The sequence below is a fragment of the Mugil cephalus genome, chromosome 15 (genome assembly GCF_022458985.1).
Source record: "Mugil cephalus isolate CIBA_MC_2020 chromosome 15, CIBA_Mcephalus_1.1, whole genome shotgun sequence".
NCBI classification, from domain to species: Eukaryota; Metazoa; Chordata; class Actinopteri; order Mugiliformes; family Mugilidae; genus Mugil; species Mugil cephalus.
Window position 1 is genome coordinate 16,057,602 of NC_061784.1, and position 143,655 is coordinate 16,201,256.

The 143,655-nt window shown below is 42.1% G+C and overlaps 6 protein-coding genes across 13 annotated transcripts; 4 read left to right on the top strand and 2 right to left on the bottom strand.

Moving 5' to 3' along the window:
* The first annotated feature begins 3,342 nt into the window (after window positions 1-3,342).
* On the top strand, window positions 3,343-9,451 carry LOC125021312 (glucose-dependent insulinotropic receptor). The gene is made up of 2 exons (XM_047607322.1): window positions 3,343-4,352; window positions 6,493-9,451. Exons 1-2 carry the CDS (start codon window positions 3,806-3,808, stop codon window positions 7,176-7,178), a joined length of 1,233 nt encoding a protein of 410 aa, XP_047463278.1. The 5' UTR covers window positions 3,343-3,805; the 3' UTR covers window positions 7,179-9,451.
* Window positions 9,452-10,344: 893 nt separating this feature from the next.
* On the bottom strand, window positions 10,345-22,704 carry LOC125020712 (dual specificity protein kinase CLK4-like). Of its 3 annotated transcripts, none has more exons than XM_047606174.1 (13): window positions 22,596-22,704; window positions 17,458-17,516; window positions 17,268-17,350; window positions 16,562-16,727; window positions 15,350-15,416; window positions 15,151-15,264; window positions 14,874-15,040; window positions 14,576-14,670; window positions 14,346-14,475; window positions 14,168-14,250; window positions 14,006-14,085; window positions 12,266-12,356; window positions 10,345-11,825 (listed from the first exon to the last, which is right to left on the bottom strand). In XM_047606174.1, the coding sequence occupies exons 2-13, from the start codon at window positions 17,492-17,494 to the stop codon at window positions 11,676-11,678; spliced, it is 1,263 nt and encodes a 420-aa protein (XP_047462130.1). In that variant the 5' UTR covers window positions 17,495-17,516; window positions 22,596-22,704; the 3' UTR covers window positions 10,345-11,675. The 3 variants fall into 3 exon arrangements, with proteins under 3 accessions (XP_047462130.1, XP_047462128.1, XP_047462129.1); XM_047606172.1 differs by having other exon boundaries at window positions 10,345-11,828; XM_047606173.1 differs by lacking the exon at window positions 22,596-22,704 and adding an exon at window positions 18,464-18,772 and having other exon boundaries at window positions 10,345-11,828.
* Window positions 22,705-27,738: 5,034 nt separating this feature from the next.
* On the top strand, window positions 27,739-37,425 carry LOC125021134 (rho GTPase-activating protein 24-like). 2 transcript variants are annotated; one of them, XM_047607040.1, is made up of 9 exons: window positions 27,739-29,618; window positions 31,636-31,749; window positions 32,304-32,511; window positions 32,587-32,719; window positions 32,811-32,884; window positions 32,970-33,091; window positions 33,230-33,464; window positions 34,728-35,684; window positions 35,786-37,425. In XM_047607040.1, the coding sequence occupies exons 1-9, from the start codon at window positions 29,567-29,569 to the stop codon at window positions 36,024-36,026; spliced, it is 2,136 nt and encodes a 711-aa protein (XP_047462996.1). In that variant the 5' UTR covers window positions 27,739-29,566; the 3' UTR covers window positions 36,027-37,425. The 2 variants fall into 2 exon arrangements, with proteins under 2 accessions (XP_047462996.1, XP_047462997.1); XM_047607041.1 differs by having other exon boundaries at window positions 32,590-32,719.
* On the bottom strand, window positions 36,613-45,973 carry LOC125021135 (putative monooxygenase p33MONOX). Of its 3 annotated transcripts, none has more exons than XM_047607042.1 (9): window positions 45,814-45,973; window positions 44,308-44,431; window positions 44,088-44,154; window positions 43,827-44,002; window positions 43,358-43,472; window positions 43,007-43,134; window positions 41,490-41,599; window positions 40,237-40,421; window positions 36,613-38,849 (listed from the first exon to the last, which is right to left on the bottom strand). In XM_047607042.1, exons 3-9 carry the CDS (start codon window positions 44,110-44,112, stop codon window positions 38,638-38,640), a joined length of 951 nt encoding a protein of 316 aa, XP_047462998.1. In that variant the 5' UTR covers window positions 44,113-44,154; window positions 44,308-44,431; window positions 45,814-45,973; the 3' UTR covers window positions 36,613-38,637. The 3 variants fall into 3 exon arrangements, with proteins under 3 accessions (XP_047462998.1, XP_047462999.1, XP_047463000.1); XM_047607043.1 differs by having other exon boundaries at window positions 44,308-44,464; window positions 45,814-45,963; XM_047607044.1 differs by having other exon boundaries at window positions 44,308-44,460; window positions 45,814-45,954.
* Window positions 45,974-47,451: 1,478 nt separating this feature from the next.
* Window positions 47,452-76,345, top strand: pof1b (POF1B actin binding protein). 3 transcript variants are annotated; one of them, XM_047607290.1, is made up of 13 exons: window positions 47,452-48,116; window positions 51,480-51,563; window positions 66,299-66,546; window positions 68,679-68,709; window positions 68,861-68,941; window positions 69,231-69,323; window positions 70,869-70,982; window positions 72,046-72,198; window positions 72,303-72,425; window positions 72,669-72,800; window positions 73,964-74,034; window positions 74,226-74,340; window positions 75,822-76,345. In XM_047607290.1, exons 1-13 carry the CDS (start codon window positions 47,721-47,723, stop codon window positions 75,840-75,842), a joined length of 1,662 nt encoding a protein of 553 aa, XP_047463246.1. In that variant the 5' UTR covers window positions 47,452-47,720; the 3' UTR covers window positions 75,843-76,345. The 3 variants fall into 3 exon arrangements, with proteins under 3 accessions (XP_047463246.1, XP_047463247.1, XP_047463245.1); XM_047607291.1 differs by having other exon boundaries at window positions 47,453-48,116; window positions 75,867-76,345; XM_047607289.1 differs by lacking the exon at window positions 75,822-76,345 and having other exon boundaries at window positions 47,453-48,116; window positions 74,226-75,443.
* A 16,674-nt stretch (window positions 76,346-93,019) lies between these two features.
* Window positions 93,020-109,296, top strand: LOC125021739 (protein sprouty homolog 3). Its single transcript, XM_047607902.1, has 2 exons — window positions 93,020-93,898; window positions 103,393-109,296. Exon 2 carries the CDS (start codon window positions 103,461-103,463, stop codon window positions 104,352-104,354), a length of 894 nt encoding a protein of 297 aa, XP_047463858.1. The 5' UTR covers window positions 93,020-93,898; window positions 103,393-103,460; the 3' UTR covers window positions 104,355-109,296.
* Window positions 109,297-143,655: the final 34,359 nt, after the last annotated feature.

Genomic DNA, 143,655 nt, shown 5'->3' on the forward strand with positions numbered 1-143,655 from the left:
GTATTTTTGCATACTAATGTTTGCTAATTAGTGCAAATGACATTAGGGTGAAGGTAGTATTCATAGTACAGTCTGACAGGAGAGAAAGTGAGCAGACCGCCAAGTTTTTTATGACTGATTCCCTATGGATTATGCGTATCAGTACCAAATGTTAAGGCAATTCATCCAATAGATATACAGTATACAGTTTTTTCACACACCGTTGTTTGTCCCCTAATACATATAACCCACTTACAGTCTAAGTAAGTCTATATGATACCTTCATATAGACTTACTTAGACTGTAAGTAAATAAGTACCATATAAATGGAGGGTATGCATTGATGTCACCGCCGGCTGGGGCCATGCCCCCTGAGTGGCAAAAACATGGTGAAGCGTAACAGTAAACACAGCGAGACTGGGAAAAAAATGTGGATTATTGAATCAAATTAAGGACAATTGGACTTGACAACGATCCATACGATGTATTGATGTAGAAAAGTGAATTAGCCTCAGTTTCAGTTAGTTTACGTTAGTTTTAGGTAATTTCAGCTAGGATAAATATAGCTAAGTAAAAGATGCTAACAACTTTACTGAGAAGTAACGTTAGCCATACGCAAATGTTCCGTTTATTGTTTTATTGTTATTTATTGCTGGAACTGAAACAGTTACTGTCGGCCGTAACTACGCCAAAACAACAACACGGACAAACGTATCTGGCAGCCCGACAGGGCGTAACTTAAAAAGTAACTTAAGGTCTGACTTCATCAAAAAATACAGCATAAATGAATGTCACCTGATACTTAATGTGAACCACAACACCAGGTTTCAGTGCCTGGACTCTAGTTGTTTCTTCTAATGCAGCGATCCATTTACTTCTCTTTTTTTCAACAGGTATCTGTAAAATTATATCTCCGACTGCTTTTCAGATCTGTTGGTACAGCTCTTCCCCATTTTTTAAAGTAATTTTACAATTTAGATGCTATTAAAGCCTGTGATTTAAAATAATGTGGCTAATCTCCATGCTTAACTCTCACATTTTGCCACGCATTGGCTGTAACCACGGAGACTTAGCTTGCTGTGACTCTGTACAGTCTGTGAAGCAGAGTCTGTGAGCCATAGATTCACCAAAAAGCTAACGTTAGCTTGTCAGCACTACATACAAATTAAGCTAACATGGCAAGAGTTTTGTCAGAATTACGTAAAAAGTTCAAACTAAAACAGCTCAGCAGGAAAAAAAACAACTCAGTTAACCAACATAGTCTTTAAGATTCACTCTCTGGGGAGTATGGATATCTGTACCAAATCAAATGGAGGTCAATGGAGGAGTTTTTTATTTATTTATTTGACCGACTGATCTACATTCCCACAGTCTCCGTCCCTGGAAGCAGGGCAATAGAATGACGTTCAGTACAGTGGTTTATCTTTGTCCATTGTTTAGTCAGACCTGTATATATTCCTGAATACATACAGCTTATAGCAGGTAGAGTATATAAGCCACAGATGCACCAATACTTTCTTTAGTTACTTTCAGTCAAATATAGTAATAGCTAAACCAGCCTATCAGAAAAAAACTCACCAAATCAAGGATTTGCTCTCTGTGGACAATGAATACTGGTTTCTAATTTGAGGTTATTTATGTCATTTACAGACAAATATAATAAACTTTATACTGTACTGAGTATTTGTTTTATATAATAAAGAATGCACACATTTAAACCATAAAAGGCATTTATTGCTTCCTATTTATAGCTAGTGGTTAATGGACTGTTGCTTATCAAGAGGTGTAATAAAAAAAATAAATCATTGAATGAATTTAAATGTTCCCTTCAGTATCTGCAGGTTAAATAATAATAAAAAGAAAAAAACAGTTCTGAAGCTCTGATCAGTGAACAGTCCATCCTGTTGCTATAACCCTCATGTTCAAAGAAGCTAATACCTGTACAACACTCTCTTCAACACATGTAATCAAAACTGTATTTGCAAACCAGATTTTTTTTTTCTTCTCTTGCTTGTCATATGTCTGCAGGATATCACTGCTGCTTGCTGGATTGAGGATCTGGAAGTGTGACGCCAGATAATGCTTGAAGCCAGTGACGAGAAGCAGCACCATTAGCCAGATCTATTTGTGTGTGAATCCTTGTGGAAAATGGTCCTATCATGCCAGATGTCTCTCCTGGGGACACTTGGGCCAAAACATGACGGTAGCCAACGGGGTTAGAGTTTAACCAAACCCATTCAGCTCTGCAGAGTGGTTTGTATTACTTAATCATTTTCAGTGAAAACAGACCGGTCTGTTTCTTTTTTTTAATGCAACTTTTTAAATGCTAATTATCGACGCTGCTATAGATCCTCTGTAGGCGAACGATTTTTCGAGAGGTGTACAAGTGGAAACTCAAAATGTATTTCTCCTGAGCTTGAGTGTCACATGTTACTGTTGGACACTCATTTACTGTAAAGCTGCAACCTGCAGAGCACACAGTTTGCTTCAGTGCACACAGTGAATGTACAGTGAAAGTGTTTTTCTGGCTTATTAATGAAGGACAAAGTTTGCCTGGCTTATAATGTAAATAAAAATAAATTTAAATGAAAATAAAAAACAGAACATGTAGAGAAATAAGTCATTATTTCTCTATAAAAGTTTAAAGTTTAATTTTAATGTAATTTCTCAATTCATGTTTAATCCAAATTTTTCCTCCTGTATCCTAGTAGTTTGGCACATCTGGTTTCTACCTGCTTCTCTTCTTCTCTGTCTCTACAATGTACACAAGCCATGAACTTGAGCAGAACTTACAAAATGTCACCAAATAGCAATTTAATGGGAACACGCTGATGTTCACTTAAATCAACCACCATTCTCAAAGCCTGTCCTGAGCAGCAGTAGCAGTGATGAATCAATCGGTCTTCTGCACAGAAACATCTAATTTATGTTTTCCACCATGAGCTGTAGCCTCGCTTTAATGCTGCTGGAGTCTCCTGGGTGACATTCAAGTGTCCCATTAATACATGACAGTGAGGGCAGCATGCGCGACAGCAGGATCCGAAAACTGACGCACACTTTTATTATTTCCACCTGTCCTCTTAAATGTCTGTTCAGCTTGTAACACTGATTCATGGTCATTTGTTTATTTGTTTATTATGGAAGGTTTAATAATATGTAAAGCCCTAATCAGCATTAGATTTTAGATTTAAATCAGATTATAAAAGCAGAGCCCAGAAGGCAGGAGGCAAGGACAACGGTCAAATATAGAGGCGATATGAGCAAGCGTACGTACAAATGTGTTTTCTGTTATTGTGTGTGCGTCTACATGCTCTGTATCTGTGTGTGGGTGTGTGTACATGTGTTTGTGTGCGAGGGGAGGGGATTAGAGAGACCGGCTGATAACGCTGTGAGGGTTTCTGTCCTTCTGGCATTTGCTGAAGAGGTTTTAAGGACAATGGTGAAGACGCTGAGAATGAATAGAAGATCTAAGAACAAATGAACTTTCTGAAACCTTGGGATCCACCAGCGTGAAAACTGCAACACAACACTGGATTAACCTACTAACAACGATTCTTTGTTTTGCTTTTTTTTTTTTTACTTTTTACCACATGAGTTCAGTCATGTGTTAGCTACCGGAGACAGATCTTTGATACTTTCTGTGCAGTCTAAACCTAAGTTTGAGCATCTGTGCAAATCTATTCTTTGTAGGGGAAAAAAATTACATATTTTTTGTTGAGAATGGCTGGAACGCATGACTTAACACGTGGATTGCACTCAGCCCATCTCAGCCGTACTCTGCCTCTCTGAGATTGACTTGAACGCCATTGTTTTAATCTTCATCAACATGGCATACTTGATTGGACAATCAAGCACTGAGCCGTCGGTGACAATGCTATCTGCAGCTCCTTCCACCATGGACACGATGACCGAAGTCGACATGAGGCCTCGGGCGATGGGCGTGATCCTGAGCATCGCCTCCTGCCTCATCATCTCCACCAACTTAGTGGTGGCGGCCGCTTTACTCAAGCTTCTCCTGAAGAAGAGCAGCCAGAGCTGGTGCTTCGTCCTCAACCTGGCTCTGGCCGACGCTTTGGTGGGTGTGGCAATCACCGGCCTGGCCGTAGAGGACTTCACCAACCACCCCATCGCTCCCGATCTTAACACCAACGCCACGCCTCCAGCCGCTCACGGCAAGTCGCGGTGTTTGATGCGCATGGCCTTCGTGATCTCACCTTGCACAGCTTCCATCATGTCCATGTTCTTGATCTCGCTTGACCGCTACGCAGCCATCAAGATTCCCCTGAGGTACTCCCTGCTGTCTCGGAAAGGGACTGCATTTGGGTCCTTGCTTGCTCTGTGGATCAGCGCCGCCACTATAGGATTTTTGCCAGGTGAGACCTCAAAATGATTAATTAATTCAGGTGCATGTGAGAGCTTTATTTGTATTCGCAAATGTGAACCATGTCCAGATCGTCCATTGGAGGCCGAATCATAGGACAGAAGTTTCAGCTAGCCACAGTGTTGTCTCATATTAGCAGGTGGCTAAGCTTAAAGATAACATGATCTGGGTGTCACGCTCACCTCGGATTCTATAATTCTCCAAACAAGAAATAGACAGATTGTGTCTATGTCGCCAAGTCAGAACTGAACTCCAAATGTAAATGTGCAGCAAAACACTGTGAAGTAGGTAGCGCGAGATTTTTTACCCTCTGTTTGTTCTCTTGTTGGAGGAATTGCCTCACTGTTTTGGACATTACCTACAGGATTCCTGATAAGTGGTTCTGGAGCTCAGTGTGGTGACTCTGGACTTTGCCATCTTGGCATTGTCTGACTGTACCAAACTACCAGATAATTCAAGTGTGGATAAAAAGTTGAAGTAGTAAGTGGAGCCACGGTAGACGGACAACACCTAGGTAGATGCCTATCACTCAATATAACTTGACCAGGCGAGTCATAACTTGGAGATTTTTGGACGTCTGGAAATGACATTTGAAGAACTGCAGTTTTTGGTACCTCAGTGTTAATTAGATTTTTCAACCCCAGAGGTTTATCCAAAAATAAGCTGAAATGTTTGTTTAAGACTTTTGCCATTCATTGAAGTAGTTTCTTCAATTTGAAAACCCTTGAAGTCCAGTTGCCCTTATTTGAGCTAGTTTCACCTTGGTTCTGGGTGACATGCTGTTTGGATAAAAGTAAAATGCAGAATGAATATGCATAGAGGCACCAGTTAAGAACAAATAAGGAAATAACAGTGAGTTGCTGTGAGTGTAGTATAGCATTTGCTTGATAAAGAAACTAAGCTGTGTAAAGCAACGGGGGATTCTTCAGGAGCACAGAGAGATTGAATTTAGAGATAGAGTCAACATTGAAGAGGTCATCCGAGTTGCCAGAAGTGTAGAGGGTATGCACGTGACGTCACGGCAAGCGGAAGTTTCCGTGGTTACGGCCACTGAGCGGCAAAAAGTGACAGATGAGCATGGAGATTAGCCGCATTAGTTTGAATTATAAGCTTCATCAGGCTTTAACGCCGTCTAAACTGTAAAACCAAATAGAGAAAGAAAAATGGCTAAGAGCTGTTGTGCGACTGACTGTATCAAGAGATTTGAAAAGCAGAGATATGTTTTTACAGGCTCCTGAAATCCAAAGAAAAGAGAAGTGCATTATGAGGAAACAACTTGAACCCAGGCACAGAAACCTGATGTTGTGGTTCACATTTAGTGTCAGGTAACATTAATTTATGCTGTATTTTTCATTCTAGAGAGCTGTCAGATAAATTAGGGTTAGGGTTAAGAACCAGATCAACATCTGGTCGGATGGCTAACGTTACTTCTCAGTAATGCTCTTAATGGTCGCATCTTTTATTTAGCTGCATTTATCATACCTGAAATGACTTAAAACTAACTTAAACTAACTGAAAATGAGGCTAACTCGCTTTTTCAAATAAGGAGGTACTTTAGTACAAAGCCGTTGGAGCTGTGTTGTATAAAGTACCAAAAGGTCATACGTTAGTATAAGTATAGTATTTTCCCGGCATTGAAATCAGGCACATATGAATATAATTGATTTCAATGCATACCATCTATATCACAGACACACTTCTGTCTTTAGAAGAGAAGTAATGCTCAACATAAAATCACTGTCATCATCAACTCGACACCTGTCAGAGCACAGCAAAATCTGCAGTACAGAGAAGAGTGCACTTCCAGCTTGTAAAAATTGATTCAAAGTAGTTAGGTTTGATTTGCATGCGTTGTCTTGTGTAGCTTTTGTTTATATGGTCCAGGCAAAATACTGTCATACACGTCAGCTGTCCTACAGGTGCTGGTAGTGCAACAATTTGCTCTGGGAGGAAGTGAAGGAGACTAAACGTGGAAGGAAACAATGTTATGCAGCCACGGAGTATTTGCATACCTGAATGACTGCCTCTTCGCTAAATGTTGCCTTGCAAATACTGTTAAAGTTTGAGTGACATCTCTGTTGTCATCATGTAGCAGCAGTGTCATGTGTGAAATCTCCTCTCCTCCTCCTCAGTCATGGTGCGGCAGCTGCAGGCGGACAAACACTACGACGGCTTATGTGCCTTCTTCTCCGTCATTCAGGAAGTGGGCATCATCATTTTATTCAGCGTGTGCTTTTTCCCTCTGCTCTCTGTGTTCATCTACATCTACCTGGACATCCTGAAGATCGCCTGCGGCCACCAGAAGCAGATTTCCAGAGTTCGGCAAGTGAGCTGCAGGACCCCCGACAACCACACCCACCAACACTTCCAGAACAATGGCCAGCATCAGCATCTGAGGAGCTGGTACTGGAGTCACGTCAAGGCCCTGAGGACCGTAGCGGTGCTTGTGGGCTGCTTCTTAATGCTGTGGTGTCCCTTCTTTGTGGTGTGCATAGTCCATATTGTATGCACAAACTGTGGACTCAAACGCATACTGGAGAGTTATCTGTTCCTCCTGGGACTGTGCAACTCACTCATCAACCCTCTGGTGTACGCTTTCTGGCAAAGAGAGGTGCGGCAGCAGCTAGTCGCTATGTTTTCCTGCATTACAGGCAGGTCACCAGCTGCCGGACCACCAGGTGTCATAGAAAGGTGTGGCCCACTTCCGCCTGTGCAGACTCAAACCTGTGTTTCAGGAGGAGATATTCTCAGCCCTACACTGCTGCAGCCGGTTACCCACGAGGCTCATTTACCACTGTCTGCTACAAGTAGCTTGTAGAGAGCAAAGACTCTTAAAGAGATCAGATCGGAAAATACCATTAAAGATGTTTAAAGTGACATGTGTGTAGCCTACAGAGATAAATCAGTCTAGTTCAGTCCAACATGTTTGGTTTTTCCAAAAAATGTGAAGCATTTTCACATCAATTACAGTCCACTTACGCACAAACACAAGCAATCAGGGAATCACTTTTAAGGACATGCCAATCCGACGTCAAAGAATTCCTGCCTACAAACGCCTGCGTCCAAACCAAAACGTAGCACTCCCGACACAACACAAAGACCACAGCCAACGACCAGCCGGCCTTCGCGTCCCGCTTCTGCGTTAAAGGAAAGATTTTGCATTCCAGCAGGTGGCAGTAGCGCTTATGTGATCAGCCGGTCAAACTCATCTAGCTCACTGACTTGTTTCGCTGCAGAGTTCTGACTAGTGCCAAACGGTGCACAAAAACTGGGGCCACAGGCCACAATGACGTCTGGACACTAGCAAACGGCCAACCGTCGGATTGGGGTTTCACAACCGTAAGATTTCATTTTAATTTTATTTAATTTTAGTGCAGGACAGCTTGCATTTACACTGTAGCTTTTTATGTATTATATATTAGTAATGGTATATCTTTCAGGCATAGGTCTTGAACAGGGGGTCCGCGGAGGTTTTGGTTGATTAGACATTTTTCATATACTTTTCTTTAAATTTCTCCTCACAAATTTACATTTCTTTAAAATATACATTAACATGAATCCAACATATTTTAGTAAAGGCATAAGGAATAGCTTAATATTGAATGCAAAATGATAATAATCATGTATATTTATATACAGCACTTGGCCGAGTTTAAAATCCACAGTGCAAAGGCCCAGAGTATTCAAAAAACGCAAGAGTAACGAGACAGATTCCACCATGAACAGATTATAAAAATGGATTGTGTTCCCTGCGCTGACTAACAGTAGCAAGAGGAAGGATTCTCATGAAAGAGACAAACACTGCAGTATAATTTAGTTCCTCTTGAAACCAGAGGTCACTGGTAACAAGGGGCAGGAAGTTCAGCGGCCCAGTTTCACAGACTATGACATGCCCTTCTCTATAATTACTCAGGGCCTTCGGGACTGCCCCAGTGTGGAATCCCTGACTTTTTGAGCCCCTTATGCTCATTTACTGTAAGTCTCTCAGAGAGCTGTCTGTCTGTGTGCAGTGAAAAGTGAACTGTGATTTAAAATTAATCTTTGTCAAATAATATCTGCAAACAAATCGGTTGTTTTGACTTGTGTACGGTTTGCCGTGATTGATTGAGTACTACACTTTTTCCAGTCCAAGCACTGTGTTAAGACTTGGCCACTTAGAAGTGGTTTATCAAGTCTGGAGGATATTTCTTTCCCTTTTTTTGTTTTTTTTGTTTATGACTCTTTTGTGCCGAGTAAACTGAAGCAGAACAAATCACAAATAACTGCAGCAGAGATAGCGAGACAGGTTGGAACCAATGACATTAAACATCAACTTTGTTTTGTCCTGCTTTATTACACGCATGCAATTCAGACTAATGGCTCACAGATAGCAGAGGACACGGCTGTTTATCTGTGTCGTATGTAATGTTTCATACCTGGATAGTTATCCAGTCATGGAAACTTCCCTCGAATCTCGATGACTGCCATCTGCTTTGCGTGACAGCAGTCTGGAACAACAGGGCAGACTTGCTGGTGTCGGGAGGCAGGGAGCCTCGAGTCGTTTGCTCACGACCGACAGACTGCAGACGAGGGTACACGAAGTCCACTCTGCTCGCCTGGAAATAGAGCTAATTTACCTCCGGTTGTTTCCTCGTGCGCCGTGTCGCGCTGCTACATTGTACTGTATAGACGTTCAGCAGAACGCACAGCGTGTTCATTCGCTTCACTTTACTTGTGTGCGCAATCAAAAAAGCCCGTGGTGATGGGAACAGCACACACTGGAGGGGTCGTTCAGGTGTGTATGAGGCGTATTTCCTGTGGTAGATGAAGGTCGCTGTATATTATATTGTGTATTAGCAAAGTGATGCTGAAAAACTACTTTTCACATTTGTTTCTGTAATGCTGGATTGTTGTGCTCGTTATTATTATTATCACATTTGTCCGAATGTCTCAATGCTGCAGCGAGAGAGATTAACACTGTTTATTGGCTCCCTGTTAATCCTTTCGTACAAGACCCTCAAACATCACACTGCGTCATCTCAAAGGCTCAGTCACTTCTGTTAAGGCTGGGATCATAACTTTCCTTCATAATAAAGCATGTTGTTAATGCTGCCTCAGACATCATTGTATCATCACTTGCTTGTGTAGCTATAGACCTGGGTTCAGTAAAGCGTTTGGATTGCTACTGACTGCAATGTAAATAAGTAAAACTTAATTAAATTTATCTTGTAGTAGGACACACTTTTTGAACGGAGAGCTGAAGCCATTAAATCTATCCATGCTCATTTCAAAGCTGCCAGACTCCGTTGACAAAAAGAGTGATTTTACCTTACAGAAATCTGCAACTATGAGAAAAAGGCATCACTTAAACTTAATAATAAAGGAAGGCGTTCTCTAAATTGTAAAAGATAAATACACACATGTATACTGTCTGCCATCTCGCACTTGTCACCACAGGGTCAAATTATTTTCCTGCACACTTGTTGCTAATTACACCAACCTCATTAACAGTACACATACCTGCCTGCTTGCTCTCTGGCCTCTTCATCAGTCTGTTACTGGTGTTATGACATTCACTCCTTTTTTCCTTATCCTTATGTCTTTTTTACAACTAATTGTGACTTGGTCCACATTCTTGTCTCCTACATATACGCCGTGACTACAAAAAAAAAAGTTTTGAATGCGCAAATTCCAGCTTCAGTTAATCACCTTTGTCCAAACAGACTCAGATCATCTAAATGAAACACTTTAAGAGCTGATTAACTCTGAAAGACTCAATGCAAACCTGCTTGAAAATGTAAATATAAAGACTACAACCCATAATTCAATACTCTGTAGGATGGTGCAGGATCAAGTGAATGATTAAATCTCATCGTTGCTGCCCCCCAAATCAAATGAATGACTTTACTTGTGAATTCAGTGTCATTATAAGTCATGGAAATGATATAAGGGCATTTTTTTTCCCAGGAGGAGTAACTGATTACATAAAACAGAAGGAAGACACATTAAAATTAAAAATATTTATTGACAAACTGCTGAAAGATAAAATGTAAAACTCATAATAATCATGCAGACTCTAGGATCACGGTTCAGTGTCGACTAAATGATTTCAAACAAACAGGAATGCTCTATGGAACTGAAAATCCCACTCAGTATTAAAAAACTATTGCAATTTAGGGTTAAATTACAGTTTGAGGTAGAAATACACAAGTGCACAAGTGATACTAGAGTCTATAGTGGCCAAAGGCAAAAATGTACAATCAACAGTTACCCCTTGTGTCCCATAAAATGACAGTAAAACTTTAGAAATGATCATGTGTACGCTGGAAAACAGTGCATAAGGGAAAAGTTGACAGATTGTAACAGATCGACGTGTGTCAGCTTAAGTAAAAATACACTAAATGAGCTCAGCAACAGGGAGTTTGTTGGATCAATTAAAAGTCTGGACGAAAAGTGTGTGAAATTTAACATTTAAAATGAAACAGATTTTTAAAATACTGTTTCTTTTTGCTCATATTCCAAACAACAGATGAATTACTTATGTTCTAAGAAATGTTTCAATCCAAACTTTGGGGCAATTAGACAAAAAAAAAAAAAAAAGCCAGTTAACGGTAAATAACATTATAGGAAACTCGTTATTTCCCATCAAACAGCCTGTAAAACTTCAGAAATGACCGTGTGTATGGTGGTTGGTGTGGGTCAGCATGTTGTATTACCACAAAACACATAAAAACACACACTGTAACTGTGTTTGTTGCAGTCTGGTTTAAAAAATAATTAAAAAACATGAAATCTTACAAGTTAAGATAAAATACTTTAAAAAAATATAACTTCTTTTTGCTCATACTCCAAACAGGCATTTAATTGTTGTGATGTTTTGGGAAATTTCAGTACAAACTGTTGACAAAAGCTCAACCTGACTGGGACCATAGGGTAAAAAATTACACTCAACTAATGTTACAAAAAAAAAATGTAAAAAGTTATTCATTCATTTTCCTTAACAATCAGCCATTCGCACTCACACGCACACTTACAGTCTATTTAGAATCACATAAAAACCAAACAAACAAGTCTCTGGACTGTGGGATTAAAACAGCATTACCCAAATTAACTTATACCCTCCTCTCTAGTGTCATATAAAACCACAAGTGAATATCTGTAACAGCACCTAAACTCACTGGTTACTAAGTGTTAATATTTCAACTTCTAGCTCATTCATGTTCTTTCAGCCTCCCTACTGTAGTTTAAAGAGTCAGCCCTTGGGGGCCCCCTACTGGCCTAGGCCATGCCCTGCATGTTCACAAAAATGCGTGTGTAGTGTGTGTGCATGTGTGTGTTAGCTGCGCTGCTTCTGCACCCTCATCGGGCTGAAGAACGGGTGCCACAGCGCCTCCTCCAGGCTGATCCGTCTGCAGACGTCGTACTCCAGCATGCAGCCGAGCAGGTCGAACAGCTGCCTCTCGTCTTCGCTCTTCCTGTGCATGTACTGCTGTGGAGACAGTGTTTACTCTAATGTCTTAAGTTCCTGCTGCTGCTGTTGCCATGTTTACGCATAGACTGTATAAAGATGGGCAGTGGAACTGCTTCTCAAAAGTGAAATCAAAGCAAGTAGAGCTCCCCCTGGTGTCTGGCTGCAGTATAGGTCTTAAGCTCCACCTCTTCCACGGGACTTGGGCCAAACTTTTCAAGGATTGTTTCAGTCATTTTACGTAGTTAATACAATGTGAGTGAGTCTGGAGGAAGTGTTTGCAGATAATCGACTGTACTGGTCAGATTCTGGCTCCAAACTCACAAGATGGCGCCACCCGTGTTCATGTTCCCCATTAAGCTAGTGTCATTTTGACCAATGCAAGGAAGTTGGGACACGCCGTCCATATTTATACAGTCTATACATTTATATGACTAGCTGATGTGAGAGTTGTGTACCTTGAGAGGCCGACAGTGTTTCCTGATGTAGTCGTCTGAGGAGTTCTGGTCGTTCCAGTTCAGACACTCGTTGTGCACATAATGCTGCTTCCTGGCACACAGGACACACACGTGGCTTATGGTTAGTTGGAGAAACACCCACTCGCTTACTCCGCTGGTGGTGCATTATATGAAGTCACACCTGCAGCTCTGTGGTGCTCTTTAAGAAGCGAGCATAAATAGGAAACCTGTGGCGCTTATTGCTTTTCGTCAGGAGCAGGAAGCAGCTGTCACCATGGAAACTGATGGACACAGTACTCACCCCTGCTGTCTAAAAGCTTCCCTGGAGGTGCACAATGCTGATTTCACATCTACAATTTAAAATGTTCGCATTTCTTATTTGCGTCTGCACAAAAATAACATCCGCCAATTTTTATGTGCATTCTGAAGCAAAAACAAGTACACGTGAAAGACATTACAAAAATTGGCTGAGTTGGAAAAGTTGGTCATAAAAAGTAAATATGACGCATGTAGTGAATTGATTGATTTTTGCTGTATGTGAAGGAAAAAAAAAATGAAATAAACTAACACCATGTTGCCTCTACATTTTCTTTTCTTCTTCTGCAGTGAAAAAAAAAAAAAAAAACAGCTCAGTGGCAGATGACATGTGCACCAGGCAGTTTAGGCTAGGTGACAGCCCAGACCCTAACGGCGTAGCCTGATGTGAACCTCCCCAGAAATGTAACTAAATGTCACGGCAACGCAGACCTCAAAAGTCGCGAGTGGTTTACTTTGTAATAGCGTGTGTTTGCTTTAGTATTTCCGGCTGCTTCTCCAGCTCCACAATTTTCGAATTGACTGTTTTGGATCAATAAAGATGAAACACACTGAGGAAAACGTTAACTGAGGAGGTTTGGAGATGCAAACATTTGTCGCCATTGTTGAAAGTGAAGATGAAGGTAGAAACAAAATGAACCCCACTGGCAAAAAAAAAAAAAAAACACAGCACAGACTAGTGTTTGAATGGCTCTTGTAGGTAGGTTACCGTGTCTATGCCCCAAAGTACTCTAAAAGAGCCTTCACCCTCCTCTCTATCACAGCATAAATCCCCACTCAAAACAATGTGATTGGCCCAGCATGTCTTTGCAGGAGCATAAACAGTTCCCAATGGAGGGATTCCCGACTTTCAAACTTTCCATCACAAAAACTTTTGAAGGGTGGAGGAAGTTTGTCAAATATTTACAGCTGATTGACATTAATTTGCATTTTGTTTTGTAGAGCTGAACATGGAATAGAAAGTTTGCTTATGACTGGTAGCACCATTACTTTAATGTTAAGGTGCTGGGGATGGAGTCCAGTTCCAGTGCAATGAGCAGGATTTAGACTGACATCCTAACAGCCAGGATGAACTTTGAGCTTTCAGGAAGGTGGGAAAACAGATGCTACTTTGTTAGGCCTTCTGTCTGCCATGGCCCCTAACCTCAAAGAAGCAGAGCTGTTCCAAGATCATAAGAGCTAATGGTCAAAGCTCAAAGCAGTATTTTACTTCTGTCTTTTTTGCTTCGAGCCCAAATCGAAGTCATCTATGCAGGAAAAATCCATTTTCCAAATTTTATGCACCACAAATGGCCCTGCAACCTAACACGGAGCAGACTGATCCATCAAACCGAACTGCGTACCGCATAATCTAAATTTGTCATGGACGTGCAGTGTCATCCTAATGCAGCAAAGCCTCATTCCACGTGATCAAAATCCAGATACCTGGTCCGTTTCAGCAGATGCGACGGGATCGGTCCCAGAACTTTCTCCATCATCGCCAGGTGTTCTTTGCTGTCGTGGGTCTGAAACACAGACACACGGGATAAAATAATTTACAACTGTTTTTGTGTGTGTGCGTGAGACAGAAAGAGACGATGCTTGTACCTGGAAGAGCGCACGTCCCAGGTAAAATTCCATGAGAACGCAGCCGAGACTCCAAACGTCACACGACTGGTTCCAGCCCAGATCTGAGCATGAGCACACACAGTTGAAGATAAAAAAAGACGAACTAACTTGCTGCAGGGGATGGTTTGGGGTTTGTGTAACAGGATGGTGTATGTACCCAGTATGACCTCCGGAGCTCGGTAGTGGCGCGTCGACACCAGGGATTCATGGTGTTCGTGGTCGAACGTGGCGGTGCCAAAATCCACCACCTTCACATCCAGACTCCTCAGCTTCCTCTCCTCACACTTCTGACACACAAACAGACACACAAACACACACTGTCTTAAACATCCAACGCCTCTTGGGGAAGTTTGAAATAACAGCCGGGTTGTGTTTTATATCCTCTACCCTTTCGTCATTGTAGTCGAGGTCAAAGTCAGAGCAGACGAACAGGATGTTCTCGGGCTTCAGGTCGGTGTGGGTCAGCTTGTTGCGATGCAAGACTGTAAATACACAAGCTGTGTGTAAGTCTGGCAAAACACAAAATGAGTGGAGCAGCAGGTAGTTTGTTGAATTGTGCGTTAAGATACAACAGTAATCAGCCACAAAATTAAAACTGCACTCAAGATGTTCTAAAATCGCTGACATGACAAATCTAGGTCAGAGGTCACAGATTTCTTGGAAAACACACAAACACTCGACTCACAGCAGACTGCCCTGAAGATCTGGAAGGCCATGTGCCTGATCTGCTCCACGCTGAACGGCAGGAACTTGTTCTGTCGGAGGAACTCGTAGATGCTGAGGCCGAGCAGCTCGAACACAATGCAGATGTGGCCCTCGTGCTCGAACCAGTCCAGCATCCGCACACAGGCGCTGGCGGGAGAGAGCAGGACGTCAAACAAGCACGAATGCCTAGCATTGGACCCCCTAAGGAAGAAAAATTAAAAAAAAAATAAAATGACTGAGAGTTTTTAAAAGCTCACAATCTCTGGTCATCATCCAGGCTGTTAATCTCCTCCAGCACAGCGATCTCAGACTTGGCCACTTCTCGGAAACAGTCGATGTTCCTCACAATCTTCACGGCCACGCGCTCGTCTCTGTTGAACAGAAACAGAAAACGTTTCTGGATGTGCTGTGAGTAAGATCTTCCCGACACCGAATAAAGCTCAGAGAACTGCTCACTTGTCTCTGTCGATACACTCCACCACCTTTCCGAAGGCCCCCTCTCCCAGTGTGGACACCACTTCGTCTGAGGAGGACGGACAGATTCGCAGATGTTTATTTCAGTCAGATGTTGTTAGTGGCAAAGTCTCAGAAAGCTCGTGCAAAACACATAAAGCACACACAAACACAAAGGAGGCCTTTTTCCAGCAGAAATGACCGTGTTCAGCACATCGGTTTTATTTTACTGTTCTACTGCAGGCGACTCTGTGATGCTTTCAAATTAATTACCTAATTTACATTTACATAATTTTATGATGCATCAAACCTGGTTACAGATTCAGTAGCTCAGAGACCTGAGCTTTTATTTCATCTGCGTTTTTAATTTCTCCATGGTATTTGGGCTTAGCAGAACCTAAGATGTACAAAAACTAAGTATCATCTTTCATCAGAAAAAACAAACAAACTTGTCCTCATATGTGGACCCTGGGATTATTTCATTATTTATCCATGTGTCATCCATCCATGTGTGACAGAATATAAAACTGTTTTGTCCTGTGATCTTCTGTAGAATGAATCCGCCCGCTATCACGTCTTTTACACCAACTAGTGAATTGACCCCTAGATGGCAGACTAAAGAGTCCAATAATGAGAACAACAGGTTTAAATGAAGCAAAATAAGCTGCCATAAAACCTAAAATCTAATGTCCCCATATGAGGACGTGGGGTCTCAGGAGGATATAGAACACATATAGTAGGTAGAGGGTCCCTACTTAAGCTCTCATCATTTTGTGGCCTTGCTCTAGTGGACAAGCGGTTACAGAAAATGAATGAAGGAATGAATATAGTTTCTGGACCCAAGAGCAAACTTTTGTGCTGAGTTTCACTCAATTTTAAGCCATCACCTTTCCAGTTTGTGGTGGATGAATTTCCTTACATGGCTGCTCTGCGCTTACAAGTGAATGCACAAAAACTCAAACTAGCTCCACGTCCACGCCACCATCAACCTCACCGGAGCTCATCACTGACCAATTTATGTGCTACAACTGGACAAACTGCCTCTATTGACCTCCACTCGACTTTTCTGCACCAAGGAAAGCCTCTGAGATGAACAACAGAAGACTATTTCTGTAGCTACTGGTGGTGCTAAGCCTTCAGGAACTCAACACGGACACTAACAAAGCCGCAACAAGGACAGAAAAGACACCGGCGCCAGTGGCTGGCGTTGAGTACATCGTTCTTTCATCACGAGGCCGACGTGATAGAGCAGGTGTCCTTCTTCATCGTCCTCGCAGGTCTCGCCCTCCCGACTCTTCTTCACTCCGTCATCTTCAGCAGCCGCACTGACAGCGTTGTCACCGGGGGGAGCGGGTTCAGGCCGCAGCGAGGTGTCATCGGCCTGTGTCCAGTGGTGGACATGGGCGACAAATGGAAGACGGGGAGACAAAGGTCAACAGGCCGATGTGGAAAAGACAAGAAGGGAAAGACAAGACGGCAGTTTGCATATCGTTTCTATATCAGGAGCAGGGAATTATATCCAAACAATAAGACAGATTGAAGTCTGGAAAGCAATAAGAAAAGAAAAAACAAGAAAAGAAAAAAAATCAGATCAGAACAAATTAAAAGTTGATTATTCTGAGAAAAGTTTCAACCCACAGTGACAAAAGTTCACTCTGAACTAAAAATATATTTTATGCATAGATCATATTTTATTGAGAAATAGATAGTGGGTGGTGGTTTGGTAATCGTGTTACATGAGACGATGTCATTAATGTATTATGTAACACCCCTGGGTGTAAATAAGCATCAAACTCTGACTGAAATAGCTTCAAATGCTACACGTACAATGATGAAATTAATAATTATTTTAAGTGAAGAACTACTCTCTCTGAACCCTCTGATCATCCAGTCTCAGGGAGGAGAGGAGGACTTGTCTTACCGAGTCATAAATTTCCACCATGCTCTGGCTGCAGCTTCCAGTCTTTGCATGGGCGCTCAGGTCGGCTTTGAGATCGTTGCCGTCTACCAGAGCAGAAAGTGACAGAGATTTCCTGAATTCAGTGAAAGCTGCACTAGATCACATGCAAAACTACCACAATAATAATAAAAAAATAAGAAGAAGATTTTACATTTCCAGGTATTACAGTCGCCGTCATTCCTGCCCATATCTTTGGAGATGTGGTGATAACTGGGAATGAGAGATGGAAAAACAAATATACAAGCATGTGAGATTTAGAATCATGTATGTATCAAATTAGACCCTTATAAAAAAAAAAAGAACACACCTTCAGTCAAGGAAAATATCAAATGAAACTGGTTTACCCTGTGCAAGTTATAATTTTGGGATCTCAGACACACTAGTTATCTGATAACTAAATATATAAAGTATTTTACCTGTTTTTCTTTATCTTGCACAGAATTACATTTTAACGTGTCTATATAAATGTAGTTAAGCAAATTCTGTACAGTCAGACATTTAAGTTGTGCATGAGATCAATTTTTTTTTTTTTTTTTTTTTTTTTTTTTTTTTTTACATTTTGTTTGTTTTAAATGTTGGGGCATCGGAATTTGGTCTTCAAGTTCAAAAATACGAATCCAGTATCAACACCCCCTGAGCCCATGCATGTATTCAATCAATCAATCATTAATTTATTTCGGACACAGGGGCGGTCCATATAACAATAAAAAAGAAAAACACAATATTATTAAAGAACAAGTTATTATGCATATATATATGTGTGTGTGTGTGTGTGTTAACATATATATAAGCAGTAGCATGCAAAACCTGTGCAGAGCCTTTACTTCTACTTTCATTCCTTTGCATCTGTATGGATATTTTGGTTTAAATAATTATAATAATACATCTAATACATAACACTCTTTAACAGAAATAAAATAAAAGAGAAGAACAGCGCGATATATTGTATTTACAGTAGAAAAATTGGGTTAACTAGACAATATGTTTTGGACGTTTTTGTTGGAAATGTTTTTTTTCTTTTTTCTTTTTCCACAATAAATAAATAAAATAAATATTAAGCTCTTTCAACATTTTTTTTAACCACATCTAGGTTACCAGACTAAAAAGATTAAACCCCCGGCACAAATGAAGTGCTTCTGAAAATTGTTGTAACTTACGAGAATTGTTGTCACACCTCAATGAAGAACCTGGTTCCTCAGAGCAAAAAGAAAAAAATGTCCACCGGGTCTTGCTTTTATTTCACGTTCAACGTTGCAAAGGTCAAAATATTTAATTGGAGCAAAACAGATTCCTCTGAAAAGTCACGTTAGGCTGAGGAGCGAGGTGTGCAGGAATCTTCCCTCTCACAGCTTGAGATCTACCTTTCCCCTCAGACCCCTGATACCCTCTTCTCTGTTTCCAAAGCTATACATAGCGTCACTTCGCACCAGCCCACAGACCTAGCCCTGCTGTTTCCAGGGCTTTCCCTTTATTTACGACTTGCTGTGCAGCACAGCAGCAGACCTCCCATTGGGGTCGAGGAGATAACATGACACTATACTGGTTCCTGCGGGGAAATTAGGTTTATGGAGCAGTCACGAGTTATAGCCAAGAGAAAACAGAACATATAGAGGGTTTTATATCAAATTGAAGTTATCTGTTGCATTTTCTCTGGAATTATTGATTTGAGGATAAATTATTCATCAAAAATTTTAGAACACTTCAATATTTATTTATTTATTTATTTACTGAAGTGTATTCAATTTAATGTCTCATTTACTGTGAAATGAAAGCATAGACCAAATAAATAACATATATATATAACAGAAATATATTCTAAACTTTGGACTCGTCAAAGTAGCCATCTTCGCTGATTTAACATGTGAACACACTTGTGACATTTTTTCTTTCTAAGATGGAAATCAAATATTCTTCACAATTTTGTTGCAGTAGTTCCCAGAAATGTGTGGCACTTGTAGGGTGCTTTGCTTTCACTCTTCTGTCCGGTTCATCAAAAACCAGCCCCATGGGGTTAAGGTCTAGAGACTCCACTCCATGTTTTCAAGCTTTCCATCTTGTTTTTATCCTGAGGTAGTTCTGGTTTAGCTTGGCCTAAAGTTTTGGGTCATTATCTTGCTGTCGGATGAAGCCCTGACCAACTATACCAGAGAATACTGCATGCTATTCTAAAACATTTGAGCGGTAGTGTACATTAACAAAAAGAAAAAGTTTAATTTAAAAAAGACTAAAATACAGGCTTATCAAAAAAACAAACAAACAAAAAAAATTCAGTTAAACTGACAACATCTTTGAAAAACCTTTTAATTTTGGTTTGACATTGAAAAAAGAAACAGTTGCTTTTAATAATTCAAATTTTCCATGGCTGCTTTTAACAACAGCTTGTCCTCAAGCTCACAGTTTGTGGAGCCACATGTGATGGCATGCAGATTCGTCGCATTCATTGCAGCACAAGCATGCACTTGTCAATACTCCTACTGTATCTATATGCAACAAAAACCTCTCTCTGCCCGTCTTCCACAAATAGCAGGCATACCTTTTGCCGTCTCTCCATGTTGCATGCTTTCCCTTATTCATCTGTTCATCCCCTCCTCCTCCACCCCTCCATCTATCTAAGCTATCGCTAAGCCTTTTCACCTTCGCAGCAGGAGTCAGAGTAACCTCCATTTGTCAGTTTTGAAATATTCACATTTGTTCACGGGTACATTTTCCATCCTGTATCTTTTACCGCGCTCCTATATATATACTTAAGTATTTGCATGTTTTGCTTGACCGGCACACGAGATTCCGGAGGGGTTTGCTTTTTATACTCAACAATGTGAAGGAGTGTTAGTTATTCCCTCGCAGGGTTCTCCTCTCCCTCTCTGAGAAATAGATCTGTCTCTCCATGCCGCCTGGCTCAGCTGTCTGTGGCCGGCCATAAATCATCAGGGAGGAGGACGACTCTCTCCTGCTGACAACATGCAGGACCGTTGTCACTCACTTAAGACCCTTCCAACACTCACTACTCACCAGTCTCCGCCGGGAGAGCATAGGGTGTCACCCTGCTTGCAGCTTGATAGGCAGAGCAAGGCGTTAATGCAGCTGGAGAAAGGAGTCTAGTCTAACTGTATCCAGCAAGGCTTTCAACACTGGGATAAAGACTCAAGTCTATGCTGGATAATAGACTTTTATCGGTAAATCTTCTGACCGGTGTGCCTCAGGGAGTGATTCTCGCCCCATTAACTTTTCAATGACTTTGAAAGAATCCAAATTGCAGATTCTCACAATGAGCTTGATGATAAGCTGTGTTATGAAAGGTCATTGCCAAAAAACAAATAACATAATGGCATAACAAAGGTTGTCTCCTGCATCACTGTTTAATTGACCCATCCCTGGTCAACTGTGTGCAGACCATTACTTTTTGACTCCCTCCTCATTTATTAATGACTATTAGAAGAAGAAGAAGAAGAAGAAGAAGAAGAAGAAGAAGAACGCTACAATAGTGGCCTGTAATACAACTTAATGCATCTGTCCTACCTCTTAAACCAGCACAGAAACACGCATATTCAGCACCACATTACACGTGGTGTTCCTCAGAGCTCAAGTCTAGGTCCACTGCTTTTTTGACATACAAATGCTTGTTTTGCAGCCTTTCACAGTAGGCAATGACAGACTAAAATGATTTCAAAGAACTGCCAGCACCACACACTGACCTCACATCTCCAGCATTAAATGACAAATATGTGTCAGTTGAACAATTTGTCAACAATTACAGCTTATTGTTTGCCATGCTAGGTGCAGTGACTAGACAAAAAATAAAAGCTAATCACTTCTAAACAGACACAAATATCATAATGACAAAGAATTACTGGCAACAAAGGCTGATTGTGATCTAACCTCAGGCCTCCTGTGCCTGAACCTAGAATTTTCACTTCTACACACCACAAAGAAGTTCTGCGTCTGTGCGAAAGGAAATGACTCCTCCAGGAAAACAAAAGAGCTGCTATTAGCAGGGAAGCCAGGAAGAGCTACAAACCATCGATGACCTCTCCTGAATGTCATGTTGTTGTGGAAATATCTGTAGATTTAAATGTTCAGATGAGGTAAAGAATGAGGAGTGCGTGCTTCTCTTCCATTTTTCTTCTCATGTTCAAGTTCTCAAAGCTGATCAACCAGTCAGGTTGTCTTCTCTCGATTCAACATGTTGAACTGGGTACAAAGCTGATGTCCAGACAGTGATAATACTAAAATATGGTGTGTCACTGTCCTTAGAGATGCCTAACTGACCAGTCATTTTCTGTGTAACCTTTTCTGTTTTCATAGCATCAAGATGCTTATTTAAAGACTGCATAGTGCATAGTAAAACATTATACTGTATGTCTCCACTCACTGTCGTCACTGCCTTCACCACTCAAACCAGTCCCAAAAAACTGTCAGTCTGTTCCTAAGACCTGACGAAAGGAGGTTCAAGCTCTTTTCTTCCACTGTTTGAAACGCAGTCGGGTCAGTTTCAGTCAGGATGCTTGTCTTAGGTGGCTAATAGCTTTTAATTAAAGGGGATTATTCACATGTTCATCTGATATGGCTGGAAATAACAACAGTCTGAAGTCGGAAAGCTAACCGACTGCCACAGCTCCAACAATGAGCACTATGCCGGCTAACCACACCACTGCCTTAGGGGGCAACATCTATCCATGTGGAATACTAAGGACACTGAAAGACATGATGATTTTGTGCAAAACTAAATTTACTGCTGCATACCACAAAGCATAATAGGCATAGTCCTAACTAATCTATAGAAATATAGATAAATACATTCAAATTTAAACATAACTTCTTGTTTTCTTTTTAGTGCAGATATTAGAACTTGAATCACTTACAAATTATAACTATATAAAAAAACTTTTGAGGGCCTTCAGAAAACACCTTATGCAGTATCTTGAAATGACTTGTTATCTTGAATCGTTTTAGTCAGTCTGTACGAAGAAGAAGCCCCAACACCTTTAATAGAGCTGTCAGATTAATGTGTTGCAGTACATAAAAGTCAATATAAAAAAAATCAAATACAGATTTTTATATGATTCAGACTTAAGTTTTTGGTTTGGGTTTCACTGGAGTTATTTTAGCATATTTTGAAAGGTCATGAAATACTAAGCTTTTTGTTTATTTTGTGTTTTTTATATATATATATTAAAAAAAGTCTAAGCTTATAGCTTGAAATATTTTGCAGAATACAAATTTAAAGCAAGGTCACCCAGGGGCACTCTCGCTCACACTTAGAGTCAATGCTTTAGCGATTCTTTAGCTTACCTGTCTTCTACGCTGACCTGTGGTGTGATGTCTTCTGTGTCTCCCTGCTGTTTGGACTCCTGCAGCTTTGTTTGAGTAACTTAGCCTCCTTCGGTTTCCTCCTACCAGGCGTAATGCAAACACTTGATGCCAAGTCGCATATCTGCCAAACAAGGAGAGGCAGAAACTGTGTCCGAGGTGCAATAAAATATTATGTCCTTCAGAAAACCAAGCCGTGGACATTCCTGCTGCAGTGAAAAGGGACACGGGGAGCTGGTCCTGCCTCGACCCTTGGCCTGCCCCTGCATAGGCTCTTCTTTCATTCTACAGGAGAAAACATAGTGTACTATATCCCATCTGGAACTGTTGATGCGGGATGTTGCGGTTGATTACATGATGTAAGAATGACACAGGACTCTAAATACAAGCCCAAGCCTCACTTTATGCATAACAGTTAGGTCAAAGTGACAAGGTGTTACACAAGACTTTGGTCCCTAATTAGAGATTCTTAGAAACTAGTGCTTTTTCTGATACACAAACACTGATTCCGGTCTTAGAAAAAGGTCTTAAAACCCAAAAACCCAAATTTACTAATTACTATATATTCTGCTATACAGCCACCAGAATACAGTAGTACATACAATAGTAGTTACTTGCTAACATGATTGATTGTGCTTTCAGGCTTAAATGTGCTAATGTTTCCACTGTTACGGTTTTCAACTTTTTTTCCAAAGAAGAAGCAGGCTTATGTATAGTTAATTTTACATACTGTATATTCATACCATAGTGGCCTCTAATACTGCTTAATGTGTTAACCCTACCTCTGAAACAAGCACCACATTACACATGGTGTTCCTCAGAGCTCAAGTCTAGGCCCACTGTTTTTTCTTTGCTTATATAATTTGACTTGGATATAAAATAGTCTTCCTCGTCATCTTTTTTTTACTCCTGACTCCTGTAAAAGCTTATCACGTTAACAAATGTTTCATAACGGACCATGTGTCAGCTTCCCTTTTTAAAATATCTAAAGGTCATGATTTCACTGTAAAACTTCCAAACAAACTATGTTTAGATTTACAGCCTGGAGCAGAACTCCATGTACAACAACATCATTAAAGTCTATATCGACATGCCGGGGCTGAGTGAAATGGCACCATAGACGCAACAGACAGGCGGGCAGCCAGACCCCTTGTAGAACTTCACCTTAAATACTGTATGTCGTGGTGTTTTCCTTTAACTGCCAACATGGGTGGAGTGAAATTCAGCGCTAGGTGTGACCAGAAGTACAGCAGAAGACAAAGCAAAATTATCTGACATCACAAAATCCACATCAGACTCTCCTTCTGAGAATGTTTCTCTTTCCTCTGTGAATTCTGACCCTTTTCCACGGAGCAGAACACCTTCATATTGCTCCTTAGTTGTCAACGGAATGAAATGATCAGACAATGTTATAATGGAAGCCAAAGGGACATTTTTGTCCACTAAGGCTATAAGAAGGTAGTAAATTTTAAGCTCCAAACTGTTTGTGACAGGACTCCAGCCAGATGCATAAACTAACCAACTGCTGGGTTTTCTTCACAGTGAAGTGCATTTTTTTAGGCCCTGTAATTTGGAAATGGCTAATTTTAGTGTTGAACACTAAAAACGAAACTAAAAAAAAAAAATCTCATAAATTAAACCCTAATATTGCAGAATGAATGATTTTTGGAAGTCAATGGGACATTTTTGTCAACTAAAGTTATAAGAAGGTAGTAAATTTTAAATCTGATGCTACACAAAAAAATATGAATGCAATCAAGTCAATATTTTAGATAATCTTGGTCATACCCAAGACTGATTTGAAAAAAGAAAAGAAAAATGCCCCAGCCACCCAACATTATTATTATTATTTTTTCTTAAAAACAACCGCAACATCAAGTAATGAAGCTGGCATTTAAAGGGTTAAAATTCCTCAAAATGATTGAATTTGAATTAAATCTGTTAAGATTTTTGAACATGAAGTTTTTTGCCCGCATAGGTTACAAGAGGGTAATGAATTAAAAGGATGCCTGAGAGTTAAAATGATTAAAATCTACCTGAAAACAGCTGCACATTATTTTATGTGTATATGAATTTAAGGATTAAAAAACAAAACAAAATGAAACTAATAATCAGCAAAGTTTAAAGTTCTTTAAAGTAAAGAAATGTGGTGATCGTTATTCATATATTTAAACATAATTTACCTAAAAAACAGGAACAGTACAGTAAAACATCAGCTTTTAGTTTCCCTTCTGCATCTTTTACTTGAAGTTATGAAGTTAGACAAGGTAATTTAAAGTGAAATGAAATAATAAAAGAGCATGTCACAATCTATGTGATCCCGCGGCCAGATGTGTGACCGCAGGTTTGTTGCGAGGAAACGTGACAGATCCTATGTTTACCACGGCTTTGACGCAAATTCGCCTCCAACAACGCTGCAGGCTTGAATTTCTTTCCTCAACATAAAAAACAAAAATATCTTCACCTTTAACGACTAGCATAGTTCAAATTCTCACTCCAGAACATGATCCCATCACGAGCACAAGTGGGCCTCTCCTCTGACAAAGTGATTGCTTCCTCTGACTATTTATTCTGACGTTTTCCTGAGGTTATGAATATTTTTGTGTTTTAGATTTTTTTTTCTTCCCCCTTATGCATTTCTTACTTATTTCAACTGACAGTCCAAATTGTACTTTCAGAGCTTGATCACTTGGGGGTGCTGCTGTTGGATGTTGTGAAATGATTCAGACATGGAGGTAATTAATTTTGTTCTTTCCTTTAGTTCCCTGACAGAGAGGCTCTTGCTCTGCAATGTTTTCCATGCACATGTGATTAATTACAGACATGCAGTCAGAGTGAGGAGGAGAGGAGGTGACACATTTCATTTAGTGGAGAGCACACAATTCACACGCAGCACTTTGTGATGAAGAGCATGCTTGTCCGTTGTATTGACAGATGTGAAAAGCTCTCAGCTGGGATTAGAAATCAATCAATCAGACTCAGAAGACTTACAGTATAGAAAACAACTTATAAGGGGTTGTGAGTGTGTCGCACTATAAACCACCTGTTTTTTTGTTTGATTAATAAAGACATCTCACTGTCTGGCGTACACAACACATTTATGTGGAGTGGTGGAATAACATGCTTTGGCCCCATTTTCCTGTTTGATACAGTCCCTCATTCTGTGTCTGTCAGCTTCACTTCACTGCACTTGATTTTGTTCCTGCCTATGTGCTTGTTTGCTCTTGCCTCATTAGTTTCACGTTAGTATATATAGTCCAGATTTTTTCCAGTCATTTGTCAAGTTGTCTGTTGAGTTTTACATGATGTACCTGTTGTGTCTCCCAAATGCTTTTGACTCCTTTGCCTTTATGTGTCACTTTGTTGCTCGGACGTTGTTTGTATCATTCTAGCTCTGCAGCGCATTTAGATCTTGTAAGTTGGATTTCACTCCGTCTCATTCCCTTGTTTTGGTCCTACATCCTTTTGTGAAAACCTAAAATGTGCCAACCTGTCTGTTGAGTTGCATTATTTTCTTGTTGTTCTTCGTTGTTCATCCGAAAATTAGGCACCATGTTCCTTGAAAGTGTGACTCGCCTGTCTGCACTAGGCTGTCACATATTCCCAACCAAACATAGTGCAGGAAATGCTGCAAACCCCACAGGTGGAGTGTGGCAAACAATGTTCATGTGTCATACAAGCAGAAAATTAAATTCTTTGACCTCATCTAACATCGATACCGGGTCACATCGATATGGAACCTCAGTCGTGCCACAAGCAGAAGTGCAGACTGTATATAAAGATGGAGTTGTTCTGCATAACGTCACCCATAGTTTAAGTGAAGAGTGGTGCTGTGTCTCTGGCCGTTGCCATCTTGGTGTTTCCTGTTTCCACTTACACCGATCAGGCGTAACATTTTGACCACCTTCTTAATGTTGTGTAGGTCTCACTTGTGCCTCCAAAACGATTGTGAGACATCAGACATTGGACATGGGCCTTCTGTGGGTGTCCTGTGGTGTCTGATCAACAGGATGTAGTTGGTGGGGGGCCTTCGGGTGCTGTGGGTTGAGGGGAGGGTCCTCTGTGGATCTTCCCACAGATACTTGATCAGTTTGGGATCTCGTGAATTTGGAGGCCAGGTCAACACCTTTTCCAGGGTGTCAGGTCCAAACGTTTCTCAGCATAACACTGAATTGTCACGAGATGCTCGATGCCATTTACTTCTCCCACCATGTTCTCGTGGCTGATTAGTATTATTCTTTCTATTCTTTTGCATTCTGCTGCCTCCTGCTTCTGCTTGCGTTTCCTATAAAGTCTACCGAGACCATTTTTCTTCCAGCACGTTCATTTTCTGCCGTAAAGTTTCAACATCTATGGGGACTGATTTTCTGAGCCCAGCCTTGAGTCGCAGTTCGAGGAGCTGCAGTCTTTGGCTCTCGCATTTTTCAGCCCTGGAGGAGTCCGCTTGCCAAAAAACGTCCAGCCAGGCTCCAGACTCTCACGGAGAGCCTGAAGAGCGGAGGCTCTGTTAGAATATTACGTGAGGCTTTAAAGTCCACGCGTATACACATACTTTGGATACATATTTCACCTGGAGGAAGAACAACTGTCGATACAGTGTATACTGTACTTCAGCCCAATGAGACGTATTGAATTGGATCCCATTGAGAGAGGGAGGGGAGGGGGGGCTCCTCATACTTTAATTGAGTTCAAAAGTTGACTGGGCCGACCAGCCTTTCTCTCTTTCATGTCCACTTGAATCATGGCGGCGACGTGTGTGTGTGTGTGTTGCAGCAGACTATACTTCAGCAGCAGCAGAATTTGAGCCAGATCATCTCCCCTGTTCCCTCTGAGTCTCTCTCCCTTTCTCTCTCTCGCCATCAGCTGTGATTACTTTGGTAAAACAGCACTGCGTCGCAGAGAACCAATTTTCCTAATGCACCGTCTTCACACACAGACACAAGCACGCACACACACACACAGCATGGTTATTGATGAGGTAAATGGGGAGGGGGGCAACTGGGGGCGCACGCACTGCTGGGAAATGGAGAGAGAGAGAGGGAGACAGAAAGAGAGAGAGAGGGGGAGAGGGAGACAGAAGGACAAGCAAGACAGGGACAAAGAGAGGGACAAAGAGAGAGACGGACAGAGAGGGAAAAAGGGGATGGAGTGAAGGAGTGGGAGAGGGAGAAGAGGGATGGCGAAGACGTGGACGCTCAGATGTTCTGGGAATGGAGCAGGACGTCCAGTTAAAGAGCTAATAAAGCAAAGGACATAGAGACGGGGGAGACAAGGGAGGAGGAGGAGGAGGAGGAGAAGGAGGGAGGATGCAGGAAGGAATACTAAGATTGTGTCTTTGGTCATGGAGGATGGTCTGATTCCCCGGCTGGATAAAGAGACGAGGAAAAAAAAACATATGAAAGGAGACAAGTTCACGTTCTTCCGGGATGATTTTACTTTTTGATGTATTACAGACAGAGACAGGTGGGAAAATGCAGAATCCGCAGCCCCGGACAGTGACACAGACATCATGAGATACTCCAGAGTCGGTCTCACGAGGCTTTAGCAGGACACGTTTGAGTTCGCGGATGTGAAAAGGTGCGTTCTCCACAATGACTGATCTCTTTAAAGCGTCACAGGGACAATGGAGGGCTCTGTGCCTGGGCTTCTGGACGTGGGCAAATGATTTGAAATCCTTTAAGGCTGAAGTTGAAGAGAAGTTCCACCCAAGAGGAACCAGCTCATAACGCCCGGAGATGCAACAAGCATCTTGGAGCACTTAGAATTTTTTTTTGCCTGTGCTTGGTCATCATCTGAGCAGTATGGTGCAATCATTTCCTCTCAGGAAGTATTGAGAAACCAGATGGATGTTTGTGGCTCTGGAGCGAGGGCTCTTGTGAAGGAAGCTGGAAAGCACGCAACTCATTGACTGAAACTATCTGAGTAAAATCTGGCCTATCTGCAGCGTTGGGCAAGACTTCTGAATCCTGCCAGGACATTTCTCATTCTGTGACTGCATATTCAACAGGAACCTCTCCTCAGTGTCTTCTGAACGTCTTCTATTTCAACCTGAGAAGTGACATTAATTCTGCAACTACTCACTCTGTCCATCTGCCCTTGAAGGTGTAATATAAAGTTTTCATTTTAAGGCTTTCTAATCCCCAGACACAGTTCTGCTCGAGGCAAAAAAAAAAAAACTCAAATGCCTGCATCTTTGAGCCTCTTTTAAACCACAGGAAACTTACTAAAGCCTTTCTAATAACCTTTACGTCCGTTTAAGCCAACCTGAAGATTAAATACTTACCAGAAAACGGTATGCATTAAATTTAATATTTCTCTTGAAGTCCTCCATTTTTTTCCGTCTACCCTGCAGGCTACCCCTGTTAATATTATATTATCCACCAGGGATTTCCCTTGAATCAAAGTTGAAACCTCCCGATAATGTTTAGACGAGAGTTTGAAACCTCTTTAAGGCGGAATTTTCCATGCAGCACTGAATGATTGATGCAACCCCCACCAGACATTGTATAAAATGTGGAGTCTGCCTTTAAGGTTTAATGACCACCTCCGATTTTCTCGCTTTTTGATCATCTTTAGCCGAGGAAGCTTTCTATAAGCCCCGTTCTCCACCTGGGATATCTTGCTGATTCAAAATGCAGCAAGAATTTACGATTCACCACCCCAAGGACATTGCCGCAAATTAATACACCAATAAATACCCAGTCAAATATCCTCCAAAGACCTCTTTTTGAAAGCTTTCCCCTCCAGAATCCGCCCTTTGTGTCATTAAAAACCAAGCCCCTCCCTGATTCCTGCCAGTCAAAGTTGGTAGAAATACTGAAGCAAGACAAAGAAAATCTCTACTCTGCGCTCTCCAAAACGTTTAAACTCCTCTACAAGTCTGCATAAAAGCATCCACGTCGCTGTGTGTAATTTGCGCTGAGCACCTACAGCCGGAGCAGGAGCACTGCAGCATGGGACTCAGCTGCTTCAAGTCCTGGAAACATGACAGTACAGGCCACAAAGGTGAGACAAGGCAGACACACCATCAACATATTACTTTTTAATCCCTCTCCCCAACTCCTGCTGCCCTTGAGTGCCACCTGTAAAATGCTGAGTCAGGTTCCTCTGTCTGGGGTGACACTGTGGCCTGTACATGGATGGCACATGCGTGCGGTCGGCATGTGCGTTTAATGTGACTTTGAGGAGGAGGACGGGCAGTGGGGCATGATGGGAAATGGAGGGAAAGAGTGGAAAGTGCTTTAACGAGAAAGTAAGGGAGAGGTGGTTGGACTGAATGCTTATAGCCTCATTTACAAGGTGGAAGGAAAACGTGAAGCTAACCCTAAAGCGCTACACACTAACCGGGAATCACAATGGTAAATATGGCATTAGATAAATGTGCATTTACGTGAGTCAACCCTGTAGCATCCATGCAAAATATAACCAATTTGTCTTTATAACCATTTCTCGGCCCTGCATACAGCCACACACTTTCAGATATTCAGGCGAAAGAAGGGATATATCTCTGTCGTGGCACACCTGCGGACGTTTCCACTTTAGGGGTCGCCATGGCGAATAATCCCTGGTTGCTTGCAAGGGAACGTTAGCATTTAGCACCTTGTATGTTTTGTCCGCACTGGTCACATGCGTAGGGAGGGGCTTATGTTCTATGCATATGTTGATGCAGTGCCCCGCACAGTGCTTATAACTACGGAGTGGAGGCCAGACGACCCACCTTTCATCTTGGATGGCTTTCCATCCAAGAAGGCGTCTTCCTCCTCTGACATGATGTCCATCCACTTCCCCACTATGGATGTAACCTCTCACCGCTTTGTACAGAGAAAACAGAAGTTTGGGCACTGAACACATTAGACAGGGGAGAGCCAAAGAAAATCATGGAGAGATGCAGCCTTCATTTACTCTTCTCTTCCTTAGTTTTTTTTTTTTTTTGCCTACATCTCCCCTTCTCTTTGGGACTGTCTTCCTGGCTCTTGAAAGTTCGTCATTCTCAAAACCAGTTTTGCAGGAGGCCGTAGAGCAAATGGTTTAGTTAATAATAAATTTCAGCCACTATAGTAGAACAACTCACGGTATGAGGAAGAAAATTCCAAGTTAGTTTTAGGGGCAAAGGACAATGTAACTCACTCGCTAAATGCTCTCAGGTTCCATATTTGGGTAAGCTAATGAGACTTCCTGTGAGAGGAAGGTCATTACCTCTGTGCTGTGAAGTGAAGACACAAGACAACAAAAGAAGTCAGCCAGTAGAAGGGGAAATGGCCTGCAGAGAGGCACAGGCTGGAGCCACACTTTTACAATTCAATATAACCCACAAACGATAATGTTATCTCACCTTGTTTGTGCATCATATCTGTTGGTGGTGCCATTTTGTACCTTGTTTTTTTTTTAAATTATTTTATATAGGCCTAAATGTGTTTGCCTGACTAACATTTTGGCTATTGCGAATGCTAGCAGCCCGAAATAAACACTGACTGGTACTGGGGGATTTGTATTTACCGCGAGTGATTTGTTTGTTTTCACCCTAACGGGGGCGTGGCCTAATTTGCTACCGCCGTCGATCGCCCATTGGTCGTTTGCAGTGGTTATACTGGGCATGCGCGTGCCGGGATAAACAGGAAGTATTTGGTGTCTAAGACATAAAAGAACCTAAAAAAAAAATCTTCCAATATTGGGGATGAAAAATGTTTTCAAATTTCGAAACTTTCTTTTCATCGTCACTGTGAAATGATCACAGTATCAATAGACTGCAGATAACCTGCAGAAAATGATGGGGTTGTGGGAACAAATGATTACAACGTGAAACATTCACAGTAGATGAAAATAAAAAACCTTTCTACTACATCAGTAACGTTACATTCAGACTGTGCATCACACGTCTCGCAGTGTAGTGGGAATGCAGTACTAAGTTGTTTGTGTGCTCTTGCTGTGGTATTTCAGAAAACAGTCAGCAATCAGATAAGAGGCTCAAGTGACCACTTGTTGAACTGGCTCTAAAAACAACCATTGTTGGGTTCATCTGCAGGTAACAGAGACGTGCTGGCCAGCCCTGGCTCCTACTTCTTCCTATCCAACAGCGCCGGTCAGGGCGATGAGTGGTTGAAGAGTCTTAACAAAGGAGTCTGGATCCCTTTCACAGGTAAACACACACATTAGTATGGGAATCTTTGCGAGGAGCATACCACAGTGCCCTACGTTATTCTTAATCACATCTCATCACAACCCTTAGATAGCAATAGTCTTAACCTGCAATGACAAAAAGGCCCTCACTCCAATGGTATAAAACTCAAACTGGCCCTCCTCTTGATAGTTGTGCAAGTATGTACACAAACACTTCCCTTTGTTTAGTGAAATTTATGAATCTGTGGGACAATTTGACGCAGAAGTATAAACTGTGCATTACTGTTATTATCTGCCATTGACATAATGTGTTCCCTAACACTAAAACCATATCTTGTTGGCTGAAACGACTAAACATTTGTAGGGATTTTTTATTTGTGTGTGAGCGTTGAGCTTTTAAACAATTTAATGTGGACATCTTGAACCTCACTCAGATTTTGTGTTCCCTCTAACACCTACGAGTTTCTCGTAACACCTTTAAAAGGTTTCAAAGTCCAAACATCATCATATTTCTGACTGCAGGAGGAAGCAAACATAGTCATCTCATTCAAAAACAAACCTTCTCTCTTTCAGGCGTATTTGGTCAGCGTCTGGAGGAGACGGTGCTGTATGAGCGACGCTATGGGATGCGCTTGGTTCCTCTGGTGGTGGAGCAGTGTGTGACCTTCATCCGGGACCGTGGCCTGCATGAGGTGGGCTTGTTTCGCCAGCCAGGACAGGCCAGTTTGGTGAAAGAGCTGCAACAGGCTTTTGATTCGGGAGAGAGACCATCCTTTGATAGGTATAAGCATAATCTTGCCTTTTCCCTTAGCTGTTTTTCAATCACACATTCTGACAAGGTTTGGTTTGCATGCAGTAGCACAGACGTCCACACGGTGGCATCACTGCTGAAGCTCTACCTCAGACAGCTGCCAGAGCCTCTGGTTCCTTACAGCCACTATCAGGACTTCCTGCTCTGCAGCCAGAAGCTGTCACGGGACCGCACACTGGTAACTGCAGTGGAGCACACGTCAACAACCAACACTTACCCCATCAGTCACTCTTTTCTCTAAAATTCCTCCCCCTGTCTTCCCCTCTCAGGGTTTGGGGGAGTTGAGGACTCTTCTTCACGAGTTACCGGTTGCAAACTTCAACCTACTCAACTTCATCTGCCAGTAAGACTTCTGCTGCCTTGTTGTTTAGATTGAAAATGTAAAGCTTAAGGTTGAGTTTTTTTGTTTGTACCTGTTGACGTTGTAGGTTTCTGAATGAGGTCCAGTCTTACTCCAGCAGAAACAAGATGAGCGTCCAGAACTTGGCTACTGTGTTCGGGCCAAATATCCTTCGAGCGAAAGCTGAAGACCCACAAAGCATTGTGGGAGGTAGGAACTGGAGCGCAACAAAAACTTTTACAACCTTATTCTATCTAAATATCTGTCAGTGGTCCAATTGTAGGTATCGGAGGAAGACTGAAGTACTGAAACATGAGCAATGCCTTCACCACCCTGTCTGTGTCTCAGGTGCAGCCCTGGTCCAGGTGCTGATGTTGGAGCTAATCCGAGAGCACGAGTCTCTCTTTGCCAAATTCCCTCCGCCCGTCTACACCCGTCCGCCGGGAGGCTCACACGCATCACAGAGCCCTCTGAGGCAGCCTCATCTCCACCCGGTGCCTTGCCTTCGCCAGCTGTCTCTGCCTCTCATCACGGAGAGTTGCACAGAGCCAGGACAGCCTGCTGCAGACGCAGAGGACTCCGGGTAAAACATACAAACCTGCAACATTTCATACAAACTCTCTCATGAGAAAATCCTTTAATCCTTTATTTATCCCACAATGGGGTTGTTTGCAAACTCACATTCTGTCTGAAAGCTCCAAGAGCTAAGGAAGTGCTCACAAACACAACAACCACTACACTTATTTATGAATATTTAAAATGAATATTTTTCCAGAAAGGCAACTTTGAGGTCTGGGAAGGGGGAGACTACACAACACAGAAGAGAGAACATTCAAAGGCTCTATTCACACAGAAACAAAGGAAGGAAGGAATCCCGCTATTAACATAATGGAAGGGAGATAAGGGAGTTGTTCTCACAGTGTGAGAAGACACAGTCACACAATCACAGAGGGGAAGAATGTGACAAGGTTCACACGAAAGGTAGAATGACAAGCCCTCTCTCCACATAGAAAGTGATAAGTACACCACTGAGACAAGGATATAACTGACTAAGAGGTATTGACAGACAGCTCAGAGGCGGAAACAACTGCAGCCTTGTTTACACATCGGCAATGTCTGTGTCGTCCTGTAGTTGGTGTGCGATCAGTCAGCTGTGTTGACTGGAACTGAAAGACGTTGACTTGACAGAAGACATCTGAGTAGACAGCGTGTAGAAGGCAGAAGGACAGGGAGTTTTCTGAACGTAGCAGACCAGTCACGGTTGCCTTGGTCCACACACAACATGTGATTCAGCAAGTTAAGGAGCTACGACGTACGTATGACAAAGGTCAGACACAGAAGTGTAAATGAAGCTTAAGATCCAGGTCGAAAACCGAGAGCTGATGATGGTGAACGCAAGAGGTCCAATAGAGCAAGAGAGAAGAGGGGGTCCAACTCCTGGCTTGTGGACAAGAAACAGGAGCTGTTAAAGATGATGTGCTCATAAATACTCTGTCATGTGTAAACATTCACTTCAGGAGCTACAGTCTTCTGTTCATCACTACTGTCTTTCCTCTTTCCTCCATTCTCCAGATAAGGGGAGTCCAATACGTCCCTCAAAAGCTAGTCTATCATCTATTATTATTATGGCATTTGACAATTCGTTGATATACATCACACAGAAAATATCCATCTACGTGTATCTATGTCTTTCTTAATTGGTTGTTGTACAGATACAGTAGTTTGCAACAAGGTGTGGGTGCCCATGTCCCAGAAGTTGTCCAGAACTCTTACGTAGACACACCTCCTAGTCTTGAAATGTGAAAATATATATCACCTTAAAAGTCCTGTTTCTTGCATTCTGTAGCTGTGCCTACGCCGCCGCCGCCGCCAAATCCGATTTGTCCTCTGGTCAGAAGAAGAAACATCTCGGCCATCGCTACACCTCCTCCCACCCGGAGAACTGCTTCTACCCCCTGCCCTCCTCCAGTCAGCCCGTCCAGCACCACTCTGACAGACACAACGCAGATTACCGCCGGTATCCCTCCGGCCACGCTCTGTCCTCTGCGGATGTCCAGTCCTCCACAACTAGCCTCCAGCTGCAGGACCCACTGGCGAGATCAGCGCTCACCGGCCGGGCTAAGGCGTCTCCAAGCCTGGGAGAGTCGGGGAGCGGTTTTTGGAGGTGGGGCGGTGCGCGGGAAGGTGGTGCCGTGCCAGAAACGGCCAGTGGAGGCAGCAGTGAGGGCCAGGAGGATAGCAGTCCTCCTTCTGCCTACGACAACCTGGACAGAGTGTCTCTGCATCAGAGGTTGGAGGATGTCACCGGCGGAGAGTTTGAAGCTGACTCTCCGGGAAGCCATGTTGGAACTTGTGAAGCAGAGGTGGAGCCACGGGAACAGGGGAGAGAGAGAAGAGACTCTTCCTCTTCATGGTCTTCCTGTGAGGTTTTACCACAGGATGAGAACACCGATGACGCAGAAGCAGGTAGTCCCAGCGTGTCACCAAAGAGACCTAAAAGGTTCCCATCAAATGAGGCGGCAGGGCATGAAAACGATGATAAAGACAACAACAATGATGGTGATGATGAAGAACGTGACAATAATGACGTCCACCACCCCAACTCCCCAGCTTCCTGTTCTGTACTCAGCGACAGCTTTCTCAGTACTGGCAGTTCGGAGGTGTTCCTCCCCTCCGGTCCTCCGGATCTCCAGGAACCTGAACCTGAACCTCAGCCACAGCCCAGAGATGCTCACTCTCTCCTGGGAGAGCTGCAGCAGCAGATGGCCCAGCAGAAGGCCGAATACCAGGCCAGGATACAGAGGTGAGACGCCTGCACCTGCTCTTGCTTACTCATGCACTGCAAACGCATCATTCATCTCCATTAAACTTCCGCTTTATATTGGGCATATGCGTGTGCCGCAGGTTGGAGCGCTGCAACGACGTCCTGGAGCGGCAGGTCGCTGTGCTGCGGGTCAGCCTGGAGCAGCAGAAGCGCAGCCAAAGCGTCGCCGAGGTCAAGATCCGCAACATGGAGCGAGCCAAAGCCGACGCCGACCGCCGCAACAGCACGCTGCAGAGAGAGATGGAGATGTTCTTCCAGATGTACGGGGAGATCAAAAGAAGGGGCGGGGGTGGGGGAGGAAGGGGAGGAGGAAGCATCTGAAGACAGATCAGCCTCAGACCTCGAAACGTTACAATAATCGCCTTGGTTTTTCTCAACTCAGGATCCAAGCCACTGCAAATTCCCGACCTCCGGGAGTGAACTGAATGCTGCACCAAATCCCGTCTTTGCTCTTAAAGTTTTCATTCCAATGAGTCGGCATAATCAGGAGAAATCCCGGTGGACTTGAAGATGCCACATGAAGATTTCCCACGTGGACTGCGTGCTTTAATAAACGACTTGTTTTTTCAAGAACTGGAATGACTCGCTGCGCGGGATTTCCCGTGGACATGAAACAGAGTGACACTTTTGTTCCTGCAGTTTGAGTGTCAGACACGGCAAAGACCAAAGGCCTGTTCACTCCGCATGAAAACTCTTTACCAATGAAACACACTTGACCTGAAAAAAAAAAAAAAAAAAACGTTCTCACCGATTTGATTCTCTGTAGCCTGTGAGAGAATCTACACGCGATGCTTGTTGACGCTGGATGGTGAATAGAGTCTCGCTAAGGGGCAGTGCTAAGAGGTGCCATTCGAAATCTGTTTTTTAATAAAAAGTTTTCTAAAATAACGAGTCGTGGACTTTCGTCTTTCCAATGAGAATGAAACATTTATTCAGTTCTTGTAAAGACAATGAAAATGTGCAGAGTACTACAAATCAAGGAAAATGTCTTGTTATGATCAACGGAAGAAATATCAAACAGTCAGTATTACAGTCACGGTTAGATACGGAGGAGACTCAGTTGTGGGAATTCAGTCGGGGAGAGATTTAAAGGGAACGGCTTCAACACAACAAAATCAGAAACAGTCATATTCAGTGAATATCTACAGCCCCTTACAGCAGAACGTTTTGTTTTCTTCTGTGTCCTCTTTTAGGTTTGTTCAACGCATGATGACATAAAACTGACGACATCTGGACAAAAGCACAGCAGAGCTAGAGGAGGCAGATCAAATGAAACATAACGGAAAGAATTTGCAATCAGCCAGGAGCTACATGTCATTTGTTTACCTTGCAGAACCTTTGCATAACATCAATTTCTATCCATGGGTCCGCAGACAGAAAACTTAATTACCTCTCGCGGTAAGGCCACATCTTTTCTCTCGGGGTGCAGAACGTTTTTTTTTGTGTGACTGAAAACACATCTTTAAGAGACCAGAGTATGTACACAGCAGCTTTTAAGAACCAAAACTCTACAAAAATCCTTCATATTTAACAGTGAGAAGGCAGACGCGCTAAATAAGCTCACACATTGAAAGATATTTTCTTCTGTTTGTCTATTTTGAACACACACACGCCACGCTGGGCATTTGATTTAGTTTTTTTCTTCTGATTCCCAAAAGAATTAAATCTGCTGCCACCAAAGTCATGGAAAATCTATACATTAAAACATCTAAAAAACAAACAAAAAAAAAACATTTTAAATCAAAACAAATGAGTGAAAAGTTTCACTGAGCAGGAGCCTGCCAATTTTCCTGAGTTTTTTTTTCTTTTCTTTCTTTTTTTTTTTAAATATATCTGGAATATTTCTGCTCTGTTAATTGATTTGGTTAGACTTGAGATGGGACTTCTTTTTGCCATCCTGCTCGGTAAAATACGAAGTGACAGACGACACATCTACGAGTTTTCTCACATCGATTTGGAGGGCTCCGTAGCATGAGGAGGACATTGAGATTTCCGTGTGGATAAAGTGCGTTTACGTGGAATCATTTTTAAACGTGAACCACGGTCGTTGGAGGCCGACAGCAGCCAACCGTCTCCTCTGGACTCGTGGGCTGGTTCATGGAAAATGATTTGGTCCGAGCCCATGTTGACGTCAGCATGCTACTGGCAGATGGATGTACGAGTTACAACGGTGAGGAATAACAGAAACGCAAATGTCTGAAAGCAGTACAGATTGATTTGTTTCAATGGCAAAGACGGTGAACGGTAAATAGTGGTCGTGTTATGTGGTTGGAGCTGCCGTTAAAGGTCCCATGAAATGGCTGTGAAGCTGAAAGGAAAAGATTTTCACCACCAAAATGCCAGATTGAAGCATTTGTTGTGGGTGAAGTACAAAAATTCTAATTCAGTACACTGCTAGAAGTAGTTAGAAGCAGCACCAGACCAGCTTTCTAACACAAAAACTTTGTGGACAGGGACACTGGTCTGACTTTAAAGGCTGTAAACGGTTTAGCTTTAACTGGAATCAAAACTGAAGCTGAAAAAAATTTTTTTAAAAAAAATGCACTATTTATCGTAGGTCCAAGCTTTAGGAAGTTAGTCCACAAGCTGTGATGGCAGTTTAGGAACTAAATTTTCTGTTCAGCTTCTCTTTGGAATAAATTTGTCTGACCTGATGATACGTTTACAACCTTCCCTGTCAGAGATGGCACTGTGTTGTTACCCTGGTCCATAAAATCTTATTATTACTGACAGGAAGGACAGACGAAATAAATTTGAGATGACAAGAAAAAAAAAAGAAAAGCTTTTGAAGCACTGCCTATATAATCTAACAGCCAGTATAACGATAAGAAAAGCGTAACAGTAAATGCAGAGATACGTCATTTCATTTCATTTCATTTCATTTCATTTCATGGGACCTTTAGCGTCTGAGTATCGCGCGGCGGGTGTCCTCTCAGAAGCCGGAGGGCGTCAGGATGTTCATGTCTCGGTGTTTGAGCTTGTGCGGGCGCGCCCCCTGCCGTCGGCCCTCCACGGAGGGGATCTCCATCTTGGGCGGGGCCACGTTCTGAGCGGTGGCGTCGGCCAGACGCGTCGCCTGCGACTTCATCACCTCCATGGGGGTCGGCTTCTGGGCACCGCGGTACACCTGCAGCGCAAAGCCTGCTGGGAAAAGAGAAAAAACGACTTTCTAATCTACTGTCAAAGAAGTGGCTTCAGCCTCGACAGACTGGAACGACCGACTCAGCAATTTGCCCCAAGCTCGTTAACTTATTACGCCTGACATTTATACTGGCATCTGGAATTAAAAATTTTGCTGATTTCCTTCAAACAAGTAGCTATCATTTCATTCACTGTGTAGTTAATTTGGTGCTGTTAAAATTAGGCCTGTCAGAATTAAAGCAATTGATGCTAATTCCTTATTATTCCAACATTTATTTTAGGCGTTCAGTTATCGCGACCAGGCCCAAAAATGTCATTTGAGAAATCTGGATCAAAGCAGCAGTAACATTGAGGAAAGAGTCTCAGGTCAGGTTGTAGTAAAGGATTTTAAATTTGCGCTAATCGCAAATTAATTTGATTCGATTAATCACAATTAAATATTTTAATCTGTTAACCACCCTAGTTAAAATACAATACTTTTAAACTAGTGTCGACCAATTTTTATTCTTCTTCTTCTTTTTTTTAAAATTTCCCTCCAATTTCTAATTGAAATATTTTATTGAAGCTTATTTGTTCTTTTTCTTGCTGGATTAAAATATTCACTGAACCTCAGAAATGCCTCGTGCGCCAAATCTTATTAAAAATATTTGTATGTCTGTGTTTATTCACGTAAAACAGACCCTGAACATAATCGGTTAAATTGTTACATAATTGTCATCTACCTTTAAATGCAGAACACCGCATAGTTAATCTGCACTGTTTGGTCGCAGCCTTGATATCATAAATCTTACATTCTTGTTCACTTGAGTCATTCCTCAACCGTGGAATCAATGCATGAGGCATTTTTCTAGCTTATTAAAAAGTCAATAAGCTAGAGTTTTTTTTAGCAAAGCAGCACACAAAGGTGTTCCTCATCCTAAGATTACCTACCCAAAGTCATCTTGAAAAAAAAGATTTCAAGCGCCTCTCCACTTCAGAGCGAACCATCCCACACGAAAAACTAAACGTTATTTCTCACAAGCTGTCGGTGATCTTCAGCTAAACCATTCCGAGCGTCTTTTTATCTGCGGGATGATGAAAATCTTCACCGTTTGGAAAAGCCAATGAGGGGACAGACTCACAAGGTTGTCAACAGTAAAGCTGGCCGGTGTTTACTGAGAGTCTGAAGGTCATTTGTTCACCTACTAACCCACATGCTGCATGGGCCTGTTTATATAGAGAATTACCTAAATCACATTTAAACAGACTTAGTTTATCTCTGAACAAACAGAAGGGAGAAACGGTTCCGTTCACCACCAGAGAAAAAAGCTTTTTGTTTGCTGGGTAAAAATGATCCGGGGGAGGATGTTTTTATGGATTTGCTGCGCTCGCGGTGACGTTGTGTGATTACCTGCAGCCGTGGGCTCTGATCCCAGGTCAGAGACCGACTTCTGGACGTGAGGCCGAGGCCCGAACACTCCCCACTTTTCCACCGCACCTGCTACGCCCCCTGCTGCCATGTCTCCTCCTCCCATGTCTACGCTACTGTTGGTGGAGCAAACGCTGACCTCTGAACTTGTACTGCCGAACCAGCCCCTACACAAACACACAAAGTAAACGGGATCAGTTTTATAGATTCTGTACGTGCAGCAGATTTAAAACACTGCTTTTCACCCACTCATCAATTTTGATTTTTTTTTGCTATTTTGCTTCAACGACATGTCGTCTATCAAACTAGTTTAAAAAAGCGTCCAAAATGCACCTTTAGGTGTTCATGTCACTACACTTTGTCTATGTTACACCATTAATTTACTGCTAAATTGGCTTAATGTCAGCTTTGTGAGCCTCATCTCTACCCCGGCATATGAGGTACCGTTGTGAAGCTCCTTTTCTTCTGCAGAAGTCTGTCGGGTCCAAATATGGTCATATCCTTTGTACTGGCAATTAATTGAGAAAGTACAAAGGTCAATCCAAAGCTAAACTTGAGTTCTCATTGGTTGGTGATTCATTCAAAAGTTTTACGTTTCTGGAAATGCTGTGAAGTCTTATCTATTAAGAAAATTACAGCTCAAATTACCAAGAAAAGTCAAGGAACAGACACATGAAGGAGAAGCCGTAAACTGTCTTTGGTAAAAGGAGACAAAGGTGGAGACGTGGAGGTGGAGGCTCATCATTCATGTTTCACAGTTGAGTGAACTTACTGAAAAAGTGATCTGATATTTTGATGTCATATATGTTAATGTGATTATATGATAATGATTTGAGTAGATTTGGTTTTGGAACAAAGTGGTTTCCAATAAAAATACACATATACTTTAAAGGCCGTTTTCTCAAAATTTGTTTTTCTACATACTCTGAGCCAGAAATCTCCACTTCAGTAGCACTTACACATACTGAAACAAGAATTTTGAAACCCACTTTAGCCATTATTTAGATTTCTGTTCTGGAAGCATATGCAAATTAGCGCATACTTAAGAAGATAACTCCTCATTTGCATATTTAAATATGAATTCACAGAAAACTTGTGATACAAAGAAATATTGTATTCATGTAAGCGATCAACTGGAGAAGTTTCATGTGACATCTATTGGTTAAAAACTTTACCCTATTCAACTGTAGTGTCTCGCCTTAAAATACCAATATATATTGTGTGCGTTTGTGTACCTGCGCTGTTGTTTCGGGGAGCTGTGTGGAGTGTTGGATGGAGTGGACTGGGCGGAGGAGCTCTGACTCTGACGCTCCTCTCTGGGCTCCATGCTCTGGATCTGCAATTTCTTCACAGGAACAACAACACGCTTCAGTTTTTCAGCATCAATGAGCATAATAACTAAAACTTATAATAACAGTTAGCAGTGGTGCGGTGGTTAGCACGGACTCCTCAGAGCACGAAGGGGCGACAGGCAGTGTGTACCCTGCCGGTACGAATTGGATTAATCTTTTCTATTACCAGTCACAGCCGCATTCACTATGTCCTCAACAGTGTTATCTTTCCAGCCAAAGGACAGAGGAAACTCTGGGCTTGTACCGTACACAGAGGAAGAGACTGGCAGCAATGTGGCAACAAGATACGATCTAATATTAACTACAGTAAACATTAACTACATGCGATTACGCCTATTCATCAGCGTATTACATCAGCTCGTGTATTACCGTTTTATTTGTTTTGAGCAATTCTCTTACTTGCCTCCACCACTCCAGTTTTTTATTTCTCTTTGGTTGGTTTTCCACCAAACTGTATTAATAGGAGTAGCTTGCTAGACACCGTCTAAATTTTCCCAAAGGAGATGATTAATTTTCTGTAACCGCTTTTCCTCTGAAGGTTCGGCGGATGGATACAAACCCAGAACCTTCTTGCTGTGAGACATCAGTGCTAACCACCACACCGCTGTGCAGGTGTATCGAAACATTCAGCGAGTTGTAGCAACGATAGGAGAAAACATAGAAAGACAGAGACACAGAAATTGGAAGAGCATGAAGCTGTCGTAATCACAACGAGGGTATCGGATGTATATGACACGAACATATAGTCCCCAAACGCAAGGAAACAGCGTCCGGTATATCATTATTAACTTAATCAGATAGATCTCTTAATATCTCCCCTGATAAAATAAACAAATCACACCACTGGGTGCTGGCTCATGTGACCTAACTAAGGGTACAATAAAAATTATGATATATAAAACTGTGTCAGTGCATACAAAGTTCACTGGTGGCAAGAGCAGTCATAAAGCAAACTGTAGTTCACAAATTTAACAGCTAAAACCCGGAGAGCCAGTCTTGTCTCGTGTGGATGTTATGACTCCCACCTATTTGACCTGAAGCAAGGAGTTCATGTGAGGAAACCCGACAACATTTCAGGACAGAGACGCTTCTATACTGAGGAAAGAGCTAAAATTCCTACGACAGATCAGCAGTTTAGTTGTTATAATAAAATGAAATTATCACACCAGACGCTGAAAACAAGGATTCACTTATTTCAATAATAAAGGCACAAAGTCTAATATCTCTGTTTCATTTGTTTGGTTTCTCTTGGTCAAACATTAAGGATGTTTTTTGTCATTATTATACAGAAATGTAAAATATTCTGAAGGGTTATGCCTCTTTAGCACAGGACTCTTATGTGCAGTTAATACTGATCAGCTTTCTTCTGGACAGTATATAATGTGCTGTGCGTGTCTGACCTGGAGGGATTCGGGAATGCGATGGTGGTGTCTGGTCTCCTCAGCGGTGAGTCCTTTGTGGGGTGTGTAGCTGGTGTCGGTGAGTCCCGCCCTCTGCTCAAACTTGTACACACTGTCCTGAGTTTGCTCTGAGAAAGAGAGAAATTGCAGTCGTATTCTCATCCAAACAAGCATTCAAATTTAACAGAGTGCAAAACATAAACAAACGCGGAACTTTATTAAACTCACTTTATTATCAACAGTTATCTTTCCTGAAATCAACACACTTCACACTTTTACCATCTTATCCTTTAAATATGAGGAATTCTGCTATAATAGAGACTATGATCAACATTAAAGAGCGTAACCTACTGGTGATTAGAGAATTCATGATGACAGAAGAGGCCTTTGTTTTCACTACGGTCGGCGACCTGGAGGGTGCGTTGTCCTGCACTGTGGACTGACTGGCAAGGCCGCCTTCATCCTCCTAGTGAAAATAAAACAAATAAAACGCACCAACATCATAATCATTAACTGGGCATAGAGCAATACAACATGCATAGTATATATATATGAGCTGACCACCTCTTTGCAGTATATTACATTGTCTCCTGGGTTGGTGCAACACAAAATGGTTTAAGTTCAGGTTTTATGCACTTTTTATATATGTATACAGATGCATGTGTCTTTTTTATGGAATTTGTCTGTGTCTTTCTATCGGACTCTCTGAACGGCCACACATAGAGTTCTTATTTGTATATGCACAGATGACAACTAAGATTCTTGAATCATCTGCTTGATTACGACCCATCTGCACCGTGCCGAGGAGACGCTCTCTCACCTCAGCCAGCTGCGAGAACTTCCTTTCCGGTATGACGGGTCGTCTCCACAGGGTGTTGATGCTGATGTCGTGTGGGGGCGTGGACATGGGGGCCTCCAGGTTGTCGTCGTAGCTGAGGGCTCGCCGGGTCATCCCGATGGGGAGCTTCATCCCGCCCATCCCGGAGCCTTCAATGGCTGCAGACGCAAACAAACAGAGTGAGGCCACGTCCAAAAAAAAAAAACACGATAAGATATCTAACTGCGGGGGGGCGATAGTCACCTGGTAGGTCGCCAGAACCAGACATGATTGCAGCAAGACAATGAACAAGATCAGAGAGATGTAGGACCTGAAAGACAAAAGGAGGACTTCACATTTCCGCCTGCAAATGTGGATCCAGGACATTTGTTTTCCATAAATATTTCTATGACTGAGATAATTCCAAAAGATGCAGAAACAAAAGAGTTTAAGATATAACAACAACGGGCTCACAGGTTCCTACCTTTCAGCTATGTTGCTTTTTTGTGGACAAGCAGAGGTGGCGGCAACAGTTAAACTGGTCTGTATGAGGCACACAAAAGCCTCTGGCAATGCATTGTGGGACAGCAGCGTGGCCAGGGAAGCAACTGAGGAGACAGCAGGGGTCAAAGGTCACCTGTCTGGACAACTTAATTTGTAAGCAAAGCCCTGTTAGCGTCACAGAGTATAAAACACACACTGCCTCTTTAATTTCTCATCAATATGCATGTTTTCTCGTTGGCTGCTGACAGGATTTAATTAGTTTCAATATTGAACTGAAACAAAATTACCCAACGAGGATGACGCATTCAAATTCAATACACCGTGACTGGACTCAGATTGAACTTGTGCATGAATGAATGTAATGTTCAACGAACACAGAATATACATTTGAAGTCATTTCTATCTAAGATGAAGGTTGGAGTTAGAAAGCAGTACGGATAAAAATAAAGAGAAAAAGTCGAGCTACATGTAAGCAGCCTGCCCTGTAATACTGTTCAAATCAGCTTGACTGCAGGATTATTCCAGAGGATGATGGCAGGAAAGCAGGATTACGTAACTCCTGCTGCAGCAGCAAGGATGCTGCATCACTGACAAAGACTATACTTCAAAATAAAAGCTGACAGTTTCTCCAGTGGTGGAATTTTGTCAAACCTGGCAGCTCATTCATCAAATATATCTCAGATCAGATGAAACACTTACATAATTCCATTCCAGTTGTGGATGAAAATATTACACACACAAGATAATACCAAGTGTAGTACATACACATGTGTGCATGCAGACAATCACTGTCAGCACCTCGGGATGTAACAAATATACAGATGTACCAGATAACTTATTCCCACTGGTGAAATAAACAAGCTACGACCTCTGTGTGGCAGGTTTGTATGTAATCCCTAAAGTGAAACTGTATTTTTTTGTACAGACAGACCCTAGAGAGTAAAGAAAAGATAATATAACAGTACAGCAACAAAATTCTGCCAGGCTTATTAACAATAGACGCCACCAAACTCCATTCAAAAATTCAAGCATATTGCAGTTTTATCTAGAATAGCAGCACCAGATATATTACTAACTGACGTCTTTGTGATCATATAATTACATGGTATAGTAAGCAGATATCGGAATCATATGTTACGACAATTTATGTTCATGAAGATCCTGCAGGATGTGCTTTAGTTTGCAAGGCAATAAAGGAAATAACACTCAAACACGTATTTTACAATGCTGGTATTGAACAGGAAATTTTAACTAATGCCGAATATAACCGTAGCTATTGCGCATTCATAAAATGTCTAAAGTTGGGTGTTTTCACCTAGAACATTTACCAATAAACGTCGTGTCGTTGAATTGGCTATTTTTTCAATGTAGCTCTGTAGCAGGCTTGGCCGTACGAGATAGCGGAACCAGTCTGAGCTGGACAAGATGCCGCACACAGCTGGGCACTAACGACGGCTAACAGTCTGATATGATTACTTAAACTCACCGGAGGTGATGGCAGCTTCAAAGCAACAACTTAAACATCGGTGACCCTCCAATGTCGACCCGTCCGTTCAGAGAACAACGCAGTTGTCGACAAGCAGCCATTATTGTGTTGGATAAATAAAAGACGTTTCCTTGATGAACGAGATTGTGGATCTCGCGAGAGTTTGTTTTCATCCCACCGTCTTCCTGGTGTGTGAGGACATTCCTTTGAATATTTGGACCATTTACTAATACACTGTCCTTTTTTAAATATAACATAAATGCTAAGAATGATAAGACGCCCCAAGACTTAAAATCAGTAAAATAGTTTAATTATTGACATGACATAAAATACATAAAAATGGTGAAGATAGCACTCTACTTTGAAATATCCTTGAAAACTTCACTTGAAATAATTTCAAATAACCTCTAAACAATAAGTGCATACATAAAAATATTCTTATTTTATAAAGTAATAATAGTCAAGCATATATTTCTATTTCTGCACGTTCACTTATATGTGTTCATTGTTAATACAGTATAAACTAAATTATGATAAAAAGGTAGTAGTAATATTTTTTCTTTATTCTGATGCACTTTTCCATTTATGTCGTGTTATTGTGCAAAAAAACAGATGTTTGTGATAATGTGTATGTTATTTTTTAGTGAAAATTTGTGAATAACAATTATTAATCAAGTAATCTAAACAATAAACACTCACTTGTACTGTATAAGACGAAATTTGACAGTTGGGTTACTGGATTCTTCCTAATGTTTCGTCTTCGGTCTCATAATTTTAAATAGTTCCTTTCACATTGTCTACGTTAGTGAAGTTCTAAACTCGCATGAAGTAATTAAGGGCTGTGGTCAATCTGTGGTGAAATAAAGGTTTCTGTTTGTCTCCTCCTAGTGGCACACTTGGATTCAACAGCTTCTTCCTGAAACCACCTGTGGCGCTTTTCTCTGCAGGTGATCTTGTTTTGCATTCATTTCAATCCTATTTTCTTAATTCTGACATAAAACATATAGAGATATTTTATTAGAGAGTGAAAAAAAACGCGTTACTGTAGTATTAAGGATACAGATAAAAGTGGAAATATGTTTTGAAGAAAACTCCCCAGTCAGGTTAACCCTACTCCATTCACTATTTAACGTATCAAAATATATGACTAACATCTTTTATTGCTTCATATTTAATGACTTTTCCTAATTTAATTGGAACACTGACACAGACACTGGCCCCGACATAATAAATGATAATAGTAATAGTTAATAGTTTTTCATACCAAACGTTATTCGTAACAAGGCCAGTCAGTGAGATTTCATGTTGATGTGCGTACTTCTGTAGTCGCGTAACAGGTATTCTGGATGGATACTGTATGTGGGGTGGGGCGGTTGCTTCATTTAAAAACATAAAGTAAAATAAACATAAAGTAGTCTGCCTGACACATACACTCGGGAAAAGTTTTTAATTGTAATAATTTAAATTGCCCCAAGGATAAAACGTGTTGGCAAATTTGAAGGTAGAGGGAGGGTTAAGGGCGGTCACCGTCACTTCAAGTTTGAACCATAGACTGGTTTGAACCCGTGCGCTCATTGTGAGTCCGTCGGCCCTCCCACTCTCTGATGATGCACAGAGCAGGATTTGCATGCAGAGGAGTGCCTCCCTCAGTTGCTCGGTGTTTCTTTCCCTGCGAACAGGCAGCGACTCCTCCAACCGGACTTTCTACTCCAGTCTGCCCAGCGCACGAGGAAGTTACACTGGGGCGGATCGCCTCTTTTCTCGGCCCCCTGAGTAACCCGTGTGATTTAAACAGCCCAGCGCGTCTTTTCCCCTTTTTATTTTGAAAACTTGGTCTCGTTTCTGTCCCTTCTCCGTCGGTTTTTGTGCGCGCGGGGGGTCTGAGCCGATCATCTGATCCATCAAATATGTCTCTCCAATCGAACCAGACGACAACGACGAGGACGTCCTACCGGACGGTGAACGTAGCGTCTCCGGAGCCCATGACCAGGACGGTGATCTCCACCAGGCCCGTGTCGCCGGCTCAGGTGACGACGACACAGGTGGCTCAGTTGTCGCCGGTGCCGTACACCATGAATGGCTCCTACGAGACGATGCGCTACCTGGTGCCGGTGCAGCAGACGATGCCGCAGCAGAACTACATCGTGGTGCAGCAGCCCATGGTGCAGCAACCCATGGTACAGCAGGTGGTGTCCCCGGTGTACCTGCAGAGTCTGCAGGGCGTTCAGGGCATGCAGCGCCTGAGCGTCAGCAGCCAGGAGTCCGACATGATGTACCAGCAGCAGCAGCATCAGACCGTGGACGTGAGTCCTCAACAGTGATGATAACTTTATGTTTTATTAAGGCTACAACAGATCTCTCATTTTAACGCAGTGCCACAACTTTCCTTAGAGGAGAAGGAGAAAAAATCTAACCCCTAACCCTGACAGGATGTGGTGATTTTATCAACAGCTGTTTAATATCACAACTATTAAACCCCTTCAGATTCATGTCAGGCTTCCTGAAACCAGTAATCTCCTCTAGGATGTCTGTTTCATGTGAAGTTTCTCTTAGTATGTGATTTTAATTTATTAAAAACTGCACAAAATAGGTGATATTTGCAGGGTACGATTAGAAATAATGAAGATGAGCTTCCGCTGGGTCCTATGTAGGACAGCAGTAGGTTTTTGAACCAATCCAAGCTCTGTACACGAGTTGTGTTTGAGTAAATGCTGCATGATTTCATTGAGGAAAGCCATTGTAGGATTCAATCAACAGCTCAAACAACCAACCAACCAAAAAAAAAAAAAAAAAATCAGGTTAACCCAACAACTACTTCTTTTTTTTTCTTTTTTTTAACAGTGTGCCAACTTTGATTACTCAACAACAGTATCACTCAGAGCGATTCTGGCTTTTGTGATAGAAATTTCACAGTCTTGGCTTTCAAAAGAGATTAAGACCACGCATGAGCTCCAAAATGTTCATGAACAGGACTCAGTGTACTTTGAGTGTGTCCTAAATAGGTGTTTTTTTTCCGTTTTGTTTTCGTAGTTAACTAGTTAAAACATGAACAGACAGTTAAATTAGCCTCTTCGACACATACACCTATTGCAGGCAGGAGGAGCTGAATAACTGAAAGACGTCATACCCTTTTCTGTTCTACCTTCAGAAACAGACAGTATTAAGATGTCCTGTGATCTCAAAGAATAGTTTCGAAACGTGGATGCAGAGGTATGATGGAAGACGGCCAAGAATTGCCCTGTAAATATTATGCAGGCCTCAACATGGGTTTGGCTTGTTTGTCGTTTGTTGAGGGGTCGTGACGGATTCCAGTCTCTAAAACAGCTCTGTCGCCTACTTACATGTAAAACTGACAGCGTCTTTGGTTTTGACTGCTCCCTCTGACTCCTTGAACGTCTCGTGTAGCTCTTTAGGAAAAGCGTTGTGCTGCAGGATGTAAACAGCAGGAGTCAGTTTGCAGCCTCCAGAAGAAAAAAAAAGAAAAAAGAAGCATGTTTCCCATGTGGCATTAATGTATTATATCTCACACCGAGCGATGGATTTTCACAACTTGTGATCTCAAATGAACAGGAGAATATGATGGATAGGAGGCTCAAGCTGTGGTTCTGGAAGGCTTTCAGGCTTTCTACTCGCTGGTGTACTTAAAGAAACCTTTCTCTTTTCTTTTTCTTTTTGTTATACTTGCTTTGCTACTCTTTTAATTGCATGCACAATTAAAATCTGATCTTCTATTTCTACCTAATACTACTAAATAATGGTAGCTTTCCGTGCGGATGTTTCCTTTCCTTTCACACTCAGCTGCCTGCTCACAATAAATGCCTCTGCTAAATGCAAATAACCTTCCCTGAGCAATACAAGACACATCAAATTATCTGTGGTTACAGCTGTGTGTCGTTTGTGTCCACAGACTTGAGCGTGAACGTTTGTCACGCATCCCAGGTTACCGCTGAACACTTGATTATTTGTATCATTTATTCTCTAAGGAAATAGGTTCTAATAGGTTTTAAGCCAGAATATCCCTCTTCTCTTTAGGATGAGCTCTAGTAACATAACATCTGCTCACATTCATCGAATGATTAAGAAACGTCACTTTTTGGACCGTTTCCAGTTAATCAACTGGAACTCCAACTCGGGCGTTTCTTTAGTTGTAAACTCTCATTGATCAGTGGAGACTGAGCTTGTTGATCTTCTCAGCCACAGCTCATTGATCGTAGGTGGCGCCGTTCGGGCCCTGGACCTGTTAACAACCGCTTCCCGAACGTGTTGGCCTCTGTTCCTGCTATAGTTTACACAACGTTGTTTCTTATGTGTGCTGAAAATATTTGAATAATATCAGCTCTCGCACATTCTCCTCCTCCTCCTCCTCCTCTGCATCCTAATCTACCAGCTTCCTGACTTTATTTCACGTTTCTCGTCTTGACCGCCGCAGAATATTCCCCCTTAGGGACTGGACTTTTGTTTTTAGCGTCTGGCCGACCTGATAATTCACCAACTCCGACCTCATTCTGCCGTTCGCGTTGCAGCGTTCAGAAAGCGTTTGACAAAGAAGAGTAGCCGCGCACCGCCTGACTCTGCGGCGGTGACACACCTTCACTTTTAAAGACACATTGTTCTCGCCGGGCTTCATCGCGTGCACCTTGACCAGAGGCTAAGCAGTATGACTTAAACTTGACTTTCTGCTTTGTGTTATTTTAAAAATAAATGAATGGCACCACGCCATGCGAGGACACTTAATGCTGATTGGCTGTTCTGAGTCCTACATTTTTACATTATCTGCAGTGCACGATAGAGCAAACATGGTTAGTTTAGAAATAATTAATGGTTTTAGCCTCTCATTAACCCTATTTTTTTTTTTCTATACTACATTCTATATTACACTTTTAGCCACAGTGTTGGCCGCTCTGTGGGGCGTTTCGTGTCCCTAATTCGTGCGAACTCATGTTGACTATCAGTGGCTCAGGTTCAAATTTACTTTATTTTGGTTTGGCTCATGCCTTCAGAGTGACATCAGGGCATGAGGACAAGTAGCGACATCTTCTAAACACCACAACACATGTGAAGCGTGAAGTGGGTTTATTACCTCAGATCACATAAAGAATGTGTTTTTCCAATTGATATGGACTGGTTTGTTCCCGTTGACGTCCATCCACTATCACGTCTACTAGCTGTTAAATGTTATTTTACTTACTGCTATGAACCAGGCGTGATTTAGGTTTGTGACAGCTTAATTGAAGTTGAGCCTCAGACAGACGCGGCTTCTTTGCCAGGCGACGGTTACATTGGCGTAACGTTGTGATGAGCAGAGCTTTGGAGACGAATAAGTAAACAGAGATTCCAGCATTTGCAGGCAGTGACATTTTTTGAGGTGTAACTTCAGGTGGCGTCTGCAACGGTGTCTTGTGGGTCTGCCAGAGTAAATTTCAAGTCTAAGTCTTGAGGTATTTACAGACATTCCAGTCTTTCAGGGCAGCTGTTTGCAGCTGTTTCTGAGTGAACTTTGTCGTATAACTTGTCCATATTTCCAACTCTGCAGAAATGCATTCATGTATCTATGGCGTAAACCATTTTCTGTAGCAAAAGAGGTCTGTGTGTGTGTGTGTTTGCGTGTGTAAAGGCCTTATGAATAAGCTTTTATTTATTTATTTTTCTTTTGCTGTCTGTTGCAGTGCGTCAGTGGGATGTCTTCGGTGTTCAGCCAGTCGTCCAGTTCTAACAAGAGCCCTGAGCCGAGCATTGAGGAAGAGGAGGAGGCAAGTACACACACACACACACACATACACACACAACACCTCAAATTCCTTCTGATCAGTGAAAAATATCAGGTGAAGTAGAAATCTGGCGACTGCACAGGCACGTGTTTGCCGCTTGCGTCTTTTTTGAATTTTCATTTATTTCTTATTTTTTCTTTGGTAATAAAACAGATTAAAAACACAAAGAGGGTACCAACAGTCACGATAACATTAACAGTCATAGTTGCGAAAGACTTTTAATAACGTTTTGTAACTTGTTGCAGTAAATTGTAGACAATCCCAATATCTGACAACATTCAAGTTTACGAGAGAAACGGAAACCTTGGAGCCGGTATCTCAGGAATTTAATCAAACAGCAAACAGGTGCCGCTTATTTCTCAACTTAAAGGTTCCTCTGAATTTTAACAGAAAGTCATGACCTGATGCCGAGACAAAAATACCTCTGCACGCGATGCGATAGTCCAATGCTGCACATTGTCATTCAGTTACGTCAGTGTTGTTTCCTGATCAGATGTGGTATTTATACGTCAACAACAATAAGTGCTGGATTTGCTCTTTGCTCAGCAAAATAACCAGCACCAAATGGAATCTGGTGTACGCAGAGACACTTCCTCGTTGGTGCACCTGTTGAAGTGTATCTTAGGTCGGCCAGGAATGATGCTGTTTGCTGGAGATGAAAGAGACATGTATGACAGGAATGTAACTAAGGTTTGTTTGCCACTTTTAGGAATGCGCCCCCTATGTTTTGTTTATTTATTTGTTTGACATGGACGGTGCGCATTAATGAACATCTATTCCGACTATCTCCTGCATCTCTAGCCCCCAGACAGGTAACACAAAAACATGACACAGAACAGGTCAACAGATCACAATAAGAGCACATCACGAGACAGTACATTGACAAATGGGTACCTTTAAAGCAGGCCACCCTTTTTCCTCACTAGCCTGTTATTCCTAGCATTCCTAGCTAACAGTGCCGCTGGGTTTCCGTTGTATCTCCTCACTCTCCATGCTGTACACCCAACCAACCAGTCAACCATCAACCAGCCATTTGAGCACCGCCCTTATCTTCTGATCACTGCGCTGACTGTTTTTTCCCGTACATGTGTCACCCTGTGGGGGTTTCCTAGGAAAATGTGTGTTGTGATCTTCACGGTCATGAAGAATGAAGTAGAATCTAGGAAGCAATCAGAAAAGCTTCAGATGCTACAGATATATGTATATAAACTCTGGAATCAGTTGAAAGGTTACAGTCTAAACAAGGTGATGTGGATTTTCCTCATTGAAGAGTTACTCACTTCCAGAATTGAGAGACGCAAGTTTCGTGCTGTCGCTTTAAGGCGAAAGTTGTCAAATTTGGGATTTAGAGTCTCATCATTGAATAAATGCATGACTATATTAAACTGGACACCTTTTGGTTTTTGCAAGAAAGTTCTTACGTGAAACCTAGAAGTCTATGTGAAATGCAACCTGAAGCACCTCCAGGGTATAACGTGTTTCGAACAGGATTTCTTACTGGATTTGCAACTTTCGCCGTTTCATGAAAACCACAGTCCTCTGATTGAACAACGTGTTGAAATCACGGTGTTGTCCAAAGAGCCGGCATCTGCGCCAGCTCTTCAGAGGCCTCAGGGGCAGTGTAAGTGTAATTGCGTGGTAGAACATGAAGGTGTTCCTTCAACCTGAGAAACCAAAAGAAGGAAAAAACACACGGGAGGGGTGGGGGGAGCGCGCAGTCCCTTTTGTTAGCGCGGCAGAGACGCACCCATGAAGCACGAAGCTTCAAATCAGGAGCGCGTCTGTGTGCGAAAGTACGGGTTTTGTTTAAAAAAAAAAATATTCTCCACCGAGCGGGCGGCAGATCGCCGCGGTCTTTCGGCGCACGTAGCTACGCCCTGCCTCTGCAGTCACACTGTTACAACAGCACTTTGTTCACAATCACAGGACCTTAAAACCGTCGCAACACTGACGAATCACGCAGGGTGGGTGTTGCACCGAGGTGTGTCTAGATGCTTCCCAGAGGCCTCTGTTCTAGGTGGGGGCATTCCTTTGATTTGAACCTGCAGCGTCATGTATGGATGACTGTCAAAACAGGGAGGTTCTCTGATTTATAAGCGGCGTTTTCCTTGGCACGGCTCTGTCATTTGTCTCCCTGCCACACAAACAGTCCAGCGCCGGTTTGACCAGAAAGAGCACTTGAAATGTGTTCAAATCGAGCACTTAAGTTATGCACTATAAGCATTGTTAGAGAACTCTACAAGGAAAAAAAAAAGAAGGCAAGAAGCGTTTTGGCTGTAATAAATCGGTTAATAATCAATAAGATTAGTTACTTGCTTTATTTTTCTACAAGAGGAAATATTGTACCAGCTTAAAGAGCTGTAAACCTAACATGGTAAAACATTTAAAAAAAACATTGCTCAGTGCAAAGGTCCACAATGAAATCACCCATATCTGAGAATCAAGATAAGATAAAGTACTAGACTCTGCACTTTTTGCGCCGTATTCGAAGTTGCACATGAAATCGGGGGTCTGGTTTTAGGTATAAAAGTATAAATCTTCATAATTTTTTAGTTTGTTTATGTGAAAGTTGGTGGAAGCCATCATGAACCCATTTCACCGGCGTCGGTCATCCGGTCACGGAGGTTACTCTGAAGGCTGAACTCGGAGGTTTCGTCTCCCATACGTCATGCGCTCGGCGTGCCGGAGTCACCCCTCTAATCTGACTTCGCTCCGACTCGCTCAGTATGTGTTCATTCTTGTCCGCTGCAGCTTACGGAAAATGATTTGGGGCTGTCAGGCTTCAGGCGCTTATCCTCTGCTCCTTGTCCTGGCTGAGAGGAAAAGCTTTTGATGATTTCATTGTTCCGGCAAGGGCAAAGTCAGATGAAACTGGTTGTCGAGGAGCCACGAGGACCACACCCCTACGTGTTTTTTTTTTTTTTTCTTTTTTCACAGGAACAGGAAGGTTTCTCAGCCTTGCCCTGATTTGAAACATCACAACTTCACTTCAAGACGCTCTGAAAGCCAATGTTGCTACTGAATGATACGATTTCTATTTTTGGAAGATTCAGGGTTGTTGACGAGATGTAGAAATTTTTTGACTTGTGACATGTGTTTGTAATAAAAACAGACCCAGTGGTGGAGCTGGTGGGTTGGACGGTTGGAATGTCTATGTATGTGCGAGTGGGAGGGTGAATGGCTGCAGTCTGTCTGCAGTGAAAGTTGAAGCGTTAGGTGTCAGGGGAGGCTTTGCTTTTTGACTTTTCCACAAGTCACCGCACAAAATCAACAGGTTACACAGAGTGCGGCGAAATGAGAGGAGTCAGAATCTGTCGTGTAGACGGATAGAAATGAAAAGAATTCATGTTATGTAACGCACCTGCAGGAGCCGCAGATTTGGAGGCTTCCATGTGACTGTAGGAGGTGGAAGTAAAGTTAATAGGAACTGACTTCTACTCTGATTGTTGTGTATGTCCTCATATACGTAAGATGCTGTTAACCCTTTAAGGTACCGCTGGTGATACGTTAAAGCACGCGGCATTTGCATTACCGTAACTCTTTGTAGTTTGCTCTATTGACAAAATTTGCTTTCACCAACACATTCCACCAAACAACTCTCTCTTCCTGGGTCTTGTGTCATTCCCCAACGTGCAGCCAACAGCAGCGATGCGTCATCATTACCGTATTGGCAGCTTGTTTTCCCCAGACACTTTGAATTTTGTCCATCAGTGAGTTACGGTAATTCAAATGCCGCAAGCTTTTTTTTTATGCGCATGCGGATGTGGACTCTGGCCTTGTTCGTCTTTTCAAACACTTGTTTCCACGTTTCTTACCCTACGTGGAGTGGACATGCTCAGAGAGAATGGATTTATTCCAACCAGAGGGAAACCAACAGATAGATTAAGTGTTTACATGGTTATTTGGAGCTACTGTCTTCCTGTTGAATGAATTACCAAAGGTCTACACTGATTGAAAACTCCTTCTGATTGTCTCTTCCAATTAAGGGTGGTCACTTGAGGCATTTTTGTTCTGATTATTAGTGGGACGTCCATGTCCGTGTAGACGTAGACGTTTTCCCGTTCTCTCAGTCTTATCTTCAGTGTTGTTTTAGGCGCTAAAGTCGTAGATGTGACACACAAACAGTTGTTCACATGTTGTTATAGCTTGAAGAAAGTCCTCTTTCAAGATCTTTTCAAACCTTTGACAGCAGCGAAATAATGTTGTTGCCAAAACCAACACGGTGAGATAATGTATCAATGAGGATCTGCGATGAGTCAATAGAAGGCGCGGTACAGTAGCAAAGCCAAATAACCGACTCTTCTCAACCTCAGACTCAGCCTGCTTTATGCTTCTGTGTTGCTGCAAAGATGAAGGGGAATTTCTTTTCTTTTGCGTGAAACATATAATCATATCGTGTTTGCCATCACCCAGTTAAGCCCCCACAGAAAACCAGAGAAGATCAAAGCTTGAAACAGTTGGCGGACTTGTCTGCCTCCTCATGCAGCAAAAAGATGTCAACCTTCTCTGTGACACACGGACACGCACATACTGAAGAGAGGCCTCCCTGAACTGGTGCATCACCTGGACTGTTTCACTCATTGAGGAAAAAGAAGAGCGATATACTGATCAGTCTGTAGCTTCACCTGCTAGTGTGGGAAGACGCCCGATGGTCCGTACAAGCCTCGACCAAAAACCTCATATATGTGGTGGTATTTATGACCTGGCAAGGGAGTTCGTGTAGTAAAGTATTGATAGGAAGCAGTAGGGTTCGACTTTGGCAGGCTATAGGTAAAATCAGGTCTGAGCATGTATATGTGTTTGTCTCTGGCTTACTTTACAGTGAATGTACATAGTGAAAGCACATAGTGATATGAATGTGGGAATACAGCGTTTCGGTGGAGTTGTTAGAGAATGAGCCAGACAAGTATAAATGGCTCACACCGCCGTAGGCTACATACGTAGATAATAGCATCTGTGTACCGCAGAGGCTTAAACTCTGCTTAAGTCCTCTAATGATCGAGTTGATTATTTATTCCAACTTATTGCCCGACATCAGAGCTGGACCTTTCTACGTCTCATTTTGCGAAATGGAGTACTTAACGACGATTAGTCTTCCTTGATGCTTCCTTGATGAGGCATAGGTCTTCAGCAGAAAAATCTTTGGTTGATTAGATGTTTTTTATATATATCTATATGAGAGAAGCTAACAACGCAGCCAAGTATTTTTTGTGTCAGGTATTTTCATGTTTATGGCAGTTGCATGGCCATGTTTTAAAAAAAAAAAATAATAATAATAATAATAATATTTTAACCTGTGTATTATCTGAATAGCTTAATATTGAATGCAAATTGATATTAATAATGTATATTTATATCTTAATCTCTCAGTTAGTTTGAGGGGCCTGACTTAAGATATAAAGGGCTCCACATAATTCAGTTCAGATTTAAATATCCAGCTATTGGCTTTATTTAGTGGCTTCATTTTTATGCTACTGCTCTGCACCACATGTGTTTTGAAGTCTAACAACACCTGTAAGGGGCTATGTGTTCTGGCTATATAACAAGCACATTCTTCCAGAGATTTACTGATGTCAGTTACCAGGAGGTCGACCTGAGTGAAAGGTGTTTCTCCAGCAGTGTGATGTGTCATTAGGCGGAGGGGTTGTTGACAGACAGGCTCACTGATGATGATGATGCAGACTTTCCTTTCTCTCTCCACCTGCTGATCTGCTGCAGCGGTGATGAATGTTTGAGCCCAGATTCAAGAACTATGTGAGAATGACTAAGAGTATCTGAGAAGTCTTTCTTTTGAGGGGGTGCTCTGTTCAGCTGCTTCGTTACAGGCTTTTCTCACCACTGAAGGGCATGTGAAGCATTCACACTTAATTATAGGATAGCGAAGGAGGGCGTTGCATCGTGGTGAGGCAACAGCACTAAACGGGACGTCATGCTTTTATGACAAAATTCAATGCCTCGTCTTCTGAGCCAAACAAATCTGTCAAAAGTGACGCCAGAGGTTTATTTAAAAGTTCATAAACATTTTTTAGCCTCCTCACCTTAGGGTCGTCTCTCGGGAGTCGGTTTGCAGCTTTGAGAAGTGTAGCCAAAGCGAATTCAACAAATATTCACGACTTTGCTCTCGATATACGGGTTTGCAGTCGTAATCTTTGCAGCGTCAGCGCACACCGCTTCAGTGACGTTGTGAGTAAACAGATCATACGACTGCAGCCGCTTGACGGTGCGTGCACAGTATGTAGGAAAGTGTCTCATGCGGGACCTTCTCCTGTTTTCATTCATCCTCATACAGCTGAAACACATGTGCGTCTTTTTTCATTTTTATTTTTTTGTCATCCCATCACATCGGTACGCCACATCTGCTGCTGAAACACGCCCTCGCTTCTGAAGCCGGGGGCCATAACTGAATTATGGCCTAGTGGAGCAGTTAGATTGCATCATGTGTTTGTGTGGAGTTTTGACATTTTTGTGTGTGTGTTTACAAGTCTGCATAATATATCACTCTTGTTTATTTTTGTGGCTGTGAAAGATGAGCCTGATGAGCAAGCTGAAAAGCCTATTTTTTATTTTCTTGTTGTGCTCCCTCCAGGCCAATGAATAGAGCCATCCAATTTAATGTAGCCAGGAAACGATAGTTCGTACCTTGACTCCAAAAGCTCCGACAGACTCCAGAGCTGGACTGATAATCACCCAGTACCATAAACTCCTCCTTGACGCTGTCTCAGAAAAGCCTGTCTTTTTTTGTGTTTCTTGTTGTTTTGTTGCTCACATGATTTTAGTTCCTCTTCTTCTTTCTTTTCGATTTTTGGCGGCTTCCATGCTAGCAGGTGTAGAGGGAGAGGACACATTCACAAGCAGGGATGTGGTTTTCAGACCTAAAATAAATAACTCCCAAAGATCAGGCTTGGCTCAAGCCAGATACCGATCATTTTAGGGTTAGGCCTGAATCGGCCCATCCCGATTTGACCATACATGTTAGTCATGCTCTAACCAACCAATGAGCCTAGACCCTTGTCTTGTTTAAAGTCGTTCCTGCCGCCGTAGTGGGTTGTCCTTTTGTTGTCATAGACGTCGGCTTACAATAACCTGTACAACCATGTCGACCTCACCCATGCTTTCCCACGTTTTGTGTAAATTTTTTCTCTTGCCATTTTTCTTACCTACATATGTGTCATATCAGAACTATTGGCTGAATAAACCAGTGATCCAAATGCAAATAAATTAACCGTAATACGTCTTTTTCAAAGAATGCGGTCTTGGCTCATTGATATCGAGCACATAAGCTAGTTTTCACTGAAATGATGACACCTTTGAAAAAATTAGTCAGCGTTGACAGCTCTGGTGATGATGTCTAACGTAGCCTGTGTACAGTGTCAGTATCACCTGTGGTTTTCCCACACACAGAGCCATCCCTCTAAACCGTTGCTGTTGCTGTTAATGAACTTTGTTGCTATGGTGATCTCTGGATTTCATCCAGATGTGGTAGAAATGTCTCACTTAACATCCTCAGCCTCTGATCTCATTCTTGGCTTAAATGCAGTTTCTCCCTTACTTTCTTTTTCGCTTCTTGTTTGTTTTAGACGAACAAATGTGTCTTCATAAATAGGTTCTAATGCTGTTACTTGCAGAAACGCCCCTCCAGTTTTTGCAGGGAAAGTTTCAAATAGAAAATCACTGCATTTGTGGTTTTGGTATCTGCTCCAAGTGATTTAGGTTAATGAGCTGTTTGATTCTTCCTCGACAGCAGCAAAGGAAAGTTGCTTTGATGTGCTTAAAATGTGAGATCACACCTCATTAAAAGAATGTGAAAATATCTTCAGTAACTTTTATTTTTGGGATTCAAAGGTGGCAGGTTTGAGTCCTGGTTTGCAGTAATATGTAAGTTTGAGACATTGAGTATGTGCAAATCTAAGCATAGCAGTGTTGGTGTGTGTTTGTATCACAAGCACCCTCAATATTTTCGTTATTACATTCTTTCGCCCTGTTATTATTTCTCTCATTGGGCCACACACGATGAAAGTTTGGGAAATAAGGAAGTGATCAGTTGTAGTAAGTCATGTATTACCACCTGTAATCTCAAAACTGCCAAAAATCCCAAGAGAAAGAAAAAAAATTAAATAGATTTACAAAAAAAAACGGTAATTGTATGGCAAGTTCAGCTGAAAAGTCTTGCTAGATGTTACTGTGGTATGTCCCTTCAAGATACATGTATAACAGATATGAAAAATAGATGCGATTAATTTGCCTTAATTTGAGTTAACTGGGCAAATGATACGATTAATCGCGATTATATATTTCAAACTGTTTATGGCCCTAAAGCCTTATTTTGGGGAAAAAAATTGAAAAGAGATTGAAAACAAGTTGAGACTCTGTCGTCTCAGTTTTGTATGGCTTCACTGGCAAACTGAGCCACACACAGGAATGGCTTGGTATTAGAGGGATATTTTGCAGCAGTCGCACACAAAGACATTCACAGAGACTCACACAAAGAGGCTGTGTGGTAAGGTGACTCCTCTCTCTCCAGCGACAACCTCTAGAGTTACTCAGTCAAACACAGTGTTACTCGAGTCCTGAGAGTCCCAGGACATTGACCTACATCAACACACACACACACACACACACACACATTGAAGAGGTGAGGTGATGCACTGAGTTTAGATACTGAGTTACATGTCTTCAGGGATTCTCCTTTCCTAGCTCGTAGGAGTGACAGAAAACCAGAGCAGTCAGCTGATGACAATAAAAAGATGTCTGTTTGCATTCAAAACAGGATGGTGCTGCTTTTTAAGCTTATTTGTCAATTTAGAGAGCACTTGACGCCTCATCCCACATAGAGACGGTTGAAAATCGGTTGAAAAAGGAAAAGTTGGAAACTGTTGCTCGAAGTGGTAACCTGGTGGGTTACCTTCCTATATTTAAATGAAAAGCTTTCTTAGGATCATTTAAAATATTGCTAAGTTTAGTGGAAAATATTTTAGTTATTAAAGATTAAGCTTTACTGTAAGAGTCTATAAAAAAAATTAAAGGAAATCTGTGCCAGAGATATACTCACTGCAGCTTTAACTCACTAACCTATCATCACAAAGCTGTTGTTTTCCTCCCACATGATCTTCACAGTCTGTGCTCGGTGCAGCTCAGGATCCCCGGAATTTAGCATCTGCAGGTTAGCTGCTTATTAAAGTCTTTCAGAGTCCACTCGGGTCATATCCTGTCAAAACAAAAGCAGCTTCAGCCTTACAGCTGCTCCTGTGTCACAAAATCATACTTAAGCTTGGTTAAAAATGCTCTTTAGAGATTTTCCTGGTCAAAAAAATAGTCTTGTAAGCTATTTCGATCACTGCAACATACAGTATCATAACCTAACATCAAAATAGTGCACAAAGTATTATTACCCTAGGGGTGGATACTGGCAAGGACATCACAATACAATACATTATTGCGATATTATGATACTGCGATATATTGCAATTTTCTACATAGTTCACTGAGCTTAAAATGCACACTGTATATACATACATCAGATAATAGTGATAAGTCATTGGGCAAATTGAGTCAAAAAACTATATTAATTCAGATGGTCCATTTCCAATTTATTGCACTTGTGCAGAAAAAAGTGGTGGTAGAGGTGCGTCCAACTAGACTTTTTTTCTTTTTCTTTTGAAATTGGTATGAAGACAAAATCAATATTGTATTGGAAGAAAAAATATTGTGGTGTGTCATCATATCGAGACTGAAATGTTAAGAGTGACCAACACTCAGTCTGAGTTACAGAGTTTGATGACCACAGGCAGGAATGAGCTCCTGTGGCGTTTTGTGGTGAGTTTAGGTTGAACGAGTCGGCCGAAGTGATGGCAGCAAAGGCCGTGAACTGAAACTGAACCCGTGACACTGTAGTGAGGATTGTAGCCTCCTTCTGGATCGGTCATTGTAGAGATTTTAGAAGACGTTTCACCACTCATCTGAGTACCTTCTTTAGTTCTTCAGGCACTGGTGGGAAGTTGAGGTTTAAACAGGAAACTGTGGATAAAACCCACCAGGAACTTGCTTGACTTGTTTCCGTAAATGACCAGAAACCAGTGTAACTAAAGTCCATTATCGGCTGGATACTTACCTGTCACTGAGGTGGCGACTTTTTGTCCCTGTCCTCTTTCCCTATGAATGGAGCCTTATATCTCAGTCCACCTCAGATATAATCTGCCACCTATTTACACTACAGTCTTAACTTCTGTTTCTCTCATGCTCTGGATCTCCCTCACACTTGGACTAATCTTGTTGCATGTTGTTGTGAGATTTGTCTCGCGAAGCCACAGTGAGATTTCTAACGAGAGGATGAAGAAAAAGACATTTGTTTAAAAAAAAAAATGAATCAGTGTCGGATATTTCAAATCAAGGGCAACTGTGCTGCATACATGCTGACAAGACGCACACTATAGCTACTTTAAATGCACCTGCTACCTTACGACACAACTACGTTAGCTTGCTGGATCCTGTGTAAAGTCAATTTAACAGTTTAAACTATTGACTGCAAAGTTGAAATGTAAGGACATGAGAGCTTTGTAAAGGTTAATAAATTAAACATTAGACACCAGCTTGTATTTCAAGCATTCAAAACATCTCTCCACCTATCTAGCAGCACGTCTGGTGATACTGAGCACCTTCCCTTGTTTTTTTTTTTTCTTGACTTTTGAGGCCTGTTCATTAATGTCTGTCACCTCCACTCTCCCTTTCTCTGCAAGAATGACAGGCATGTTAGTGTAGCGGCCACAGCCCTGCAGACACACCCACCCCCATGTGATCCCAGGCAGCACACATGGACATTCCTTTTCCACTTTTGTCACTTTTCTGATGTCAAAGAACAAGAAAATCAGAGCCCTTAATCCGCTGTGACCTTTGAGCTGTGCAGGATCATAAACCAGGTTCAGGGCTTGACGCCGTTTCACTGCAGCCAGACATTACAGGGTTTGACTTTACAGCTTTTTCCAGATACCACAGTTATGTGTCATTTGAGTGTCTTGCCTTGGTGCCAAGCTGCTATTCAAACACAGCGAAAGCCCCGAAACTCCAAAGGTGTGCTGTGCATTGTGTTTAAAATGCCAGTTTTTATTCACTGTTAATAATTTAGGATGGTGACTTGAAGTCTTCATTCATCAAGTTATGAAAGTGAGCACAAGCCTGTTCATCATGAATGGTCACTTGGGTTTGTCAAAATGAAGGATAAGACTGGGATAAGGCATTACAGTTGGAAAAAACAGAGTTTATCTTGGATCTGAATCAGATTTGTGAAAACCTCCTCAGTGCATGTGTTGTTCTGCACTTCCTTGGACTTTCCTAGATTATTCTTCCTGATGAGAACAGTACCGTACCTCAACACTTGTGCCTTGGTTTCCTGGTTGCAGCCATGGCCCAATCAAGGAATGACAAACTTGAGCAATGCACTAAGTTTTCAATGAGAGACTTCCCTAAAGGCCCCCCCACCTAATACAACTATACAAACGCAATCCTGTTACGAAGAAGATATCCCTCTGGCAGCATAGACTGTATATAAATATGGACAACGTGTCCCCACTTCCTGGCATTGGCCGAACTGTTGTTCTCTGGGATGTGGGTGGTGCCATCTTGCGAGTTTGGAGTCTGAGAGTGGAGCCACATTCCTGGAGTTTTACCTGTGTATTATATGACAGTAGAAGATGAAATAAAATAACTCGGACTACTTTTTTTCTCAGGCCTGGTATGGCTTGTCATTAGAGGTTGGAATTGATTTGTGGTATTTATTTAACATCTGCATAAAGCGTTATTTTGTCTGTCTGTTTGCAGTCGTCATACTTTTTAAATCCACTCAGCTTTCAGGCTTCACTGTGCCTTCAGTGTTGGAGTTTCTGTCATGTTCTGGATCTCTCAGATGCATTTTAATTCTGAGAATTTATCCTTTTAACCCATCCATGTATATGTTTCTGTCGTGTTTTTTAACTGCAAACTGGAAGTTTTTGCCAAGGGCCCCAATAGACCCGAGATTCACCATTGATTGTGATGACATGATTTATGCCTTAATCCCAATGGTTGTGCTGCTAGGGTATTGTCATATGAAAGGCTTGTAGATATATGAGACAGGGAAACTTTCCCATCAGTTGTATTCCTTGTCCTTACACTCTGAAATACCAGTTCATAAGGAACACGTGTCTGTGTTGTAACAAGTTAATTTTCATTTTGAGCTTAAATATTTGCCTGTTGTCACAGAGTGGAATAAAAGCCTCTGGGACACGGCGTCAACAGAGATCAAACATGACATCAAACAGCTGCGGGGCTCAGTGCAAGTCTTCTCTGTCCTCCAATGGCACAGTAGTGTAAAATTCACCTGTGGGAAATTCAGGCTCTTAATCTGCTCCGGAGCCTTTGAGGAATCTGGCAGGACCACTCACAGCATAGCCTCTCCATCATCATGTTACACTTAATCAGTTGTAAAGCCAAAGATTACAAGCTAAAGTCAGCCACTGATGTCTCTAAACATTTGGGAAGAGGTTGCTCAGTTGTTTTTTTTGTTCCAAAGATAATTTAGTGTAGGTAAAGAAAACTGTGAGATTAAAATAATAAGTTTAAAACTGATCTTTGTGAATATAGAAGGCTACCTGATATCTGAACCAGCTGCATTCAGAAACTTATTTTGAAGGCAGTTTTTTTCCCATAATCTCTAATTACAGTGTAGTGATGCAAAACAAAACTCTTTGCACAAACGGTTACCAGCATCTATGTATATATATATATTCAGTAAATGTTTTACTGGCAGAATGCACTTTAAAAAATGAAAACTACGTATGACTGCGCATTATTTGTTAATTCTGTTCAGAAAGTTTAAGTAGTGTAAGCAATAGTTGAGTTAAGTTGTGAGGTTGTAAGTTTTTCTGTTTCCCTGCCACATATAATAACGTAATTTTTTTCTTTTAACTTTTTTGTAAGCTCTTATTTTGAAAGGGGAGAGGAGAATAAAATTCCTTTTTTTTTTTTCACATTTCTTTTGTGTATCACTAATGACGAATTTCTTTCCCTGCATCGAAACCATCCATTTGATTACACGTGTGCCGCCCAGGGAGTGGTTTTGGGACTTAGGTGCTTGCTGAAGGTTACTCAGCTATGGACATAGTGTGCGTTGGCTAAAATGAAATATCTCATTGGCTGTCAACACCGCCGGGCGTAGCAGCTATGACTTACTGTGGAGTGCACATGATGTGTACAGACTTAAATACTGCAGTAACGGACACGTTGGGAAATTAACGCCTGGGGATTTCTTGCAAAGAAAATGAATGTACCATTTTTGCAGAAATATCAGCATCTCCAGTTATGTAACATGTAATGTAACAGCAGCTTATAGCTAAGATAAAATCACTTTACCAAAACCAGTCCACCCAGCCCTCATGATATTATACTATGTCTTTGTATTGTATCTGCAATAACAACAGCCCATTGTGTGAATCTGAGTACTTATTAAGCCAGAATTGAAGGAGCAAACTGTAATCACAGTCGGGGACTCGGGACCGGAAAGCGCGGAGAATGCGCTGTTGCTTCGGGGGTTTATTGAAGTTTGGGCGGGTGTAACTCAGAAGACCTTATCTGCAAACTGCTCTTTTACCACGAGTTCTGTCTGAAAGTGCGTTGCGGCACCTAAAAATAGACGTGCAAGAGGTCGGAGCGGAGGAAGGCCTTACACTCGCTCGTGTGTGAGCAAACACGGAGGGTGACGGGCAGGTGTTTGCAGAGAGCGAAGGTGTTCTCTGTGGGAAGAGCACACACAGCCGTCAGCTCAGCGTTAGATAACCAGTTATGCAACTGCTGCTCGACTGGACTCTGTTGCTGCATGTTGCTAACAGGAGGCGATGGGTGTGTTTGTGTAGGTGCAGTTTGTAAAGTGCACCACGGACAGTGTGGGATTCACTCGCTGCTATGCAACAGTTTCCTAACCAGGCAGTGCTTTAACTGTATGGGTAATGCCCAAGTACTTCCATGCACTAAGTTAAATCCATAAAGAAGTCATTTTAGTGGCCTGTGCACAGCTTTGATCTTTAACCCCATCCAATGATTTTAGGGCTGAGCTGGAATTCAGACTGAAACCCAGACTCTGGGTTTTAGTCACACACCAACAGGAGTGTCTTCTGTATGAATGGGAGCAAATCCCCGCTGACAGCTCCTAAATCTTCACCCGAACGGCGTCTGACTCTTACAGCAGGCAGCAGATCAAGGGCCACGTTTTGGCATGTTCAGCTATCCATATGGGTTTTTGGGAGTTTTCGTGACTTCCTGTCCTTTGGTTGTTCACACAACGATACAAGCATATGATTTATTCATGCATGTCGTTGTTCAGAAGTGTTTTTTTCCTGGCTCTCAGTAATTTTTGACACAGGGCTAGCCTGGAAACCAGATGAACTTTCACCACCCACACATTCTTTTCTCTTGTTGTTGTTGGGAGCTGATTATGGTCCTGTAAAAATCTGTGCGGGCAATAAAATGGATGGGGTGGGCCTTCTGTGGTGATGGGCAGAAGAAGAAGCTGAATAAAAAAACAACAATAACAATCTAATTTAATTGGTACGTCGGCTTGAAATTCTTAACTTAACAATAACTTCCTTTGATGGTTTTTAGACGGAGTGGCACCAGAATTTTTAGCTTGAAGGAACAGAAAACAAATAGAAAAGTCACACACAGTGGTTAGAAATCTGTTGTTTTTTTTCCAGGAGGAAGTGGAAGAAGAGGAGCAAACGGTGGAGGTGGAAGAGGTGGAGATTGTCAACGTCATACAGCAGAAGCCACTGCCGGCCATAGAGAGGATCTCCAGACGGGAGGTGCAGACCCAACTGAGGGAGATACCGGAGCCCACAAAGCTGGACACACGCTACTTTGGCGAGCTGCTGGCCGACGTCTACAGGAAGAACCGCGATATCCACTCCTACATTACCGACAATGTGTCCAAGATCCGTGGACAGTAAGTACATCGCATTCAGCAGTGGACGGCCAGGAATGAACTAACTCCACCATAAACTAAACTGAGAAAAACATTTTAAAATATTTACCTGTGCATGAATGCGTCACTCTAACATTTCCATGTTTGGACCGGATGCATGAACACATACATGTTGATCAGCCACAACATTAAAACCAGTGACAGGAGAAGTAAATAGCGTTGACCATCTTGTTGCAAGTCAGTGTTCTGATGGGAAACTTTTTGGCATTCATTCGTGTGGATGTTACTTAGTCATGTACCACACGCCTACACCAGACCGGGCACCCCCACCCCACAGCACATAGATGACACTCATCCCCAGCAGGATGCAGCCTAACACACAAATACGCTTTAGGAACAACTCAAAAAAACACCACAGGGCAACCTCAGAAGGCTCGTGTCCATTCTCTGCTGAGTCACAAGGGAGAACCACACAATATTAGGAAGGAAGGAAGTTGGTCATAATGTTATGTCTGCTTAGACCGACTCTAAATCACAAGGTGTTTTTCATTTTTATAGCTGCTGTAAAAAATGCTCTTATTGGATGAAATTGGCTGCAGACAAATAACAAACGGTGGTATCATAAACATTCTGGTTTTATCGCCCCGGCATCAGCACTAGTAGTAGATCTGAATCAGCAGTTGTCATGGAGACAGACAGTGGGTTTGGCGGCTCGGATTAGTGTCAAGAGCCGCAAGCTCAGACAGGTCAAAGGCTAGTTTCGGTTTGTTTTTCTTTCAAATCGTAATTTGTTCAGGAGGTGCCTTCATAGAGCTCCACTCCATTATGGTTGAATCATTCTTGTCTGAGAGATTCTCCCTTAATCCTGAGTCTGCTCCTGGTGGAAAAGTTTGACGGGACGGCTTGAATATAATATATCTGAATCTCAGTAATGGGAATACAGTATTGTGAGTAGTTTGTACAGTTTCACTGACATGTGGAGGACTACATCACCTGAATGCCTCCATGAGGCAGGTATTGACAGGAAACCCATGAGCCTCAGACGGTCAGGTGATCCAAGGCAACCAATCAGAGTGAGAGGTAACTTTTGCATCATTTTAACAGCCAACTGATACACGTGGTGACAGTTTCCCGTTAGAGAGCAGCAATAACCTCGTTCTCAGACTTTTCGCCTCTCCGTGAGCCACCTATGACCTGGGAGTCCCTCAATCACTGTCAGCGCAGATGGATGCACTCATGCTGCAGGAGTAAGTTCAAAGCGTCACGGTTAATCAGCTGATCCTACCAGGATGGTACTAACAAGGAAACAGGATGTACAGTGTGTTGTTGTAATGCATCAGCGAGCCCCACTGTTTACATGCTGCTTCACTGCCTGATCTAATCAAATCAATCCGATTTTTAAAATTGGTAAAAAGGTAAAACAAAATCATTAAAAGCCCTCAATGTCATGTTAGAACCCTGCCCACTGATATCCATAATGATATTTCTCTTTCACCTGCCTTTATATTATAGCTTTTAATTTATTTTATGTATTTATTTCTATTTTACTTTCTATTTAAGTATTTATTTATCTTCACCTGCTACTTTCTTTTTTTCTATTTTCTTTTTTCCCTCGTTCCTGAGGGATGTTCTTCTTCTGGTTCCTTATATCCTTTATATGAGGGTATATATATCAGGGACACACTGTAGTATGTCCTCATTTTGCTGTATTTTTTTTTTTATTAATACGCAAAAGAAAATAGTCTCAGCAAAGCTTGTTCCAAAATATGTATCATCTACCCAAGTCCTCATGTCATGACGTCCACGCTCCAAACAGCTGTTCATGGTTCTGATCTAACAGTAGACACTGCGCCCCAAATGATGTCTGTGTTTATTTGCATACAGAGTAAAACAGTGTTGTCTGGGGGCACATGTGTTGACATAATTTAAATCCAGCTTTGACCTGCAGACACGTAAAGCTGGCCAGTTGTGATTGGATTGCCCAGTTGAGATGTTAAAGAAAGGTCACAATGGGGCTCCTGTCTCATCTCAGTGAGACTCTGTTTACTTCAACCTTGTGAATCACTGTGTGGAAACATTATTAAGTTATCCTACAGATGCACACACACACACAGCCGCCCTGATTGTTTGCGTTTCCCCTCTGTGTGTTACAGGAAGTACCAGCTGGATTCCTGCGAGTACAAGGTGAGAAACACACAGCTAGATGGAGATGTGTGGCCAGAGTCAATCACTGAACACTGAACACAGGCGTTACTCGTCTGTGTGTATGGGGCAGCTTTTCTCAAGAAGTACAAAAAGTTTAACCCCCATCGCTTTCTTTTCTGCGTGCGTTCAGACGGACAAAGACGAGGTGGAATCTCTGCTTCCCAAAGGAGCCAGTGAACTGACCAAGCAACAAATGCGCTACCTGCTGCAGGTGAGGATTAAACCATCATGCCAGTCATTAAATTTGTTTTAATGTAGTTATGACGCATTGTATATTAACCCTATAGCTTCAACTGTTTTCACATTAGAAGGAATCCTAAAAGCCTCCTCTGTCAGGTCACTACCGCTTCACTAAAGACTGATATCATAATTTGGAGGGTCATCTTAAAATCAAATTTAAAAGAAAAAAGGAACAAGAAAGTCAGAAATTGTAAGTGTCAGAGATCTGTCTGTCTGTCTGCTGCCCCCGCGGTGAATCCTTCTCCGTCTTTTCATTTCAGACTCGTCTCACCGCAGACAAGAGCATGCGTCTGCTGCTGTCCACCTTCAGCAGCCTGAGAGAAGAGCTCCTCCACATGTCTGAGGACCTGAGGGTGAGAGCAGAGCCTTCTGAAGGTTAACTGGGGATCTATTAGGGAGCAGTTCATCCGTAGTTGCCGCTTTTGAAGAAACTGGAGCTTCCAGTTTGACTCTGTGGTCAGAGCGCAACCAAATAATTAAACACAGCCCTTTATCATCCCGTCGAGATAACAGTTCAATATGTGACAAACAAACTTCGCTGGAATTCATAACCACAGAGATACAGGTTACTTTATGGAGCATGTCTCAACTTAAACAGATAAATACCTCCCATCAGAGTGAGAGCAAGGAGGGCATTTTCAACAAACAGCTTCATCGCTGTTAATTGTTGTTTTCAGCAAAACATACTTAAAGTATCAAATGAGGGAAGGCTTTATTTCAGATTATGTAACATATTCATGTTGACGCAGGGTGGCATGAACTATTAGTTTGTCTTAATATACTGCCCGACCAAAAAAATAAATAAATAAAAAAGTTGCCCGCTGGATTTAACTAAGAAAATACCCTACAGTTGGATAATTACTGCATGGGCGATTTATCTTTCAGCTGGCAACAAGTTATTTAACCACAACTTATGCCATGAGCAGCTCCTCGTCTCGTCTTTAGACACATCTCGAAGAGACAAATCATTGGCATGCACCAAGCAGAGAAAACCTCTAAGGTAACATCAGGGTAAGAAGAGAGGCAGATGAAGTGATGCACCCATCACGCCTAGTGTCTACTGTACAAGCTTGTGGGGGCAGTGCTCAGGTCTAGGTTCAGCAACATTATGTCCATAGAACGAGGTCAGCTGACTACCTGAATATACCGAATGACCCTAGTTGCACGGGCACTCTTTGGGATGTGCTGGAGAAGGCTTTGTGCAGTGGTCAGACTCTCCCATCATCAATCCAAGGTATTGGTGAAAAATGAATGCAACACTGGATGGAAATAAACTGTGAGATTGCAGAAGCTTCTTAATAAAACAAAGCCACAGCAAATGTTGCTGTATTTAAAGCTAAAGCCGGCCCTTTTTTGGTCAGGCAGTGTATTTAACACTGAGGTTCTTCTCCTAAAGATTTGTGGTTTTCCACAAATGCACATTTCAAATTCGTGGATAGTCACATGGCTCATCATTTCTACAGTTTTTGTTGTTGTTGTTGTTGTTGTTTTTATTAATAAAACACCCAAATTAAACCTGCCACAACTACATGGAGGTTTGACATCTCAGTGCGTCACAGCGGCTGCGTAAGAAAATGAAAGCCAGGTCTTTACTGCAGGCCATGTCAGGTTAGAACAGTATGTACCCAAAGATATATCGTATGAGATTTGTCATGGATATGCAAATCAGCTAAGCAGGCATGCACAGGTTTAAAGCCAGATAATGACAGCTTATTATTTGATTGCTCACACGCTGTGAGTCATTTTTAATGTGCGCTTAAATTCCTGAACAGATTAAAATGTGAAAGCGCTAAAGTGGAGCAAAGTGATTGTTAAACGTGCGAGGGGTGGGGGGCCTGTATATTAGCAAAGTACGTTAAATGACTTAGCTGTTGATGTCTGGATGTGTGTGCTCACAGCGTCTGGAGAGTGAGAAGGAGTCTCTGGAGAGAGATCTGAATTTCAAAGCGGACCAGGCCCGGCAGTATGACTCCCTCCTGGAGGCCGTCCGCGAAAACAACAGACAGCTCCAGGTAGGTGCTCTGTTTGTGTTTGCATTTACTCCCCTAAAAAAATGTATTCTTTTATAGAAATGTACATGTATGGTGCTTCTACTAATGAAAGAAAACACTGTTTATGCATTTATCACTTATTTTCATACTTTCTGGCAGTTATAACATAAGCCAGGGGTCTTCAATGGAGAGATTAAGTAGAGACCTCCTACCTTTTATGTGCTCCATATTAAATATACATTATTGTTATCATTCTGCGTGCAATCTGCTGACTTTTGGTGCTGCCTAGTGCAGAAGCTTCGGGAGTACCAGTTTATGTTTGCTGAAACATAATAACAAGACAAGAGTTGGTAATTATGCTTGTGCATTTTGCAATAAACACTGACGTTCAAAGGCAAAAGGCGGTAACCGATTAAGGAGATAAGATGAAATACAATGGAAATTGTACAGATATACGTTGCATGTGAGAGAATGAAGACATGTAAATAGGTTTGCAAAAGATTGCACAAGATACACATTTTATCTAATCTCTCTGCACGTTGAGATAAATGTTCGGTCCCAGTTGATAAAATTGAGCGATTAAACCACCATCGCCCTCACTCACAGACATTTACACAGGCCGAATGGGGGAAAAAAGCCAGCGTTATTTCCAGAGATCACACCCTGCACATTCTCTGTTCTCCCCGCTGCCCTCTGGGAGGAGAAATGTGAGGGAGGTTAATAAATACCAAAACAAAAAGATTGAGAAACAGCTTCTACCCATGAGCTGTAACTGCCATCGGCGCTGATATCCAAAGCTGAACTGAATCGCACTGAACTTGAAATGTCTTTTAATCTCTTTTTATTAAGATTTTTATTTATTTATGAATGAATGAATGATGCTGCCGTGTTATTTGAGTTGCCCAACTGTTTTCCATGTTTCTAGAGCAATGACAATAATTTTCTATTCTATTCCAATCAGAAACCTCTCATAAAATTAAAAGTGAACCTCGCGGCCGCCATGAATGTAGCAACCCGTCGGTGAAAAGGGGGCAGCAGGTCGCGCCGGACCTTTCTGACTCTTGTTTTTCGTGCCTCTCTGCAGCTGTCTCTGAAGGAAACCACCACGGCCCAGCGCTCCCTGGAGAACCAGCTGATGAGCACCAGGAGCAGCGACTCGAGCCGCGAGTTCAAGTTCAAAGAGTTGGAGGGGAGGCTGAGAGCGCTGGAGAAGGAGAACGAGATGCTCCGACAGAAGGTCCGTGTTCTCTCAAGTTGGCAACGGTCAAGCAGAGCAGGAGTGACCGCTTCACTGAATCCCTCTGTCTCTTTGGCTTTGTCTCTCTCTGTTCTGTCCATTAGCTGGTGGGTCAAGACAGCAGCACCAGCACCATGCGCATCAGAACAGAGGACCTGTCGCGCCAGTACAACGACCAGCTCCGATCAATAAGGGAAGAAAAAGACGTGGAGATACAGAGGCTCAGGGTGAGAATGACAAAGATAGAATGTGAAACAAACGGGAAGTTACACATGTGCTTTGGACAGCTGTGGTTTTGGACTGGAAACTACCTAAATTTCCATAAGTTTGATGTTATCTACCACCAAAGCTCTGTGATGGGTTTACATACATGCATATAAGCTCTCACCAGTCAATGAACAAAAGAAACACCTCTTCAGGAACAAATGCTAAATTCTGTCATTTACATACTTTTTTTTTTTTTGTTTCAGACCCAGATAACGAGACTGGAGATGGAGACCAGCAGTACCCAGTCGTCCTCAGAGAAGAGCCTCCAGCTGAAGATCTCAGAGCTGCTCAGCATGTTGGACCAGAGGCAGACCACCATCAGCCGACAGGAGGAGGTCTGCAGCAGCAACACACTTTTTTTTTTTTTTTTAATCAGATTCTTCAGATCTTGAGGCTCACGTGAGACAAACTTACGTTCCGCCCAAATCTGTTAAGGTCACTTTTTCTTTTTGAGTTAGGAGACCAGAGATGAGTGGCCTGAGTTCATCATCTAATGGTGCTTTAAAATTCAAAACAATAGTCAAAAAAATCCTTTACCAAAGCCCTGCAAAAAAAACCCACATGCAAATGCAACATTAGCGGATACAGAAACGTGCACGACAACCAAAATGTTTCGAGGGAAACTGACCTTAATCACAACAGTTCTGCAGGGGGTCATTCAGGTTAAAAGTTTCAAGCTTCATAACATTTAATTGAATTGTATGGAAAACAGTGGAAACTTGGAACGGCAAAAATCATTTCAGGACATTTTTAACTGCGATATGAAATAGATGTGGATAGGTTTGTAGTAAATTGCGTAAAATTTGCAAAACTTCTGAAGGGTTTCGTTTTATGGGATTGTATGCAGTCCCATTCAGTGCAAAGAAAGCAGCCTGAGTATTTAACTAAAAATTTTCCCCCGTGTGCAAAGATTAAAAAGAAGTGTAATACTAATAAATAGAGCCAGGCTGATTGTTCTGTCATTACTTAACCATTGGTACAGCTAAGCTGCTGACCTGAGCGCTTCATTTAATCCTGAAAACAATGTGAATACATTCTGTAGTTGCAGTAAAAATAAGTGTAATGAACCAGAATACGTCTGCTCCACTGTGAGGACAAAGACGTTCCCGTTTTTTGTCCAGTCATGCAGAAACAAACTGCACGACTTCCCTGGAATGAAGTGTGTGTCAATGAAGCCAATTACTGAAATACGAACGCTGCCTCCTTTTCATATTTGGCCTCATTTGCTTTCACCCATCAGGTTGAACTGCATTCTGATGTTTTAGCGCGTTCACTCGGCCTTGACTGGAGGAGCGCTTAATTTATGCTCAGGAATGTTTTTGCCACCTGAGGGTGCTGGCACCGCATGCCTGTGCTCTAGTCTCTCATGCTGACACACAGACGGAGTTAATTCAAAGAAGTTTTTCTCCTTCGTCAAAAAAAAACCCTTATGTCGGAAGAAAAAGAATGCAAAGTTGTAAAGTTTTAAATGCGACTTTTGTCATTTCGTGGCCCTCAGGAGATCAGGAGGCTGATGCAGGAGAAGAACGACAGCTCCAAGAACGTCACCAAAACCATCATCACCAAGAGGTACGAGGCCACAACAAGATATCGCGCGTAACACACACAAGATAAAGAGCTTTACAGCTACATTTGGTTTTTGGTGCTGAAATACTACGATCAGTTTGAGTCGCTAAAAGACAGAATGACTTGGTGTACGTCTGCCACGCCACAACCTGCTCTCAACCAACGCATTGTGTCATATTCACGTGGGTTTTTAGATACAGGAACCAGTATCCGATCCTTGGCCTGCTAAGCGATGACTACCAGGTCACCTCACCCGTCAAAGAAGCCAAGACCATCGTCATCGAGAGGACCGGAGAGATGATCAAACAGGTAAAAACCGGAGGGGGGAGATGAGGGGATTATAAAGAGATCGAAAATAAAACTACACTCTCCACCGACTGATGCTCGACATATGAGCACGGGTGCAGGAGTCCTTCTTTATGACAGATGTTTGGTGAAATCGACCTCTATGAGAAGTGAAGTTTCTGAGAGCTGTTGACAGATTAGTTCTGAAGAATTCACGGGCATTGAGGCACCATGCTAAATTCTACCTCAGCCGTCCATTTCAGCAGATTAGCTTCGGCCAGTCGCACTACATTCCACAGTAAAGTAGCGAAGGCGGGACCCAGAGGTCAGAGGTCGCAGCGCGGGCCAAGCCTTTCTAACGATCTAGAAGTACGAAGCAGTAATTAAAGGGTGTTTATTTTCTGGAATTTATCTCAATGCTGTTTTTTTTTTATTATTTTTTTCCTCTCTTTGAAAAGGGAATTTGATTTGTAATGAGGAATGTTTACAGTAACCCTTGAGGGGTGAGCTCTCCTCCGGGAAGTTGTGAATCATTCAGCTAGTTCCAATCAAGTGGAAATAAAAAAAATGCTGTTACAGCGATAACAAGAGCAATCCAGTGTGTTTGCAGGAAAGAATGTCTGAACATCGCTTTGAAGAACAGAAACTTTTATTAACTCTGCACTAACTGAATTGTGTGTTATTTGTGTTGATTTGGTGCCACCTTGTGGAGCAAAGCTGCTGCTGCAGACAGTTTTATTTGCTGTTCATCATGTCGCCTTTACCTTAACAGGGTAGATGATGTGGTTTTTCCCTATTTTTTTTATTTATTTTTTCTATTTTGGGGGTATTTCTAATCTTGTTTTACAGTTTGTATGAATATATCATGGTTGTGCATCTTGAAAACTCTGCAGAGAATTGATGAGAAGGAAATGAACAGTTTTTTACATGGCATGTTTTTTGCATGATGACTGTGTATTAGCAAACTATCTGATTTTTTTTTTGTTTATGTTTCTTTTTTCCTTTTTTTTCAAATGATTTAAACTGAATTTACTTATGTTGTACTAATTGTTGGATTCATGTCTTGTGTGCAAATCATACATCACAAAAAAAAAGTGATATTAAAGGTGTATTAACCAACATAATAATATATGACTCAGTATAGGAATATATTTAGGAAGGTATAAAACCTCCAACTCAATATAGCAATGTTATATCAGAATCTATAACTCAATATATTCCTATATAACTCACTGTGGGAATATAAGTCTATATAAGAACATCATAATTTGGCTGGTAAATAGTACCAACATCTAGTTTTTAATCAAAAAATTGGCGAATACAGAAGTGTTTGACACTCAACAAATCTTTCACTGGAGTTCAACCTCAGTTTCCCATCCAGGCTACACCTGTGTGTTGTTGTGTCACTGTTTCACACCCAAACACCTTCATTTTTACCTTTTCAGGCTAATTCACCGTCAACCAAATATAACAGCTGTGCCTGTGTTTTGTTTATTTCGGAACAGGAAATCATTACAACCCCTTAAAGACACACTGCTTCTCTCCGACAGGAATGATTGACCGACAGGAAGACCCAGACGTCGCCCCCCTCCCACTCCCCCCCGCATGCTCCTCCCCCTCCCCTCAGGGCTCCCAGGTTCGGTGGTGGTTGAAATCTTCCCCTTTTCCAGCCCCCTGTCCCCCCAACCCCCTTCCCCGACATAAATTTGGGATATTTGGTTTGAGCAAATTGGGCTTGTTTGGGGTGTTTCTTTTATCTTTTAAGATTTTTTTTTTTTTTGAAAAAAAAAAAACAAAATCAAATCATCATGCAACAAATTTGTTCAGACTGCGCCACAGCCAGTCATGGACTCAGGTTGGTAGCTATGAAGTAATCACGACAACTGGGAACTGGGTGGAGTTTCTGTCTAAAAATCAGAACTCGGATTGTGTGTCTTTTTTCAGCCTTTTTTTTTTTTTTGACTTCCTCCTGCTGAAGTAAGTTCGGATTTTGAATGTCTCAATAAAGCGTCCGTGTCCATTAAACAAGTAAAACATCGTTTGTGTCGATATTTTAAACTAAACGAGGACTAAAGAAAAAAAACGACAACTTTAATACAATTTTAATGAGTAATACCCTTTAGTGGCGCGGTAGGGATGGGAAATATGATGTATTTCACTAAAGAATCACTAAGTGATTCTGCAGTATACTACAATACAGTCATCTGTGATACAGCACAGCGCAGGGCTCTGAAGGAGAATTTTCAATTTCACTAAACCTTATGGAAATCTGCGATTTAACAGCAACATCTAAACCACCGGTTTAGACCTAAACACTCATAAGATGTAACTTTGTGTATCACAGGAGATTTGCATTGTGATATATTGACTCATTTGTCCCATCCCTACTTGCTAAGTGTGCTAATAAGTAACAGCGGGTCTGGCTCCAAGTGGACGTCGTCATCCCTCAAATCAAAATGTTGATCCCTTAAAATACTTCAGTGAGGCTCACCCACTAGATCAAAAGATGTCAAACACACGGTTCGTGGGCCAAAAGTAGGCCACCAGAGTGGCTAATCTGGCCCTGCGAAAATTACATAACTAATAAATAAATTAAATAACCGCTATCCCCAATTTGTCCACTGTTTTAATAAGAGAAGTGGACAGAAACACAACTCTGAGACAGGACTAAACAGCAGCAAGCTATGTGCCCAAATTGCACTTATTTTTCTTAAGATTTTTTTTTTTTTTTTAAGGATAGTTTATTAAAAATAAACATTCTCCTAATTTACTTGTTCTTCTTTGCACTAAAACAAATGGAAAAGTCTGGAGTTGTTGTTACTTATCGGTTATTATGCTGTTATCTCGCTGGTCCGGCCCATTTGAGATCAATCTGGGCTGTATGTGGACTAAAATGAGTTTGACACCCCTGCATTAGACCGCGCAATGGGTTGATTTGATGTCTGAATATGAAACGTCCGCTTAACTTCACTGAAATCAGTGAAAATCTGATTTCGGATTGAATCTATACAAGGCCATGACTTCATGTTAACTGAAGTTCAAGCAAAAAAACGCCGTCCTGTCCTTCATTCATTTGTGTTTGATTTGCTGAAGGGATGACTACGTCCTGTAGTGGAACCGTAATTCCGATGCGGCAGCAGCACCTCAGCTTCCAGTTGTCACTAGTGCATGTTAAAGCGAGACTGGTAGCATGTAGCATGGGATCCTCCTCAAAGCCACCACCACAGCCATGCTAGCCCAGGGGGACGAGGAAGTGGATGCGTCACTATGATTGCATGTAAATATTTGTGTACATATAAATATTGCTGTTTAAGGTGGGCATGCTCAGTGAATGTTTTCTCCAGTGTGACTGCAGAGCAGCCCTCCTGGGTTTGATGAACATTTATACATATATATATATATAAGGGAGAAAAAAGAAAAAGAATGTTCCAGTTGGGTTGTTTGCCTTTTTGTTCTGTTCTTAGTGGTAAGTTTATCAACTGTGTTCTGGGTGCAACATGTACATTCGATGTGTTTGTAGATGACAGCGGGATCTGGATCAGGGGCTACGTGATGTTTCACATCCGTGAGAGGAAAAGTGAGCTTGTACCGACTCTCACGGGTGTGAAGCATCCTGATGGGTGGGAGGGTGGGGGAGCATGAGGGTAGGGGTATTATGGAAGTGGGGCATGATTTTAAGGGGGCTTATGATGGTGGAAGAACCTTTTTTAAAGCACAATATTATGTCAACTGTACATTAGTTCTCTCCATTTTTGTGTGTTGCTCCTGGTTGTTTCTGTTCCGGCTTCTTACTTTAGTGAATAAGTGAGCATGTCAAAGGCTTTGTGTCCGCTAGGTGGCAGCCTCAAAGGGAACAGCAGCCTGATTCACCAGCTGATCAGTGGTTTACAGAAAAACACCAGCACTGAAGCCAGATTTAGTCTTCAGACTGAAGGCTAATATGTTGCATGCGTATGTGTGACACCACCACTAACTACCTGTGTTCGTTCCTGCCTCAGGTACAAAAGTGAATTTGCTGATGAAATCAAAAATTCACACTGATCTTCTACAGCCTTTTTATTCATTCTGATATTTACTTAATTCTGCAACGTGTTTTTGTCGTTAACAGCGCGTTTGTATTTCCCAAATCTTCTTTTTTTAATTGCACACTGGCAAATTATGAGCTGACGATGGGAACTAATGCAGCATCAGATGTTGTGTTCTTAAATGTCAGTGGAGAATTATAATACTGATTTGCGCATATCCCTTTATTTAGCCGTCTTGTCATAGAGCCTGCACGTGTGGCATATAGGGGACACGTGTAAATGTAGAGGCAAAAATTGCAATTGCATTATCTGGATGCCTTAATCGGATAAGGAGAACTCTTTTAGTCGGAGTAACGTATTAAATGTGCGTAAATTGTCCAGTTAAAGTGGGATTAAAGCAATCTTTTTTTTCATGTGCATGTAAACGTACTGATTAACTCTCTGCCCCTATAAACTGCACGAGTGTCACCGCTAACACACTAAAAAAAGATTACTGACCACTGAACAATTGACTCTCTTCCATTTCTGTCGTTTTAGTAATGGATATCACAGTTGTTGAGGATTTGACCAAAGTGTGAGAGTGCAAGTCGAGTTATCCTAGAAAAGAAATAAAATTGTAAGAATTTATTCCTCTTAAAGAACAGCCACAGAGACATGATCTCATTTGAAAACAAAGATAGCGGTGCATATTTTCAGTCTTTTCCTGAAGACTGTGAAGTGCCCCAATTAGTGTAGCAAAGAAACATAGGACGAGAAGATTATGAAGCTGTCTGGCGGGTGTGAAGTACTGGGTATTTCATCTGGGTTTTGTGGGTACACTACAGCAATGCATGATGCTAAAAGCTTGCATGATTCTTTTTCTCTGCTGCTAAAGGGACGAGGGCAAATTTTACACTGAATTTAATCTAAACTGTTTGTGGATCAGACAATAAATTACAGACACTGGTTTAACAGGCTGCAGCTCCAATATTCTTATTGGTCTTTAAAGCGTCGGCCACGCTGCAACTACATCCTACCTAAACATCTGATAGACACTACTAACAGAGCGTTGCTGCCCAGCGGACACAGAGCCACATTCCTGTAGGAAGCCTGAACAAACGGTTTTGACATTGTGGAACCTCAAGTGCCTTAATGTTTTTTTTGTTTTTTTTACCAAGCTAGCAAGCTAATATGAGGCCTACCCGGGTGACAAAATTTTATCATCACAATCCGAACCGTTGCATAATCAGGTAACCTGCAAAAGTCCAAAAAAGGCCGTCGTTGGCTTGCTATCTGACCAAATCCTGCCTTACTTTTCCAGCAAATGATAAATTGTACGTTGAACTAAATTAACTGGTTGTAGCTAATATGCAAATTATTGCCTAAATATATTTTCGTATGCAGTTTTCTTTACTTCTCAGTCCAAAGGGGACAGGGGGCTGCTAGGCTGACTACGCCGCCTCGGCCCTTGGCGATGAGAAATGTTTCAGCTGAGATAGATTGTGATTAAAGTCAGTAATATATCTTTTCAAAAGTGCACTTGTTGTGTTTTTACTTCACGGAGTTACAGCCTGATGACAAACTGCGAACTGAGATCATTGCGATCGTGCCCAGCGATCACATCACTAAAGCAAATGCTTCACAGACCTTTTCCACCTTCATTAAGTTTGCCTTTCTGTTATCTGTACTTGTGTTTCCTGCCTTTCTCTTTCTGGATAATTTATAAGCTCAAAAATTTCAAGTGTGACTCAACTGAACCACATCCGTTCGCTTAGTGAAGACTGTAAAATTGTGGTACAAATTCAAGAAAAGCAGTTCAACAACCCTATTCTTAGTATTTGCTCTTTCACTTCAGTTCAGTTCAGTATGTATATATATATATATATATATATATATAGTCAATGCCAATACAAATTGTCTCAAGATGCTTCACAAAACACCAGAGCTGAAACTAGAGATTTGCTTCCTTTTATCCAGCTCTATGGGATTAAGAACATGCCATAATTTCATTAATTAATTTTCTGTAACTGCTTTTCCTCTGGAGGGTCCCCGCTGTTACTGGGCGAGAGGATGGGTCTCCAGTCCATCTGAGAGACAGAGAGACAGGCAGAAAACTATTCACACTCGGCCGATTTAGAATCACCAATGAACCCAATGAGCGTGTCTTTGGACAGTGGGAGGACATGCAAACTCCACCCAGAAAGGCTCCAGTCCGCCGATGGATTTGAACCTAGAACTTTCTTGCTGTGACACAACAGGAATAATAATAATAAGTTGATAAAAAAAAGCTTGAAGTCCAAGTCTGATCCTGGATTTTAAAGGCTTGTGTAATTCTGATAAAAAAAGAAATCTCATATTTACATTACATTACACTTCCCTCTTCTCCTACATGCGTTGCTTGTGTACAGCTGTATGTTCTGAGGCCAAAATAGGCCAACAGTTATAAATAACTGTGTGGTCAAACATCTGAAAGGCAGGTGTTGTAAAGTCAGCTGTGAAAGAAGAGCACAGAAAGAGTGCACAGATTCTTTAAAGTTCAAATTCATTTCAAAACTCAAGTTTCTACAGATTCGACTCGTTTTTTTGCATGTTCTCCCTGTGTCTGTGTACTCCTGGGTACTGTGGTTTCCTCCCACCTCCAAAGACATGTTCGTTAGGCTGATTGGTGACCCTGATTGGTAAATTAACCCTGAGTCTGAATGCGAATGATTGTTTGTCTTGATAAACAGGCGACCTGTCCAGGGTGTATCAGCCTTTTGCCCGATCGGCCTTTTTATCGGCCTTTTGCACGATGACATTTCCCGTACGCCTTTCGCCATCTTTGCTCTGTTCTGACTGTCCTCTTCCTCTTTTCCTCTTTTTTTTAAGGAACCTCTGTAGCTTTCAAGGAGTAGGCTTGAACTCTTTCACTCCACTGAAATGTCCCCTACTCCAGAGGTCCATCTCAGCATGCTCAAAAACCAAAAACAGCTACTGTATTATTTCTGATCTTGTACATGGCATCATAGGCTTGCTAGTCCACATGTCTCAAGCAGAGGGAGCCAGCTCTCCTCAGCAGCTCCACCCCGACCCCGTGGTCAACGAGCGGAGCTGATGGAGCGGAGAGTTGGGAGAATGAGGTCATCGCAGCTCTGTAGGGCTTGGCTCAGTTGGCCGCTTGTCAACCATTTTGACTTCAGTCGCTGTTCTCAAAGCCAACATGGTCACACAGAAAGCACCAAGCATCACAGAGTGCTTCTGGGAAGTAACAGATCACATCCAAAAAAAAAAAAACTATTGCACATGATGAGCCCACCACTGACCAGATTATTGAATTAGTTTGGCATCATGTGGTTTTGGACTCTGGAAAAGGGAAAAGGAGACATGGGAAATTAAACAAAAGCATTTCAAGACTATTTTTTATAAACATTTTATTCTAATTTTGTCTCATTTTGGTATAATCATTAATAAATATTAAAATGCTCTAAAAGTCAGATAAAACAGTAAAGATCAAGAACCGGGACACTGCAAGTAATGACAACTTCAGTGTACGTGATATTTAATATTACTATGTTTTTTTTATGTTTCCCGTAATTGACACATTTCTTGACTGAAACAGTTATGCAGCTGCTTATAAATGAAATATGAGGAGATGTATTGAAAACATCATCTAAAGTGTGATACAGTCTTGACCCGTTCTATATTTTCATACAGTGACTCTCGTGTAACTTGTATTGGTCTTAATTCAGGGGATTTAAAGGGGCTTTCCACCCAGATCAAATCTGTTTATATGAAATATCAAAGTGTGTTTCATTCATTTAATTTCAGTTCCTTTAGGCACAGGATAGAATTTAAAGCAGAAATAATAGTGATCATCATCTTGGATAAAAATGGCAACGCTGATATTTTATCGCCAAGTTCTCAATTCTCCTGTGTTTTCCAGATCTAAATACATGTCATGAACCGTTACGGAACAGCTGTTATGACGTTTGTTTGACCCGTCCATCGTTCCTGACCTCCTCAATCTGAAGAACTATTGGCTCTGTAACAGGCTCACACTACTTCCTCCTTAGTTCCCATTAGACCCGTAGACTTTAAACATGTCATCTCTGGACATTTGCTAAAGCGAGTTCTTCTGTTATTTATTTAGTTTTTTTTGTCTTTTGTCACTGCTGTTTCTGTATCATATGGACATTTAATCTCTTACACACAGCCGCCCCCATATGAAACCTCTTTATGTCACATTCAAGTTCGTGCACCAACGCAAACTCCCTCTCTCCCTCTCTCTGTAAACCCAATATCCTCTGAGGCCTGGGGGTTTCAGAGTGTAAAGGCAGCGCAGAGGCAGGAAGAGAGAGACTGCATTATCCACATCAAAGAGCCCGAGTTATCAGCCATAATCAATGCTTCCCCATTACACTCCACAGTCGGCCTCCCTCTCTCTAGCTCTCTCTCTAATCAGATCAATGTGGTTTATTGGCGTGAATGAAAGTATGATATTAATATCGGCAAAAGCGGAGAATTCATCAGCGAGGTGATTTAATGTTAAAACTGTGCACAGGAAGCCTGAACGTCTCCCCAAATGTCCGAGATTTAAACTTCTCTGAAAGTTGAATGAGCAATCGGAAAAACATCGGTGTTACGGTTGCACTGGCAGCTGCAGAGTATTGATGATGTAAAAATCCGATACACACAAGTAGATACAGTACATACATTTATTAAATGGTATCTTGTCGAGTTGGCCACTAGCGGCAGGAGTGAGACAGGTCTGCATAGACGAACGAATAAATATTTCACGAGAACAGAAATGCATTCGACACGTTTGGTAATTATAGACGCCATCGGCTGTATGTGCATTCTCTTTGTTCGGATAACAACTGTTCACTTTCTGCAATCCGGTTTAAGTCAGCTCTTTTCACGTACACTTTCACAGCATTTTGTCTTCAAAATTTAAACCTGTCAACAGCTGTCTGCAGGATTTCCACTGCTGAAGAACATTTGGATGCATGCCACCATGTATAAACCTGCCTTGTGCCCTTTTATTGTATAATACGGTAAAATAATGGTTTCAGAATACAGTTAAGTTCCACTAGAGATCTCCTGCATACACACAGGGATATTACACAAGTCCTTGTTGCCTGCTTGTAAAGACATTACAGTCAGTGATTAGTTGAGGTGAACTTAATTTAGCTGTATGAACAGATGCCAGTAAAATATAGACAAACAGACTAAATCATGGAACGCAGTGGTTCAACTGTGCAAAGGAACTGCATTTTACTACCATTTACTGACAGACAAGGGTCAAAATACAACAACAAGGCGACGAAAATGACATTTTTCCAGAGTCTTTTCCCCATATCGACGCCTCTCCCCCACGCAACCGGGCCTATCGACCCCTTCTCTCAGAGTAACCAGGCCCCATGGCTGGGGTCAGCGACCCGCTGAAGCCCCCTGCCTGGCTGTGGGGTTGGGAAGTGAGTGCGTGCAGTGGGTACACAGTCACTCCACACATGATCTCCACCCCCTCCGCCTCCCCACACATCCACCACTGGAGCAGAGCCAGGAATTTGTGGAGGGCAAAAGGCTGCAGCTCGCACCGATGCAAATTAAACGAGAGTGCAACGTAAAGCACAAAGTTCATTGCATTGAAATGTCTATCTCTGTCATTCTCACAATCTAACGATCGTGGTGTTATTTTCTTTAAAGTAATTTGGGCATAAGGACATTTTTTTTATAGCAAAGCCGATGCAGCCATATTGTTTTTTTTTTAACAATTCTCTACTAAAACTAAACAATTTATTACATTTACGCCTTTTATGTTACTCATAAATTGTAGTAAAGTTCAAACATGCACATGGAATACATACTTTTACTTTTACAAAAATGAAAACAGCCCCACTTGGTTCATGTCCAGGTTGCATCTAATCAGTCTGGACATTTTCTGTTTTCCACCAGTCATGGCAGTCGTCATTCTCTTTGCCTCTTGCTCCTCCTCCGCCTCCGTCTCTCCATCCTGCCTGGAAAGTGTCGACAGCTCTCATCTTTCATCCATTTGATGCAATTATCCTCCTCTATACACGTTTGAAGCTCTCCATTCACATTTTATGGCGAGATGAAAGGCCACGCAGTGTTGCCGTCTCACAGATCTCAGATTCTCATTGCTCCGACATGAACTTTTACAGGTCTTAGATAATGCTAATGATTTTAAGGGGAAAAAAATCTCAGTGTCATTCAGGTTTATGGGGAGAAAGCTCGCTCAGCGTTTTGGAAAATCTGATGTCATTCACAGCTGATCAAGTTATTATGTTAATACAGCTTTTTAAGTTGTGGAGAGGCCAAATGCAGTACAGGCAACTCACTTTACCTACAGTTCCTCTTCAGCTATTAGGTGGACCAAATCTTACATTTTGGACTGAATATAATCTGTAAGAGTACACACCCAACGATGGCTTCTACTTACTGGCATCCCTCAAGGACCAACTTTGGGACCACCTAATCTGCTGACTCTTATTGGTTGTAGGGCATGTAGCTCTGCAGGAATAGTCTTGAATCAAACATCTAAGCTTTGAACTAAAATACTACAGATTATAATTTAATAAAGTTTTACAACAATGCAGGGAGCTGTGTACGACTTCTATATTGGTTAAGGTTAACAAGCAGAAGTTAAGGATATATAATATCACTAGCATAATAATCACATGTTCACCATCTTTGCTTTGCATCTTGGCAAAAAGTAACACAATATAACACCATATAGTAAATACAGCTCATTTTGTATTTTTTCTTCATAGACTCTGGTATTGGACACAAGTATTTTGACCAGATGATGGCGCTTGATGAAAAGTTAAAGAGATTTTTATCAATAATTCAATGACTGAAGTCACAAAATGAGCTGTTGTGATATAACTCTACATCCCAAATGAGACCCTCCCTGCTTCACTGGAGGAAATATCAGGAGATCACAATCAGGAGATCACAAAAGTAAAGTATAGTAGTACACCAAAGTATTTGGTACCAACGTAATCTTTCCAGTTTAAAGAAATTGTATTAACCATTTACCAGATCATTAATCAGAGTGTGACTTTAGATTTTTTGCAATGGAATTCTTTATGTGGACAGTATTTGTCTACACCTGACTGTTGGGCCAACAGACGTAATGTCAGTCAAGTTCTTCCACATCGAACCGTGTCTGTAGACTCCCTGCTTTGTGCACTGGGGTGTTGTCATGTTGGAAGAGAAACGGGCCTTTCCCAGCCTGTTGCCACAAAGTTGGAAGCATAGCTTTGTCCAAAATGTTTTGGTATGCTGAAGCATTAAGACTGCCCTCCAATGGAGATAAGAGGCCCCAAACTAAACTCTGAAAATAAGCCCCATACTACTATTTCTCCTCCACCAAACGTCACAGTTGGCTCAAGACTGCTAGCCAGGTAATGATCTCCCACCATTGGCCAAACCCGGACTTGGACATCTGACTGCCAAACAGTGAAGTGTGATTCATGACTCCACACAACATGTTTCTACTACTTCACTCCACTCCATCCAACGCTTAGTATTGGACTTGAGGTGTGATGTGAGACTTGCAGCTGCTTCGGTACTCAAACCCATTCCACAATGGTCCCTTGTGCTTAAAGTAATACCAGTGGAAGTTCAGAACTCTTTAAGAGCTTGAAGTCATGCAGTACGTTTACAGCTTAATCAAACTACGACTTTCTGAATGCGGTCCTTGTCCCAGTTTACATGTAATGGAGAAAATCGAATAACTGATGGAAACATGTCCTCCTCCTCCACACTAGGTGGTGATATGTGTTCAGCTGGTTAATATTGCCCCCTTTTCAGTTGACATAATAGGTCATATGATTAACAAGAGTTGTTCATGCAGCAGACCGGCATTTCAAACAACCAGATGGATAATATTTCTGTTTTTTTTTTTTTTTAATATTGCATGTAATGTGCATGCTTCTTATGGTGCAGATAAGATGTGCGCTATCCATCAGCCACCGGCTCTGTTTTTTGTTCCAGGTTCATACACCAGTGCGGCGGTAGTGGAGCATGCACACACACGTCCAGATAAAGGCGCAGTTCAAGGTGCATACATGCTGGAGAAAATCAGTTTCCAGTCGCATTATCTGGGTGTCTTAATCGGATAAGGAGAACTCCGATTTTAGCCAGAATAACGTGTTAACATGCACCTAAATTGTCCAGTTAAAGTCAGATTAAGGCAACAATTTGGGTTTTTCACCTGCATGTAAAGGTACTGAGTCAGCTCCTCAGAACAACCCATCTTGTGTCTCACACGATTGCACATAGAGACGTGCTTTATTTTATACACCTCTGGCAACGGGTGTGATTCAAACAGTTGAACATAGCCAAATACTTCTGTCTATACCATGTACTTTAGGTCAACGTAATGCCTCTTTTTCTTGTGTGTGTTAGTCTTGCCTCAAATTGAAGGAAAGGTGGACTCACTGACCTGCGGTGTATTTGCACATAATTGAGTAACACTGTAAGAGATATGGTAGATTGTGAGCCAATAGAAAATCCCCTCCCTGTCTCGCTTTCCCTCTTTTAATGTCTCGGCTCTGGTTTGTCTCACTTAATTCTATCTACCCATCTCCTGATCCATCCGTCAATGTCAGTTTGTCCCTCAGACACTCGTTGCCACACACACACCCTTTTCCTTTTCCCCTCCTTGGCTCGTGTCTTTCGCAACTCATTTTCACTTCAATCATCCTTTCTTTTCTCCCTCTCTCTCTCTCTCTCTTTCTCTCTCTCTCTCCCTTGATGAGTGAGTGAATGAGCGAGTGAGTATGGGCGAGCGAGCAGAGCCGCTGATGCACTCCTGGTCATTAATAAAAGTTTTATACACAGTCAGGAAATGCATTTGAGCCCCGGTGGCTGGAGCTCCTCTCAGACACACAGGAAATGGGCGCTTGGCCAGCAGCCAATCCTGCTATTTCAGGGGTTCGTCCGGAGCCAATCAAGCTGGGCCTGGTCAGTTAATGGATCAGTGGCTCTACTCTCTTCTCTACACCAAAAAATCAGCAAAAAAATTAGAAGGGGTAGGGTGGGGTAACCAAGGTGGTGCATCCAAAAATCAGTCACATTTAGCTTTTAATGCTAATGAGATGGGTTGTGTGTATATAACAGAGAAACAGAGAGCATTACTTTTGGATAAAGGTGTGGTTTGAGGGGCGTTAACACAGGAAGAGACTAGTGGTGCCAAATTGAACTAATCCCAAATTTGAGGCGACAAGATGGATGACAGGAATATGATCGATTGACATGTGTTTACACCATCTGCACCTTTGCTAACACCATATATCAGAGCCACGAGCATCCACTAGACAAAACTAAAGCGATGGGCGGCAACTGAATTGCTTTACAGGTGGGCATTGAAGCAGAAATATAGCTTTACAATCTACAGCCAAACCGAGCAGTTTCATAAAGTTACAGTTTTCGAGGCAAATGCAAACACGGTTCCGGTGGCAAGGCTAGTATGCAAAGCTAATTACAATCTTCACCATCTGAGTTAGGCATGATAAAGGGATGCTAATTAGCATCATTGAACAGACATAATTTTTGACCTTGCTGCTATTTGGCAAATTATACAACATTTCAATTTGGACCAAAGTGCTAAAAAGATTTTTTACCACCAGAAATGTACAACATACACTACAACCAACCTGCTAAACAAAGATTTTGCCTTCGACTGCTGTGACAGCAAAAATACCTCATTAACTATAGTGGATTATGAGGACACTTGCGAAGCCAAAACACTGTCATCAAGAGAGTCCTGTTTAAATAGCTGAATTAGACTTCCATTCAGACACCACCATGTAGTCATTTGTTTTAGGTCTGCCATAACTAAAACTCTGTAGCTTCTTCTGTTTTTTATGGTAGTTGGCTAATGTCACAGCTAACAAAAAGAAGAAGAAGAAGCAAAATCATTTGACTGAATACGTCTACTCCGTGGAAGTATTGTAACATTTTGAGGTCCGTGTTGGTGATTAACTTAACAGGAACACTCACAGCCACACTGACCTGGGGTTTCCACAATGCTCGTCGTTTATTGACGTAAGACACATGAACTTTATCATCATGCCCAGTTGTACAGCTGCTACTTATTCATACTTGAAGGTCACAATGTGTTGAGAAGCAAAAAATAAACTGTAAACAAGAGCTTCAAAACATATGTCTGTCTGTGGTGTGGTACCACTCAACTAACATTAAAAAAAAAAAAAAAAAAACACAGGGTCATCTGCTGGTGCTGCTACTCCTGTATCTAGGCAACACATAAAGGTGCATTTCTTACTATCAACTTTTACAGTGCTTTACTCTGAAAAAGTTAATCGGACAGCAGTTTTTAAATTGTCCAATACTGATGTTGGTGAGGTGGTAGTTCAGTTTCGCCACCTTGATCACGAGCTGAAACAGCAGAAACGGCAAGCAGAGAGTGTCAAGGTGAAAAATACTCCAGAGAGGGTTAAAGAGTTAATGGCAGCGTTGGATGACCAAACCATTTAGTAGAGAAGTAGAGAACACAGGTTTTCTGGAGACAAGGTACGACCTGCTGTCTCCATATATGGGTGTTAACAGAAATATTTCTTGGACTGAATCCAGTCGTGTGGTGCACACGTTGTGATACTCAAATGATTGGGATCAGTTCAGGTTGCAAAAGAAACTCTGGGTCATCTCTAGGTGCCACATAAATCCTGGTCCCATTTCAGCTCCAGTCACGTTCCATCTTTTCAGCCTGAATTACATTTTTCTGGCCTTTATGTATCGACTAGAAATGGCAGCACTTGCACTTTTCTACAGTCTGAAGTTTGACTAATCTACAAACTGTCTTCACTTCTAACCTTTCATCCTGTATTTTAAATAAACTAAAACCGTTAAAACGGTCTGTCAGTCGTTTCTAATTGATTCATCAAACCTGTCGTCAGTGCAGTTTTAAGTCCAGTGTAGGGGGCATGGTGAGGAGAAATTCCTCCCTGACTTCCTGTCTAACTGGCACTTCAGATAAAAGCATCCAGTGAAAGGCAAGTAAGTGTGTGTGTGTGTGTGTGTGTGTGTGTGTGTGTGTGTGTGTGTGTGCGTGTGCAGTGCTGCTCACGTGACAGACATACTGTAATGTGTTGTGTAAGCTGACACCCATGTGCTTCATGGGTGGGACGCCTCCTCCACGTCCAGCAGGAGTTTGTTACTGCAGCACAATGACACACAGCAATATCATACAGACACACACACACACACACACAAAGAGTTCGTCCAGAGTGGAGTGCCGGCAGAAATGAATGACTTTGTCAGCTGTATGCTGTTAACCAGGCCATTTGACATTGATCCTCGCCTGACCCAGAACATCCATCTCTCTCCCTCTCACTCTCGCTCACTCTCATCTCTGCTCAGTTATTTGCTTAATTGACAAGTAAGTGTCACGTTAGACAAGCAGAGTTTTCTAGTTCGGTCCTTTCTTGACATGAACACCACCGACTGACGATGGCGTCCCTGATAAATATGACATGAAAATGGAGCGGCCTCAAGCAGCGGCCTCTTGGCATAATTTTTTTTTTAAATTAAAGCAACACAGAAGTGTCAAAAAAAATGCAGCTCCTTGAAGAGCCACTTGAGGCAACCCATAGACGTCCATGAAGAAATATACACTGATCAGGCATAACATTATGACCACCTTCCTAATATATATTGTGCCACCAAAGTTGTGGCTCATCAGAGAATGGACATGGGCCTTCTGAGGGGATCCTGTGGTTGTCAGTGGGAGTCTTTGAGGGGAGGGGCCTCTGTGGATCATCCCACAGGTACGTGATCAGTTTGGGATCTAGTGAATTTGGAGGCCAGGTCAACGCCTTGTTAGCTGAGGCCTTTGGGTCCGTCGGGTTTAAATTTAAGTCACGTGAGATCTAGATGATCTCGTGAGCTGTCTGTGCTTTTACCCACGCAGGGGAGGGGCACTGAGAGGGGGGTACCCACTGCAATCAGCACCATATATTGAAACGATGTTGATTCCATGTAGGGCATTACCGACATTGAAAACACAACATTGATTCATCAACATTTTTCAAGCGTTGAAATGGTATCTGTGAGTCAACATTGAATCAATATTGATTTTTCAACCTCAACCAAAAACGACCAATCCAACCAAAATTTAACATTGAATCAATGTTATTTTGTATTCTGCCATCAAGGAGTGTCATTGCTATGGGGTGGGGGTGTCATTGCTTTGGGGTTCGGGGTGCCTGGTCTGGTTTGGAACTGGTCTACATGTCTAAGTAACATCTGCACGAATTAATGAATGTCAGGTCCAAACGTTCCCCAGCAGAACACTGAATAGTCACAAGCTGGTCGATGTCATTCACTTCTCCTGTCACATAATTAAATCCAAATGGTGTATTACCAGGTTAATTTAGCTAATGCTGTATGTTTACAACAACACTGGTCTTTCTTCCTTTAGCCAATCTCCTCATCCTCGTTCATACACAACTCGCCTATTTAAATGATAATAAATGAAATGCACGCTCTCATTTCATTTATTATCATTTAAATGGGCTGCTTTGAGTGACAGGTCCGTCACTGGTTGCTAGTTGTTCGCCAAGGCTTTGCCTATTTTTGAATTAGCCGAGATGGAGACGGGCAGAGATGCCACGTTGAACTTCAGAACTGCTCTTCAGGAATCCTACAGTTGACGTCATGGAGGGTATGTCCGTGCGTATATACACAGTCAATGGAGATGCATCGTCACTGTGCAGTAAAAGGGGCCTAACTTGCATCCGTATTTTGCATTTGAGCCGTCTACTTTCAGTCCATTTTCACATATCTTGTTAACATTGCTGCTATGGCCATTATGCAAAGAGAAGGTGCTTAATTGAAGGCAGTTTTGGTTTCCTTCTGATAATCTCATTGTCTTTGCCCCCCCACCCCCCACCCCTGCCCATTGTCTCTCTATCAGCAGTTTGTTTCATCTCAGATAGTTTTCTGAACAGGAAACAGAGCCTCCCCCCACCCCCATTAGGGACTAGTGTCCGATTACCTTAATGTGTGTGTGTGTGTGTGTGTGTTTGTGTGTGTGTGTGTGTCGTATGCCTGCACATAGTTCTCTCTAGCTTGCTACAGCCCAGATCTTGCTGAGTAAGACCACAGAGTGAAGAAAGAAGCACATGCACGTATACACACACACACAGACACATGCAAAATATCTGGTTCGCATTACAGTCACGCAGCACATTGTCAGTAATGTCACTTCTCCTGATGGAACAAATGAATGAAGGAATCCATTAAAATCTCATTCTCCTTTCTTTTCTGTATCGGCGCGACCGCTGTCAGGTGTCAGAAAAACGTTTCACGCGGTTAAAGATCGAACGTTGTAATTGCAGCAACATCTCTCTTGTTGCCACATTCACTGTCTGTTACGTATATCATGTGAATTAGCTCTGTGACATCAGTGAGTGGTGTAGCATTAAAGCCTCCATGCATCAAGTTGTGTTGTGTTGTGCTGTGGCAATTTCACTCAGGTCTTGCACACTGCGAGGAGTTGTAAAATGATGAATACATTTTTTCTCTCAACACCATGCAAAGTCTTTGTATCATAAATATTTGAGCCTTTAGGTGCAAAAAGAATATTAAAGATGGAAGCTCATTAGTTTTATGGCAAAGTTAGCAGGAAGTCAGCGTGGCATCTGTCGGAAATTCAACAGAAGAAGAAGAAGAAGGTTTTCAACCAGCAACCATGTGGCAAGATTGACTTCAATCAAAAGAGGAAGACGTTGCACAAGGACTCTGGCAACATTAATCTTTGTAAACACTTGTTTGAACAGCTGGTCGTTTTGATGCCTCCATGTTTCTGTGCCACCTTGAAACTCGTCAACAGATGTTTACCCCACATAGAGCAAACATGCTCGTGAAGGATGAATTTATTCCATTCGAACCAAACCAAATCATTTGATCAAGGGTTAAAGGTGGTCAATGCTTCTACGTCAATTCGATGCCGTAACTACGGCAACGTCCAGACCGCGCCACAACGACGCAGGTGGCAAGAGCTGTGGTTTTTACAGAGCAAAACCAACTGGCGAGCGCACGAGTATAAATGGCTCGCACCTGTGTAGGTTAGCTATGTAGGTTACGGCATACTTTAAACGAAACTTAAATCTGATGATTCACTCTGATAGACTCAGTTTGTTTGAGGTGGTTACATGATGCGTTTTCTTTATCTGATTGGGCAATTATTGTGATACTTGGCGGACTAATGGTGCTGATGTAAACAAGGAGAACCTCGATTCGGTGTTCAAAGATGCCGTTCCGCTCATTTCCCGTGAAAGCTGCTCGGTGGTTAGCATGCTAAAACAGATTCCGGGGCTTCTCCTCACTTCCTGTTGGCTTCCTCCCACAGATAAGTGGACATTCATTTGAAACACTGCTCAATGTGGAAGCTTCTCAGCCTTGCGTTGTTCCTTGGCAGAAACAACAGAAAAAAATTTAAATAAAACTAACTATTTAGAGCTTAAAATAAATCTTAAGTTAGTAAAAAATGGGACCCTGAAAGGATGGGAACTCATTCTAGTTGCAGTAACACGCAGGCTTCTGCTCTGTCATGTTCATCCAGCAGAACTGAATTGAACTGAATTCAGTGATGGCAGAGGGAGGAGTCAGAGAGGAGGAGGAGGAGGAGGAGGAGGGGTGACTGGAGAATGTGTGTGTGTGTGTGTCAGAGAGAGAGAAAGTGCATGCAGATCTCAGTCATTCATCTCTCGGAGAGAAGAGAGGAAACTACAGCAGAAGAGGAAAAGAAGCTATTTCTGAGCAGAGAAAAAAAGGAAGATTTTTTTAAGACTTCTGACTTTAAACAGCCTGCTGCTTTCATTTTTATCGACATTTGTTTTTAAAACCTAAATCACTGTGCTGCTGCTGCTGCTGCAAGTATTTCACTCTTAGAGTCTGCGTGGAGACACTTCCACTTCCCTCTCCTGCATCCGAGGACGCTTTTCTCTCTCTCGAAGCTGAGCAGCTAGAAAAAAAGAAAAAAGAAAAAGAAAAAAAAAAGGTTCTTGTTTTATTTTTTGTTCATTTTTTTTTCTCAGGATCACTATATCAGAAGCCTCTGTTGTGACTTGGACAGAGAGAGTGGAGCTCTTCTATTCGACTTTTGGGCTTTTTTGCGAGGTGGAGGAGGAGGAGGAGGAGGTGGAGGAGGTGACAAGGATCAGAGAGCCCCTGGAAGATCTCCGGGAAGAGGAGGAGGAGGAGGAGAAGGAGGAGGAGGACGAAGAGGAGGAGGAGGAGGAGGAGGAGGGCGAGTCAAGCTGAGAAAGAGCATCCCTCCCAGCCTCACGGACGCACACCCTCAAGACAACCACAATTCAGTCTATATTACAAACTAACAACACACAGCAGTACCAAGACAAGACTCATAAAAGTACATAAAGGTGAAGATAAATTCACCACCGGGTCCAAAGACGTACAGTTAGTCATTTAAGGAGCATTGTAGGACTATAAAAGCACACACACACACATAGACACACAGACACGCACACACACTGAGAGTCGGGACGCCCCAGCACAGCACCGCAGAATGGATCTCCCACCAATCAGAGGTAAGCATAAATTCATCCTGTCGCCATCTGATCTGCTGATGAACTATTGATGATTTGTGTGACCTTGGGATGGCAAAGTTCCATTTGGATTTTTTGACGAATTTAAGGAATTATTCAAAAGTTTTTCTGACTTCTTATTCAGGCAGCGACTGTGGAACATTAGATTTCATTTAAACACAAACTAGGATGTGGGAGAAAAAAAAAATGAAAAACTAGGGGTTTGCACTGTCACAGAATTAATGTGTACTTTCTTTAGTGAATACGCACCCACGCCTGGCTTATCTGGCCTTTCTCAGAATCGAAAATTATTGTGCTAATTTCTTTTATCTCAGTGTTGGAAAAAAAAAAAAGTTCTTTAAAGTGTGCAGTACATAAGTACTAACTTGCCAAATTCCTCGCAGAAGCCTGAGCATAAATCCGACGGAAAACTGCAATATATTACCCATTCCACCTCCGGAAATCGGAAAATATCCGGCGGTAAAATTCTCCTTCACCGTTTGATTGGAGCTTCATTATGTGGCTGGTGAATTCTTGAAGCAATATAGTGAACGACATGTTCCTTTATTCTTTATGCTTCATTAGTCAGTTTCTATTAGTGAACTATTGCGTTGGCGCCTTTTTAGGACGTATGGACGAGGCGATGTCTGTCTTTTTATATTGCCATTATTTGGAGTAATTAACTCTTTTGAATCCCAGAGAGGGCGTGCACGTTCCCCACTGATCCTGACCAGATTTAACAAACGGCCGTATAAACAGATTATTTGGCTGCATGTTAACATCAGTCACCAGTGTGTAACTGCGATGGGGACATGTGGGGTTGGGATTGATTGTCCTCAAGGTCGGATGCAGAATGTCAATACCCATCTCCGGGGCTGGGGTGGGACTGGAGGGGCGGGTGGACGTGCAAATGACGGGACGGACTGATGGGAGGGGTGGGGGTGCCAGATAGGGAAAGAGGGAGAGTGAATGGGACGAGAGGAGTGGAAGAGGGGAAGGGATTGACCGGGCATGGATGGATGGATGGATGGATGGATGGATGGGAGGGAGGAGACAGAGCACAGCAACATGGAGGGTAGATGAATGAACGATGAAACGATAGATGCTTAAAAAGATGCAGAGAGGGAGGGGATGAAGTGGTGTCATGCCACAGCAGAGGAGCTAATGCACTGACTAATGCACCACAGAACCACAAGTTTGTGAAAAGAGTGCGAGAGAAGATTAACCGTAAAAACACTCTAGAAAAAAAAAAAGAAAGCATTCTTGGATTTTGTTTTATGGAATATGACATAAAAGACATAAAAGTCCTGTTTCTGACATACAGCGCTGTCGTACGTCTGTTAGTTTTCCTACATTCTGCTAAATTTGCTACGTGTGTAGTTTCTCTAAACACCACTAGATGTCACCATGACGTCTATTGATGGTAATGGGGAAGAAATATAAGAATTAGTTCCTTTAAAATAGTTTTCCCATCAAAAAAAAAAAAAGGTTGGTCACAACTAGTGATGAGACAGTTAGTTCGTTTTAGGTTTGCTTTAGCTGACTGATTATATCAAGAGGAAATGGTTTTGACCATAAAGAACAACACTTCTGTGAGAGCACGTCATGCATATTATATCTCATAACTAACAATGTTGCAGCAAACTCCTTCTCAAAATGCAACAGGCAGAAGGAAATGCAAGTAGCACAGAAATCAGGGAATTTGCATAAAATGAAAAGCGAGAAACTGTGATGGACGTTTCTAAAGAATCCACTCAAAAGTGCTGTAGGCCGAAACAGGAGATTACATTAGCAGTTTATACCTCATGTATGTGGAGGAAGATGTTAGACGTCATCAAATGTCAGTGTTCTGTAAATTGTGGAAATGAAGAGATGAATGTTACCAGCATTAGCAGCAGCTTGAAGTTATTAACAGAGAGCCGGTGATAACAAAGCGAACATGGGTTAGACGACACTGACAAACATCTGAGAAGGTAAATCAAGCTTAGGTTTCAGCGACTTACGTCACTCTAACTGCTGACGGACTCTGACCTTGCAGAACAAAGTCCATTCTCCCAAAGACTTTATTGTCTCACACAGAAAATGAGAGGAAACCATGATGGACAAAACAAACATGTGCTTTTTAGGTGTTTCAGAGATGATACCAACTCTACCTAGGGTTGGCGTTATCAGGACCAAGGCCATCCCAGTTTTTAAATACTCAAATTTAATCCTGTTCTAACAGATAATGTAAAGAGTGGGTGTGCACCATTAAACATTTGTTAATCCATTCTGCTTTCCTTCTCTGTAGCTTATCCAAAATGTATCAACTTTCTTGTCCCTCACGTTGCATGTGGATTCGGTTGAAAGAGATGTCAGTAAATGCATCACAGAGATCCCACTAGCACGTTGCTAACCGCTTTACGCCGGTGCAACGTTAGCTTGGCTCGTTGCGCGGTTGCCGGAGTGACACGTGCGGCAGCATCCAACCAGAAAAAGGAAGCCTACTGTACATCGGTAAAGATCCATCATGGTGTTTGATTCAAACCCCCGCCGACCATTTACAAACATTATCTCCTGATCCATAACCCCGCTCACGGCCGAATCGATAATGGGCGGTAATATCATCATCATCGTAAAGGTCAAGTTGGAGTAGCCCGTCGCGTATTAGCTGATGACGGCTGATCTGTCCACTTTCAATAAGCTTGGTGTCTCCAACGAGCCATATGTTGCTTTTCTCTTCCCTGTATCTGACAAATTAGTGGCAGAAAATTACATCTGACTCCGCGTAAGTGTTTATTAACAACTGCTTACCAGTATAAGAACTGGTTCGATCGCGACTTAAATACATTTTTATCGTTACTAGCATCAGCCGTCCCTCACTCTCCCACCGCCTCGTCCCTTCCTCCCCTTCTGCCTGGACTTGCTGGTCTGCAGTGTCTATTTCAGTCTTTCCGTTGGGGTCAGATTCGGCACATCCGGTATCTCGTCCAGTTTATTGTCATTCAATCCTGCTGCACTCCCGCAGGGCATCAGGAGGAAGGCCCCTGGGTCTTAGTGCCTGACAGGTCTCAACGCACGCACATACATACACTCCGACCACTCTAATGTTGACCTCTTGAATCTGCTGTCTTAAATGTGCTTCTATTCTCCTCTTTAACTTAGGATTCTGAACTAAAGTATTTCACTCATGCCACACTTTCCACGGCCATTATTTCAAATCCGGTGTCCTGATCTGGGTAGTGAGTGGGAATGTGTCCAAACTACACTGAGACATCTAAACTTGTATAGTTTAATAATTGTTTCTCTAGAGAACCTCCCCAGAGCATGTTTAATAGTTTGGAGAGAAAGGATAACAAAAAGAAAGAAATGCAAAGGAGGAGCAGGAGGAAAGAGGCAGTGAATGGATGGGAGCGTGAGGGAAGGCGGTGAAGGTGACATGAGGGAGGGAGAGGAGGTGAGAGGATGGGGGATGAAGACAGGAAAGGAGAGGCGAGGAGAGGAGAGGGCAACCCCTCCTCATTCCAAGGCAAGGGGTCACTGCAGTCAGTTTTAAAATAGCCTGAAACCATGATGTCATCTGCGAGAGATGCAGCGACGTTCCATCCATTACACTCCATCGACCATCAGCAGGTCGAGTCCAGACTCAGCGGAAGTCGGAGAGTCAGCGGCCAGACGAGGGATCAGCACAGATCACAAAGTTTATCTTTCCTTTTGACATTTAAAGCAGTGACTCTCCAAACTCGCACTACTTTGTTTTTCTCAAACGAGTGATGGAACTCTTCCTGGAAGAGAATAGTGGATAAACAAGGACTCTTAGCACTCTGTACTGGACCATTACAATTAATATGAGCTCAAAGAAAAAAGAAAAGAGATTCTCTTAGCTTACGTGTTAGAGTCGAGAGTTTTTAGGACTATTTGATCTTTGACCTTAACTTGGAGAAGTAGCATAAAATGTAGCACTTCAATTATCTGTAATGTATTCCCCAGAACCTTAAAAGAAAAGACTAAACAGCCAAATATTGTTTGCGCAGACCTAGAGGTTCAACATCTCCTGCAGATACGAGAACATACTGGCTGCCTTCCTGCTCCACGGGCAAGAGGAAGATAGATGTTTACGAATGACATTTAGAACATTTTAGACATTTAAAATGTTTTAAAAGGCCTTTTCAACAGAAAATGTAGGATTTAGTGTCTTTAGGACTTTTCAAAACTTAGAAAACAACCTGGAAAGAATCAAACCAACTCAAAAATCATACTGTAAATGAAAAGGTGGCAAGGGATTCCTTGAAAGTGCAACATGGCGAGTTCAAAAGTCAAAAGAAAGAAAGCGAAACAAAAATTTTGTACCGCACACACCCTCGTTTATTTTCCTGCCTTGTAAATTTATTCTTTCACGCTACAATGCTGGCGGCATGAATGGTGATTGGGCAGTAAAAGACAGAGTGAACACAGAGTGTGTTGTTGTAGAAAAGAGTGATGGAGGAGGAGTGTGTGTCCGTCCCATGGCACAGCCCCAGTCATTACCGATACTCCCCCAGCACAGAGGTCCATCCTCAGGTTACTGCTGACAGCCTCCTGAAACAACAGCTCTCTGTGACGATTCTCCTCTTAGTTTGGTTTGCCTCATTCACGTGCATCCTTTCACACATGCAATCTTTAGCATATTCATTCGTCTCTCTTTCCGTCCTTGTCTCCATTTGCCATAGCGTATGAATGAAATGTAAAATGAAACTACATTTAGCTAAAAAAAAAAAGGGGGGGGGGGTTCTTTTTATTCGTCTGCAGAGTGGCACTTTTTACCTGTTACAATCTTGTTGAGCACAAGTTTCAGAACAAGTTTCTTACTCTGACTGATTATCTGCATCACTCTTTCCCATGAACACCAAGTTAGATACTTGATACTTTCTGAAGATGTGGGTGACAAGAATGGGACGGAATAGTTTTTTGAAATACAATCACAAAAATTTACAAAAATGTTGCCATCTTCCGAACTAAGAAAAAGAAAGTGCAGCAACACCATTTCACAAGTACTTTCAGAATCTGCCACCAAGCACCAGCATGAAAACTGAGTAACTAAGATTGCCTCTATCCTTAAATCTAATTCCAGCACACGCGTGGCACATTAAAACGATCTAATATAAAATCTAACCAAGTTTAAAAGAAATAAACAACCAAAACAACAGATAAGTGAGATGCTGTTCGCTCGCTACGCCTTTCTAGTGGGAGATGTTTCCGTGGAAACCATGTTTGGGAAGTCAGCTAACCAGAATCCTGGCACAATCACAATCGCACAGTAACAAACATGTGACTCTCAGCTCCACTTGTAATGTGAGAGGGGAGGGTGCTGCCTGCCTCGCCCTCCGTCACCCTTTAACACGCACACACACACACACACACACGCATCCGCACACACAGAGCTCTGATCCCAGCTGTTGTTGCCACAGGGTTGATAACAGACACTACCCAGCAGAGCGGTGTTTTGAAGATACGTTTTTTTTTTTGTGGTGGCAAACTGGGTTGGAGTCCCTCTGTTGGGAGCTGATCATGCTCCAGCAAAGACCTGTCAGAGCAATCGAACTGTTTGGCTTTATGCAACAATCGACAGAAGAGTGGCGGCGGCGAAGTTGTACATGTCGTCTTGGTGTCATAGAGTTGAATTTGTTTACAAAGAAATGGCTTTAAATGACTATCGGACTGTCCAAATTCATGTAGAGATTTTTTTTTCTCTGTATGAATTAAAAAAATGGTGTGTTAGCTGGGCTAGCGATGGGCTATTGGTGAATGAATGTTCAACGACACTAAGGGTTTGTTGAATCCACTGCTGCACCGTGACACATCGACTAGACACTGATCACATGACGATAACAACATGGACACCTACCAGAAGACAGGTCTGTCCAGCTCACTGTGACACCGCAGCAAACAAACCAGTGTGTGGAAATACTTCTAATGATGAAGCCCATACTACCGTGACAAAATATGTAAATCATTTCTTAGTAACTTCACCAAACGACTTGAGGCAACAGAGAAGAGGAAGCTGCATATTAACAATTTGCTGTAGTACATTGAGAAGACTTCAGAGAAATACCTGGCTACACTATTAACCCTGTAACATTCTGTACATGGGACACCAGCAGTTGAACCATTCAGAGCTCTGTATACGAGTTGTGTTTGAGCCATACTTATGTCATCTTCTTCTGACTGCGTTGATGAAAGCCAGTATAGGATTCAACCAGTCTAGCCAACACGACCAACACATTTTTTCAAAACCAACAGAATTCCGGCGAACTCGACAACTTCTCATTTTTTTTAGCTTGTGTGCCAACTTTGATTACTCAAGAACAATACCACATAGAGTGATTCTGACTTTTGTGATAGAAACCTCAGAGTCTTGGCGTTCAGCAGGGACCAAAGTGTTCGTCCAAAAAGTTCATGAACAGCGTTTAGTTTAGTTTTTATTTATTTCAAACATTCAAAAGAAAAGAAATGCATCAAGTGCAGAAACAAAAGACAGAAAAATAAAAGTACTTTCAATAAGTAACTTACATTACTGGTAATGTTCGAAAAGGAGTCGGGAGAAGCGACACACTTAATAATATGTTTAATGTTTTCTTCCTCCTCTGCTAAATAATAATAATAACATTAAACTTCCTTTGGGTGTCTCCTAAATAGCCATTTTTTTATGTTTTGTTTTGTTTTGTTTTTGGCAAAAAGGCTGGAATGATAAGATGTCAACTGATATTGATGGTGCTGAGTTGCTGCCTGTTTTTATACAGGCTATACATATCTGTAACATACAGTTTGTCGTGCATGAACTGTTTGTTCTCAGTATTAGGGTATTCAAGGCCAAGAATATAGATTTACTTTCTATTGTGTTTTTATCAGTGACACCATCAGTGACTAGTTTCACCACGTAACAGTCAACTGTAAAAAGTCTGAATTGTGCAACCCATGACAGATCGTCTGAGGCGGTAGTTCTAACCTCCTGACATGACTTGCAGCGGCAGCAGCGGTCGGCTCAACCAGTAAGTAAATATGAGGTCATGAAAATGGACGGCAGGCCTCTACTTTTTAACAGTTAGATGGGCCGATAGGCGAGCAGAGTAGGAGGGAGCCACAGCCACCGCTCTGTCTGATGAGATTAGTCGACAGGACCTCTCCTCTCTCTCCCCAGACTAATTTGAAAATGCATCCTCATCTAACCAACCTGGCCCTCCTTATCTGCTGCTTTATGGCTGGACCCGTGGAAGCATGGGACAGGGGGTGGGAGGGGGAGGGGGCGTCAGATGAAGAGAGGAGGACACCTTTACGCTCAGGCTGCCACTGTTTGTCCAAAAGTCTCCTCTTGCACAGAATGAAGGACAGGAGGAGTAGTTCTGAGTTTATTTTCCCTTTTACAATCCGGCTTGCTAATCACCCCTCCCTCCCTGCCAGTGATGGATGACCATTCTTGGGTTTCAACCTCCTTCCTCATCCGTACTTCTGTTTCTCTTACTGCTCTTGTTCTGCCTTTTCCAGACTGTACTTATATTAAATTGTGCCTTGTCTTTTCAACTCTTTAGCCATACATTTACACAACATCGTTGCTGATCAACCTGCAACAGAACTTTTTGGAGATTAAACAGCGGAAAACTTAAAATGATGCTGCTGATCTGTTAATACTGTTATGATAAAAAAATAAATAAATAAATACCGGGAGCTTTTTATGTAACCATCATTTAAAGGTGTGGTCATGATTTACTTTTCTGGTTTTGCACCATAATAACAAATGAGAAATAAAAACCAACCCAACAAATCTCTAACCTATAAGTTGTAATGAAAAGGGTTTTGCAAGGTCTACCTCTTTTCTTTCAGCTACTCATTCTAACTACTCAGGTCACTCCCACAGTAGACGGAGTCAGTAAAGGGTTTCATCACTGCGGGATTAGTAATCTTTTGGGGGCTGGAACACAAGTTATGCTGTGGTTCTTTGGGATATTCACTTTCTCATTCATTTTGAAGTTTTTGAGGCCCAGTATGTAATTAATGATGGGATTCCTTTAAAAGTCACACACCCATCTTTTAAATGCAGTCTATGTGAGCAATAAAGAATTAACCTGCTGAGATCAAGTAACTCAACAAACTAGATGTCTTCTTCACTCCTGAAGGTAAAAGTGTCCCCGATTTACAAAAGAAACAAGTTTTATGAAGCAAGACGAGATAAAGGTGTTCCTTTCCTTACACAAAATGAGGTGGGAGGAGCGGTTTCAGACATTATTTCAGACACATATAAGCAGTTTGGTGAATGGGTACAGATGCAACTACTAGAAACACTCAACAGAAAATACGTTGAGAGCAGTCTTCACTCACATGGATGCGGCTATGGTTAGTTGCTGCCGTTTCCTCTTACCTCCCTTTTCTATCTAATCTCTGATCTGAGCTGCTTTAAACGCATTTCCATTTGGCCTCATTACTCTCGGAGAGGACCGGCCCCATGCGGGCGAGCGAGCCAGCGATCTCTCCCCCTTGGCCACTTGGCAAGAGTGCCGTTCCTCTGTGTGTATACGCCGTAGCCGAGTGTGTACATGCTGGTCGAAGAGGGTGCGCGCCGTTGTTTATCATGCACACAAATGCAAACGCCACATTTTCCTTTCTGACACGAGCGATAGATATGCTGCCGTATCGGGTTTATGCTCCCGGAGTTGTGTGTCTGTCGGATGTCTGAGCAGGGAATCGAATCACTGCATATCCAACGTGATTTCATTTAGTCAGGCTTGCTTGTGCATTTGCTGAACTCTTGAGCAAATTTATATTCACCCTCTGAGCCGTTTAGGACACCAGAAGTTGTGGTAAAAGTACTGAGACTTTCTCACGAAAACATTTCTTTCTCTTTTATAACCTTTTTGTAGGCAGATATTGAAGAATTCGTGCCTTAAAGCATTTCTATACTTGCTTCAGCATTTAGCTGTGGCTGCTGCCTGGTTTGAACCACAGACCAAAGCTCCATGTACTTTATTGCCCTAAACTAAGGCTTTTTGCTCAATCAGAATCGACAAGCTTCTCGGTCAGAGATGCAGGTGTACCAAATCTGTATGTACACAAAATTTGTGCTGTTATTAAATTTGAATCTTAACCCCACTTACTCAATAATTTGCTCAATTGCTTGGCCTCGCTGCGAGCCACTGTCTGCAGGTGGGTTTCCTCCGTGGCAGCAGCAGCTGTGTTCAACAGATGCTAAATTACAGTGTGGACCTCATGGCTGCATCTCTCTGGCTCTGGCAGGCTAATAATAGTGAGCAGTGGAGTGTGGTCACGATGACACAGTGGAGCGGTTTTGTGGAGTTTCTGCTGCCAGGAATCCATGTTTGAGCAAGTGCTGCCCAAATATTTGGAGTGCAATGTGTAGAATACTGCTTCTAGTTGTAATATGGTGCCTTCTATGTGCATTTGGAAACTTGGGTAAATCATTCAAGTGTAAAAGTTGATTGCATCTTGATTGGTAATCATAGTTGCCTCCTTTTTCTGTGTGTTTGCAGGTTTATCTGATGTGCCGTGAGCGGTGGGAGCACCTTGCACCCTGGTGCCACCCAGCCGGCTCACCAGGATGGACCCTACTCATTCCCTGAGGACGGAGCTGGACTCTGTGCTGTCGCTCGACCAGATTCGTGCCATCCGGGCCAACAATGACTATGTGGACAGGCCCGTGGCGCTGGTACCGGCAACCCAGTCCGGATTTTTTTACGCCCACGATGACCGTTACCCCCATGGAGTATACACCCAACACCCCCAGCCTTCTTTCCCCTCTGCTCTGTCCCGCAGCCAAAGTCAGCAGCAGCACGCTCACCTTTCCCACCTGAGCCGTTCCAGTACTATAAGCTCTTCCATGTCTCGGACCAGTGCCGCCTCAGACCAGAGGCTATTAGCAGGTCTGACACCGTCCCACTCTGGTCTTAGTTCGGTGGTTCATTCTCAGCCTAAAGGGGAACTCAAGCCTGATGCTTCCTTGGGTAAACGTCTGGCGGGCGAGGCTGACCTTGGGCTTCACCAGTTCATCTGTGAACGGTGCGGTCTCTGTAAATGCCGAGAGTGCTGCGCCCCACGCCGCCTGCCGTCCTGCTGGGCCTGTGGACAGCGCTGCCTGTGCTCTGCCGAGAGTGCCGTGGAGTACGGCACGTGCTTGTGCTGCGTTAAAGGCTTATTCTATCACTGCTCTGCCCAGGACGACGAGGATAACTGTGCCGACCGGCCGTGCTCTTGCGCTCCCGCCCACGCCTGTGCCCGCTGGAGCACGATGGGCTTGCTGGCGCTCTGTCTACCCTGCCTCTGCTGCTACCCCCCTGCCAGGCTGTGCCTTGCCCTGTGCCAGTGTGCCCACGACAGGGCCACGCGGCCCGGCTGCAGGTGCAGCAACACCAACACTGTGTGCCGCAAGATCTCCGCCTCCAACCCTAACGCTCATCCTTCGCTCCGTAGCAAAGCTCTGGAGAAGCCGTTATGACAGGCTTAGATGGGGCCAGGTAAATGATTTCCCCCTCAGCCGTGGCCAAAGCAACGCTGTCGCCAGTTACCAGTGCCACAGCTGACAAGTGACGACAGTGCCATTGTGACCCACCTACCTACATATGACAAGCCAACCAACCAACCGTGAAGTGTTGTTCACCTTATGTACCTTGAATTTACTTCTTCTCCAGCTCAGGAGGGACCAAAGCTTTACTGTGCCTGTTCATGTTGGAGACTTAATGCCTAAAAACACGAATTCATCTTGAAGAAGAAGAAGAAGCTGTCGTGCTTTGCTGGACTGCCCTTCAACCTTAACTAAGAGTCCCAGATAGAAATCACCTCTCTCTGCATTCTGTGGTGTAATCTGGCCTTGTTAAAATCTATTTATTTATTGTGAAACCTCCTTCCTCCCCGCCCTTTGCATAGAGTTCGCACAGAGAGGGGCGATGGACCAAATCAGGAAGGAAAGACGCCTGCGGCAATGTGTATGGTCTTTGCCAACAGCTTCTGTCCTCTAGAAAGAGAGAATCAGAACTGTGAGAGGCTGCGGTTACAACTACCACGTTCAGAACACAAAATGTTCGAGATGAGCAAATGAAGACACCATTGTCGCTCCGAGGTGAACACCTTACTGGGACTGCGAACCACCGAGGCATAAAAGTGAGAACAAAAAACACCTGTAACAAGAGTTTGACACCAAAAAGGGACCATGTACTGTACAAACTGAGGGATTTTCAATGCTATTAAGCTCATTTGTAAAGGAAAAGCACTGTGAGGTAAACGGACAATGTTTTCCCCAACCAGCCAAGAGCTGAACGGGGGATTATTTAACCAGAGGGAGGATGCATCCATTGTGACTAGGCAGCCTGTGTGTGTCTCCGTGTGTGTCCTCCTACTGTCCAACAATCTGTGTATGTAGAGCCTGTGTGTATGTTGTTTTGTCAGCAGAAGAAGCCTCCTTTTGTCTTATTTTTAGCCGTGCTGCTTCAGTGGAGCTCTGAGGGTCTGGTCGGGTTTCCTCTCGAAGTCAGTCTGTCGCCAACCTTCCTCCTCTGACTGACCTCCTTCGCAGCCCCCACCTCCATCCTCCATCCTCCTCCTCCTCCCACACTCAGAAGCTCTTCTCTGAACCCAGTCCCTTCATTTAGTGCAAGGAAGGGCTTGCGGAGGTCCTGTTGCCAGGGGATTTTTCAGTCATCCAGTGCAAGACAAACTGAAAAAAAAAAAAAAATGGACCGAATTGAAATAAAACAACGCAACCAGTGAAAGCAGCTGACACCAGGCGTATTATTCCTACATCCTATATATCCCTGCTGCCTCGTCCGTCTCTCCTCTTAAGCTCAGACGGCTGAAAGCTTCCAATTCCAGGTCCATGGAGAGTTGATCAAACAGGCAATTAGCTTCGTGATAGCTCTTAATGGGCCAGAGAAGATTCTGAGCGTGGGAGGGAGGGGAAGTACAGGATGAGTGGAGTTCTGCCGTTTGGCAGATGGATGGTGTGACCGGAGCAAAGAGTACGTTGAAGTTGCCGTGAGTCCGGATAGATTTCATGCATGTCCTTAACAAGAAAACAAACATACAAACAAAAAAAAAAAGCAGTGTGGCTTTTTTGTTATCCAGCACTTCTGGTTTTTGTGTGAAACAAAAATGCAACAACAATGCATGACTATTTTTTAGGAGGTGAGGATCTAAAGCTGATAAAAATCAACACACACACAATGTCAGGTGTGTGTGTGTGTGTGTGTGTGTGTGCGTGTGTGTGCATGTACATGTTTTTAAGCGCGCGTGCTCATGTTTGAATGCATATAGACTTTCCTGTATGTGCGCGTGTGTCGGGACGTCGCCTAAACACAGACACACACACACGCTGACCTGATAGGTTAAATGTTACTTTGCTATATTTTTATATGTAAATACGGGCTGTTAACGGTATAACTATTTTTATTCCGCTTTATTTTGTTTCTATGAAAACTGATGTTTATTATTACAGTTGTTTTCCACTATAGTGAACATTTTACCTATTTATTGTCCATTTGTGATCAATTCAGGAACTTTTCGGGGCAATTTTCGAGCTACGATTCACTCTTATGTCCGTTAATGTGTTAGTGTCAAATTTTCATGAGATGCAGCAAAATTTAAGCTCTGGAGATAATTGGCTGTCTGCTGGGATCATTTCCTGTTCTAGGCTTCGTCTGCCAATTCTTTTCAGACAAGCAGTTGCAGGATGACAGTATAAAATATAAGTGCAGCTTGTGTTAAAAAAAAAAAAAAAATCTGTTGCTCTTCAAAATGAAAAATGAACATCTGAAACACTCTGGTTGAACTAATGTCCTAAACCTTTCTGCAGCTTTCTGAAGTGGACAGTGCAAAAATCCTACAGTCTAGTCTAGTTTTCCTCAGCCTTCCTTCATAAACACAGTTCCTTATGAGTGAAAACTATTAAGATCAAGACTACAATGAGTTACAAAAAGAGAGCACTGAGTTAAATCAGAGTCAACTCCACTGAGCTCGGACGACGTTGGCTTTGTAGGTACCAGATCGGCTCACAGCTTACTTTATGAATTTTTGCAGTGTATGTTAGTATGTTTGGCTACCTTCGGCCACATTCAGCTCGGGCTGCGAGATCAGCTTGTGGTTTAATTTTTTTTTTCCTGGTATGTTTGGAAGAGGTCGATTTTTAGTTTTCATTTTCCACAAAAGACAAAAAATACGATGACAGCACATTATTCATAAACAAAGTAATAAAATGACAAAATAAGTTCAATCCATGCACTCGTATAGTGGGCATGAAAATATTTCATACGTTTCATCTTCAAAGATATGAAATAATAATGCAGCTTTTATCAATTTATCCAAAGAATACAATGACTAAACAAAACTGCTAAACTGCTCTGCTTCGACAGCAACCGCTAATACCGCTAACCTCTCTTCCACTTTTGCTTCTTCCTGTTGTCCAATCAACTATAAAATCACCATCCCTAATGGCTATGTGACGTCATCTGGAAGCACTGGATGCTCCCAGAGTAGATCTGGTACCTACACCGTGACTTGTAACGTAACGCCCAACCAAATGATCCGACTGGCCCAGCGGATCATTACCAGAGCATAATCAGCTCATCAGTTTATGATGAATTAAAGCTAAGCTCAAACATCAAAGAAATCTAACTAAAGTTGTCTAAAAATTCTCTTAAATTTCCTCCGAGTGATAAAACTTTGTATGTTTCACCCCTTTGTGTTTTGAGGCTGTGCGAATGTTGCCCGAAATGTTTCTGTGCTCATAACTGGTTCCACTTTGATAGATGATTTGGCACTAATTTTAAATATGATGCTTCATCCCCCTTTTAATTTCTTTCTTTTTTTTTTTTTTTTAAATGTTGCAACTTTTTCCACCACTGTTACCAATGAAGATATTATTACTATTAGGAGTATTTGCAACCAAAAACACAATTTGTGTTAGTGACACCTTTTAATTAGTAAATCGCCTGTAGTTCATGTTCACGTCAATGCTGCCAAATCTGAAATACTCTGAGAGCGTTTTCAGCCATGCTTCAAAAAAGAAAAAAAAATGCAGATAAATCCTTGTCAAGGGAGCTGGTTTAGATACTTTGCTGGCACCATCTATCCTGCATGCGGCTCTGGGAATGAAATGACAACGCTTCAAATGCAGCAGAGAAGACCCTTGACACTGCAGACGCTTCTGATTAACCATCGTCTGCCTGACTGAAAACAAAAAGTGCGGGCAGAAAAGGGTCCCAAAGTGTTGTCAGCTTTGACTGCATTAGTGTGGACATGGCTACAGACGGTTCCTTACAGACACACACACTGTCTCCTCTACACTGGCTGAGCGACCTCAGCCAGATATCGGTGCTCGTGGAGACGACTCGAGGAACATTTATTTCCGTCTGGATTGTTTTCTACGTGAGCTGGACGAGGTTACGGAGCAAACTGTTGCATATTTTTTAATTAATTACGTTTCGTCCTCTCTCAGAGAAGCTTTAAAGTATTTATAGTGATGGCTGTTCAATCTTAACACCTTCAGTATGCAGTGTTTTATATGTACAGCAGATACACACAGGGAGGCGTTGAGGAGTGCACTGTGGGGGAATAAATCAAATCACGTTCCGGCGATTCTCATGTTTAAATTGTTATTTTGTCAGTTTATGGTTTTCCTCTTCTTTTTACTTCTTTGCTGACAAAATGAGTTCCTTTATTTAAAAAAAAAAAAATGTTCAGAAGAGCTGATAAGAGAACTAGTTAGCTAGATAATGGCGGCAAAAGCACCATGTGCGATTACAAGACCAATGAATGTTTAAGATATATATTTTTAGACATTTTCCAGTTATTTTAGAGGAATCAAGGTCTTAAGGTCTTAAAATCTGTGCACCGTCCTCCATTCTGCTGTCAATGCTGTGCGTATCTGTATGTACAAGTGAACCAGTATTCATATAAATCCAACATTCCTCCCTCAGGACCCGAGCTCATGTCAGGAACCTGTCTTACGCTGTACGTACGTAGGCTGCCATTATAACCATTACACTTCTCCTCCTGTGTCTTAGCAAGCATCGCTTTTGGTACAAATTTGGCATCCGGTGTGTTGTAAAACAATTTAAGGAGAGTATAAGGAACAAATATATATAGAAATCTATCTAAAATGAATATATTATATATGGAACAATATGCATTTCACACTCTGTTTCATTGCCATTATTGCTTCATGGGTATTTATTTGAATGGTTGCAACAATAGCAGTGACAGTAATCACATGGACGGTGTTCATGAGAAGTATTTATTTTAGAGAGCGGTGGGCGGAGAGGAAGAGCATCCCATGTTGTTGTCGTTTGTCTTTTTGATTTCGTTCGTTTATTCCTCTCTGGGTGTGGTGTGGCTGCTGCTACCCTCCTGGCTAAAGATGAACCAATAAAAAGGAGCTTCCAAAAAGAGCGACTGTGTGACTGACTGAAGGCTTTAATGTGCTTTAATGGGCTCCTCATATGAATAAAAGACACAACAATTACAATTGCACACATAAGTAAAATTAACAAGGTCTTACTCTATGTTGTGATTCTAGTAAGTAAAGCCATTTTTGAAGTTTTGAGCTTATTTTTCAGCAAAGATGATTATTCTGAACGTCTCTAAAGTCAAATGAACTCATCTCTTAAACACCCGGAAGGCAGCTAGCCGACTCCCATACTGTACTGTGCCTGGCCACTGTACTCCCTAGCTCCCTAGCTCCTCCAAAAAGTTAATCAATTTGAAAACAAGTAATGGTTTTCCTGCCCGACACTGTTGATGAAGGCTAGTGCTGCTGGAACACAGTGGTTCCATGATACAAGAAGCAGACACCAGACTTCAAGATGCCATCCATTAATTCCAATAAAAACCGAAATAACAAAAATCCAATTATCCAGGCTCAAAGAAACAATCAAGTGTTCATCTTCATTATTTGCTTTTTGTCGTCGACAGCCTTCTGTCTGTTTGAGTTGTGTGGACTCTGGGTTTAATTCAGGCAACACATGTTTTAACATTATACTGTATCTATCACATCTAGTAGTGAAAAAAAAAAAAAGAAAAACATTTCAAGCCTTGATACTGTTGATCACAGATGATTAATTTGCTGTATTTTTTTATTACAATATTATGCGACTAATTAGCATACATGGCACACTTAAGTTGTCCAGTTAAATTCGGATTAAGGCAATAATTTGTTTTTTGCAGGTATATGTAAACACACTGACTCTCTAAGAGAATATTCTTATTGGCAGGATTAGCCTCTTAGTAGTCTCTTAGAGTTTAAATACTCTGTGGGAGGACAAATTGAGTTTAAGTAAGCACTGAACAGCTTCTTTTTTTTTTGACATTGATAACATTACTGCCCTTAGCAATGTAAAATTATTAAAGACAGCCATCTCTTTTAATGAACACTTTTGGTGTATGGATAAGGACTTTTTTAATCAACACTGCAACGCATCAGTGTTTTGTTTTTGCAGATTGCATACAACTCTCTCTCACAGTTGAAGGTTGAGTCTGTTGCATTAGCTCTGCCTATCCACGTACCACCAGTTTGTAGAAAAATTTCCAATCATTTCATCAGTGGGTAATAGGCTCAGTGTGTTAAATCAACCTTTCTTTTAATGAAAATCCTTCCTAAAATTAAATCATTGACACAAATGGCTGAAGCCCTAGTAATTAGCCCTGTTATTATCTTTGAAGTTTCTCATTTTTTATCAAATATAACATCAACTATGATGAAATCTGGGTGAAGTCAAACAACAGTTTTATAAATGAGGCCTCCCCGGTACTCCACTCCCTTTACTTTACTCTGCTGAACCCATAAATAAGTAATCAAGGCTGGGTCACACTAATGGCATCCTAGAGAGTGAATACAGATGTGTGCGTGTGTGTGCGTGTGTCTATATAAGAGACACACAGAAAGAGATGTGGAAAGAAGCCGTGAGATTAGAGGAGGAGGAGAAACGACATGCAAGCACGTGTATTTGTGTGTGTGTGTTTACATGCATGTGCAACCTTGCAGGGGGAGAAAAAAAAACAATCACATCATCATCTCAAATCAAAGTGCATTAAAGGAGAGCTTTTAGCATCGTCTGCCATGCCGCTTCCCTCTGGACCCGCAGACACTCGTTTGCACTGCAGTCTGCAGTGCAAACAGACATAAAAGAGTGCATACACTCAATGGAAATGAAGCCACGCGCGTTTTCCCTCATCTGCGATACACAAACACTCTGCAGACAGTCTGCGTGCGAGTAATAAAAGTGTGATAGAGAAAATGAATAATGCATGAGTGTTCCCCTCCACAAGCTCTTACCAGTAAACCCATTCACCAGCTCTGGGGCTCTGTCTTGCGAGCGCTAGCCTGGTAGCCTCGTATGTGGACAACACAACAAGTTTAGTATGAGACAAGTATGTTTCAACCAGTACATTAAATACAATCATCTGATAAGTTACCAATTTCCCAAAAGGAAATGAGGGGTGCTACTATCTTAATAAAAAACCCTAATTATGATGTTGTCCCATCATAATCTCATTATACAGTATGTGAAATGTAGGATATGATCATGAATTGTGTTTCAGTCTGCCTTTAAATTACCGTAATAACATGGATATTGGATTTAGCGACAAACAGCAGTAGTCCGGGGCCTACTGTGTACATGAGGCTTAGATTGACAGGTCTAGTGCAGCGCTCTGTGTGAAATGTTGGGTTCCTATATCACTGAATGAGTGAGAGTCTTCTGCCTCCATTTATCCCCTTTACTAAAATATGTTGGATTTGTGTCAACTTCTATTTATCTCATCGGGCGAGAGCCGGGGTACACAGGTCCAGGGCTAACACAAGGACCTTCTCACTGGGAGGCATCAGCGCTAACCACGAGTCACTGTGCCGCCCTATTTAAAGAAATTTAATAATTAAAACAGTAGTGTGGGGTCTCACAGGCTATCAAAGACGGTACCTTTCTTGGCTTTTAAAAAAATGCTGCCTGTCGACGATGGCGCCGTCTCGAGCACTTCGAGTTGCTGAGTCTGCATCTTTTGAGGTGAAGTACAGTCAAACTTTTGACTGTTCGGCCTTAGGCGTTTTGAAGGTTCACTTCCATCCATGCAGGTGTAGTGTCAGCACAGCAATAGAGCTAAGGGGGCGGTAATCAAAAATTCAGTGGCGTTATCTCTCCGTATTATGGTACCAATACTTGGTACCATAATACGGAGGGGAGGGAGGGACAGATGCTTTCGAGACCAATAGGAAAAAGACAACACACACACAACATTGTTTGAAACATGCAAAAATATCACGTATCATTATGAGATCGTGGTCTTCACCAATGTGAAGACCTTTTCATCTGAATGCATGCAGCTCGAATATTTCTGTATAGTGGGATTTTTAAAGAAACATCAAAAACATTCTGTCTGCAGTTACTGCAGATAATATGGCTGATAATCTAAATTATAATCTTGCCTGACTGGGATTTGCAGTCAAACTACAAGAGGAACATTTTGGGGAAATAAAAAGATACAATATTTCCACTTACTAAAAGAGGTCCTCTCTCCCTCCACTTGAGTGATGAGACAGCTTGATGAGTGATGCCACTTCCACTCGTGACCTCTGACCCCCTCTCTTAGAGCAGTGGGCGTCCAGAGGTGAGGTGCCATCCCACCCTGCCCGACCCCCTACCCTCACAAAGTCATGTATCTTCACTGTGGCCCTCAGTGTTTCTTTACAGCCACTGTCCCGCTGCACCCTGGGAGCCCGGATCACGGCTTCTCCGGAACAAAACTGCCTGTCCGTCAAGAGCCCATACAGCTGTCAATCAGTCTAAAACACTATTCTTATGTGTTTACACAGATGATCCTGTCGCTCTGTCGTCAGTGGGGAACATCTCTTAGATTCAGGAGATTGGCCTCACGCGGACTCATCCCAGTGGAGTTCAGCGGTTAATGGGGAAGCAGAACAAAGGCGGTTAGAGGTTAGGGTCGACTACAGAACAGCAGTCCAGGAGATGTTGAGGGACTCAGTGTTTTGCTCAAGGACACTAAGACAACAGTTGACACGTTTTGACCTCACAATGATAACATTACTGGAAGGGAGAAATCAGCATAAACTCCAAAGCTGTAGCTCAAAAAAAACATCTATAGCATTATATCCTAATTGTTAAAGAAGTTAGTCTACGTGTGGCAAATGTTAGGGTTTAGATGCATTCATTGTTAACACTGGATAAGATGTTACAATCCCTTGTGCCAAGATCCCAGGAAAATAACATTTAGAAGCCCAGTCCAGCTGAAAACCAAACAGCAGCCTAGCAGTCAGCTAGCAACTGACAAGAAGACACTAGCTAACTAGCCTAGCCAATGGCAGTATGCAGCACATCATTGACGTTTTCAAGTGGGCACCTCAATATCCTCTGGGTTCTTAACTACATATCTTTTGCTAATGGGACTATCCTGGAAGCCAGACCAGTCTCCTATCCTAAAAGGACAAGATGAATTTCGGAAAATAAATTGTGGAAAGGTCAAGACTCTGGCAATACTTGCAGTAAACGGAACAACTGTACCCTGGTGACGAGTTCCTAGTCCACTTATTCTTAAAAAAAGTTGGTCTGGACTGTGGAGTTGAATTTGTTCACAACAAAATGGCTGAGAAGCGAGCTGTTCAGAGTCCCCCGTCGCATCTGTCATAAAAGATATGGATGAGATAACTTGAAAAGATGATTAGAAGCGATTGAGCTGCTTGCAAAGAATGCCTTAATGTTACATATTTTGTTTCTCTGATTGGTTGATGGACTATCCAGTTGCATGAAGTCTATAATAGAACAGGACATGACGCCGTTGTTCTGATCGTGGGCAAAATCTATGATGTAATGACCTGTGACATCCATGGGATTCAGAGGGCTTAATTGCTGTCAGAAACAATACGAGGCCATAAGTGTGGCTTTTGCTTCAAAAAGTAGGAGGAGCTTTTTGTGCACTGCTATTTAATTGCAAAAAGACAGAATATTACATATTATATTCAACAACACCACACACTACAGCCTCCAAAGTGTCTACGAAGCGCTCTCAAAGTTTTTTTTTTTTTTTGACAAAGGCTGCCTATTATCACATATTTGATATTGTTACAGCTCATCTTTAAATAATTAAAAGACTTATCACAAATCATCGACACTGCAAATGGCTCAGAAGGTGGCAGCTGGTGAGTTAACTTTGTCTTTGTGACCTGGTTACACTTTCTAAGCCAAAATCACAGCAGAATTCTTGGAAATTTGATCTGATTCTGATCTGCCATAACATAATGCCTGGGAGACGGGAGGAGTAAATAGCATTGATCATCTTGTGAGTATGTTTAATGTTCTGCTGGGAAACGTTTGGACCTGCCATTCATTCATGTGGATGTTACATGTAGCACCCAAAGTCAAAATCATCTGAAGTCCATCACATGCCAATGAATCATTGCGGCTAAACGTTAAATTAAATGCTTGAATATCGCATCCTGCCCGAACAGAGAACTTTATAACGTCACCAATATTTATCACATATTTTCAAAGTGAACTGGAATTACTCAGAATTACATGTTCTGCTTTGGCACGGGGCAGCGAGCGGAGGAGATTCATGGAGTTTGGACCTACTTACAGGAAATAAGTAGGGACATCCAGGGAGCGAGGGAGGGCTTCACACAGCTGCAGGGATGGGGGAGGGTGGGAATGTTATCTGCGAAGGTCAAGAGGTCAGGAGAGAGGTTTTAACTCACTTCCTGTTTCTGCTGCTGGGATGACAAAACTCCTCTCCCTGACCTCTGGAATTCACATCCATCCCTTCCTCCCACACTCATTCTTTCATCCCGAGTTCTGTCTTCAGCTTTTTCTCACTCTAGTAATTCACAATAGCCGGCTTCCAATTCAGATCACTTCCATGAAATCATGTGTGGAACAAGGGGTTCACAGAGGAAGTGGCTACATCTGATTAAATTCCCATTTGTTTTGCAGAAATTAGTTAAAGCTGGCTTGATTTTACATATTTGGGGTTTCCAGTCAATATCAAAAAGGTCATTGATTTCTCATCATTTTTTTTTTTTTTTTGTGTGCCATCAAACCCGAACAGGCATTTGCTGACACCGAAGATTTCCTGGTTTTGCAGCTGCTTGCTGCTGACCCCAGCGGAGCCCAGCTGCATTTGAGTACGAAGATGAGCCATTTGTTTCGAAAATGTCCCCCACCCACTTTACAAAAGGCACGTTTGAGACCAATTCATTTTGTTTGGCCAAGTGAGAGAAATACCAAAATATGGCGTGGCTTGTTCAGGAAACTCCGACAAAAAACAAATGTATAGAGGTGGGATGTAGCTGGAAGCGAAGGGACACATCGCTCCAGTTAATGAGGTGCAAAACTCAAAACTTAGCGGAGTCCAGCGCTCATCCGTGACAGAAGAGAAGCTCATTGATATTGGACGTTTCTGCAAAACTGTATTATGTTCACCAACACCATTTACAATAAAATCCCTAAGAAACAACTACTGGTTTCTAACCAATTTGTGTTTCCTATAGAATCAGGAATCTGTTGATGGCGACTGTATTCACAAATGATGACTGAGCTGAGATCCAAAGCAATGCAGCTGACACGGAAATTTGAGAGAGTGTTTAATTAGATGCAAAATTGGAACACAACCCCTAGTGCATGATGAGTCATCAGCTTTTTCAGCTTATTTTTCCAGTAAATGACAAACTCTAAAATACCATGAATGGTTGTCTGTCTCTCTGTGATGGCTCTGTGATAAACTGGCCACATGTCCGGGGTGTATCCCGCCTTTTGCCCAGTGACAGCTAAATCCTTAAGTCTACCAGTTAAATTTAATCTCGATTTTGTCACATGTTTGGGATCTTCTCCAAACCGCCTAAAAGCACCTAACCTAATGTAGGTCAGAACCAAGACTGTGCAGGACACACACACACATACACGCAAAAACACGCACCCTTCACGTGCGCGCGTCATCAATACGAAGACACACACACACACACTTTCTGTGACACTTTGCATCCTGTATAGAATGCAGAGAGGAAGTGATTGAATAATTCAGCGTATTTCCTGAACAGTAATGGCCTGCTGCTGATGGTGGTGGTGGTGGTGCGGTGGTGTGGTGGTGTGCAGCGATGGGGTTAAGTGCTGTGTTGTACTCAGGCAGCCATGCATCCATCCATCCATCCATCCATCCATCCATCCATACAGCCAGCCAGCCATTCACGTGTTCTTCTACAACCACAAAGCTGCAAAAAACTGAAATTATTATGATGTGAACTAGAAAAATTACAGAACGGAACATCTCACGCCATGCATGTGCATGTTAAGGGCCCATGATTATATTATATGCAATCTAAAATACACAATACACTAGCACCAGTTGTCGTCTTCGCTCATTGGCTCAGCAGGAGCAGCTCCTCGGTTGAAAGATAAATAAAATTTAGAATATTAATTTGTGTTTTTATTGATGTGTTGAACTTTCAGAGAAGTCTTGCTACTCACGTTATTGAGGCTGAGGTTTCACTAAATTTACACAAGACGGAAAGAAAGTGACAAACATGGAGAGAGAGTCTCTAAAAGAGCATGGCTGATGCCAGGGCTGCATTTTAGGGCAAAGCTGGAAACCCACGTCCCTGGTAGCATTATATTTAGCCGTTTGGTCCAGGAAGCAGGATGAGAGGGGGGCGGAGGGCGGAGTGGTTGTTAGATATCAGCAAAGCCTTGTGGGACAAACCGGGGTTCTCACTTTCCCACAGTCTGGGCTGGAAAACGCTGGACGGAGGCCCTGACAGCTGGCCCCGCAAGGGACCCTGGGTAACAGACTGCCCACTGCCTACACAGGAAGGAGAGGTCAGAGTGCAAACACACACACAAACACGCCACAACAACGCACACAGGCCTGTCTGGAAATACCAAAGAGGTCCTCTTATTTCCTATATTTTTTAGTCATATTTAACAAATCTTTTGGAAGATCAGCTGGCTGGTCAACTTTCACTTGTGTTTCAGATATACGCTAACACACAGGTATGATGAACGTGACAGATAACCATCATCAGAAACATTTTGCTTCCGCAGAGCAGTTTATATCTGGTTTTATGGCTCACAAGAAATAAATGTGTTGTTTTTAGTGTCGAAAGTTGTGACCAATCCCCGGGAAACTACGTGGCTATCAATAAATAAAACTATAATGGACACTAAAGAGACGGATATTTCCTGTTTCCTGCAGGTACTGATAGAGAAGAAACCACAGAGTCAATATTAGACTCACATTCATCAGGTTCATCTGCCAACAGGATTGCGTTTACAGATGTTCACGGTCGCCCCCGAGTGGTCAAAATGGGAACTACTATAGATTTAAGAGAGACCCCGGAATAAATTTTTTAAAAAGTAACGTTTTTAACCTGGAAACCATGTTCATGTGACATTTTATTTGCTATGAGACATAACCTGAGTGAAATGCTCTAAGGACACATTACTATGGCTGAAAATGTCCACCTTTGAACTGCAGTGTAGCAGATGTAAGGGGTTTCATTATTGTTTGGTCTGACATCATCCTGCTTAATACCATCATGATCATTTATTTCTCAACAATACAAGAGGTAATTCATGTCAGCCTTCACCTAAAATGTAGGTGTAGCAGCAATGTATAGAAAAATCTATGTACACAATATTTACAAGAATAATACAAAAGCTTAATGTTAAAAAGAAAATCCAGAGTCATCTATCAGACACAGTTGTTCCAAATCCAGTTGACTGGAATTATTGCCGTAGTAAAAAACTCAAAACCTACAAAACAAATTCATTTTGACCACATTAAAGTCTACTAAATTTCATGGATAGAGACTAGGAACACACAGAATCCTATGGTGTGGGAATGCCAAATGTACAGAGGCACATACGTATTTTGAAGATAAATAATATACCCTTCTTAATCCTATTATACCAATCAGTTTATCATAGAAAATGCAGCATATTTTACACTCATGCAAAAATATTTTCAAAAATCCTTTGTCACCTGTATACAGGTGTGAAACATATGGCACGTGGGCCAAAAGTGGCCCCACAGTGGGTCTAATATGGCCCGCAGCGTGAATTTGCAATGTAGTAAAATTACATAGTTTTCAATGAAAATAACAGCTATCCCTAATTTGTCCACTGTTTAAATAAGAGAAGTGGATAGAACACAACACTGAGACCCAGGACTAAACAGCAGACAAGAATGTGCTCAAATTGTACTTTTTTTTTAAAGAAATAAAAAAAATTTTGAAAGGTAATTTGTCAAACATAAACATTCTATTAATTTGTGTGTTTTTCTTTGCACTAAAAAAAATGGAAAAAGTCTGGAGCTGGCATTACTTCAGGTTATAATCTGATCAAATTGGGTTGTATGTGGCCCCCAACTAAGATGAGTTTGACACCCCGTTTCACTTTTTAGTGGCTTGTAGCTTCCCCTTGTGGTCATATTGATACATAGCACATATTGAAGACACTTCCAGTTCACTTTACATGCTGTGAACCTAAAACACAACAAAACAATTTACAATACCAGTAGTTTATAACCCAGACTGTCATTATTTATTTCCCTTCAGAGAGATCTGCTGTTTAATTTGAATATAAAAATATCCTGAACATAGACCTTGTTGCTACACCTCACACAGAGAATAAAATTAGAAATGTTGTGGGTATAAGCTGGATCCAAAATATTCTTCATTTAGAATGATTAAGAGAAATGCATTACAGGCAAACAATCATATTACTATTAAACTGTCCACAGACTTTTGGCCATTTGGCCTCTGACAGCTGACCACACATGCACATGAATTAACAAGAGATTTAAAGTCAGCATGAGCACAAACACAGATGTGTGTATTTGTAAGTAGCCAAAGCAAAACTATAAATAGGTTCAAATCTTTATTTTTATTTTTGTTGTCAGGTCTTCTGTGAAACTTTACGAGGAGCAAAGTGTAGAGAGCCAAAAAAAAAAAAAAAAAAAGTTTATATTCCCTGCCTCAGTTCACCACAGAGCTGATGTCTTTAATAATAAATAGATGCTCCACTTTCTACAATGAGTTTTTTTTGGGGGGGGAGGGATGAAGACACCGGGGGTACAGGAGAGCATCCATCACTGAAAGAGACTTTAAGAGAGGCAGGGAAGAAGAAGAGGAGAGAAGTTACAGGGTGAAGGTATATTGAGGGTGACAAAGAGTGTAATGCAAAGAAATAAGAATATGAAATTAAAAAAGAAGTGAAATAGTAGGGGATGGAAACCGGAGGACGTAACGGAGGAAAGAAGCATGCGAAGAAGGACATAAAGGAGGGAAAGAGGAAATGAAGGATGTGATAGAGGAAATGAAGAGAAAATGAGGAGTGTAACGAAATCGAAATAGAGTGCAGTGATATTTGCGGCCACACGGTGTCAGTATTGTACTGTAATAACGTCTGGATGGAGGCGTCCTGGGCCCCAGTGTGCGCTTCAGGGGTCACGAAAAGAATGTGAAACAAGCGGTTACTAAAATCTGCTACCGTTAGGGAGCTCCAGCTTCAACAAGCACTATCTGGCAGAAACTTTGGCTGAATCCACCTGCGCAGGCTGCAGGCATCTCTGTTCCTGCCTCTGCAGAGAGAGACCGACTTAACACACACATGTTACATGGCATGTAACACTCTGTTAAACTCATTCACACAGGGGAGCCTCTCAGACCCCCAGACTTGGTCCTAAAATATGTTTCCGGAGAGTTTGCCGTACTCCATGCACGTGAGGTGATTATTCATTTATGATAGTTGACACTGTGCGGGAGAGTTCGGGATGGTGTGTTGTGATTCAGTTTGTCCAGGCGGGTTGAAAAGAAAAGGTGGATGAAAACAACTTCTACTTTAGTTTCCCCAGAATGCCTCTTTGCAGAAAACAGCCGAGAACCCGTGGCATTCAAGCGTGTAGATGGGGAGAGAGCTTTTTTTTCATACTTCGTTGTGGTCGCTCTGGATTTTGGTTAATTTCTTGCTTTTGTGCGTGCAAACACATCACGCCATTTATTGTCACAGATCAATTTGCACTTGCACTTGCAAAACAAGTACATCAACTAATAACTAAATTTGTTAGACAAAAGCAATATTCATTAATAGAAGAAGTGGGGTGGAATTATCTTTTGGTTTGCTCTGCTGCTCAGTTTTCTTCAGTCTTTCTACAATTTTCCCATTTTCCCATAATTTGGCAACTACTCGTCTGAAATTTAATTTGAACTTCCTGAGCATTTTCTACTAAGTGCAGGTGGACAAAAATGGAAACAATTGCAAGTCTGCAACAGAGGGCCCATTTTCTGTTACATTAATCTATAAAAAGAAGAAGAACAGCAATGAGGGTAGATGCAGACATGATGCAATGTGTACAACTGTGATCTGAGATCCTTATTTTGTTGTCAAATTAGGATTTTTCCCCCTCACATACATGTATTAATCATAGCAGGTTCATAACCTGGTGTCAAACACAATATACAAACATATACATGAAAGCACTTTGAATATTTAATGACATATTTGGGTAAACAATCAGTACATTTACATGCACATGAAAAAAAAAAAAAAAGAATTATTGCCTTAATCTGACTTTAACTGGACAACTTAAGTGCATATGAATATGTTACTCCGACTAAAATCAGAGTTCTCCTTATCTGACTAAGACACCCAGATAATGTAATATACGCCCTAATTGGACTTTAACTGGACAATGCGCGTGAGCATTATCCACAACTGCTTTGCCGCTGTATGACCCAGCAACAAAAACATCCAAGAAAGCCGCAGAAGAAGAAGGTAAACAAAGCCGGTAGGGATAGTGCGGATATTATCTGCACCATAAGTAGCACACACATTATGTACACAATTAAAAAAGCTGCTCTATTTTCCATTTTGTCATTGTTTGATGTGCCGGTCTGCTGCATGAACAACTCTTGTTTATGAGATATTAAGCCAACCGGAAAGGGGGCCGCATTAACCTGCTGAAAAGACATATATCTCCACCTAGTGTGGAGGAGGAGGACATGTTCCCGTCAGTTATTCAAGTTTCTCCACTGCATGTGAACTGGGACAAGGACCACATTCAGAAAATTGAATTTCAAGGATAGTTTGATTCTGACTCTCGCATTGTTGTTGACTTAAACTCCAATTCAAAGTGAGAAAATCATTATTGGCCTTGTAAACAACTAGTAATATATTAGTTTACTTTGTTTTCAGATGGATTCCTGACTCCTGGACCTGTTGAGCACAACACGGAGTTCAAGAAGAGGTCACCAAAAACTGTAAAATCTCTGAACCCGAAGTGACGACTGTCACCGAGCTGCTCTCTCCCACTCCCACGGCATGTGTGTATATGCAGTAGCGGCAGCGGAGTCTCGGGCTGATCAATAAGTGGCACCGAGGGAGGTTAGTTGTCACTCATCCAGTGTCTGACAACTGCAGAGGAGAAGGCCTGAGACCGTGATACCCTCAGCGACTGCCCGGCTGGTTTGTTTGTCTGTCTGACTGATTGTTTCAGCCGTCTGATGAACTGTGTGATGAGGATGTGCCTTTTTATCTGTGAGAAGCTGCAGCTCCGGGGCTGCGTTACAGGGAGATCAATAAGCAGCACATCTTCCTTCAGTTCGAGCACTCGCTGGATTTCAGTTTAGTATTTTAGATCATTATTTCTCCTACAGCAACACTTACTACCCCAGGAATAAAGAGTTGATCTCTGCGTGGGACAATTTTAAACAGAGTGAAAAAGAATTCTGGTTTATATCTCCCTAACGTCCACAAGGCCTTTCGCATGGCCTCACAGTTCAAAACGCTGTCATCTGATGTAGTGCAAGTGGTTCTTGTGTGTGTACTCTGAAAAAAAAAAGGCATGTTGAGCATTTACAGGTGCTTTAACATGCACTGAATATTTAAGATGCACGGTGCAGTACTTCACATGTATGTGTGTTATGGTAGACTTAGCATGTTCCATACACAGCATATACTAAGAAGCAGAAACATGTTGTTAGGAAAACATGGGGACAGAAGAGAGGGAAGACAGCCTGGAAATCAAGTGCACGGAGAGAGGCTGTCACACAAACTGTCAACTAAGAGAGCGGACAGGCAGGTAAAAATGCACGAAGCTGTCAGGTAGCCGGAGCAGCGGTGAGATGGACAAAGACGCAGGTGGGAGAAAGAAATCAGACGGCCGGGAAGTCAAAGTGACAGGCGGAGCGAGCAGACAGCAGCGCAGGAAGACGTGCGAGTGCGGAGACAGACGAGCACAAAGGCAGCAACAAAACACCCAGAAGATGCATCAGTCAAAACCAAAAGCAGCAGTCAAAGACACGAGCGATGATGTGGGAAGCGAAGCAGTCCGTGCTGTACATGCAGGCAGGCAGGCGGGCGGGCGAGCAGGCGGGCGGGCAGGCGGGCGGGCTCCACCTCTGATGCCGTGGTGTGGAGGTGTGGTGTCTCGCTGCAGGGAGCTTCTGATCCACCGTGGAGGTGGGGTGTTAATGCTCACTTCAACGCAGCCCCAAAAAAAAAAAAAAAAAAACACATCAACAACAAAAAAAAAAAAAAGGCTGCAGCCAGCTCTGGGCTCCCTGGCGCAGCTCTGCCAGGAGGCTTCAAAGGCAGGCAGCCAGATTTCAGTGATATGCCCGATAGCTTGATATTCAAAAATGTGTTTGATTTTGCTTTAGAGCGCTGAGAAGAAAATCCAACCGATCAAATATTGCCACGGGTGGCGAATCATTTTTAGACACCTCAAGTCAGAAAATACCTCAGTTCCTGTTCGTAGCTTATTTTAATGGCTTAGACGTTCAGACAGACGAGAAGAAGTACTTTATGTAATAGGCAATGGTGAGACTTTATATGCAGGATACACGGTGAACAGAAATACTATCCAGTCAACACTGTCACATCCAAGAGCTGAATCATATGGCTCGGTATTTAAGCGCCTACACCAGGAAACAAGCCTGACAATCCACATAAAAACACATTTAAATTGACGGGCAAACGTTTTTTTTTTTTATCCGAGCAGAGAGTGATGAGTTTTGTTATATGGGACAGTGTGGAGCACGATCGGCTCTGTAACCGTTACATCAGCGCTGCAAGACTTCTGGTAACCCTCTCAGCTGCTTAGCAATGTAGATTTCTGAGACATCCTCATCACCTGGGACGGACTGACCAGGCTGACCTTGCCTCAGGCTCCACCCCACCAAATAAGTTACGCTCCCTGACAGAGGGAGAGTGAAAGACGGAGAGTGAAGCTGGAAGTGGTGAGGAAAGCGACGTTTTTTTTTCCATAGATACCAGTCGTAAAGGCTAAACCTGGAAGCTATGGAAAAACATGCACACATAATAATAAGAGTGCTTGTGTTATTGTTTAATATTGTACTGTCTTGTATATGTTTTACTAAAGCACATCTCTTTGGAAGAGAGTGCTACAGTGAGTTCACAGTTTCTTTTTAGTCAACAATACGAGGGCTTACAACTCAAGAAAAGAAATCCTAATGAGCAAAAACAAATCAAACTTATTCTCAATCATTTGTCGGTCAGTCAATGACACGGCAAGGAGTTGTACAAACTACACAAATGCTGCAATTACGCTGCGTATCTCATCCCTGAATTTGCAGTGTATATTGGAAAATTTGTTGTGCTCTTAGTTTGTTCCAGTGCTTCATAGTGCCCAACAACAGATTGTGATTTATCATCTCTAGTCACGCAGTACTCTCATGTTTGGCCAAATCTGAGCATGATCCTAAAACAAACCTCAGGCTTAGAAGAGATATGCTCACCACCAGACAAGAGATTCTGATGCACCCAGAGAGAGAAGCCAACGCAGGTACTGTTTCCAGCGGCGTTTTCTGATTCTTTGTCTTTTATGTACTTCTCAAAATATTTGTGATTGAAAAACAAAAGCCGGGCTAGAGATTAAGAGCATTGTCGTACACCCAGACAGGCGAGCTCCAGACAGCTCTGAGCTGTGAAAACCCATGTTTTCTCTTCAACATTTTTCAGGCCAAGGACCCTCAAACTGATGATGAGATTAAGTAGGGATGCCTACCTACTACTACTACTATGTGTTCTGTATTAAACCAGTGCTATTTATAAATATACATTATTATTATCATGTTGCATTCAGTATTAAGCTATTCAAATAAGACACAGATTTAAATATTATTTTTTTATGTGCAACAGTAAAGTGGCGGTAACGTCTTCTACCTCCACTCATCCCTTTACTAAAATATAAAATATATACAAATCTGTGGGGGAAATATACATATATATAAATGTATAAAAATGTCTAATCAATCAAAGATTTTGCGACATCCCTGCAGTACCTCTGCGGACCCCCTAGGGATCGTAGATTCCCCTTTGAAGACCTATGTTACATATTTTAATGTACAAAATAACCACAGTATTGTTTCATACTGCACAATTCTACATGCTGCATCATTAGCTCCTGCGTCTTTACGGCCTCACTTCCAAAAAGCCCAGTTTGCTCTGGCTGATCAGTTCGCTAACTCTGTTGTTCTTTGATAAACGACTTAAAGCGTGCATCACACCAGACTAACCAATATGTGGGCATAATGCAAATCTTTTGCAAGGCAACTTAGATAAATAACAGAAATGACAATTTGACGAATGCTTCCGTGGAAAGAGTAACTAACTCTAATGCACAAAACAAAAGTTGGGCTAAAGAAAGTTAAATAACATCTGAGCGTCGTTGTACACCCAGGCAGGCGAGCAGCAGCCAGTACTAACTGTTACTTCGTCTTCTCTGAGTGATTTTTAAAGGTGCCATATTGTTTTCATTTATAGGTTCAGAATTTTGTAATGGGGTCTCAAAGAATAGGTTTACAAGTTTTAATGTAGGAAAAAACACATTATTTTTCTAATTTCATACAGGGTTGCATTACCTCTTCCCACTCTGTCTGAAATGCTTCGTTTTAGCGCCTGTCTCTTTAAGACCTCACTTAGAAAAAGCCCAGTCTAGTCTGATTGATCAGTTCGCTCACTCAGTATGTTGACTTTTGTTAAACCACTTAAAGCGTGTGTCGTGCCTGACTAGCCAACAGGTGAGAATTACGTTTTGCAAGATTACTTTTCCTTATAATGGTGTACATTTCTTGTTTTTCATACACTGTACTTGAACCTCGGCCACAAGTTGCAGTGACATTTAAAGTTTAAAATCATGTAGGATGGTGAGAAGGGATGTGGAAACGGTTCTGTACAGTGGGGGGAGAAAGGGGCTGCAGTTTTCTGAGAGAAAAATACCATAAGCCACAGAGACAGAGGGGATGATGGGGAGAAAGGGTGAGTCTGTGTGATAAAGAGGTGTCTGAAATCAAATATCAGAAGGATTTATTTATTTTGCAACAAGGGGAAGGAGAGAAGATGGCTTTAGAAATTGTTGGGGGAGTTTTCAGCATTGAGGTACTGCGCTGAGAGATTTCAAGGCCGGAGAAATTTGAGAGCACAAAAGATTAAAAAAAAGAAGAAGAAGAAGCTGTAATTTAAATATATAAATATATATATTTTCAATATCAATCCTCAAAACAAATAATTTTTTTTTTTCCTACAGAGAGAGGGGAGGGGGGGGAGGGAGGAGGGTGCCGTTGATTTTTCTTTTTTTCTCTGTTATTTTCCTCGTCTCTTTTCTCCTTATTTTTCAACAGATGTAAAAATGATTGAAATCCCAGCAGGCCTCATTACCGTGGTCCTCCAGAGAACCGGCGAAGGGCTTAAGGTCTTCAAGTAACGATTGAAACATGATTTGTATTAAAGCCAACGATCTTCCTCGCCAGAGCATCAAATTAGCGAGAACCTCTGGTGAAGAAAGGAAGAGATATCAGCAAAATGTAATTGTCTCTGACGCCTCGAGCCATGGATAATGTTACGAGCTGAGACACAGGGAAAGCTCTCCAGGAAAGTTTACTTGCTGACAACACTGATATCGCCGTAATATTCAGTAACAGTCTCTTTCTGACAGTCCAATGTAAATATGCCACCGAATATGTTTGAAATGCTTCCCTTCACGTTGTCTCATCTTTTCAGGAGCTGTCACAGTTTAAGGCGTCCGCTGGAGCACATAAAGGAAGGTTGTTGTCTGCGGATCAGCGGAGTGAACAAGATGGAAGTCTTTGATGGCTGGGATTACGGTCCCAGGGGAGAGCGTACAGTGGCGTCTGTGTTTGAATAATCAAGGCTTTGTTTTTCCTGTCTGTTAATGGGTAGGATTTAACCTAACAAATCCCAGTCCAGAAACCTCACATCTATGCGTCGCTGAGAGATGTAGTCATCACCTCGGTGTCCGTGGTATCTTCGCAAAACTGGTTAAAGATATGAATATTTCAGTAAAACGCATGAAGCTCTATATCTGGGGCTTTGCCACAAATTAGCACTTTGCATTTTGTGCAACTCAAAGGTCAGCTACTTTTACAAATACGAGGTTGAAAAGCAGCACATTGGCGTACAACGATTAAACTGAGAGAAGGAACGAACATCCCCAGAAGTCCCCACGGCTTAAAGCAGGGAAGCAAGGCCCTAATTAAAACAACTGGAGGTCATTGTTGCAAAAAATAAAGCTATATTTTACCTACAACATAAATAGAAAAGCAGTGAAAGAGCCAGTTATTTGTCAAGAGTGGGTGAAAGTGTAGAAATAATATTGGACTTACATGAAAGCTGCTTTGATTATTTACAAAATGGTTAAAGATTTCAACGGATGGTATATATCTCATTTAGAGACATACAGGAAATATAAAGAATGTAAATACAAACATTATTTCTTCCAAGGGCTATTTTACAACATCAATAAACATATGAATGTCCTTACTAAAACTGTGTTTTTTCTTGTTTTCCGAAAACATCCTAATATGGCTTAGGCAATTATGCTAGTAGGCTAACTATATGTTTCTGCTCATTTCCCCTTTAAGGGCCTCACATTGTTTCAGGTCTCTAGTTAAGGCTGTTACATACTCTGCCAGGCAGATGTTTTTTCTCGTGTGGTGCCCGACTACTATTCTGTGATTGGTCAGAAATTGGGTGGGGTTAATGCGTAGAAGCGGAAATGCTAGCAGCCACTCTGTGAGTTCGCAGATGCTAATATTCACAGTCTGACTGCTAGTAATCTCTCCTGGGTAGACATCAGCATGCTGTGGTGGGTGGGTGATCGCCATGATCCAACTTCTGAAAACAATAAGAAAAGGGCCTCACGTCGTCTCCCGCATCTCCCACAATTTGAGTTTGGCGCTTGAGAAGTGAAAATATCTTGTTCTCTCAGTCCCAGGAGCAAATATCTCACTTCTCACGCAGTATATAACAGCCTTTAGTCCTGCGGTGCTAGCCTGCTAAGAAGAAGCAACTCTGGAGAGATGATAAAAAGAACAAAGCGAAAGAAGGAGGAGTCAACAAACATCGCACATAAAGAGGTAGAAAAACTGCAGGACAGGATGAATAAAGAAGCGGCGATATAGGATGAGAAAGGGATATAAAAGAGGAGCGGGTGAAAGGAGATGGAGATGATTCTTAATGGATGTAATAACCTCCAGGTTGAAGCTATTGAGCGGAGACAACAGAAGCCTGACCCTCGCCGAGGCCCCGCTGAGGGCAAACCTTCTCGCTGTCTGTGTGTGTTTACTCCCCTCACATCCTCGGGCCTATTCTGTATCACATGAACATCATCCTCTGGCTCCCACGCCTCCCGCTGGTAATACCTGATCTGTCTGCGCCTCCCCTGCTGCCGTCCACGTCTGTCTTCATTTCATCAACAATCTCCTTCACTTCACACATCCCTCATCCCTCCTGCCGGCGTCCCAGCTGAAGTTTAACTGATCAAATTTGTCTAAGAGACAAATGAAAAAGGAAGAATTACGCCGGTTTTTTCTCTTTCTTTTCTCTGACTTTCCTTGTCTTTCATCCTCCTGTTCAGTTCTCTTGCCCCATTTCTCTTCATCCAACTTTTCTCTCTCCTGGGCTTGACCCTGAGGCCAGACAATGAGTCCAGAGAGGATAGAGGAAAAGGGAGAAAGAGGGGAGAAATGAAAAATAAGTCTTGTGTCACTCACTCCTCTCCTCCTCCTCCTCTTGCTCCTGCTCCTCACGTCTCCTTTCTCTCCCCGTTTGTCTGTATGAATGAAAAAGCTTTGAAGGGGAGAAAGGGAGTCGGTATCGATTGGCCCTCTGAAAGATGCAGCCCGAGCAGCCAGAACCCCGCTGCATTGTGAACGCACCTCCCATCTCTATCACACCGGCAAATCAATAACTCCCAGCTCGCAGCGGGCCGGGAGTGAATTTGAGGGTTTGGAGGGCTCGAGGAGGAAGACAAGAAGGAGGAGGAAGTGGAGGAGAAGGAGGAGAGGGCAAGGATTTCCACAAGCCCTACTGAGGAGGGAGGAGCGATGAGCTGAATGACTGAGACAGTGATTGACAGGCTGACATGGAGCACGCATCAGACATGATTGATAAGAACTGCCTGAAACAGAGTCGTAGTTTATGGTTTATTGGTACTTATTAATAACATTTCACAGAAAATTTGTTCACCACCGTTAATTAGCAACACCATCACTAACCCCTGGTATATTTCCCTGATATAATATACCCAATAAAAAAATACTTCTCATCAAAATATATTAAAGTACAACAATATCAGTAAAACAAACAAACAAACAAACAAACAAAAAATCATAGGGCAGCCCTGTAAAAGGTTGTAAAATTAGCAAAAAATGTGCTATAATTCAAAGTTTGGACAGATGTTAGAGCACGAAGTTGAGATGTTGCTGAACTATTCTACCGTTTAGACAGATGAAGTCATTAAATCAATCATTAATGTGTTCATCAGGAAAGGCGGAGCCGATTTATATACTGCCAGGTCATTGGTAATTTTCTTCCCTGAGATAAATAGTATCAAACATATATATTTTATTATCCATTACAATTTGCAGGGTAATTAAAACTGTCTCTGATGCAGTGGAGTGAGATAGAAAGTAGCAGAGCCATAACAACGGAACGTAAATTAGAGTAAAACGTCGAGTTTGTTTATCCCGTGTGAATGTGTCACATGAAACACAGACATAGGACAGGAATGTTTGAATCACAGGACGTCCCAGGTAAAACTAATCCCACGCGAATAAGGCTGTGAACTCCCCTTTCTATGATAGCAGAAACCATTTCACAAGAATAATTGAAACTGTAAAGTTTTCTTGATGAATTAAATATCCAAACTTGATCACGGAATTTGCGTTTCTAGCTTCAATCCCCTTCAGCTCCTCAGCTTGATCCCAGCAGCAGGAGTTGAAGCAACAGGCGTTTGACATCTCACCACAAATATAAAGCAATGTCAAATGAATATTACAAGTGGCGTTGCGGCATCATCCCTGCTCTGTTTTGCCTATCTCTGTTTTACGATCGCTATCAGACGAGCGTAACGTGACAACTTAACTAAACGTCTAAGTCAGTTTTCAACATGGCAGCGTTCCACGCTTCCACACCTGTGCATCATAAATCACTGGCCTTTCAGCAATCCCCGTCTCTCCTTGAGACGATTCTTAGGAAACACTTGAAGATGTCAGGCTAAATTTAATTACCGGGCAACAGACAAACCTGTAATAACTGGAATAGTGTTGAAATAACTGAATAATGTGTTCTTTTGGCATGGATGTGTGTCCTTTCTAAAACAAAGATAAAGAAAAGCAAATAAGTCTGAACCTGCCCTTGTTTTAGCTTTGTTCTAGATATAACTTGGCCAGGATAACAGTGAAACTTCACAGATGATGTGCATGTGCCTCACACACCATATACCATACTGAGGCTGGTCATAAATAAAACTGTACAGGGTGTGTCGACAAAGCATAAACTAATTCCAAATTTAGAAAGTGTTTCCAATCCATTTGTAGAAGTTTAAGAAAAGATAGCAAATTAAAAGAAAGATGTCAAAGATGCAGGGAGAACCTCAGGACTACAGCGGGCCTCGCTGATTTTCTCTGCCTTCTGCTCCTTTAATCATGTAAGAGTGAATACACGGATGATCTTTTGTTTTAAACCACATTTAGTCCTACTTTCACCGTGTTTCCGACATTGCTAATACTATACTAATGAGTCACCAGAAGTGCTGTATTCTTCAAAAAATGATAGTGCTATGTCTATTTATGACGCAGAATCTCACGGTGCGGCCCTGCTATCTGTGAGTACAATCAGAGTGTTTCATCATTGTTTCTCTGAGTAACGGCTCATTATCATTTAACAAGTGAAACATCTTGGAATCGGCTCGTTAAACGTGAATGTGAGGCAGCCGAGCGGTGAGGTAGAAAAGCAGAGCGAGCCCCGAGTCCTGGCTGGTTGGTGGATTATGACTTTATCCAGTGCTAATGAGAGTGGATCAGCTCTGAATCCCTTCTCCAAATCAATAAAGAGAGCTAACAAGAGCCGGGTGGTTACGGGCTTACCCAGAGATCACAGCAGGCAGAGGGAGGCTGAACAACAGGTCCAGTCTGGTGGACATTATCCAGGCTGAGAGAGAAAGGTATCCCCTAAGAGGAGTGTATCTCCAGAGGTGAGAGAAAGTACTTCAAATACCTGAGTGGTATCTCACATTAAAGAAATGCATTAGGATTATATTTCTATCAAGCTCAGTTGATATCACGTTTGTATATAATATCATAACTTGTTCTGTAAAGTAATTCACCGTAAATTATAAAGCTCTGACAAGGCATGCACATTGATGCCAACACAAAAAATTACACATAACCGCATGCAAACACACATGCCATGAAAATCTAATTACTTGAGTAAATGCACCTAGCTTTGGGCGTCTGTTCTGTAAAGAGACCTTAAGCTTTTTCTCTGCAGAATCTACAGCTCAAATTTAATGCACAAAGACGCACACATTGGTGCAAATGCAAAGGAATACCTAGAAACACACGCAGACACACATGAATTAATTCTGGTAATTTTTATATCTATAAGTGCAGGGAGAAACTAGACTGCTGTAGCCGAATTCAATTCTTATCAGAATACGAGTCCGCTAACACTGGATTTCATGTAGCACATTTCAACCCATGCACAGAAAATATAGCTTTGCACGCAACTGGATAGTCCTGCAAAGGGATATGCCACCCCTTTCTGCTGCTAACTGTTCGTCTTTTAAAGTCATTTCCCTGTCGACATCTTTTACAACAGATTCAATAGCGGAGTTTAAAAAGCTCACTAGCCCACGTTATAAGTAAGCTCCAAATGATCCAGCTGGACTAGCAGACCTTAGCAGAAGCATATCAGCTCTCAACGAAGCGAGTCCAGGCAAACTAGGCCAGGAAGTTAGTCTGTCTCCTAGGCTATGGAGATGCACTAATCACATGTAATTAAATGGCATATGTATAGTAATTTTTGTTGGATAATTTGCTCTTCAGCTTTTTCTCTGCAGCACCATTATTCAGGCTGAATGCACAAAGACACTGCTGCAAATACAAACTCACGCACATCCCATTTAACCACACGAGTAAACACTTGCTATTTAACATCCCACTGTCTGTGCAAGGAGTCACAGTAATCACACAGTTCCTCACATGTACAGATAACAAGGGGACGGAAGAGAGACTCTTGTTTTTTTTTTTGTCTGTCAACATCCCCTCTGCCTTTGTTGTCCATTGCAGATAGATGTGTCAATCCCCCCTTGAAAAAAACCCCAGACTCTCAGAGGGGATGTGGGGGGTGAGTGTGTGTGTGTTGATGGTGCCTTGATCAAGCCTTAACCCAGGGAATAACACCCCCCTCTATATAACACACACACACACACACACACACACACACACACACACACACACACACATATATACACACACGTCCCAGTTTGGGCTGATCTATGCAAACACCATCTCTGCATGGTAAACAGCCTTCTCCCTTCTTGTGTTAGAGAGAAATGAGAAGACGAGAAGGAAAGACAGTAACAGAAAGAGGGGAGAGCAAATGAATGAGGAGAAATGGGGAAGGAAAGTTATCTGCTCCAAATGTTGGGATTTAAAGCGTCTTATTTGGCCTCAGTTAAGAATAAAATTTTAAGGCACAACAAAATGTATCCAAACTTAGCCAACCCTCTCCTCTGAAGCAAATAGGAAGATTAAAAACTATTACCTTAAAGAAATGAAACATCTTTTGAGAACGGAAGGAAAACATATTCAATTACAGAATTCATGCCCAAAGATGTTATTTGTAACGTACTCTGTGACATTACTCAATCTGAGTAACGTATTCTGAATACCTGAATGCCGCCATCAAATCCTGTTTACTAAACAAGCCTGTTCTCTTCTTCTGTTCCAACTGGCTGAATGTGTTAGGCCCAAGTCACCCTGAAAGTGCAACATATTATAATTTTCTGTAGAGGAACAAAGAGGGCACAGGTAAGGGTATGGAGTATGTCAAAAAAGATGTTTTTCTTGGTTAAAAAAAAAAGACAAGAATTGACCAATTTGCCCTTTCCTTTTCTGTTTACACAGCTGTAAAAAGTGGGTAAATTAGACAAAAATAAAATACTCATTCACCACCTTCATCTGATGCAATTTCTATTCTTTGACACTGGAATGCTTCATCTAACATAAAGAAAGACAGAAAGAGGACACGGATTTTTTTTAATGTTAGGAAGAATAAAGAGGACTACTGTATACACGTGCAGTAACAAACTAACTGCAAATTAATACATAGATTAGTAGATTAGAGATAATAGCAAAATCTTAATATTTCAGAATAGATAACATATTAAACATATAGAAAGCAGTAGCATTACTTCCAAATACCTGAACTAGCAGATAGAATTTTGTATTTGTAGTCCCAAACTGCAAAAATCTAACCGCAGTTGAGCTAATTTGAGCTAACGTTAGCTAGCATATCAAACAGGGTTAATCAGACTCTTTAACTTCATGAGACCATACGTCCTCATATGGGGACATGAAGTTTTAGGCGTGTGGCAGCTTCTTATACTTCGTTTAAATCTGGCGTCTTCATAACTAGATACTAGTTGGTGTAAAAACATGATAGCGAGCGTTTTAGCGAATTCATTCTACAGCTGATGACATGACAAAAGTGGACAAGGTACAAAACCTCATCAGATTTTACAGCTGAAACTTGTTTATTCATACTGATTAACTTTTCTAGTTTAATATGACACACAAATGTAATAAATTCTATAAACAGTAACGAGCTATCGCTTCAATTAGAAAATACTCATTTGAGGACACTAGGAATTCATTATTTGCAATTATATATATATTATAATACAAATAATCTATGTGTCCACATGAGGACATAATTTTTTTTTTACTAAAACTACTTGCTCTTCAAAGATGATGCTTAGTTTTTACACTTCCTAGGTGCTACTAATCCCAAATACCTTGGAGAAATTAAAAATGCATACCAAAATAAAGCTCAGGTCTCAGGAGGTTAAGCTTCTCTTATTCAGAGAGTGAATTAACTCATGAAACAGAAAAGTACTGTAATGTAATCGATTGATTTCAACAATGTAACTGTATTCTGAATGCTATCCATTAAAATTGTTACTGTAACAGAATATAGTTACTCATAATTTGTATTCTGAATACATAACGCCAGTACATGTATTCCTTTAATGCCCAACATTGATTATACCAAATGTCAAATCAGTTACCTGAGAAATGCATTTTTACGTATTGTTTCCTCTCATAAAAGAGAACAAAGCATCTTTTATTTTTAATTATGTTTTCCAGTTGCAGGATTCAATACTCGTTTTAATACAATAAATGTATTTTCCAAAGCCGCATTGATCTACAGAGCAGGCTGGACTCAGTTATTAGTGATTGAGCCAAATAAAAAACTTTCAGCTGGAAAATAAAATAAAACTATGGAAAAAAATAAAACTCGACTCGACACATGCACATCCTTCTTAGTTTTGTTTCTTGAATCATGCAGATATATTTTATTTTATCATTAGTTTCATTATTTATTTTCATTTACTTTTATTATATTTCTTTTGAGTAACTGTAGCATAAACCAGACACAATGGCAGAGAACTTTAGATGAAGAAGACAAAGGACAGAAAAAGGGTTAGTGAGAGGGAGGATGGTGGATGAAATGATGGCAGGGAGAAAAGGACGAGGTGGGAGAAGAGGAAGAGAGGAAGAGAAATGGCTGGAAAGAGAGAAAATGGAGAGAGCACAGCGAAAGAGGAAGAGACAGAGAGCGGGTTGGAAATTGAGAAATTGGGCAGGGAGAGCGTCAGCGAGAGCCAGCCAGGAGCGGGGTTAAAATTCTTTCAGATCAGGTACACATAATAGGCTTCGTTAATATTCAGTTAGTATTAGTTTCCTCAGGTACAGCGAAGGTTAAATTTTACTTACTTTTCAACTCTCATTACTAATACATGATGGCAATAAGAATATTCAAAGCGGACGGGTGACCAAAGGTTGATGAGAACCGTACCTTTCCTCTGACATTTAAACACATTACCATTTCAGGGCCCCTTCCTCTCAATCGCGCCCGCCAGAATAAATTGCCGGCTAATCACGACTCGCCCCCGCGCAGCCCCCGCCTGAATGATGATATTCTCAGGCAAAGTCCACCCCTCCTCCATTAGAACCCGACTCTCATTATGTGGGGAACCAGAGTGTGTGTGTGTGTGAGAAGACTTGATCTGTCTATCTATCTACCTATCAATTTATCTGTTAGTTAGTCAGATAGCTATGTAGCCGCTAATCAGATGCAAAGACAGAAGAGATGTTTGCAGAGCATTTATAGGTGGAATGTCTTATCTGAATTATGCAAATACGATATAATTATAAGGTCAAGTAGTAAAAAAAAACATCAATCCTTAACCCTTGCCTCCTGCAAGATTTTTTTGGGCTTAATTTATACTCTTATATAAACGTTTCTTCATCATGCTGAATATCATCTAGCATGCTTGATGTTAGCATATGAATAAAACATCATAGAACAACACTTGGCCTATTTGGTTAACATATAAAAAGTCTTTGCCATTGTTGGCTGCACGCTATAGCATCAAATCCGTACTTGATATCTTTTAAAACTACGCACAAAGGGAATTTGATGTAGAAGAAAACAAGAGCCTCCAAAACCTCAAAGGACGATCCTGAAGCGTTCAAGGACTCAAAGTGACGGAAGTGAGTGTGTGACAGTTCCCTTCCCAGGTGGTGACATGCAGGTGCTTAAGGTGAACAAACAGGGACAAAGCTCTCTCCATCAGGACCGATCAGCATCAGAGCCGCACGACATGACATGGAAGTGTCTGTCGCCCCGAGGCAGTCACTACGGCAACAGGAGGGGGTGACAGGAGAGGAGAGGGGACGAGGAGGAGAGGAGCAGCAGAAGACCAAACGAACGGATCGCCGCGCGCCCCACACACCTGCGGAAATCAGCTTTCGTTTGGTTGTTTTGTTTTGTTTTGTTTTTCCACGCTGTAATTGAAGCATTTCGCATTCCGGCCGCACGTATAGAAATGTGCACGCATCCAAAACAAAAAGATTCATTTTAAATGAATAGGAGGATTTCAGGGTCGCCAGGTGTCTGATGATAAGCGTAAACACTCGCTATCACCATTTATTCACAAACACTTCGCGGCGAGTCAAACGCCAATACAGACCAAACAGGATTCAGCCTTGAGAGAGCTGTGGGAGATGTGGGAGCTCCCCGTTCTCCCAAAAATCCAGAAACCCTGAAGTTTTTTTTTTTTTGTGTGTGCGCGTGTGTGTGTTTGCCAGTTAACTTGTATTTACTCTCTGGTCTTGTTGTTTTCACGCAGGGCCGAGGCTCTGTGCAGTGTGTTTGGCGTTTGGAGTGACAGGCGATGGTATTTGAAGATGTGTGGTAGCGTCTGTTTTACTGCAACAGTGCCTGTCGTGTGATTCTCCAGCGTCGACTTCAAGGCTCACTTTGAAGTGATCAAAGTGAAACAGTGATGATGTCGAATCGTCCTGCTGGACAGTGTTTAAGGAAGCCATCTCCCACTCATCCATTCGTTTCATTACACACCTCTGCTTTTTAACATAATGTGATGGAGGCAACTGGTCCCACACTGGAAATCCACCAGTAAGTCCAATATATAGCTGTTTCAGAAATGGGAGATAACTTCCAAGTATCCATATTTCTTCCATGTTTGCGTGAGTGTCATCATCCCATCACATAAACTCAGCCAAGTGCTATTTATAAATATACATTATTATCATTTTGCATTCAGTATTAAGCTTTACTAAAATATGTTGGATTCATAGAAATTAAAATTTGTGGGGGAAGGAATTCAATATATATATACATATATATATATATATATGTCTAATCAACGAAAGATTTTGCAATTAATGAATTTAACATATGGTTCTTGTCCTTCGGTGGTAAACAAAAGTAAATATGTAATAAAGACCATTAGAACAGAAGAGCCGATTCTGGTACTTGTCAACATACACATTATCGCATTAGACAACATTAGGCCACCTGTTCTTGGTACTTAATGAAGTAGTAATACTCAAAGCAGGAGTGGACCACATTTAAACCTGATAATGTTTTCTTGATCTTCTGTGATTGGACGGGTGAAAACCACTTCTAAACCTCACTGAGAGGCACGGGGACGTGTCAATGTTTATATATATGCCCCACAAAAGGTTAACATCAGTATCAGACACAGGTAAGTCATCATGTTATTATATAATCCTACCATTGCTGTTAATTACTGTGTCATTTTTTCACTGTAGACACAACAAAAAAAAAATCGATGTGATGTGGATAGTATGTGCAAAAACCCACTCATATTTCAATGTCGCAACATAACGGAGAGGCCTCAGAGAAGCACCACATTTTTTTTTTAACCCGGCTACACTCATTTTACAACATGCTGTGGAGTGCCATCAGACGCAATTGGTGGTGCTGAGTCGCAGCCTGTTTTTATACAGGCTATACACATCTGCAGGGCACAGTATGTAGCACATGAAGCTGTCTGTTCTCAGCATGTGTATTCATGTCAAGAATATAGATTTCATCACTTTCTACTGTGTTTTAATAGCAACATCATAGTAAAATCATCAGATACTAGTCAGTTTCGACTTGACTTTCCTCACACAACGGTCAACTTTATGTAATCTGGAATCATACAGCACCTGCGTGCATCTAAACACATCTTCCGCAGCCGCAACGGTGATTAAGAACTGTGATGTTTGTGGTACAATTTAAAGGAAAAGAAGGTTGAAGCAACGTAAAATGACACAGTGCAACAGAGTAGAAACTAAAACTTTTATTTTCCAAACGTCCAAAAAAGACCTTATTTGTCTAAAGGGCAGCACACACAGCAGGTGATGCGGATGAAAATATTTATTTCCTTTGGGCATTTCTCCACTGCAGGAGCACAAGATAAAACCGTGAATATTCACAGTAAAAGGCCCCTGGCTTGTTCAGCCTTTCACGTCTTCACTACAGCGTGGAATCCACTCACGGTGTGATCCAACTTTAAACATTCAGCGTTGTGTTGCACCCGGCAGCTTTCCAAGGCCACTACCCACCGTGATGTAGGCACTCCTTTACGCAAAAATGACCATGAAAGAGGTCCTAAAGGTGCTGCCTACGTGGCAGCCTCGCATGCAAAAACGAGGGCCCAAAGGTTGCTGCCGTGGAAAAAAAGGGCCTTGGCATCAACTCTGTGGAAAAGCCGCAGTTTTAGGAGATTGACACCGTAAATAAAACATCCTAGCAACGTGGCACGATGGCTGCTTATAAGATGAAAGAGGCCAAATGAAATGACAAAAGCTCTACAAGTTAATGATGGGTGGAAGCTTCTCTCGTCCGCACGCCCTCCGTCCATCCATTCATCCATCCATCCATCCATCCATCCATCCTTCCACCCACGCCTGCCTGCCTGCCTGCCTGCCTGCCCACCACCTCCCGCCGTTTTCTCCCGCACGAATCCCTGCACGCCTGTTTGTCACTTAAACGCAAGTTCACAGACTGACAGGCCGATATCTGAGTCTTTAAAACGAAACTACCAGCAAATTAATTTTTCATCCTTTCTTATCAGTGACTGATGGGCCGCCGGGTCCCTCCCAAAACCCTCGGAGTCCCCGCGGGCAACTCCTGCAGCCCGGGAACCAAGGTTTTCATCCTAAACGGTGGTAAATGGCTCGCCGCACAAATAATGCATAAACAGCTGTTTTGCCCAAGTAAGTTATCCTCTTAAAAGATTCAGAACCCTCTCTCTCACTCTCTCTCTCTCTCTCTCCGCCGTCCCACAGTCTCCTGCTCTCTCTCTCTGCCTATCTCTCTCTTTCAGTTAATTCATCAATTTCTTATGATAGCAACAGTTCTGCTCGGCGCGGGTGTTAAGTACCAATTAGGGGGGGGAGGGGGCGGGTTCCCCTCGGCCCGTTCTGCCACACCTCTCCTCCTCCTCTTACAACGCTTCTCTCCCTCTCTTTTTCACTCTTCCTCTGTTCATTTTCTGGACTTTTTTTTTTTGTTTTGTTTATTTCCCAGCTCTATCCCCTCCCCTCTTTATCCACACCACCGACTCGGTCCGTCTTCATGTCTATCAAATCTTATCCTTCATCTCAGAGGTCCAAATAGGAGGGGGGAAAAAAAGGGAATTTCTCAAGTCTTTATTAACTTTTTAGCACTTTAAATTATTTATTCGAGATAATCGCTGATCAAAAGGCAGAAAACACACATCAATCACGAGAAATGTCTAGTTTTTTTTCGGCTTTTCCTGGTATCTGACATTGAGACGGGGCCACGTCTCTGTTCGGGCAGTTTCGACATCTCATACCTGAAAATGAGCTCAAATCTCATTTCCAGTGGAAAAAATACGGTTATCTTCCTTTGTATGTCAGAGCTCCTCAGATTATGTCTGTGTTTACGCGCGGTTAAAGGGGGAAGATGAAGAGACTCTGCTTTTTCTCCTGATAGCCGTTCTGGTATTATAATCAGATGGGATAGGAGGGGCAGGCCGCCATCTTGATTTCTGAAGTGCTGCCACTTGGCCTCTGAGCCAGAGTCTTCAGGCTCTGACTCCTACGGAGGAAGCCGGGAGATGAGGCCGTTGTGTCTTGTGCCTCTTGAGGCTCTCAGATGTCGCTGCCAATCGTCACACAAACTCCCTTCTCACAAGGAAACGCTCGTGCCAACCAGAACACATACAAACACCAAGCAACAAGCTTGTCTGTGAAGACTCTCAGTCATCCGGGTCATGGTATATCTGGTATAACAGGCTGCAACAAGGGCAAATGGACTAATCCAAGTAGCTTCTTCAGTTCCAGCGGACTGGTGGGGAGTTGGGTATGAAATAAGAACATTTTTGGAGTGCTGACCATCAGAAACTCACATGACTAGGGTCTGTTAATGACCAGATACAACTGTAATTGGATGAATAAATGCTACTCTAATGACCAATTAATGGGCCAAAGACTGAACGGGGGTGAAACGTCTTGGGTACAGATGTCAAGACTGATGGATAAGTCACCAACTTCTTTATAAAGAGGCAAACTGTCAGCTGAATAAGTGTATAATATTCATAGAAGATGTATGTCTTTTGTGCACGATCTCTGCACACTTTAAACATTTCATTTAAGATGCTACCGTGCTGCAACGTTTTGCACTCTTGCATATCTGTGTAGCTGTGTGGCCTTCGTATCCCTTTACTAAAATATGTTGGATTCATGTTAATGTGTATTTAAAGAAATTTAAATTTGTGGGGGAAATTAAAAAAATATATTAAAAAAAATGTCTAATCAACCAAAGATTTTGCGACCCCCTCGCAGTTGCTCTGGGGAACCCCTGAGGGTCACGGACCCCCATTGAAGACCTATGCATTAATCCATTGCCTCTTTATTTCTCTTTTCTAAAAAAAAAAAAAATAACCATGGATGCATGATAAATTCACCTTGGCCTACAGCTTAGTTTACGTTCGGTACTCGATTCAGCACAGTCCAGATGCAAAATAGTGTTCACAAGGTGTAGGAAAACAGGTGCAGGGCAACCGAACACAAAGATGATGCTGATTTGTTTACTCCACAAGAACAATCTCAGATTTCTGTAGCTTCCAAGAAACTTATTTAAATATTCCCCCTCTTCGTCTTGAATGGCTTTTTTGTTTCATTTTTTGAAATCACTGCCCCGCTTCCTTTCCGCCGCCTCTTCTCTCCCCCCCCGTTCTATTTTCTCAAGCCGAGTTAAAAGAGACCTCTTCTCCAATCAAATTACGCCTGTTTTCTTCATGCGCACGCACGCACACACGGAGCCTGCGAGACAGAGCCCAGGGAGAACGAAACCAAGAAACTAAGGCCCGTCTTTTGAAACTGTCCCCAGATTCTGGGAGCCTTTCAAGTGTGCCATCTAGATTCATTTACTCCCCCCTTTCATGTTAGATATTTGGTTTCATCGTGGCAATTAGCCCTTCCGTGTCCCGAGCAATTATTCCATTAAATTAACGACTCTTGCGAGATAATAAGGGGCTGTAATTGATTTTATCTGTGTAGCCAGGCTCCCTTCTTCTCCTGCTCTAGTGTGTCGTTACACCTCATTTAAAGGGCTTTTCCACCATCTTGCCCTCATTAGCAGCTCGGCGTGGAGTGCTTCGTCTCCTCACCCCCACACACAGACAGCACACACACACACACACACACACGGGGCAAGTCAACATCCAAGCTGTGTAAAGTAATTTGTCAAACACTGCCTTTAATGAAATACACGGAGGGAATCCGTGACACAAGTGGGCGTTTGTTCCTCCCTTTGTTGTTTCCCTCTATGTCCTTACTCATCACCATACCGCCACAGGAGCCCCGTTTATTTTTTCCTTCTCCATCTCCGTCATTTAAAAAAAAAAAAAAGTCCCGACTCGCGATGCAGAGCGAAAATAAAGTGTCGAGGAGGGAGAGGAAGTAGAATGGGTGGTTGGGCGAAAAGATCCGAGGAGTTGGGTGGTGTTAGAGGTGGTGGAGGGGTTAAATGAATCATTCATTAGGTCCACAGAGAAAGGGAGCGAGGGGAGAATGAGAGAGAGCATGAAGGAGAAAAAGAGCAGCAGGAAGAAGAGGAGGAGGAGGAGGAGGAGGTTGTTCAAAGGGGAACGCCGTTGATTTTTCTGGCCCATCCACAGAAGCAGGAGGTCGGTCGCGGCGAACCCAAGGGAGCCCGGCCCGTCTCCAGTGGAGGGATAGGCGTTCGGTCTGGTATAGAATCCAGCCCCCCTTCCGCGTGCCCCCAGGCTGATAGGGTTGGCTTCCAGATCTCTCTAATGAAGCCCCTGGCCTGTTCACCGCAGGCTGCAAAAAATGTCAGTGCTGCAAAAAAAAAAAAAAAAAAAACATCAAGTTGTGACGTGGAGTTTTATTTGCTTTTCACTTCAGGGAAAGCGTTTTCTTTTACGAAGATTTCCACGTGTGACTTTAGGCCGAGTGACATCATTTATGTTTGCACAATGTTTTAGAAGAGTTCGTATATTGAAGAATTCGTGCGTTATCGCCTTTCCTGTCTTCTTGTCTGGACTCTGAACTGAGCACCACCAGAAACAGAAAGAGATGTATGGATGTCCTTTACCTTGACTGAACCTTCTGAGTCGGTCCCATTTACATTATGTATAAATGTTAACATGACTACTTTGTCACTGAAGTTGGCTTCAAATCCTGTAAAACTCATGTGCACTAAAGTACAGATAAATCTCACGCAGTCTGATGCAGCAACTAGTCAACATTCAGGGTTTACTGAACTCATTTGTGGTAATTTGTGGGGGTTGTAGTTGTTCGTACTGCTTCAAACTGAGAGCTCACATTTAATACGCACTCATTATTTGTGTCTGTCTGGATAAGTGTTCTGAATCTGCGAAACACAGCCGGTGACAACTGACTGTTTATCTGCCCTCTCACGACTGACTACAACGTCTTTTATTTCCTCTCATTAGTCTTGCCCATGGACTTCAGCAGACACGCGGCAAAAGCAAGAAAAGAAGAGTCGCGGATAAAGCCGAACCGCCTCAACAATGAAACCCCTCTTGCGATCCCACCCCTACTTTTTGCAGCGTTCGGCTCTTCCTCCTCACCTTCATCTCTTCGCGCCTCCTCGCCTTTCGCATCTCCGCTCTCCTTCCCACTGAGGCCCTCAGCTGAGGAGCCGAGCTCACACTGAGACAGGCCAACGCTCCATCTCTTCTTCTCGCTCGCGCACCCCTGTTCGCCCAGGGTGTTTGATTTCTGCAATCCTAAGCAACCGGCCGCCGTCCTGAAGCCTCGCCTTACCCGACCACCGCCCGGCTAATTGAGCGTCCTAATTACTGCCAGTGGTGTCATTAATCCCATTAAAGAGCCAATTAATCAGCAACAGAATTAGCTCAAAGGGAGCGGTGGGATTATGGTAATGATGTACATCGTAGTTGGTTAATTTTATTGTAATGTGTCCAAAGACGTATTAACAGGAAATGTGATCCAGGTTCCACGCGAGGACTAAACCTCTAATTTATGCTTCTGTGTTGATACACTGACACAAAAGTGTCAGTGTGCAACTGTATGGACTTCTAATATCTTCTCTGACCCTGTTTGGTTTTTCTTGTGTTTCCTACTTTTATTATGCAAAGTTCTTCCTTGTTGTTTCTTTTACTATTTTACTTCCTGCTCGTTTATTCGGTTTCTCCTTTTGTGCTCCGCCCTCTTTAGTTTCACCTGTGTCTCAAATATATAGCAGTATACTACCTTTCTCTTTGTCAGGTCGTCTGTGGAGCTTTTTTTTTCCCTGCTTGTTGCATCATTGTGATTCTGTTTCTACCCCTTGTGAGTCCTGGTTTCCAGAGTTTATGTGATGCTTTTGATTTTTGGATTTGTGTTTGAGAATAAACTGCCTACCCTGTAGCCCCCTTTCTCTTCCAGAGTTTGTAGGTTTTTATTAAAGTTATTGTGTTCACCGCACCCACAGGTCTTTGTGTCCTCCGTATTTAGGTCCTACATCGAAACATGACGCTTCCAAATCCCAGGACTGCCGTGGAGAAATGTGCCAGGCTGGAGTGAATGAGACGCGCTCTCCCCTTGAAATCCACAGCGTTTGATGCACGTGTGTCACTACCTCACGTGTCTGGAGAAATGGACGGGGGGCAAATGTGTGGTAAGGCCTCGGTTATCAGCTAACATCAAGTGCAACATACATCATCTATATCTGGTATCCCCCACACAGACTGAAATCACACAGCACATTTCAACATGAGTGTTTTGAAACCGTACAGCGGTGCGTCCTTCCTCCTTCATGTGCAGATTAAATCCGCTTCTATTTTAAGCCGCAGACTCTTTTCTCTTTTCTCGTTTCTTTCTCCGTAAATGATCAAAACACAAGCGCGTCAACTTATAGCAAATCTATGCGCTAAGCCTTTTCCGCACTGCAGCTTCGCGCTGAGGGTAGTTGTCTATTAATGGATCCTGGCACTGATAAAATCCATTGACTGACTTAATATGCTATTGCATCAACTTTGCTGTAGTTAACAAGGGAGGGAGATGCATGTCTGCAGGCAGAACTCCTCAAAATCCTCTCCCTCTCGTTGCTTTTTTTTCCACCCCCTCCTCCTTTTTTCTGACTTTTCCCCTTATTGTAATTCCACAAATGTAGCGATATCCCCAGGAAAGAAAATCTAAGGGCCTCTGATAGTGATTTTTTTCAAGCAATTTCCTTGTAGGTTTTTTCGGCCCTCTTTCTCTCTTTCTTTTCCTTGAAACCACTTCGGGGGGATTGCCAGGCAGCGCGGCGACTAATTAGATTAGCAGCTAAATTAAAAGTTGATTATTCCCCGGGCGTCTCGCT

Excerpts from the sequence above, each read along its gene's own strand:
- LOC125021312 (XM_047607322.1), top strand. The coding sequence starts at position 3,806 with ATGGCATACTTGATTGGACAATCAAGCACTGAGCCGTCGGTGACAATG. Across the intron at positions 4,353-6,492 it reads CACTATAGGATTTTTGCCAG|TCATGGTGCGGCAGCTGCAG; the intron begins GTGAGACCTCAA and ends CCTCCTCCTCAG.
- LOC125020712 (XM_047606172.1), bottom strand. The coding sequence starts at position 17,494 with ATGGGCAGGAATGACGGCGACTGTAATACCTGGAAAT. Across the intron at positions 15,041-15,150 it reads CTGGATGATGACCAGAGATT|CGCCTGTGTGCGGATGCTGG; the intron begins GTGAGCTTTTAA and ends CTCTCCCGCCAG. Across the intron at positions 14,671-14,873 it reads GATCTTCAGGGCAGTCTGCT|TCTTGCATCGCAACAAGCTG; the intron begins GTGAGTCGAGTG and ends GTGTATTTACAG.
- LOC125021134 (XM_047607040.1), top strand. The coding sequence starts at position 29,567 with ATGGGACTCAGCTGCTTCAAGTCCTGGAAACATGACAGTACAGGCCAC. Across the intron at positions 29,619-31,635 it reads TGACAGTACAGGCCACAAAG|GTAACAGAGACGTGCTGGCC; the intron begins GTGAGACAAGGC and ends GTTCATCTGCAG. Across the intron at positions 32,885-32,969 it reads CTACTCAACTTCATCTGCCA|GTTTCTGAATGAGGTCCAGT; the intron begins GTAAGACTTCTG and ends TTGACGTTGTAG.
- LOC125021135 (XM_047607042.1), bottom strand. The coding sequence starts at position 44,112 with ATGTCTGGTTCTGGCGACCTACCAG. Across the intron at positions 44,003-44,087 it reads TGGTTCTGGCGACCTACCAG|CCATTGAAGGCTCCGGGATG; the intron begins GTGACTATCGCC and ends TTGCGTCTGCAG. Across the intron at positions 43,473-43,826 it reads AGTTCTCGCAGCTGGCTGAG|GAGGATGAAGGCGGCCTTGC; the intron begins GTGAGAGAGCGT and ends TATTTTCACTAG.
- pof1b (XM_047607289.1), top strand. The coding sequence starts at position 47,721 with ATGTCTCTCCAATCGAACCAGACGACAACGACGAGGACGTCCTACCGG. Across the intron at positions 66,547-68,678 it reads GTGTCCAAGATCCGTGGACA|GAAGTACCAGCTGGATTCCT; the intron begins GTAAGTACATCG and ends TGTGTGTTACAG. Across the intron at positions 69,324-70,868 it reads ACATGTCTGAGGACCTGAGG|CGTCTGGAGAGTGAGAAGGA; the intron begins GTGAGAGCAGAG and ends GTGTGCTCACAG.
- LOC125021739 (XM_047607902.1), top strand. The coding sequence starts at position 103,461 with ATGGACCCTACTCATTCCCTGAGGACGGAGCTGGACTCTGTGCTGTCG.